General features: G+C 37.8%; 3 protein-coding genes across 3 annotated transcripts; 1 reads left to right on the forward strand and 2 right to left on the reverse strand.

Annotated features, from left to right (window-relative positions):
- Positions 1-18,120: 18,120 nt before the first annotated feature.
- On the reverse strand, positions 18,121-35,619 carry LOC136263166 (probable serine/threonine-protein kinase DDB_G0271682). The gene is made up of 8 exons (XM_066057675.1): positions 34,508-35,619; positions 33,198-33,250; positions 33,117-33,148; positions 32,879-33,055; positions 18,623-18,740; positions 18,510-18,572; positions 18,392-18,445; positions 18,121-18,342 (listed from the first exon to the last, which is right to left on the reverse strand). Exons 1-8 carry the CDS (start codon positions 35,472-35,474, stop codon positions 18,265-18,267), a joined length of 1,542 nt encoding a protein of 513 aa, XP_065913747.1. The 5' UTR covers positions 35,475-35,619; the 3' UTR covers positions 18,121-18,264.
- LOC136263167 (nucleoporin SEH1-like) lies at positions 35,615-45,516 on the forward strand. Its single transcript, XM_066057677.1, has 12 exons — positions 35,615-35,825; positions 35,886-35,936; positions 38,768-38,873; positions 39,735-39,859; positions 41,421-41,498; positions 41,549-41,601; positions 42,257-42,430; positions 42,479-42,541; positions 43,550-43,619; positions 43,668-43,746; positions 45,149-45,329; positions 45,377-45,516. The coding sequence occupies exons 1-12, from the start codon at positions 35,715-35,717 to the stop codon at positions 45,402-45,404; spliced, it is 1,119 nt and encodes a 372-aa protein (XP_065913749.1). The 5' UTR covers positions 35,615-35,714; the 3' UTR covers positions 45,405-45,516.
- Positions 45,517-45,909: 393 nt separating this feature from the next.
- Positions 45,910-92,760, reverse strand: LOC136264750 (uncharacterized). Its single transcript, XM_066059523.1, has 8 exons — positions 92,730-92,760; positions 78,051-78,335; positions 68,260-68,945; positions 67,323-67,395; positions 64,319-65,025; positions 55,334-55,364; positions 52,096-52,163; positions 45,910-46,788 (listed from the first exon to the last, which is right to left on the reverse strand). The coding sequence occupies exons 1-8, from the start codon at positions 92,758-92,760 to the stop codon at positions 46,633-46,635; spliced, it is 2,037 nt and encodes a 678-aa protein (XP_065915595.1). The 3' UTR covers positions 45,910-46,632.
- Positions 92,761-136,705: the final 43,945 nt, after the last annotated feature.

Below are 136,705 nucleotides of genomic sequence, written 5' to 3' on the forward strand. Positions count from 1 at the left end.
TTTGTAGCTGAACTCTCTACATGGTGGTTTCTTTGTAACTGAACTTTCTACAAGGTGACTTCTTCTAGCTGATCTTTCTACAGGGTGATTTGTTTGTAGCTGAACTCTCTACAAGGTAACTTCTTCTAGCTGATCTCTCTACAGGGAGATTTGTTTGTAGCTGAACTCTCTACAGGTGATTTGTTTGAAGCTGAACTCTCTAAATGATGGTTTCTTTGTAGCTGAACTCTCTACAAGTAAACTTCTTCTAGCTGATCTCTCTACATGGTGATTTGTTTGTAGCTGAATTCTGTATAGGTGATTTGTTTGCAGCTGAGCTCTTTAAATAATGGTTTCTTTGTAGCTGAACTCTCTCAAGGTAACTTCTTCTAGCTGATGTCTTTACAGGGTCACTAGTTTGTAGCTGAATTCTCTACATGGTGGTTTCTTTGTAACTGAACTCTCTACAAGGTAACTTTTTCTAGCTCATCTTTCTACAGGGCGATTTATTTGTAGCTGAATTCTGTACAGGTGATTTGTTTGCAGCTGAGCTCTTTAAATAATGGTTTCTTTGTAGCTGAACTCTCTCAAGGTAACTTCTTCTAGCTGATGTCTTTACAGGGTCACTAGTTTGTAGCTGAATTCTCTACATGGTGGTTTCTTTGTAACTGAACTCTCTACAAGGTGACCTCTTCTAGCTGATCTTTCTACAGGGTGATTTGTTTGTAGCTGAACTCTCTACAAGTTAACTTCTTCTAGCTGATCTCTCTACAGGGAGATTTGTTTGTAGCTGAACTCTCTACATGATGGTTTCCTTGTAGCTGAACTCTCTACAAGGTAACTTCTTCTAGCTAATCTCTCTACAGGGAGATTTGTTTGTAGCTGAACTCTCTACATGATGGTTTCTTTGTAGCTGAACTCTCTGCAAGGTAACTTCTTCTATTGATCTCTCCACAGGGCGATTTGTTTGTAGCTGAACTCTCTACATGGTGGTTTCTTTGTAGCTGAATTCTACAAGGTGATTTTTTCTAGCTGAACTATCCCTTTCCATAGTTGCATGAACTCCCTACAAGGTAACTTCTTCTAGCTGATCTCTCTACAGGGTGACTTGTGTGTAGCTGATCTCTATACAGGTTTCTTGTTTCTAGCTGATCTCTTGAATTCTCTTCACGGTGACTGCTCTATTAGGATGACTGCTCTATTAGAGTATCTCGATCTCGCACTTGCTGCACCAAGTTGGATTTCGTGTTATAACTCCGTGGCTTTAAGTCTGATTCTTCTACACCATTGATGAGCCTTTCTAAGATGATTACTCCATCTGTACAACGATTTTCAAAGCATTACCCCAAGCGGTTTATCTGGTAGGCGTGGCAAGTAGTCGTTTTTTTATTAGCTAATCTCGATTGCGTAATTGTTACACACTGTTGGTTTTTTCGTTGTATCTTCCTGTTTTTTAGCTCGATTTCTTTCAAACCACAAAAGGTTTGAGGTTCAATAGTTAACCTATTCACCCACCGATTTTCAGCTTCTTCCCATACGCGGTTTACCCTGTAGGCGTGACAACATATTGGTGTTATTTTTCGTGAATAATCGCTCATAACTCTTTGCCTGTTTATCGTATTCCAGCCAAAGTTGGTACCGAGATGCGCCTTTATATCCCCCTTCTGTGTGCCAAATTTCAAGGCAATCGGATATGGCGTTCGAGTTTTATAGCAGTTTTTGTAAGTGTGCGACAAGAAAAAGAAAAATAAGAACAAGAAAAAAAAAAACGAAGAAACTGAGCCAATTTTTGAAATCGCATATCTCGGGAACGCGTGAAGCGATTTCGCTCAAATTTGGAATGTGGAGTGCTGCAGTTGGAGGAAATGTCCACAGCAAAAATCGTCTTGTTTCATCAAGGATGCACAGAGCTACGGAGGTGCGAAAATTGCGTTTTCTTTCTTCCTGTCAATATACTCACGGGTTTACGCGCCGGCTTCTTGGGCCGCACGACACACTACCGTGTGTCTTGATGTCTGGTGAGTCTATGTAAATTAATTGGCTGTGCTTCCTATAGAGTGGACCATTGGAGATTATTTATCATATATATTTAATAGTCTACAATCTTGTTTGACCCACCTGGCTGCTCATCATAGCACCATATTTTAAAATAATGTTGCCAATTAAGTTTAGTTGGTGAATCGTATATGGCATTCACATAATATGTTAATATCAGTCTCACTAATGTATATAGATGGTTTCAGGGGTGGATCTATAAGAGGGGGACGAGTGCTAACAGAAGCATTTATAGTTGGGGCTAATAAAAGTGACAACTGGTTTATACAACTAGCTAAAACAATGGCGGATCCAGGATGGGGCATTTGGGGCAAATGCCCCCCCCCCCTCCATCCCTCACCTTGTGGAGGAGCCAGACATACTTCTGATCAAAATAGCATGCCAGACCAAGAAACTCATGAAAATGTGTACATTTTACTACAAATTCACCTGATATCAAAGTGAACCAAAGTCAAACAAACTGTGAAATTGTTACCCAGCACCTTTGTGCGTACTAAGCACCTCTAAAATAATTATTGTGTTGCAGTTGTTAAGGCATTCAGAGCCTTTTAAACAGCTTTTAGAACTTCACAACCACTTGGAAAGGACAAAATGGCAAAAATAAACAGGGAGACATTACTAAAAGGTGATTATATGCTGCTTCAAAAATGCACCACTGAACTAGAGAATCTGGCCCTCGCCAACCACCTACAACTTAACCTGTTTGTGCTCCTCCCCTTGCCAACTCCTGGATCCACTCCTGTAAAACACACTTTGTATGTGGAGCATGCTTGAGGGTTTGGGGGCATGAAAGTTTAGCCTACTGAGATAAAATTTCAGACTGAACTTTTATATAAATATGCACCCGTGCACAAATTGCAAAAGAAATTGATCATTCTAAGTCTCTTGCAGTGGTAATACTAACTGTCAAACAGAGAGGAGCAGCAGTATGGTTTATAAGTTTAAAGCTGGTTGAATGATTTTCAATGAGTCTGGGCTGGGGATGAAGCTGTAAAAATTTATAATTTATAAGCCACACTTAAATAACTTAACTTAGTGGCTAATTTTGCGATACTAAAAAAATATGATTATGATTTGGAATTAACTGCACTCCTACTAGTGGTACTAACTAATATCAGACAAAATAAATCATTAATAAAGATACCACAATCCTAAAATTTAGTGTGTTTCAGGGGCGGATCTAGGATTTATAAAAGGGGTGGGGCTAACTCAAGGTACTACTAATCTGTTGGGTAGAGGTGTGCAAAGCACACATCCCAGTATGTGAAGCATGCTGGAACTAGGGGGTCTGGGGGCATGCCCCCCCCCCCCCCCCCCCCCAGGAAATTTTTGAAAAATAGATGCTAAAATACTGCAATTTGGAAACATTTCCACATAAAATTCATAATATTTTCTGCCTGTAGATATTTCATATACTGCCTTTAGATTATAGGTATGGCTTTCTAAAGCATTTTGCTAATCAAAATGTTTGGGTAGGTACAGACAACCAAGTACATGATGCACGCACCCCTCTCACAATTGCACAACACTGAATAGGTGCATGTTAGAATAATATAATGTTGAACGTGGAAAATTTTGAAATTTGAACAATACAAGATTGAATCTGAGAGCATTTTCAATGAAAATTGTGTATCTGAATTAAGTATTGCCATATATTTTAACTACACAAGTGGATGAATGAAGCCCTTTAAACAAACCAATGCACTTCATTGTATATATGTATAGGTGCAGGAAGATTTGGAAAAATTCCATAACAGAACCAACTACATGTTTCCAGTGAATATTCTATTAGAGTAGTTAGCTGATTGCTCTATTAGAGTATCTCGATCTTGTACACCTCCAATGTTGATCCGGGTCCTTTTTACATAAACTTTAGCATAAATCCACTGATAATACCTTGGAAAGATGTTTATAAGGTGGTTTTATGAGTATTTGTATTATTAGTGATCATATACTTATGCTAAGACAAAATTTCATTATAATACTCAGCATATTGATCAAGTAAAGCCTAAATATGAAGGGGGGGAGGCTTCAGCCCCCAAAGCCCCCCCCCCCCCTGGATCCGCCCCTGTGTTTATATGTTTAACGGAACATCAGCAGAAAGTTGTTTTGTTTATGTTTTACTGTCTGTATTTGTACCATTAAAATAAGCAGTTTTGCTTTTAGTGTTTTGAACTTACTTTGAAAGTGCAAAGAGCAAACAAAACAAACAGTAATATGAAACTAATAACTATACTTAAGCACCTTACTTCATAAAGGATATGTGAATACAGTTCTGCATGTGTATATAAAAACATAGTATTTGTGAGACTTAGAACAAATACACATAAAATGTATTCAGGTCAATAAGTTTTATTGTGAAGACAGGAAGGACGCTCTGGAATAAGCAGTACATTAAAAGATACAGTATTATGATTGGCTGAAAATATGTTGCATGGACAAATGTATATTACATATTTGCTACTACTGATAGTCTCAAGTTTGGCATATACCACAAATTGTCTTGTATATTATGTGGTACCTGATGATCACTACCTGGCTACTAACAACAATACCCTACAACACTACCTTAATAACTCTGACACATATTTTACTTCTAATGCTCAACTAGTATTCCTACCAGGTAAGCATCACCTTCATACTGATCTGACTGTAGAAAATGTTATGAATATTTCACTACATGGAGTCAACCAAACAGAAATGAACAACACAATTATCCACTGTACTACTTCAACTCGTGTGGTCATCATTAATTCTGATAACATATGTATTAGATATATAAGCATGAAAGATTGCGGAGGAATAATACAAAAACAATATTTCACTTCATCTTTAAACATTATTAACTGTTCTCATATTCTTATACAGTATTTGTGTGTTATGTGCCAGTTTCAACAGTGTGGATTGATGATAGTCAATGCTGTACAAACTGTGACCATAGACAACATCATGTCCAGTTATTTAATGATAAAACATAGTATGACAAAAAGTAACAGTACAATTGTGATATGCAATTATACTCACATTGGAAAATCTTCATACAAACACAGAGCTATTGAAATCCTTCTTTATGAACACTCACAATATATTATAATTAAATTTTTCTCCTTAAAGCTTAACTCAGATAAAGCAGTTCATATTTTTTCTTCAACTTCTAAGGGTACTAACAAGATAAACATCACAGGAATGGCACTAACTGGTATGACATTTGAAGATTATATTGTTATGATTAAAATGCTAAATGATATCAAAGTACATGACAGTGACCTTGTTACCACAATCGAATTTGTTGACTGTCATTTTAGCAATATGAATGGTAATAAAACAGCTGGACCAGGATTATTTGAAATTACTGTTCAAAATAATTTTTACATTACTCAAATATTAAGTATTTCCATGATAAGGTGTACTTTTAATAACGTAACTGCAAATTATATATTAAAATCAACATTAATAGCGCGTAGTTTTCATTTTAGGCGTTATCTTGTTGTGTCTATACAAAACACATCATTCTCTATGCTTAGAAATGCAGTTGCTGTGATATGGCTGGAAGGCACAGAACTATTTCTGAAAGGACCAGTAGTATTCACTAAAATAAATAGTAATGCAGCCATTATACATGCAGTTAAAAGCTTTATTATATTGTCAAATCACATAACATTTACCTTAAATAAAGCAAATTACTGCATGGTAGTTACTTATGTTACTCTAGAAGAGGATACCAAAATGGATATTATAGCAAATCATTTCTTAATAGTATTTTACACAGCTAAAGGAGTTGATATGTGTTTATTTCAATATTATCAAAAGCAAGCAAAATCTAATCACCAATGGCAAACACCTCAACAGCCACAACACTTCAACTATTCAATAATGATACAAGATAATATTGGTGATGCAGTATACAATAGAAGGTATGCAACTTCTCACTGTGACTGGGACGTTACCTCAGTTTTCATACAATCAGATCCTTATGAAGTTAACCGGCAAATTGTAAACTATGTCAACAACACAATGGCACTCAAAATGAGTGTTTCCAATACCATTTGCCACTGTACTGATGATCAACACTACAACTGCTCCATTGATGAGCTGGGACCAGTTTATCCTGGACAAACCTATGGTTTAACTTTAATAGTTAATAGTATAAAGTATAAGAGAGGTGACCATGTGGAGATGACAATTGACCCCACTGGTAGCCGAGCATGCAAAAGTCATAGCCTTAAGGATCAAATTCCACTGCTTGCAAACAGCTGCATTAAAATAGAGTATAACATACTATACAAGAACGGATATAGTTGTGATATATGTGTTAAGGGTACAATAGAATCAGTGCATGGAGGTGTAGTTGATACAACACATGCATGGGAATCCAATGATGTGTATCGAATTAAAATATTTCCATGTCCACTAGGATTTGCATTAAATGAAATGTTACAAATCTGTCAGTGTGATCCAATTCTGAAAACAGTTACTATCACATCAGACAACTGCAACATTAATGACCAAACAATATGGCATCCAGCTAATAGTTGGATTACAGGTAGAACAAATGTAGACAACAGCCATACTTATCAAGTGTCCTTAAATTGTCCATTTGACTATTGTCTACCTCACTCCTCACTCCTCGACCTCTCCAATCCTGACTCTCAGTGTCAGTTTAACAGGACTGGTGTGTTGTGTGGAAGATGCAAAAAAGGTCTCAGTGCTGTGTTTGGTACTTCTCAGTGTAAACAATGTTCCAATCACTATCTGTTCCTTCTGTTACTATTTATCCTTGCAGGATTTGTCTTCATGATGTTTCTTTTCATATTCAACTTCACAGTTGCTGATGGAAGTATGAATGGACTAGTATTTTATGCTAACATTGTGAGTATTAATGGTCCAGTGTTCTTCCCCAGTTATGAACCAACTAAATATGTATATGTACTAATTTCATTTCTTAACCTTGATTTGGGTATTGAAGTGTGTTTTTACAATGGTATGGACAACTATGCTAAAATGTGGTTACAGTTGATATTTCCCATTTACCTTATCTTCATTGCTACATTACTCATCATTACAAGTCGATACTCTACTAGAATACAAAGGTTCACTGCACACAGAGCCCTACCAGTTCTTGCTACACTATTCCTATTGTCCTATACTAAGATATTACGTACTGTATCCAGTGTCTTGTTCTCTTATTCCACAATAATCAGTCTTCCTAGTAAAAACACTACGCTGGTGTGGTCAGTTGAAACAGAAGTTCGACTGTTTGGACTAAAGTTTATTGTTCTGTTCATAGTGTGTCTTGTTCTATTCCTGATACTATTACCATTCAATACAGTCCTAATATTTACAAGGACACTATCACAATTCAAATGCATTAATCATTTTAAGCCACTACTGGATGCTTACCAAGGTCCATATAAGGACAGGTTCTATTATTGGACTGGTTTACAACTACTGTTAAGAGCAGTGTTTTATGGAATATCGGCTCTTGATAGAAACACTAATATGATGATAGGTATTCTCATATTTGGAGTAATGGAGTGTATGTATGGATCAAACTGTCCTTCTAAAAGTAAATCTAAGAATTATCAAGAACTTATGCTAATTTTTAATCTTCAATCACTTTTTGTTGTTTCACTGTACACCACTTCGAACTCCATTGCAGTTAATACACTAGTATGCATTGCAACAGTACAGTTTGTGATCTCCATCCTTTACCAAAAGGTGTTATACAGAATGCTAAAAAGTACTGCTTTTACTAAGTTTTCAAAGTACTTCACTTTATATTCACATACACAGCCACCCAGATGCATAGAATTGCGTAATACAATACCAGAAGTTGCATTCAATTACAAGGAATTGCGAGAACCACTAATTGATTGGGATGACTGAATTAAAAGCATTTATCCATTGACTCTAGTGATAAAAGTTGGGTTTCCACAGGACTTTGTTGATTTTTTTTTTGATTAAATTAAAGTCAAGCATTACTGTATAGTCAAATTGGAAATTTCTTCTTATATTTTACTATGCAGACACATAATTTTTAGCATGTAAAGTACCCTATATGTTGTAAAGAAAAGTAATAAATGTTTATGGCTATTATGTTATACATTATGCAATCAGTGTGGGTGCAAAGAATCATATTCAATGAAGCTTTTCAACATATAATAATTATATGACTGTATAGTGCATTATCAAAAGAACAATGATATGCTCTAAATGTCAGTGGTATATTTGTAACATGTTTGCAGCCATTACCCTTCACCAAGCCCTAGACTATTATATCAGTACAATCAGGTATGATACAAGATTTAGCAGTTGTACTAACATAGCTATAGGCAAGCTATGTAATTAGCACTCATTCCCAACATAAACTTCTCAAAATTATTTTTATTTTAGAAATTTTCTTTACTTTTTGTCAAAAGCTAGGTTTTGGCAAGAAGTTTAGTGACTATTGTAACAGAGTATAATGAACCAATCCAACAGTCATTCTGCTAGAGTAAATGACTGCTCTATTAGTGTGTCTCAATTTCATCCAGCACCTGACAGCTGAGAAATTTCTGATGGCCTTTTGTAAGTTTGCAAGAAGATATTGCTACTAAAAAAATTGTGATCTCAGAAGATGGATCAACCTTCTTGGTAGCAGTATATGAGCTATACATTCCCTAATGGAGTTGTCAGAAGTTAGGAGGAGCTGAGATGTTTCATGCCCAAAAGGGATGCTTAGTACAGGGAGTTCTGGGAACCTAAGATGGCTATCAATTTAGCAAGTCCTAGGAAGGTGGCACGTATTACTGTTAACCTTGGAGACCATGAATGCAGAGATTGAATGGCCACCCACTTAATTTGTCTTATCAGAACTTGGAGGCCCAGAGTCTTTGACACCTGCACATATTTTACATGGATGCAGAAGCACATGCATACCATACCTGTCTGGCATGGTCAAAATGGACTGATTCTTTTAGAGGCAAGATTTTTAAACAGTTCATTTTGATGATGGATTTACCTCAATGGGCAAACTGTTGATCTAAGATAAGGGAAACCATACCGCGCAAACGTTTTTGAGGTTTTTTCACTCCAGGCTATGAATTTAGCTAATACATCAAGTTGAGGAATTACTCTGGAATCAATATCCACAGTTTCAATTTTGCACTCGTTTGAATTAATATACAGTCGGGCTGAATCAGTATCCATATAATACGTATTATGGACTTGTTCACCAATTAAGCTAACAAAGACTGTTATATCAGCTAAAACCACTCAACAATCAATGTCATTCCAGCTACATGTCTAGAGATGGAGCAGTACAATAGCTGGACTAACTGGCCATGCGTTCATTCTTGGGAAACGCACTACCAATGAATAAACCAGCTACCAATGAATTAATTAACCATCAAGACTGTAATTAGTGAGTAAGATTGTTCCTTGGAAACAGTGCTCAGGATTTTTCAAGTTACTGCAAATGGGCACCTTTAATCTGTGCATGCCCCATACCACATCTCAGTTATGACAATCCCATTTGGTATGCATCTGATCTGTAAACGCTCCATCCTTGGGCCTCCAGCACTCAGATGTCACGTTTACAAATCAGATATATACAAACTTTATGGGTGTGTTACAACCATAACTAAAAACTTCTGTGTTAGGACTGTTTGCTATAGCTACATATCAACTTTAAATGATAAAAGATACATAGATTCAATAATGTGCATAGCAAACAGCTATATAGTCTATGTATGTATGCAAGCAAACACTTACAAAACTCAGTTACTATGCAAAGGGAACTACACAACTGCGTAAGCAGCTACAATTATAGGGATATAAAATATTATGGTAATAATATGCATACTATAGAGTACAATTGTTTTAACTACTGATTTACGTTAAAAATCTGGATTCTCTCATTCCATTGATCACAGACATAAATTTTACCATTAGGACTACAGACTATTCCACGGGGAGAGTAAAACTGACCAGCACTAGAGCCACTGGATCCAAAGCAATGTATGAAGCCACTATCTTTGTCAAAGATTGATACACGGTGATTACAATTCTCAGTTATAAGAATACAGCCATGTAAGTCAATATGCAGGCCTACTGGATAGCTTAGTTGACCTCTATCACTACCAATTGTACCACCAATTTTATTCACATAGTTACCAGCAAGAGTAAAGATGAGATGCAGTGATGACCATAGTTAGCAACAAGTACCTGATTGTTATCGGTGACTGCTACATCAAAGGGACTGCTCAGTTTACCTGACCCAAACGTGTGACTAAACTGACCATCACACTGGAACACTGAGATGCGGTGATTATACTGATCAGCAACAAATACTCTATCATAACCTACTATGATACCTGCTGGTTCATTTAGTTGACCATCACCTGATCCATACTCGCCAAACTGCAATAAATAGCCACCAATGACATGAAACTTTTGTATCCTGTTGTTAGAACTATCAACTACATACAAATTATTATTGGCATCAAATGCTATTCCTTGGGGTTTACAAAGTTGGCTGTTTCTACTTCCTTCAGATCCAAATGTTTTCACTGGTAGTAGGTCTTGGTTACTAAACAAGTACACACAGTTTTTAGACTGATCGGTTACTGCCCATACACCATCTTTGCTTAATGCAATACCCCATGGCTTTCCCATCTTTTCTCCATTATTCAAAATTTTGCTAGGCATTTTTAGTGAAGAGTACTGATGTATCTGAACGTTGACAGAATGTTTGTTAAACTTCTTGCCAACCTGTCTATAGGCTGGAATTACAACTGAAGCACCCAATGTGGTACTTTTTACCTCACACAAGATGCAAGTTAAGCCAGATCCTTCCTGTAACTTTATAAGACATCCTTCACAATACGAGTGGGAACAAGGAAGATACTTGGGGTCTTTGTGTAGTCTGTGGCAAATGGAGCAACAATTGTAAATAGGAACAGTTGCTTGGTCAAGTTTGACATCCATTGTAGGGATATCTGAAAGAAATAAAACAGTAGCTAAATACAAATGTGATTGGATTTGTGAAAAGGGTCTTCCACACATTCAATTCTATGAACTTGGAAGACGATATAACTTAGCTAGTGTACAGTGAAATTTGGGGTGACATACAAGTAAAAATCATGGAACTAATTGTATATTTAATAAAGTTGGGATCCAAGTGATAAAAAGTAATGAAACAGGATAATACGTATAATAAATTATAAATTAACAATGGTATTACAACATACCATAACTCTGTAGGCATTGGCATGTTGTTATCTATGCTACTTTCCCAATGACTAGAGTAATAATCAAAAAGGTGCAAATTGTGTGGTGCTAGTAGTACTTGCCCTATCATGCAGACATATGTAACATGTATGGCTTCAGTTTCTGACATTAAAAAGAAAATACTTTTAATACCAATATAACTATTTGAGGCCAGCACTATCTAGCACATAGCAAGCAATGGCCTGAGCAAATTGCTTAAAACACAGGTGCAGATGCTATCAATAATGAGTTGCGAGGGGAAGTGCTAACTGGACTACATTAATTCAACAAATACTCTGAGTCAAGTAACATCTTAGTCTTCACAGACTAAAGGCCTATCCTTATCAACATCAGTTGACACTAATCAGTGGTCCTCTATCACTGATGGAAGTACTGATTTGAATCAAATGGAAACTTGACTAAAGGTGTTTAGACATACTATTTTATATAAGTTCATATAATACAACTTTTACACCTCAGATCAAAGCACATGTAGTATTTATATGGGAGAGGCTTGGGAGAGAGAGTATATATCCAACTGCCAATAACAGCCCATATGATACTCAGTAGATATTAGTAGAACTCTTGATATATACCCTTATTGTGAACTCTTGGTACTATGAACTTACTGTGGACAAAAAAGTCAAGTTTAAAAAAGTATGCACTAAAATGTTTGCTAAAATTAAAAAAAAATTGAATTTGAACCTGCGACAAATGCATGTAAGGCAGACACTCTACCTCTACAGCTCAACTGTTTTTGTGTGGTTCACAATGGAATGTAACTAAAGATTGTGGCTTTAAAATTTAGTATCTTCAACATTGGTACCTACCATACATGCAGGACTATTTCAGACTCTTCAATACTTACAATAACGTGTGCAGGGAATAAATATATCATGTCCTAATGTGTAGCATGCATGGTAATATTCTACGTAGCTAAAGCTATAATTGTCAGCACATGTGCAAACTATGTGGCACTAGTAGTACCTGCCCTATCACACAACCACATGTACACAACACTGTTGACAAAAAAGAAGTGAATTTGTTTAAAGTAGTACTACTCACAGTTGTTATACTACAAGCAAAGGTTTGAGTTAAATACACAGGTGCACACTTTATGGCACCAGGTTAAATTTAGGCAAGTACCGTAATTTACTTTTATTTCTTTGTGAAATATTTTTGTATGCAAAACTTGCACAAAAATTTCATACAAGAAAGTTTTTATAAAATATCTAACTACTCTAATAGAGCAGTCATTTGTGTAAATTATGCAAAAATATTTTTTACATGAAAATTTTATCACGAAATTGTTTTGCGCAAAAGTAAAGCGAATTGTGGTAGTTAACATCATAAAGAATTGCAGTTACAAAAGAAAAGGTACTTAGAACACATGGGACAAACACATGCCTGCTCTATACCTATCAAACTTACTATGCTATCTCCATATGCTGTGAAGCAATATTGTGTTGCTATAATGAACTTACTATATATATGAGTTACTAAGTTTAGAAAAATATGTACCAAAAAGGAATGAAAAGTGCCACAGGTGGGATTCAAACCCACAACTTATCTATAGAGACACTACACCAGCTGAACCTTTTATCCTATGGTTTGCAACAGATTATAAAAAGGTGGCACTGAGAATCAAAAAAAGTTGTCATGGGCAGGAATTAAACCCATCTCAGGTTAACAGTTTGCTGCACTACTGCCAGAACTATGTATTTCACTAAAGTGGTTATACAATCGGTTTTAAAATCACATTACTGTGTGGCTACTGGCTGTGCCAGTTGTACTGTCTTAACACATACATCCATTCACTACTGGATAAGACCACATAACTTATGCACCTATACCAACAGCTTAAAAATAGAAATCTTACTGTAAGATCCATAAAGTACAGTAAGCAGTGAGGTTATTGTCACCAGGAACCGTAAAATAAAACTGAAAGATGCTTAGGCATTCAAGCTCACACTTACGTAAATTCCACTGTTAGGCCACATTAACTTAACAATTAATTTTAGTTTCTCATCCTCCAAAAAAATTATGCACGAGGGAAGATTTTTTTGAGCTGGATAGCTGAATTAGCTGCAATGCGGGAGAGGGTAAGAAACTAATTAAGGTTATCTGGCCTTATTATAATTTCCCCATCTTGTGCTGCTCTACATTAACAGTGTCTACACTTACCCTTCTACATAGATTGAAAGATTGATTGATTCAAAGTTTCTTCTAGAATCTGTTTTGGAGTCCAAAATCATGCTCAAATGATGTAGCGACTAAGAAACCAATCAAACTATACCAGGTGAAAGTTTGCTCACAGGAGAAGGTCTCAAGTATCATGATATAAGCAAGTAAAGACTACTGAGAGTTACAGCTGATCTTGGTGTTCACCCTCCGTGCCTAAGTGGTAATGCATTTCCTACATCTCTGGGTGTGGCACTTGGCCAAAATCCAGGTGATCTGTGGATCACTGAGGTTGGCTGCTTTTTAAAAGATATTTGTCTTGCTGGTTTCATTTTTATAGGATACTTTGCAACAGCGTTGAAACCGGGTCGGGTCATCCGGGTCACATTTTCTCCGGGTCATCCGGGTCTGACCCGGATTGGATCACGTGAGAAACGAAATTGTTCGTTTGACGACATGGAAGTTATAAATGCTATCGCGTAGCTCTTTCGTGAGCCACACCCACTTATCGCATTACCAACATATGCTCAGCCACGCCTATTTGTTAGTAAGTGCAGTAAGTAGCACGAAACTGAGGGTATCTATGGTGAGGGGTAGCTATTGTCAGTAGATAAAGACCTTTTTTTTTTTTTTTTTGGTCTTCAACCTACAGCTAGGCTGAAGTTGCAATATTTACTCAACAAGAATCGAACGCTCAAAATGTAGACTCGTTCGCTCGCCCGAGACTAGCCGAAACACATCTCAGCTTTAATTAATCCGGGTCACATCCGGGTCAGTGGGTCATCCGGGTCAGCAGTAGTGACCCGGTTTCAACGTTGCTTTGCAAGGCTGATTTTCACTTGCTTAGCTGGCTCCTAGGCTAGTGGTACAGTAAAATATAGGCTAGCGCTGTGCCTTAATTCTGTGTTCACCTTAACTGGTAAAGTTGATAATAATTACACAAGAATGACTATCCCAAGAAGGCAATATGAAATTCACCACTGCCACTGAGAGTTAATCCAACTTTTATGTAGTTAGTAGATCGTTTCTAAGAAGTTGATTTACACTGGTAACCCTATAGCCACTCCAAATAAATTCTTTGTTTCTCATCTTCTGCCTGCATCTCTTTACTGTCAGCACTAAAATGTTCCATTATTCAGTATTCTTTCATTTTTTTCAGGTTATTCTTGCATACTGTACAGGCTAGGTAAAAGTGATCTGTGTGGGCGTCAGCTCGTCTCAGTATACTATCTAGGCCCCGACCTATTATTTTCAAAATTTTACCTATTATGCTTTTGAGCAGTGACTTGATTTTGATTTGATTTTTAATGGTAGTCATAATAGTCATTCTTCCCTACCAGAGCGTTACACACGTACAGGGTTACACATAAAAGTATAATGACAAGCAGACAAGGTGATCTATACAAAAACAACTATATTACAAATACAATTAACTGTGTACTACACAACAAGAAGTCAAAAACAGTGGCTGGAAGGTTTGATGATAAAAAAATGTCATTGGGTAATCCATTCCACCATTGTGTGGCAGCATGTTGAAAAAAAGTTTTTTGGTGGAAGTTCAATGACATAATACTGGTGGAACAAATCGTGATGAGCATCTAGTATTATAGTCATGGATTTTCCAAAGGAAATTGAAGGATCTAGCAAGTTATTTTGTCCAACATTGATTTGGCTCATGGTGCAATGAACGATAGTTGACTATAGTGATGGAACAAACAGCCAATTCAACTTTTTACGATGATGGGACACATAGTCAAATTTTGTAAATTGGTGCTTAAAAATCAAGCCTATTGTGCTTATAATTATGCTTCAAATCAAGATTATTGACTATTTTATTAAAGCACATTGGTGTTTCCTGACAGCTGTATTGGAGTAGGTGACTGCTCTATTAGAGTATCTCGATCTTTTTTTTTATACAGTGTAAATAACCAACTAAGAGTTATGGTTAAGTTAGTTATTTTATGTGCTTCTAAATATGAAATACAGTAATAATGTATATTGGCGGTGATCAATTGCTTTTCATTCAGGCACGCACATTAGCTACACATTTTAATTAAAATTTCAAATATCGTTCCTATTATGCTAGCATTATGTTTGATGCTTTTGGTTACCAATTATGCTGTAACTTATGGCAGCATAATTGGCCGAGGCCTAATGCTATCGAGTTGGCACAAATTCACACTTGCAACTTAAAAGATCAAGTTAGCAAAGTACACGCTTTCATGCGGCTTATTGTGCCAGTATAATGATTATGTGTACCGATTGCCACATTTTAGGAAAAACCAATGTCCGATATTCTTTTACCCTATTTTTAACCGATACCCGATTGTAGGTCTCCACAAGATACACTTGTGTATAGTCCACTAGAAGTACAGCTAGTAAAGCCGATGCAGTGAGGTTGTAGCTACACTTAGCTACCTCAACTCAAATTTGCTAGTCAGACAAGTCCAACCATCACTAATTGTGGTTACCACAAAACATAAACAAATTACTTAACTGACCTAAGTACATGCCAGGGCCTTTGACACCAACCTTCCAGTGGTACTGTAGCTGCTGAAGCTGAATCGATTAATAATCTGCTCCCATTGCAATCTGAATCGATTTCTGATTACGGTAAAACAGCTACTAATTATCGGCTTCTACCGATTACCGATCCGATTATCGGTACAGCTCTAAATTAATGATTCATTGAATAATGGACCGCCCGCATGTAAATAATAACACTGGTATAGGACGGGAAGCAGAGAATTTATTTGGAGTGGCCTATGGCAATGAAGGGAGTGGTCACGACAGAACCTGAACTTGTTGACCAGGGAACTTATAATTGTAATGACACACAAGACAGTCTCTACTACTACATTTGACAAACAAGACTATAATCAACACCAATAGCTACCTGCGAGCGGCAGTTGAAACTCGATGAATGGTCGCGGCCACAACGGGAAATCGGATATTATCGCAACTCTCGGGAATTTTATTCTTCTCTTAAAAATCCTAGATCTGCAGGGGCGGATCTAGGATTTTTTTGAGGGAGGGGGCTAAGCTGGACAGGGACATAGGTAACTAGACTTTAGAAGATAGCTACCAAGTGCATGGTTAGTCTGGCGCCGCCTGCCCCTTCGCAAAAAGTTTGCGAAGGGGCGGGCGGCGCCAGACTAGTCCATCCTATTGGAATAATAGTTAGGGAGGTATGCCCCCAGGAAAATTTTGAAAATTAGGCCCTCTAAAGAGACTGAGAGTGTTTTAGCAGCATTTCAGTGGAAAATAATGGAATTTCAGTTTATATCATTAAATTTTACTTTTCCATTAAGTAAAGACTGATTGTAATATGTATATTGAATCGTTATCATGCATGCATGATAATCTTTTCATTTGTAGCTACCAATTAAGCGTTTAGATATACCTAGCTATATACCATATTAAATGCATCTATTCAGCTCCTCTTAGCCATGTTCTAATCAGCTAAATTTGTGAGGCAGAAACATGTATAGCTAAGTAGTAGTGGTGTTGAACATCACAATTGTTCAGGTAGTATGCATGCTCCTTAGCCTAGTGACACTGAAAAGCAGAATGCAGTAAAGGGTACTAGTAACTATTAGCTAGTTCGCTGGAAATCTTTAGCAAAGAAGTGCAATTAGCTAGAATTATTATTTGTATTTATGGGATTTCTGAATTTGCTGTTGTGATAGTCAACTTATTTCGAGATCTGCCGGATTACGAAGACTGATCTATAGGTAGCTACAAATGCCAGCACCATAACCCACAGCATGGTAGTTTGGTAATTAATTACAGTCTCATAAGGCAGTTATTCACCCACTTTTGTCTATGAACGTAAAATCTGTATCAGTTACCTTCTGATATGACTCCAAGACTACAGTTTGCTAAATGGCTGAGTTGGTATAGCTACACATACTGAAGCTGATAAAGTGATAATTCTAACCAATTAAACCATCTAACACTTTTTGAATCAATTTTAAAATATAAAAACCACACTAATCACCTCCCATAAATTATATTCTTATTCTTATTAGTACTTTACAGAGTCCAGCACTGAAGGTCTGACATAAATTATTGCACATGCATGATTACATATATGCCATATATGTATATCTTTAAATATTGCAACTTATGATATACATCTTGAATCTATAGATGGTTATATGCATGTATGTAACTTAGAAAAATGTAACTAACTTGCAAGTAAATTTTTTGTAGTAATTATAACATTATTTAATTAACCTAATGATGCAAACCTATCTAGTAAAGCTTTGTGTAGTAAGCATCATGCTTTAAATAGTATACATTTGTTTGACTGTTTAATTAAAATTATCAATCTCAGTACTCTACCAACTGAATGCATGTCCAAAATAAAAAAAACTTGCTGTAAGTAGTACTGATATTAATTTTGCAACTGCTAAGCAAGAACAATAAGTTCCTCTTCCCCTGAACAGATTCCACTGCTACAGGAGCATGTATGTAACACATACCCAGTATTGACAACAAATGTATACATTACTGCATATATACTCACACATTCCTTAACTGTAAACATTATAAATGCTTTAAGTTATATGATGGGAGAATTACATGAAGTGCCAAAAAATTTCAAGCATTTGCTATATACATAATTATAATAGCTATTAAATTGACATCAAAGAGAATTTAAATTTAATGCATATAATTATGTTCATTTATTATGGTGACAATTACAATGATTTATGATGGAATACTTTTTCGAGAGTGTTTATTTACATTCAAGTAGAGGACATAAAATATTTTTAAAGTATAAATAGGATAGGATCATTTTCTGCTTCTAGGTGGCAGTGGTGGTGGGTAAATGTAATCTTGATCCTTTGTGTCTGTGAAATTAATCTGGCTCTATAACATTAAAGTGATTTTAAAATACCCATGTGTGATAATTGTATACCTTTGCATGTGTTACTCTGTGATGATCGTTGACTTTCTTTGCACATCCCTGATCCTAAAATTTAGTATCCAACCAAATTATTTTGAATGGTCTATATTATATCAATTCTAATGCATACCTTCATACACTCCTCAACCACACATGGAAGCTTAAGATAATCCCCATCGACATTTATGGGATTCTGTAATGTAAATTATCTAGTATTGCAATATCATAGTTAAAGCTGATAACCTTCTGATAGAAATCAACCAAATCTTCCAGTGTAGAATACTGTGTTGAGACATCCTTGAATACATACTTTCCTGTGGTAGTCCGTTTTATCAAGTAGTGCTTACAACAACCTGTTGTCCTGTAGGGTCATCAATGTAATGAATAAACCCATATTATGTTGACAATGTGTGTGGGTCTGTGAAGCTTGCATGTGTATGTGTGTTAATTGTGTACACTACTGTTTCTGTTCTTATCACCTATGCATTCCAAGAAATGACACTAGGAGCATATTCAAGGTGGTTTCCAATTTAGTAGTGAGTTATTGGTGCAGGGGTCTTGGGGCTGACAGATTTTGAACCTTAAAATGCTTCAAAAGTTACTAATTTCATGACTTCATGGGTAGTATAAACTATTCTCATTATATGCTTTGTTCCCTTAAAGTCACAAACGTCATCAATTATGGTTTATGGCTGGTCAGATATTGTAGTGACCTAAATATACTATCATTTAAAAAACTTAAGATTTCTATTAAAGTTAGTCTCATATTTAAATCATTCTTTAATACCCATTAAAAATTTATCTAATTCAAAACAGCCAAGCTGTAAAAAAAGAGTGCGGCCCTGAGAAAGGCTATGGTGAAAAAAGATGTGAAATCCAAGGTGGCGGCCAAGAAATGGCTGTGATGGTAGGTTAATGGTAAAAATTTTAATACCGACAATTCAAGTGAATTTTGTGCCAAGACCAAGCGGCACCAAATTCACTGAATTGTTGTTATTAAAATTTTTACCATTAATCTACCATCACAGCCATTTCTTGGCCGCCACCTTGGATTTCACATCTTTTTTCACCATAGCCTTTCTCAGGGCCGCACTCTTTTTTTACAGCTTGGCTGTTTTGAATTAGATTTCACTTCTTTTTGCATTTGTATACCCCAAAGCCGGCTTATGGCTGGCTTTAGGGCTTTTTAACCTGTCATTTTTTTCTTTACTACAGGAAGAAGAAAAGATGAAGCAGGGTGATTTCTTTGTAGCTGACCTCTCTGCAAGGTGATCCTTCTAGCTGATCCCTCTAGCGGATAACTTGTTTGTAGCTGAACTCTCTACAGGGTGATTTGTTTGTAGCTGAACTCTCTACAAGGTAACTTCTTCTAGCTGATCTTTCTACAGGGTGATTTGTTTGTAGCTGAATTCTCTACAGGGCGATTTGTTTGCAGCTAAACTGCTGAACTCTCTACAATGTAACTTCTTCTAGCTAAACTCTCTACGGGTGGCTTGTTTCTAGCTGATCTCTCTACAGGGTGACTTGTTTGTAGCTGAACTCTCTACAAGGTGATTTGTTTGTAGCTGAACTCTCTACAAGGTAACTTCTTCTAGCTGATCTTTCTACAGGGTGATTTGTTTGTAGCTGAATTCTCTACAGGGTGATTTGTTTGCAGCTAAACTGCTGAACTCTCTACAATGTAACTTCTAGCTGAACTCTCTACATGGTGACTTGTTTGTAGCTGAACTCTCTACAGGGTGGTTTCTTTGTAGCTGAACTCTCTACAAAGTGACTTCTTCTAGCTGATCTATTTACAGGATGACTTGTTTCTAACTGAACTCTCTACAGTGTGATCTGTTAATAGCAGAACTTTCTACTAGGTGATTTGTTTGCAGCTAAACTCTTTGCATGATTGTTTCTTTGTAACTGAACTCTCTACAAGGTGACTTCTTCTAGCTGATCTCTCTACAGGATGACTTGTTTCTAACTGAACTCTCTACAGTGTGATCTGTTCGTAGCAGAACTTTTTACTGGGTGATTTGTTTGTAGCTAAACTCTTTGCATGATTGTTTCTTTGTAACTGAACTCTCTACAAGGTAACTTCTTCTAGCTGATCTCTCTACAGGGCAATTTGTTTGTAGCTGAATTCTCTACAGGGTGATTTGTTTGTAGCTGAACTCTCTACAAGGTGATTTGTTTGTAGCTGAACTCTCTACAAGGTAACTTATTCTAGCTGATCTTTCTACAGGGTGATTTGTTTGTAGCTGAATTCTCTACAGGGCGATTTGTTTGCAGCTAAACTCTCTACATGGTAGTTTCTTTGTAGCTGAACTCTCTACAATGTAACTTCTTCTAGCTGAACTCTCTACATGGTGACTTGTTTGTAGCTGAACTCTCTACAGGGTGATTTGTTTGTAGCTGAACTCTCTACAAGGTAACTTCTTATAGCTGACCTTTCTACAGGGTGATTTGTTTGTAGCTAAATTCTCTACAGGGCGATTTGTTTGCAGCTGAACTCTCTACAAGGTAGCTTCTTTGTAGCTGAACTCTCTACAATGTAACTTCTTCTAGCTGAATTCTCTACGGGTGGTTTGTTTCTAGCTGATCTCTCTACAGGGTGACTTGTTTCTAGCTGAACTCTCTACAGGGTGATTTGTTTGTAGCTGAACTCTCTACAAGGTAACTTCTTCTAGCTGACCTTTCTACAGGGTGATTTGTTTGTAGCTGAACTCTCTACAAGGTAACTTCTTCTAGCTGACCTTTCTACAGGGTGATTTGTTTGTAGCTGAATTCTCTACATGGTAGTTTCTTTGTAGCTGAACTCTCTACAATGTAACTTCTTCTAGCTGAACTCTCTACAGGATGACTTGTTTCTAGCTGATCTCTCTACAGGGTGACTTGTTTGTAGCTGAATTCTCTACAGGGTGATTTGTTTGTAGCTGAACTCTCTACAAGGTAACTTCTTCTAGCTGAACTCTCTACATGGTGACTTGTTTCTAGCTGAACTCTCTACAATGTAACTTCTTCTAGCTGAACTCTCTACGGGTGGCTTGTTTCTAGCTGATCTCTCTACAGGGTGACTTGTTTCTAGCTGAACTCTCTACAGGGTGATTTGTTTGTAGCTGAACTCTCTACAAGGTAACTTCTTCTAGCTGACCTTTCTACAGGGTGATTTGTTTGTAACTGAACTCTCTACAAGGTAACTTCTTCTAGCTGATCTTTCTACAGGGTGATTTGTTTGTAGCTGAACTCTCTACAGGGCGATTTATTTGCAGCTGAACTCTCTACATGGTAGTTTCTTTGTAGCTGAACTCTGTACAACGTAACTTCTTCTAGCTGAACTCTCTACAGGATGACTTGTTCCTAGCTGATCTCTCTACAGGGTGACTTGTTTGTAACTGAACTTTCTACAGGGTGATTTGTTTGTAGCTGAACTCTCTACAAGGTAACTTCTTCTAGCTGATCTTTCTACAGGGTGATTTGTTTGTAGTTGAATTCTCTACAGGTGATTTGTTTGCAGCTGAACTATTTTACATGGTGGTTTCTTTGTAGCTGAACTCTCTACAAAGTGACTTCTTCTAGCTGATCTATCTACAGGATGACTTGTTTCTAACTGAACTCTCTACAGTGTGATCTGTTAATAGCTGAACTTTCTACTAGGTGATTTGTTTGCAGCTAAACTCTTTGCATGATTGTTTCTTTGTAACTGAACTCTCTACAAGGTGACTTCTTCTAGCTGATCTCTCTACAGGATGACTTGTTTCTAACTGAACTCTCTACAGTGTGATCTGTTCGTAGCAGAACTTTTTACTGGGTGATTTGTTTGTAGCTAAACTCTTTGCATGATTGTTTCTTTGTAACTGAATTCTCTACAAGGTAACTTCTTCTAGCTGATCTCTCTACAGGGCAATTTGTTTGTAGCTGAATTCTCTACAGGGTGATTTATTTGAGCTGAACTCTCTACATGATGGCTTATTTGTAGCTGAACTCTCTATTAGGTACCTTTTTCTAGCTGATCTGACTACAGGGTGACTTGTTTGTAGCTGAATTCCCTACAGAATAACTTACAATGTAATATAACTGAGTAAATTATAAATGCAGCTGAATGCTTTATTAGGGTGACTGTTCTATTAGAGTATCTCGATCTCGCATTTGCTGCACCTAGTTGCCTTTCGAATCATAACTCAGTGATTTGTAATCCGATTCTTCTGTACTACTGCAAGGACTTTCTATGATAATTATTCCAGCTACATACTGATTTTCAGCTCGTTGCTCTAAGCGGTTTGCCTGGTAGATACGAAAACTAATAGTTTTTTTATTCATAAAAATCCATTGCGTAATTTTGACACAGGTTTGGTTTCGTGTCATATCTCCATGGTCTTTATCCCGATTCCTTTCAAACCACAAAAAGGCACTCCTACGATAGTTGCTCCATCTACATATCAATTATCAACTGATTCCTCCAAGGCGTTTACCCTGTAGGCGTGACAGACCTTCGACCTTATTTTACGCAAATAATCGGTCATAACTCCGTGAATGTTCATCGGATTCCTACCAAAGTTGATACGGAGATCCGCCTTAATGAGCCCTTTAAGTGTGCCAAATTTCAGCCAAATCCGAGCACGCATTCGTGTTTTATGGCGAATTTTGCGAAGTGTGCGAAATGAAGAAGATGAAGAAGAAGAAGATGAAGAAGAAGAAGAAAAAAACGAAGAAATTAAAACGAAATTTTGTTCGCTCGTATCTCGGAAATGGCTGGAGCGATTTTCTTCAAATTTGGTATGTAGACTACCCTAACTGGGCGGCATGTCTCCAGCAAATTTGGTTCCAATCGGATAAGGGATCACAGAGCTACATAGGTGTGAAAATTGCGTTTTCTTTCTTCCTGTTAATATACTCACGGTGTGGCGCGCCGGCTTCTTGGGCCGCACGACACACTATCGTGTGTCTTGATTTCTCTAATTAATGTTCTATTAGAATAGTTAGACTACTCTATTAGAATACATCTGACTGCTCTGTTAGACCATCTCAATCTTTATAAAGGAATACCCTTGACTTTGTTCTCCCCTTGTAAGTTTCCTAATGCACTGTAGCTATACTACTCTGTCCTGTTCCCATTTATTCTGTATAATGTTTGTGCTGTCAAACTAAGATAGTTTGGTGTTCCTGCTGCCCATGCACAAGTTAAATTTCAGAGAGGGTTTCCGGAACCTTAGGAAACCCCCTAAATATGGACAATGAGTTTTAAGTATTATAAGTTGAGATAATATGTATCTTTTAGGGCATCTAATGTATGTGTAAGAAACCATTTCATAGTTTAATGTAGCTCCTTGCTGTTAGAACCATAAGCCACCAGTCTGATCCTGTTGTGAGTCAGTTGTCACCGTCAACAGATGGTGATTGTTTTGGTAAGGTGTGCAGGGCCTCATGGACTCTCCTATAAGCGTCCATGTTCAGAACACTTTTTTCTAAATGCTATTAATACTGCATGTTTTATAAGATGGCTTGGAAGTAGGAATTCTTGGGAGTTCTAGTATTCTGTGGAAGCCACAAGAATTTCAACAGGCCACAGTATAGCTAGCAGCACCTGCACGCACCCCAACTTCTCTCTTATTCACTTTGTTTGTGGGATACATGTGATTTTTGTATTATATATATGTATATATATATATATAATATATATACAGTGTTGGGGCAATTACTTTTTAAAAAGTAACTAGTTACATATTGCATATATACGTATTACTTGCAACAGAACTATTTAATTACAGTTACATATCACTCATAAGATAAAGTAACTACAATATTATTACATATTATGTCCACAGCCTTAAGCTGTCATGTGTGCAACTACTGTCTTATCACGTGACATGATTGCGCTGTGTAAACGTTGGGTATAAGTAAGAAGCTGGTGAATAACTTCATTCAGTAGGCTTCGTTACTTCGTTGTGGCTAGGCATTACTTAGTGGATCAGTAATGTGATTAGTAACTTCATTACTTGTAGTAATAATATTACACAATATTAGACTTGTTACAGTAACTTCATTACTTATGCAATGCATTACATATGTAAGTAAAGTAACTTGAATTATATTACCTGTTTTTGTAGTGTATTTCGTTATATTACTTCGTTACCACAAAAGTAATAATTATTACAAAACATGTTACATAAGTAATGTGTTACCCCCAACACTATATATATATACCACTTTAGCGTGGGCGTTCAAAGGCGCCGCTCAGTGTTTAATTCGCATATTGCCCGGGCAATATCATGGGAAAGCGGTTTGCCAATGACTTTGATACCCAGCCAGTTCAAAGAATCAATGCGCTTTGACTTGTTATATTGAGCAACATAGAGCTTTGTATTGTGGGATTCGTTTTTGTAGAGGTTGCTAAGCTTAGTACATAGGCTAAGATAGAGTAGTTGGTTGTTACTAAAGGATAATGAAGGCACAAAATAATTGTTTGGGCGATTGTGGATGCGTATTTCTACCCACCGCGTATCAGCCTTTGAACAGACCACGGAACAGCAAAGCTACTACTGCTACGTTGAAATAGGTTAGTAACTTACAGTTCTAAGTACTTAACTTAATATAATAACTTACTTACTGTCCCAATAGCGAAGTTAGTTGGCTTAACTTAGTACAAAAATGATAACAATATAAACTCCATCCCACAATCGCAAGTTTTCTAACATTGCGTGTTGAAGCATAGTAACGTATTAATGACGTTTTAACGTATGGACAACGTTTTGATGGCTATTAGCCCACGCTATTAAAACCACAATCGATCTTCAGATGCTACTGTATAAAACAAACGGGATGAGTTCTCGTTAGTTCTTTCATCTATTAGGTGAGTGCGCCCCAAGTGATATATATCACTTGTACCATGGCTGCTTGGGATTTTGCTGACATATACACCCGCAGCCCTCAGGCCTGCGGCCCTCGGGCTTTGGGTGTATATATCAGCAAAATCCCTCGCAGCCATGGTATAACTATTACATATATACTAGATGAATAAAAAATTGGAAATTTTAAAATCGGAATAGGGATCGTTGTAAAAGCCACGAAACAAGAAGGGATCGCTGGGGTGGTAATGTAAACCACAAATCCCTATTTTGACTCTGTCGTAAATCTTTAGTTACATGCATGCTCTGTCATTTTGAAGTGAGTCAAAATAGGGATTTGTGGTTTACATTACCACCCCAGCGATCCCTTCTTGTTTCGTGGCTTTTTCAGCGATCCCTATTCTCATTTTAAAATTTCCAATTTTTAATTCATCTAGTTTGTGTACTTTTTATTAATCCAGTAATGGATTATGAAGAAGACTGTTGTGAATAGTGTATTGCATTCTGCATAGTAACACCATCAACATTTCAGTACACACATGAAACTGATCAAATTGCAGACTGAGAGTCTCCTAATATGAGCTACAATTCACATTACTGGTGCCTTTAATAGCTGTCAAATTCAGTGCAAGGATTGTTGGTATACACTTGACTGCATTATTAGAGTATTTACGTGACTGCTCTATTAGAGTATTTAATCTGGATAACCCGCCCACGTAAAGTGATCACAGAGCGGGGAAAACCACCTTGCAACAAAGTCATCAGCCCAGATTAAGCTTCCTGGCCTATACTGAGTCTAATAAAGACAGATTCTATTAGCCACAAGCAGCGCACACCAAAAAAACTTAACTTTGAGCGTGATCTTGTATGGCTTCTCGAGCGTAATGGCATTTTGGCAAGAAGAAACGGCCTGGTTTGGGCTGTTTCCATCCAAAAACGAAATCAAAAATAGGTCATGGACATGAAGAAGGACTAGGTAAGCATGGCTATATAGTTTTTAGCACGAAAAAGTGGATAACTTTTGCTGTACATGAATGAAACAAAATAATATTATGAATAATAAGAATAATAATATGAACAAAACGGCAAATTTCAGTTTTGTCCCAAATACACATACTGTTTCCTTTTCACTTGATACTTACTAGTGGACCAATACTCATTGCAAATAACCACCAGAGGGTGGTTTTGAGTTGGAGGATGCTTTCCAAGGTAGTTTTTAGGCGTGCGTTCTATTAGAGTTTTTGCAAAAAACATGGGCAATCCCTATTATGAACCCACTATCATGGATCATGATATATATATATATATATATATATATATACATATATAATAGTTATACCATGGCCACAGGGGATTTGCCTGATATATATGCCCAAGTCTGAGGGCCGTGGGCATATATATATCAGGCAAATCCTGAGTGGCCATGGTATAAGTAATATACACCACTCTGGTATGCTCACCTAATAGGTGAAGGAAGACAAACCTGCATTCACCACATTACTTTTATACAGAGGTTTGCAAACATCGATTGTGGGCACAAAAAAGAAATGATTGCGGGTTTCACTGGTTGTAGTGATACCATTTTAAACCAAATAACCACTTTGTGGATGAATAAAGTAACCTAAGGTGCTAAAATAAACACTTAGACATGTAGGTTGTGAATGTTTGGGGCATCTTTTCATGCAGTTGAAATGTACTCTGTAGAAAAACGATCCCCACATTGTAAAAATGATTATTTAGTGATGTCTTGTAACTGAACTATGCAATTCTGTCTCACTCAATTCTTTTTGCTTCACAACAGTGCCCCTAACTAAACCAAAATGTTTAACTCAAACCCACAATGCAAAACTTTAAGCAGCTCTAATTCAAACCCACAATGCACAACTTTAAGCATCTCTATATAAATAATCAAAGGGAACTGATGCTTTTTGGCTGCCTCAGCATCAAAGGCAGTTGTGGTCAGCGCTATATCATGATATCGCCCTAACCACAGGGCCTAGATATTTCCCTGTGGTCAGGGCAATATGTGATATATAACCCTGTGGTTTCCTTTGATCTGAGGTGTCAAAGTGGTATATATATATATATATATATATATATATATATATATATATATATATGCTTACTATGCGGTTTTGCAATGTACTATGAGTCTATGATTATACATTATGTCTTGACTAGAGCATTATTGTGTTTACATGTACATGTGGTCTTACATATAAGAAGTGTTAATAAGATAACCTTTGTGGCTTGTTACAAGTACTGTACTGCTGATTGAATCAGACACCAGCTGATTTTGAAACAGAACTTTGCCAATGGTTTAGTAGTTGGATATGATCACTGTCTTGGCAGACGTTGCAACACCAATTTGGCAACTGTGTGTTATACTGCTAATACTGATCTTTGGGTTGTTGCAAGTTCCGTTATAGTGTAAATGGTTTGAAATAGTGCGATGGGGAGACTGATACGCAACTGTGGGATAGCCTGTGGGGAGAATGGACCTACTACATGCCTGATAGACACATCAAAAGAGAGGTGATCATTGCTCCCTATTGTTTTATTTACCTCTGCAGTGGTATTGTCCAATGCAGAATTTATGGTAGGATCCCCACAGTATGAACTGCACATGAGGCGTGTTGGAATTGTCTGAGCCTATTATGCTATGGAATTGCCTATCATGTGTTTGCACAATGGTCCGCAATTGTCCCTACTAGGGCCCAAACGAACTTGGATTGTCAGGGTTCGAACATTCATCAACTAAAGTTCACGAATCTTTCGAACTTTTAAATAGAGCTGATTCCTGTTTATAAATTATAAATCACAGCATATTAAATGTTAAATGCATGTCTCACAAGTTTGCAACAAACACATGCAGTTGTACTGACTCAACAGTTTTACTGAGAAAACTTGAAATTGAATACCACAAGTAAAAATGTTTGTGATTACTAGGTTTTAAATACATTTTACTACTGCTATACAGTTGAGACAAGTGATGGCACCACATAGAAACCTTAAAACCTCATAGAGGCATGGCCTGTGATCACCACTAAACCATCAACACATAACTTAATTAAATGCCTAATACCATATGTCTGGCCTCCCCCACATCATTATGCAACAAAGCAAAATGGATAGCTTAACTGTATCACTATCTAATTAGTAACTATAGTTCGAACTGTTCAACCCACATTCGAATGTTCGTTCGTTCGAACGAACCTTCGAATTCATCAAAGTTCGTTTGGGCCCTAGTCCCTACTATGCTTCAATCGTGCTCCGTTGTGTCCCACATATGCTCTAAGAACACTGCATCTGGACCGCTAGCTCTATTAGAAAAAACTTGATGATTTGTGAATGTTCTATAAAGGTATTTTGACATACGGTGACTGTTCTGTTAGAGTATCTTGATTGTATTCCACTCTTCCCCTTTACTAGTTGTGACATAATTGGTGCAAGCTTAGTACTCGGTATTGAGGATAGTTAAGTGTTTGTCAAGCCAAATTATTATTCCACTATTGAGGACATAACAGCCTTGCCATGCCTTTTGACACTTTTCTATGCACCTTTTGTCCAACGCATGCACAACAATTATTCTCCAGTTAATGATCATCCCATTTTTAATTATTGCCACCCCTTTCCATCCTTGATCATGAATGTTGGTGAAACCAGCTGTGCCCCCTAGAATGGAAGTACCTCACACCTAGCCCACTACCATCAGGTCAGTATCACACCATCAAAGAAAACCCCATTGTATACAGTCGCTAGTTTAAATGAGGTTGAACATATCAAGTTAAGTTTTGTACTATAAACTAAGAACTCAAATGAAATAGTTTACAGTATGCGGGGCCTGGGCTGGCCCAAAACTGCCCAACTAACAGCCGCATACAAGCATGCCAGTAATAAAAAATGAAGTCTCCTGTCATGGAGGTTACAGATACCTGTCCAAAAAACTATTACAGATTGTGCCACAGCTCCTGAGGTAGTTGTAATCTTAACATCAGTTCATCAGTATACTGTACCACCAATTTTGATTCAGTTCTTACTTTTGTCTGATTTTATTAATTTTGTCATAGCTACAGTCTGAGTATTAAAGAAAGTATGATCAGGAAAAATATATGTAGGAGACTGCATTAGTACCATTGAACCATATATAGTTATTGACACCTAATTTCGTGGAGTATATAAACAGCGTTCGTGTTCTGTGCTTGTGTCTCTGAAGCTTTGGAAACCCATACATGATGAATTTCTGCATTTCTTCCCTTAACTTGTGGTATATATAGATTAGGTCAAACAACAGTTGGTGACTGTTTTCCATGTATCTATATAGGAACATTACAAGGATACTCGAGCTTCAATTTTAACTTATTAGCTTGCAGTTTCACTCCTCTTTCTTATTCATAATTATAGCTAGCACACTAACCACCCAAATATTTTACTATTGGATTGAAAATGTTTCAAAAAGCACCCAAATTCATGTAGTACTCAATAGAAGCCAATGTAAGGTTGAATTCATTGCAAGAATATGCATGCATGTGGTAGGTACAACAGCTATATCATACAGTATAGTAGGGACCACAAAGGAGTAGGCGTGGCCCACAAAATAACATTGCCCAAAAACCAGCCTCAATTTTCCCAGACGATGATAAGGCAGTGTTGGTTAGGTAAAACTAAGCCCAAACAAGCTTTCAGATCGACCCGAAATGCTTTCAACAAGTTGCTTTGAAATTTTTAAACAAAATTATTTAATGGAATTTTCTACTGACTAAGTAAGTAACTGACCGATACCTTCAGAAAAGTGTAACTCAATAATGGCTACAGCTACAGGCTTGATTTTTTCACTGTTCGACATTGCTTCATCCTGAGAGGTGCCTTTTGGCATACCGCAGTACATACAATGTATTCTTCATGGACTTACCAGTGTCCTCCTTTGTGTCCCATTCATCTTTACAGACAGCAAAAAGTGTTGATTTGGTAGTAGCATGTGATGGCTTCCCTTCGGAATGGAAATTGTCCGTATTTTCCATAGTGACTGTTTTGACTGCAGAGATACTTTTCGAACAGTTCTTGATTCGTACTGCCATGTAACGGGTTGAATATAGTTGTAATGGATATCAAACAGTATGGTAGTACTGTTTAAGTAGGGTTTGCATCAAAAGTGATGTGCGCCACCAAAAATGCCACATTTAAAAACCAGCTTAGAAACTTCTTACGCGACAAAAATCACCTTTACAGAATAATATTAGTCCATCTGTTTGTGACGTAATTTCGGATAAGGCTACTGATCACGTGACTTTAGCAAACTGCCATGTGCACCACCAAAAATGCCACATTTAAAACATGTGCGCCACCAAAAATGCCACATTTAAAAACTAGCTTAGAAACTTCTTACGTGACAAAAATCACCTGTACAGAATAATATTAGTCCATCTAAGGGGCGGCCGGATATAGAATTTTAAAAAATCATCAAAACCCGAAATTTCGTTCCTCACTTACTCACTCACTCACTCACTCACTCACTCACTCACTCACTCACTCACTCACTCACTCACTCACTCACTCACTCACTCACTGACCACAGTCGCAAGCTTAGAGCCTAAATAAAGCAGTGCATGGTCACCATTTTACGCCACAACAACAAACTCACCGGTGGGGTGTGCCTTTTGGGGTTCCGACGAGCGTGCACCCTGTGCGCCTTGTCTTTTCTTTTATCTTCAATCAGGCTGCTTGTCTTTCTTCTTCTTCATCCAACGAAACCATATCGAGGCGTTAATTTTCCATATCAACACTTTCTTTAAGCAGCATAATAGACACCACAAAATTATTTAAGGCGCTTAGACTACGCTACTGTATGGAGGTACCGGTACTCCACAATAGGTCACAAGATCACGCCCATTCTTTATTCTACTATTATCAATCTATCAATCGAGACCACAATGACCACGCCCCTTTTACGCTAGCTGTATTTGTGACCACACACCTTCAAGTTGGTAAGCTGATTTGAGATACTCTAGTCTAATAATCGATCGAAACCACAATGACCACACCCCTTTTTGGGAAAGCACACATCTTTGCAGGCTGACTCGAGATACTCTAATGCAGCAGTCACCCTAATAAAACAGTCACGTGTTTATAGCTAGCTGTAAGCTTTAACAAAAAACAAACTAAACAAACTAGTATATTAAAAATTATAAATTTAAAAATGAAGTAGGGTTCCAAGCGATAAAAAGTAGTGAAACAAGAGATGAAGCAATGGTACAGTAGCTATTACACTCAGTGTTAAATCCCTACTTTGGAATGGTATAACAATTATTCTGTGCTCAATGCCAAAGTAGGGATTTCCCACTGAGCTATGCTGTAATAGCTACCATTGCTTCATCTCTTGTTTCACTACTTTTTATCACTTGGAACCCTACTTCATTTTTAAATTTATAATTTTTAATATACTAGTTTCACTTTTCAGACGGTAATTGATATAACTGGGGTGCGTCATGTCCGTGCGTGGCACCATTTCTTTTGATATGCATGGATTGCAATGGTGCTTTTCGAACAGTTCTTGATTTGTAATGCTGTGTATTGGATCGAACATAGCTGAACAACAAAGCGTAATGGATACTTCACTTTTCAGATGATAATTGATATAGCTGGGGCGCACGGTGCCATTTCATAATTATGCTGTATGCATGGGTTCACCAGTCATAATAATTTCTTTACAAAAAAAGTTAATAAACAGGTACACAAAAAATTGGAATTTTTCAACTAGAGTAGGGATCATAGCACATCGATAAAAAGTACTGAAACAAGCTGGAGTAATGAATGACATTAAATCACAGTAAAACAATAATTATAAGAAGTGTTATATCCCTACAGCTGCGCTCAAGATACCAAAATAAAAATGCATAGTAGGGATATAACACTTCTTATTGTTTTACTGTGATTTAATATCGTGCACTACTCCAGCTTGTTTCATTACTTTTTATCGATGTGCTATGGTCCCTACTCTAGTTGAAAATTCCAAATTTTTTGTGTACTTGTAATCACTAAAGCCTTAAACCACGTGCATTGTACACCTATGATTGGCATATATATAGAAAGTGGAAAAGAGCACCAATTTATATAATTATAAATGAACCCAGACAATAATTACAGTATGTAGCTAGTAGCTTATTTTTTACCTTAGTTCATGCTTTGTCACATTACAGAGTTTTACAGGTTGTAATGCTGCAAGTTCGGTTTATTATGGAAAAACTTTAATTGATACTGTATATTGTAGACCTATAGGCTGGCATAATGATAGGCAGAACAGTAAATATAAGTCAACGCAGACCATAATATATATGACCGGGCTTGCGAAAACAGGGAATGTGGCCACAAACTACACCCTATCACTCTACAGGTCATATCTCAGTAGTAGAAAAGTATATTTCCATTCTGTAACTTGCATCATGATGCCAACTAAATGCTTACTAAGAGCCGAAAATTGCAAAGCCATAGCATAGTGGTAAAGAAAGTTATGAGTGATGAAAGTGTGAAAAAGTAGGTAAAAATCATGTGCCCACATGCCCTATTACCGCAGGCCCAGTCACATATGCTGTTAACAAATTGAAAAGAACACATGCTAACTAAGTGGCATTACATCATACAGGTTATAGCATTTACAAAAATTAATGCTAACCTGTGTGACAGTGAATATCCGAATTGGCTCTGACTGAAACGAATTAAGAAGCTACCATTTGGTGCACTGTTTAGTCTTTCTTCTGCTTGCTTCCGTGTCATCATACCATGAAACCATGAGGGAAACTTCCCTCTACTGATCAGGGCAGCTGCAGGCTCACTCTGTGTGGGCATTGAACTATAAGATTTACACACCACAGTTGTGAGATATGCATGATCATTAAATATTTTATGCTCACTTTGGTCTGGTTTTTTTATTTTCATCCACAACCTATTAAAAACTTATAGCTTATGCACACAATATAGTCAGTTAAACTCACAGCTTCTTTTGTGTTGGCTGATGATGATCTGGGTCTTATTTGGTGTGTAATAACTGTAGAAGGTTGTACATATTACATTGCAGCAGCTAAAATTGAAAGGCCAGCTATAGCCCAACATGCAAGTATACAGCCAAATGCAAACAGTCCAAAAACTGGTTCAACAGGAGTGGGGTTTCTGAGGTTTCTAGAAAGTGATCATACAACCCTAATTGTCAGCAGTCATCCGAATATAACAGTCAAACTTTTAAACTGCTGAAAGCTTTCAGATTCAATTTTAGAAAATCTGATTTTCAAAATTTCCTGGGGTACAGCATCCCCTTACCTTTACCATTAGTATGCTTCACATGTTATTGTGATTTTCAACACTATAAGCTACACGTGCAATCTTCTTTTCTAGCTATAAGGCTATGTAGGTAGCTATAGGCTCTGGCATCACAGAAGTCTGGATTGGACATCAGTCACTGAAAATCCTAGAGCTTTCATGATCAATGCATGGGTATAGTTTTGCATGACAGGTTTTAGACTAAGTTTAAGGTGCTTGGTGAATAAAAGATATTCATTCAAGTTTCACACACAACAGTTCATTATGGTGGCACTATCGGCTCAATTTGGCTGGTCTTTAATTTTATGGTTCAATCAGGTGTAACTTCAAAAATTCAATTACAACTATAGGTGTAATTGAATTTTTGAAGTTACACCCGATTGAGCCATAAAAGACCAGCCAAATTGAGCCAATAGATGAACTGTTGTGTGTCTGTTGTGTGTGAATGTTGTAAAATGGTCCCAGGTGTACATCCTAGTAATCATCAATTATGCTCATTAATTTTTAACACAGCATTAAAGCTTAGAAGCTTCATTAACATCTCAAAAAAAGCTTTAAATGGTGCATTTGCATATTCATTCCAGTTTTAGTTTGTAGGAATCATGTTGCCTTGGTGCAAACTGCAAACTATGTTGAAGTTAGGGGGCAATGGGGCAATGGAGCAGATGATGTCAAGCTACATCAGCAAGCACACTTTATCTGAAGACCGGGCATATATGCCTACAACAAAAAGATCAACTAATTTTGATAGTAATTAATTTAATCCGTTGATTTCTCTACGCAATAGCACAACTGTGTTATTTTACAGTATACACAAATAAAAGTCAATGGCATTTGCTTCTCCTGGTTACTATGCCTATTAAATTGAAATTTCAAAAGAAGATAATGCGTACTCTGACCTCAGTCTCTCCCCAAAATTTAAGTACCCAAACACAAATCCATATATACGTGGAGTAAAAATAAACACATTAGTATATGTACAGTTTACCTGGGCTCAGCAAGTTAGGGTTAACCTGGTTAGAGTTTGAATCATCTTCTTTTTCAGCCAAATACTCCAACTGCCTGTTTACTTTTGCTATTGATGGCCTATCCTTTGGAAGGTTATTGAGGCAGCTTTTGATTAATGGAATCAATGTGTCTGACATACTTTTGTCAACACCATGCATAATACAATCAAAATAATGACAACGTCTTTCAGTTTCAGACTGAGCTTTGAGTTCACCAGTAACAGGATCAGCAATTACAGGCTCAGTGGGGGTTGGCCACTCATGGGAAAGTGTGTGGAGCATCACACAACCAAATGAGAATACATCTATCTTAACACCATAACGACTATGTACTTGACTTAATGCCTCAGGTGGCATGAAGTCCACAGTTCCAGGTGCCCTTGTCATTTGTGATAGTCCTCTTGGATCTACAAAGCGAGAAGCACCTAAATCACCAATTTTTGCTACTAGCTGTGGTCCTTTTGAAATCAATACATTGTTACTCGACAGATCTCTGTGAATAATAGGTGGGTCACTAGAATGAAGGTACTTAAGGCCATGTGCTACATCAATCATCAAACGCAGTTTGTTATTAATCAAAATTCTTGGCTCTTGTAGTAGGTAATCGGTCAGATTACAGTGAAGTCGTTCCATCACTAGACTAGGCACTACAGCTCTAGGAGGAAAATAAATGCCATGAAACATTACAATGTTGGGATGAGACATGTGTAAGCATCTGCTGCATTCTCTTTCAAAGTATTCCTTGACTGATTGAAACTGTAAGGTATCCGTTTCAGTAAAAATAGAGTGGATTTCCTTGACAGCAACTTTACGTCCTCCCCATTCAGCCTCTAGGACCCTTCCATTTGCTCCCCTGCCAATTTCCTTTCCCAATCGGATATCTGGCAAGATGTGATCGTTTAAAGATATACTCAAAGACGAGCTCAAAGAAGACTTAGCACCAGCCATTGCTACGGCAGTTACAAAGGTGCACGTGCAATCTCACGTGCATTCCTACCTCCGAGACCGATTACTGTACTGCATTGCACTGTACAGTACACCAGTACACTGCAAAAATATAGCTCCACCCTATACCGGCGTGCGCAAGTAGCTCTGAACAAACCGCACCATTAGTATCACGTGATTAAGGGAGTTTAGACCCGCGATCGAGCCTGGAAGTATCTGGTCACATTCATACAAGAATTTACCATGTTTAATTCGAAGTCAATTCCAACGGACCATAAGGACTTGATACATGATGTATCGTACGACTATTATGGGAGGCGAATGGCAACTTGTTCCAGTGACCAAAGCGTGAAGGCAAGCGCGTAGTACAACAAAGTAATATTCAGTGCCTTCATTTTTCTTGTGTTTGAACAGGTATGGGACCTTGGAGAAGACGGGCAGTGGCAATGTACTGCTTCTTGGAAGGTAGGGTGTGCAGTAATTGAGATGCATCAGTATTATTCATGTGTCATAATGTAAGATGACTGACAGCTTACTAAATAAAAATGCTGAAATGCAGTAAATTACATTCAATATGTACATTTTTAATAACTTGAGAAGTACATACTTACGAAATGGATATACAAATAATACAGTAGCATTTTGATGCTTGTGCATAGATACATTTCATCATGGCTTTTATATAATGCAGTGATAGTATCAATACATTGCGGTGCATCACCCAACCGTGTTATCAGTATTTGGTTATTTTCTGTATTATGCACTTGTCAATTTCATGCCCCACTCCCGGGGGGGGGGAATACAGGGGATTTGACAAATCGTGTCAAATTCCCCACTACTGGGCAAAATTGGCTGTCAAATCCCCACTATGTCCCCACCCCAATAGTAGGGGATTTGACAACACCTCAAGGATGACTAAGCGTATATTTCATGCATGCGACTAGTAAAAAACCTGCCCTGTAGCTAGTAAAATTATAGCAAGTGCGATTCTATTGTTTAGAAATGCAACTACCGAAAATCGGTCAGTAAATTGGACAACTGTCATTTGTCCCAGGGGTGGGAACAAGAAGCAATGTCAAATCCCCACCTGGGGTGTGGGGATGCCTGGGGGTGGGGGATGAAATTGACAAGTGCATTACCGTAGATACCCTAAAATTTTGGCATCTCTAAATATTCGACACTCCCCGTGCTTTGAACGCAATGTGCTCTAAATTTTGGCAAGCGTAGGAAACTAAAGTTTCTAATTATAAGTGCACTAATTTTTCAGCACTTGGGGTAATAGTTGACGAAGGTCTCTCAAGTACTGAGGATTCCCAGTGACCTCACACAATGTGCTACCTCGATTGCTGGATGAAACACGAATTGTGAAATTGCTCAGGGAACGTACCCAACTATATTGTTGTGTGACATGGCTAGCTACCGCAAAACGATCTTCGTTTCTGTTCACAGAATAAAATCTCTCCTGGCCCCACATCTCCTTGTAACATGAAACACCCTCAGGTAACGCTTTGTTGAGCCATGGTACACTTCATGCAGCATAACATTGTCTTGCAAGAGTGCAAGCGATAAAAAGCTTGCTAACTAAAGGGCGTGGCACCCATTTGCTCATGAGTATTCATTCTGTTTTGTTTGGGATGATATATGCGAGAAAAATGGGTGCCACGCCCTTTAATTAATGAGTTTTAATCGCTTGCATTCTAGCGAGACTACATTGCATTTGAGTGGTACCATATACAGTGTATATATACCTGATGGATAGAACGAAATGCCTTTACAAAAGACACTTATATAATAAGTATCTGCTGGACGGATTTATCATGAGATAGTTTAATAATTATTATTGATTGTGGTTTCTATATTACTTGTTGAAATCCTTTATATTACGCCTGAGTGATTGTATTCAAAAGCGATGTGGTAATGACATTGACCATCCCTGCTGGATAATGTAGGCAATCATAGTATATAGCACTGCGGCCGAGCGAGTGTTTTGGTATTGCTAGCTCTCCTTCAAGGCATTCCTGTTGGTCCCTGTAGAAGGAAATCCAGAAAGTAAGCAGTAAACGGATCGCAAATAACAGCCATGAAGCATGCAGACTGTATTAGGGATAGATCCCTAAAAATTCAACAACAACACCGGGTTGGTACATTTTTTTCCTAATTGTTCAACCAGACACGAACAGAATTAATTTCTTTCTGCCGAATTTTTAGGGAATCTACGGTATATTGTTATTTTTCTTGTACAAGGATTTAGGTTAGAACATGAGCATGCTTTGTTATTGTCATACCTACACAAGCTTCTGATGTTGCAGCCAGAAACTCTTGACAAAATTAAACTTTAATCATTGTTCTCATTTATTGTTGCTGTCATATGATCACCTAATCTCCGTTTTCCAAGCATGTACATGATATGAATGGCTCAAATTTGACAGTAAAGGTTATACCGATTTTTATCAACTTTTTTATTATTTTATCAAAATTCCATTTCTAAGGAATTGGAAATTAGCTGCCCCACCTACATACAATATGTGGAGAATGGGAAACAAAAAATTTATTCATGCTATAAAAACAGGATTTAAATTATAAATCATGTGAGTGGACATGTCAAGACAATGGATGTTTACTTACCATCACTACCCATTGCTGGGGCTGTTTATCACAGTGGGTTCTAGACACATGTCAGCCACCGGAAACACCCTGCTACCTTGGAATCCTACTGGCTAGCTAGTTGGTCCTTGGATAGTTGCTCAGAAGTTTAGCCTCCGTGTGACCTGTCTAGCTTTATCTAATGATATACCATTTTTGCCTGCCTGCCTGTCACCCACAACACCACCAATGGTGGCGTGCTCATGTTACAAATATACTTGTATAAAGTTGCGTAAGATCATGGTTATATCCTTAAACACTTTAGTCAGCTGTATTCACAGTGTAACTTTTAACCTTTAGCTTGAGATCTGTATCAAAATTGTGATATCCATGTGTATACATTTGACAGTTTAGTTTGTGGTGGTCTCATCTATAGTGGCTTTTATTTAGCACGTGGTTCTGTGTGTTGTCAAAAGTAAATAGGACACTAAAGTTATATACAACTGTATATTCTTTGTGAAAGTAATGTTTAGCTACTGTGTGAGAGCCACTAACCAACCATTTGACTGCATCAAATGTTACTCATAAAACAGTAGTCCCCAAATGTTAATTCTGTAAATGTCTTCTAGACTGTAGACAATGTTTTGATGCACTCTTCTCCATAGTTAGTGTTGGTTGGTTACTATTTATAGAATTACGGTTACTATTTATAGACACACTCTGGATCAGTGTGGAGGGTCACATGGTCACATCCTGAGTTTGGTCAAGTGTTGGCTACATGTTCTTTTGACCGTACGGCTTGTATCTGGGAAGAACAAGGTGAGCCTGTTGAGTGTATACTAGTGATGCCATGATATATCATATATCGCGGTAATTGTGGTAGAAGCATTTCATGATAATCGTGATAGAGAAAAATCTATATCGTGATATAAAATTATTTAGTGAAAAGTGACTTGATATTTGCAAAATATGAGGATATTTCTCTGGCAAAATGTAAAAAAAAACTAGTGTCAACTTTGCCAAATCATTATTGATTGAATAAAACTTGTCCTGTGAAAGCATTAACATATTCAATTCATTTAATACATCATGACTATCAGGATATAAGTCCCACGGTATCATGAATATCGTGATATTAAAATTTTCATATCGTGGCATCACTAGTGTGCACTGCCATTCTTATACCGTATACATTTCTGATACACTATGTAAAAATTGAAACACTGTCTAGAGCAGCTGACTGAAACTGTGTGGCGAAGTCCGTAGTTTCATGTAATTTGGGAGCAATGCATGTGTACAGTGAAGAGCCCAATTATCTGAAGGGTGTTCGTGTAACAGAATACCATGCACAATAATAATTCTGAGACAAAAAAGTAAAGATGATAGTTTGATCAAATAGAAGAATGTTCATTGCTCATAAAGCATTAGAGGTTCACCAATTCTTATGGAATGCACTCTGGTCAAAATTTGCTGTTTCACTGAACAATAGATAGCGATGTTACCCAAAGTCAGTTTTACATTACAGTGAGTTTGTCTTTATATTGAAAATAGCCAATGGTCATACTTTTGTTTGCAGGAACATTGTAGTGTCACAACCAAATACATTGTCTTTAATTGTTGCATGCATACTTTGCATTTTAACCTTTTGGTAAACGATTTATAACTTTACCTTCATTTCAGTTCGGGAGAGTACTGGGTCAGTTCGACAGTTACAGACTCACTGGGTGAAGAGGGCAACTCTTGTTGATAGCAGAACGTCCGTCAATGACATCAAGTTTGCTCCCAAACATCTCGGCTTACAACTGGTAAATGCTGCAAATGTATAATAGTATGTTGTATGTAGTTGATTTGTATAAAGTAAGAATATATTTCCAGCTTAATCCTTAAACCCACATAGACCAGAAAACAGGCCCAAATATGCGTGCCTTGCACAAAGCGCTGTAACTTTCGAAGCATCTGTCCTCTGGCTACGCAATTATGTCATTCTACTTGTGATGTAACAAGGATTAAAATGATACCAAGGGTTTTTCCCAAACGCTAAACAGTGAGGCCAAAACTAACATTGTAACTTTTTGGCAAGGAAACATGCAAACACTTAGCATACTGTACCTTTATAGAATGTTCCATAACTCAATGGTGGTTGCTCCGATCAACTTGCAACAAGTTCTGTTCATTTTGCCATAGAAGTTTCTATCAGGCCATATATGACTCACTTGAGTAAATCCACAATCGAAATTGAAGACAAGGCAAGAATTTCAAAACACGGAGACGCGACTCGCTGTCATTCATTGTTTCATAACAAGTAAGCCACTGTAGTTACAGTGTTCATTTAACCTTCTCCAAGTAACCAAGTGAACAAACTTTTACACAATGTGTTAGAATTAATTTACCCCACCTAGTGTTACCATGCATGTCCATGTTGTGTAAACATGCATTCCCCGAAAGCTCTTTGCGGGTTTAGTACAATCCCCTTCAAAACAGTTGTCAAGTTTGTTGACCAGACTTTTACACAACGTGTTAGAATTAATTTACCCCACCTAGTGTTACCATGCATGCCCATGTTGTGTAAACATGCATTCCCCGAAAGCTCTTTGCGGGATTAGTACAATCCCCTTCAAAACAGTTGTCAAGTTTGTAATTGCCTAACTTTAGAATTATGAAATGCAAATTACTATGATTCAATTGATAATACTGTACGTAGCAACAAAGCAAACCCCAAAATAAATATTTTTTGTAGTACATTGTTAATTCCATCGGCCACAATTTTCTATCAAAGTTTTGTGTATATTGAGCTCTATTTAACCACTCTTAATACAACATACAATTTTGTGTTTATAAATCTTTATGCCTTTATGTCAAGAGAGCATGAGCACTTGATTGTTCAACTTTGTGGTACTTATATGCACATCATGATGTAATATTACTAGTGCTGAGCGATAGTAAAAATTTTACTATCACGATAGTTACTCATTAAATATCGCGATAGTGAATACTATCCCGATAGTTTATGAAACACTTTGCTCTTAACAAAGTCTTAGTTGTATAGCTATGATTTGTAGTCATATAGAAAGTTATTTTGTATGCACAGGACATTTGTTAATTAACTGCGTGGGCGGCCGATGGAATATGGACTTTTGGTAAAGCTTTTACAGGCCACTCCTTTGTAAGAAAGCTGGTAATACCAACTGTAAAACAGTATAGAAGGGTTGTTAATACCATTTTAATGCAGATCTGAGCTTATCATAACTATCACGATAGTGATATCCCTACTATCGCGATAACGATAGTGATTTACTATCGCGATATATCGCACTATCGATACTATTGCTCAGCCCTAAATATTACCTCACTTACTGGTCACATTAGGCAACGTGTTCTACTGATGGTCAGTTGAGGATCTACGAGGCTCCTGATGTTATGAACCTCTCCCAGTGGTCCTTATTAGTGAGCACCATACTATGGTGTGTGTCAGTATTGTCATTATGTGTGTTTAGCATCAGATAAGTTGTAAACCTGGTAGTAGCTGTCTATCATGGAACCCCTCAAGGTATTGTATGGAAGTGCTGCACACACTTTGTTTCCACATACACATGTACACACTGCACACACACTCCACTACAGACACCCAGATCCCATTGAAACAACTGAATGGACTCCCTGTAATACTGGTGCAGATAATGCGAATAAAATTTCTTTCTCAAGGAAGTAATAGCAGCAACTGGGTGTCGAAAGTTGCATTTACCAGGTCAATGCTTAAATCACTCAGCCGTGAACAAACACATACATGCACAAACTTGCACTCTTACATAAACAAGTGTTATGTGTGTGCCAAATGCACAAAAAAATCAATAAGTATGTGTTTAATCACAATTTCATAAAGGTCTCGGTTCACAATGTTTGGTTGATTAATATAGTGAATATCAAGATTGTTCCTCTAATACCCATGTAACTATTAATATGCTGTTGTAAGAGCATGACATGTGTACTGTTAGATGCATGCTGCTTATCACAATGGAAGATTGACTAGTGTATGTTCTATTAGGGTGTTTTGGATTCATTGTCATATGCTATGTAACTAAGCAAGGTGGATTCAAAATTTGAGACTTGTTCTGTACTTTTAAACCTGTATCTTATGTCTTTCTGTCCTTATCAGTTAGTATGATGTTAATGACTGTGCTGTAATATATAGTGTACACTTATAGGATACATGCTCCCATGTTGGTGGTGGGTACAGATGATCCAGGCTCCATGATGGCCAGTGGACTACAGATATTTGAATACAGTGATGTTAACAGGAAGTGGCAGAAGCTACAGAACATACTGGGGATTGTACATGATCCGGTACATGATGTGGCTTTTGCTCCTAACCCTGGCCGGTGGGTGTAGTGTACTGAGGGGATCACATGAGTTCTTTTGTATTGCAGGTCCTACCACATGTTAGCTGTAGCATCACGTGATGTACATGTGATACGACTGATACCTAAAGAGTATGTACTATTATACTATTACAGTTCAATTTTTGTGTAGGTGCACTTGTGTGTACAAGTGTGTGGGTATGCGAGTGTGTATGCACACTTAATTTTGACGGACATGAAAGTTAGCGGATTTCTTGGTTGCTTGGCTGTCCCCAAACTGTTTGATCCTCAATATTGTTTACTCTATATGGGTATGCAGGTTTCTGCCCAGGAATTCCTGAGTGGTGGATATGCTGTGTGCTGTATTAGAATGCTTGTGTATTATATTCGCATGTACATCAGTGATGTACATATGTAAGAATTGTACTGGTCAGATTTAAGAATGTACTTTTTGGTTTTTAGAGGTACTGGTCTCTTTGAATCATATGGGTAGAACTCTGGTATGTAATGGTAGTTAAGACTTTTAAACATTGGAGTTTTTGGCTTTATTAAGAGTATCTTGTTTGTGTAGTATCAAGTTGATGTTGTGCTACTTCTAAAAACCAGGTATCATGCTCATCTGGAATTAACCAACTATGTATTACTATGCTATAGGTCTTTGTTTTGTAGTAATTCATCAATTAATTATTTAGGATCTTTTAATTCGTGAAAAAAAATGCGTTGCTATGCACTGCTAAGGAGCGCTTGTCAATCAAACTGCTTTAAACAACATTACACAGAACGTGTTTTTCAATTGTTTCATAGTTTGTCTATTGTTTTTTGTTGTTGTTTTTTCCTGCAAATTTGCTTGACAAAGCCTCAAGGTTGCAATTCATTTTTTATTCGTGAATGAACCACCTTCGAGCCAAAGCTTACCTGTGCAGAAGTATAATACACATGTACAGGTTTATGTACTAGTTGCTTTTTACCATTTAATGGTTTGCTCATTTGGGTACACACACAGACACACTCTTTTACGAAAACTATACCAGGCATACACTCAAAAAATTTTTTGGAAAATCTTTCAATTTCAATTGTATTCTTGTCATGTTTCACAATAATTAATGTGATCAAATGATAGTTGTCACTTCTTCCCCACAGTAAAGATCAACATGGTCACACAAGATTGGACACAAGACATCCAGCACAATTTGATCACAATAGTTCACAGGTAACTACAGAGTAGGTGGGGCTACTGAAGTGTATACCACACCTGCAGGTATGGCGTGTGGCATGGAACGTGACAGGAACTGTGCTAGCATCTTCTGGAGATGATGGCTGTGTACGACTGTGGAAGGGTGAGAACTTGTAAACAATATCTGTTAATTTTACTGCCCTTTTAACCAATTGCCACATTTTGGGGTTTCAAGCTGATTGGGTTAGATAATTAAACTTATTACATATTGACCTAATAAGGGCAGGTTTTGTAATAGTTGTATCATGTACCCAAGTGATTTGCCTGATATGTATACCCAAGCTCGAAGGCCGTCAGGCCTGAGAGCGTGGGTGTACATATCAGGCAAATCACGAGGGCACGTGATACAACTGATATGTACCATGCCAATGCAGGCTGGGCAATTAATCATCCAAACCAATATGAGACCCACCACTGAATTCGTTATATAGACAAACTTGTGAAATTCGATTATGAGACAGTAGCAACTAATGTTGTGACTACGTCTGTTAACATGAACGGGCAAGTCCTAAGGGTACCACGGAAAAGTTCAATTTAGCAATTTTACAAGGATTTTAAAGCCGCTGCATTGTTTTACAGACTGTTTACAACATTTACTAAATATTTGTAGGGATAAGTTTTGCTGTAGAGTGTTTATCTTGTGTTGCTCGAAAAGTCAGCATGTCTGTATTGAAAAATGTGGCAAACCGCTTGTGAATATATGCTATAGCACTAGTTCTCCCTTAAACCAATGTTTATCAACACGTAGGATGGCAAGGGTGACAAATAGCTTCCATCTGAGTGTTGTAGGATGCAAAATTGGACGAATGGTTTTCATCACATGACCAATAATAAATTCCCACAATCGATTTCGGCTTGAGTTTTTATATAAAGAAATTGACGGTACTGCTCCCATATCAAGGCCATGGTTCATCTAAATGTACCATAGCCATGGTTTAGCTTAAATGTACCATGGCCAGCCAGGGTTTATGAGATATGTACTCTGAAATATGCCTTTGAAGTTAGGTGGCTTCTAGTGATGTGCGATATATCGAAAAAATATCGATTTTGCGATAATTTTGTCGATATCGTTATCGTATTGATTTTCGATAAAAGGTAATATTTTGCGATAATTATCGAAATATCGAAGAATACTTCGATAAATCTACAGCATTTAGTGTGTGATTGCACAATCACGCTAGAAATGAAGGTTGGTTATGTACTATCTAGCCACTTTAAAAACTTGTCTACCAGTTTTCTAGGCTTATTAGTTTTATGCAATAGTTTATGTGTAAATTGTATTTCAATCATAATTATAAATATCGGCTGCCCACGCAATTACACCACCCACACAATTGAAAATTATCGAAAATCGTATCGAAATTTCGATATTTACCCCAATATCGTATCGATATCATATCGAAATAAAAATCCTGATATCGCACACCACTAGTGGCTTCATGGTACATGGTCTTTTAAAATCATATAGTGTGTCTGTGTTATATCGGGTTATTTATGTTATTAAGCAAATTACATGGACAATTGGAAGAATATTGGAACAATTAAAGCTGATGGTAGTCTAGCTCCCACCATCACCTCATCACCACAGCAACAGGCCACTCCCTCTTTACAACAACCACCACCGCCTCAGACATCTTCTATGGCTGCTTTCCCAGGTGGTATGGCACCATCCAGCAGAAGTACATGGTAAGAAATTAATTTAGTTCACTTACAGTATACTATTTGCTTTTTAGGTTTAAAGAAGTGACAGATGCACTATGATCAACTGTTTGCAATCATTGTCTTGTACATGTCATGAATATTGAAGTTGTTCAAATGTATGGATCACATGATACCTGGTGTATAGCCATAGATAATATATATCATACCTAAAGCACTGTAGTAGTTACTTTGTTACGAGTATATATAGAATGACGGATTCCACTGAACTATCATAATTTCAATGTTCAAGACCAGTGATGTATCAGTTGCTGGAGGACTATGACCCCAGCATGCATCTATGACTTAATAGCCATAATTGAAAAATACTGTACATTCGATTTGCATAATGTATGCTGTTGCACATGTAAACTGTAACATAGAGCTATGGATTTGAAATATATTTGGTCTTGGCTGCCAAACTGTAGAAAAGTGCAGTATGGTAATTATATGTTATCTTGTGTCAGTTGTCTGAAATGACAAGGTATGGCTTCAACAAATTAAACAGCACTACTTAGTCAATGTCAAAGCATTACTCTGCATCATGGATGTATGTGCTGGGGTATATAATTATGTTACATAATATTGGTTCACAGTACATGTACAGTAAAAAAATTCGAGGCAATCACTGTATGGTGACGTGAGAGTGAAGATCAATACTGTCTGCCACAATACTCCCTATAATTACGTGCATGCAGGTAGTGACTTTCTGCTGGCAGAAGTAGTGAAATTCATTATTTTGACTGTTGACACTCATTAAGTCCAAGTTGTTGGTGTTTCTATTCCAAACATGGGTAATTGGGTATTTCTCCCAAATGTGGAGTCCATTTGTCATATCATCAAAGCAATCTCAAACACAGGAATTATTAAATGAGTGTTAAAATTTATACTGGTTAATTGGAATAGCTACATATTCCTGCATGTGTGACCGGATTTGTGAAAAGGTACCTTTTTCACACACAAACTTTCACCTATTTTTTGAACTTTAAAGTGTCACAACATTTTGATCATGGCATCATGGCATACAATTGCTTGCAATTTTCAAAGAACGTAGCTACAGTATTTGGCTACATTTTGATACTAAGAACATGGTAATCAGTATGAGTCAAGTATTACATCATTTTGTTTGCTGGTATGTCAAATGTGTGGAAAAGGTACCTTTTCGCAAATTCAGTCACATAATTATGTGATTGAATTTTGGAAAATTACCCTTATGGTAGTGCCTGAAACAATCAGAAATTTTGAAACTAGCATTATGCTGTTATTGCCTGTTAATAGTAGAAAATACTTTTTAAAAATGACACACCAGTGGTTCCTTGTTACAAATAACCCTGTGGAGTGGTTCATCACTATCAGGTAGCACTTCATCATCATATGTCAATAGCTTAATGTACTGGTGGTATGTAATCTCTCGTGCTTTCTCATATAATTCTGAGAGTGGTTGGTTCTAAAAATTAGACAGAAATACACAAAATTTAATTGTTCAACATATTCTTTTGCTAATGTCTGTTTTGTCATAAAATTAAAGTCCTGTACTTTATGATTATATGCAGATAGTACTGTAATTAACTCTTAAATTTGTACATAATTACTGAAAACACATACCGTATTTACTGGATTTGTGCCGCACCCTCAAATAGTATCGCAGTGTGGTGCAGTACTATTCGAAGGTCTTTATCCTTGTTTCTGTAAATAATTTTAATTGTACCACACCCTTGAATAGCACCGCACTATACTTTTGTAATTGTGTTTTACTAGTGCTCTCATACCTTTAGTATTAATCTCAATAATGATCAAGCGCAGAGACCACACCACTTAACAATCTATATAACCGATCACAATGACCACACACCTTTGTTATTGGTCTAGCTGTATTTATAATGCATGCTAGTACAATAAAAATACAAAATAGTGACCAGCCCATTGGAAGGAGGGAGACTGACTCAAGATACTCTAATACAGCAGTCACACGTGCATATATAGCTGTACGTTATAACAAAAAACTAAACAAACTAAAAATGAAGTAGGATCTAAGCAATAAAAAGTAGTGAAACAAGAGATGAATGATGGTGTTGCAGCATAGTTGGGTGAGATCATAACTTGATGTGTAAATTTTAATCTTTACTTCACATGTAGATATATGCTGGTTATATTTACATAGGAGCTGGCCAATTCGCATCATCCATGCATGTCACAGAAAAAAAGATTGAGATACTCTAATAGAACAGTCAATAACTCTATACCTGACTGTTCTATTAGAGTAGATTAGTCATATTCACTTTTTATTGTAACTGGTTTGTAATTTCACCTGACACTGTATTTATGTCTTTGACATCAGATCAATCACAATAAACAGCAAATCAAAACAGGTCATCACTTGTGAAAATAATCTTAAAATAATCACTGCCTAAATCACTTAGATAGAGGTTGACAGGCAGCCTCATCATCAATACCTGTATCTGATCACCAAATAGCTGACAACTTCCTTGCCAAACAGCGCAACAACAAAACAGTTTAATGCCTCAATGCACCATCTATTGAAACAACAAAAGGAGAAAAGGAGGCATGATGTTCGTCAGAGCAGCCTCAGCTTTATGCTTCTTTTCCTCTTCAGCAGTAACAGCCACATCAGCAACAGAATGATATAACAGAAAAAGGGCACCAACACCAGTCAAACAACCAAACAAACATCAGGTAACCAAACACCATGAATTCCAACATCAGCAATCAATGCAGGTGTAGCAAAATCGTCATTACAATGCACAATAAGTTCACAGATCACATCCTGATAAGCCAAAGCAGCCAAATCACCTATCGCATTCCTTACTTAATTATGTCTACAGTATGTTGCTGCATAATCAAGCTACCTTGACAACAATCCAGTGTGAGATACACATCCTCACAATCACATACACTTATTTTGTAACATAATTTTTAATCATTATAACACCGCATCAAAGGAACAAATGGTGCCAGACATATGAAGCTATAGTTGGATCACTGTTTATTCTACTATATATAAAACAGTTGAAGTAGTTGCCAAACTAGATAGTAATTCGACTTTGATTTTATTGATCGGGTAAGCCAGTTCGTATGGTCGGTAGAGCTTGATGCATGAAATAATGATGTGTAATATCTAGGACAAATACCCCTCATGTATACACAATAGTAGAGCACTGTGTATGTTGGATCTGTTGAATAAACAATTTGCATGAGACATTGTATTAACCACAAGGCACTAGCAAACTAAAATACAAGAAATACTTAATACTTAGGACTTTTGAAATTGAATGGTTAAAGCAAACAAGGATTTTTTTTAAATCAGACTTTCTGGGATTAAATACAGGAATATTTTTGCTGGTTGTACACTCCATTAATTTTTGAAAGCAAACTGGCTTCTTAGAAGTTAAACCTAGATAGCCATCACTATAGCCCAGGCCATGTAGGAATTTTTGCTAGTCATATTAATTGAAATCTAAAGGCACTTTTGATAGTATTAAGAAAGCATAGTGTAGTAGTCACTCACAATTTTAGAGGGTGAGTCTGACATTTTAGGGGGGTTCCCCTAACAGCCCTAGAAAAACACTGAGTTGGATGTCAAAATGCACACTATCATACAGTATGATAGAACTGTATAGTGGTGGTCAACCAAGTATAACAGTTAATGCTTTGAGCTTGATTTTTACATTGCTTGACATTACTTAGACCCATGACATGCCAACTGCAGTAGGTACAATAGATGTATCAAGGACATACTTTTGTACTCCTTTGTGTCCGATTTTTTCTCCACTATTGCATAGATGTTGATTTTTGGGTAGCGCATAGCTATGTGGCCTGTTGTGTTGGCTACCATGTTAGCTAAAAGAATGTTCATAGTGATTGTATTAATTGTAGAGGGACTTTCATACTGCTCTTCATTTGGAATGGCCACTTCACAAAACATTCTAATAATTAAATTTGAGGTAGATGTCTGGCACCATACTTTTCTTTTGATGTGGTATGTGTGAGTTAACCAGTCATAAAGGATATAGTGCAACTAGTAGTATTTTAAAAAAAAACTGTTAATTTAAAAATGAAGTAGGGATCTATGCAATAAAAAGTAGTGAAACAAGAGCTGGTATTACAGCATAGCTCGATGGGGAAGTCCCTACTTTGACATTGAGCAAAATTATAGCTAATGTGCCAAAATAGGGACTTCCCCATCGAGCTATGCTGTAATACCATCTCTTGTTTCACTACTTTTTATTGCTACTTCATTTTTAAATTAACAATTTAAAAAAAATACTAGTTTTTTTTTTGTTGTAGCTAGCACGGCTAGTTACAGTGTAACTTGTGAACTAGCTATTAAGTTCCTGTACAGCTTATTAAAGTACATACCATGCCAAAATTGGAAGCACATAGGCCTGCAGTAATGTGTACCGGGTTACCATGGTATTGTCATCAAAACCGGTTCAAAGGTATTCACTTATTCATTGGATTATTGGCATGAACGCCACTAGCAGTGGCGGAGGAAATTGTCCACAATCGGAAGGGGTGGGGATTACACAATCAACAACTGGGTATCCCAAGACAGAACGTATGGACTCCTAATAGAGTAATATAAAAAAAATGTTATGCACAACAAGCTAGCTATTGTGTGTGAGCTTATTACACTAGCTATTGACATACTGTACATAGTGCTCCCTTGTTTACTTCATCCACTACTCCTCACTCTATTGTAGCTACTGTGACTCCTTTATGTAAAGTGATCAGCAAGTCACGTGATTTACGTTGAAAACAATTACAATACCTTGGTGACCACCCATTAAACAAAATGTTGGCAGCCTTCCATCAATGTACTGTACATTATCAATAACGACTGATCTATTTACACAACTACCACTGCTGCTCTTCCAATTAGAATACTCCAATACAATTTCACTTCCTATCCAGTTTACTCATAAAACACATCTAATCCCATACACCATTACAATAATCAATTATCTTTGGAAACAACATCCCCTGCTGACTGGTCACGTCTTTTTAACAGAGTACAATTAAAACCAAATTTTCATGTGAACTTTAACTGTGTACACACCAAAGTGTAGGAATTGATTGTGGGTTACAAATCCAAATAAGGCAATGTTGCACCATAGAAGTCTTGCATGGTTAAACGTATTAGTTTCGGCGCCTACTTATGAGCTATTGCAATGATATACATGTATGGCTGTTCTTATTAAACATAATACTGTATTCTGCTGTATTAGAGTACGTATCTCATTTGGGCCTCAGACAACTGGCCTACGCACGTGATTTTTAAGGGGTGTGGTCTTTCCATGTCGCCTTTTCATCGTGATATCAATAAGAGGTGTGGTCAATATAATTGATTGCAATAAATATGGCTAGATCATTATTAAGGGGTGTGTGCATGTATGGGCGTGTTGCATCCTCAATCACTATTATTGGCACTGCTAGATTGTGAAGAAACATATCAATGCTATCATGTAGCTGCAGGTACAGTGTCTAGTAGCTGGTAATACCTCTTATAGTGCTAGCTAGCAGCATGGATGCTTTAAATAATTTTGTGGCCATCTAAATTAATATGAAAGTTGATACAGAAAATAAACGCCTTTTGTTACTCGAAGAAGATGATGAAAGGAAAGGCAAAGTGCTTGTTGGAACCCCAAAATGGCACATGGGCACATGCCATTGACGAGTTTGTTATTGTAGCATAATATGGTAGCCATACAATGCATCATTTAGCTTCAAGCTTTGCAATTGTGGTTATACTGGTTGGTGGGCGGTCAGTTGGTTGGGTATGCAGGCAGGCAGGCGGGTGGGTGGGTGGGTGCAGGCAGGTTGGCAGGCAGGCAAACGGGCAGGCAGGTAGGCTGGCTGGCTGGGCAGTCAGTAGAAAATAACATAATTTATAGCAAATTCTCTGAAAGAGTGCTAGGGTGCCATGAAGTATTTTGAGACTTCATTACACCTTCATGGTATCATGTTCATATATTTTCGCAAAAAATGAATAGTGGCATACTTTATAGTATTTAGTAAATTTATTGGTTTCTTTTGACTTTACACTAGTAACTAGTGGACCTACTCATCTTACTAGATAAATAAGATGTAACAAGTGATGATCACAGCTACAAAATGCTACAAAACAAAGGATGGTTGCTACATAACACGTTAAGTATTGTTGACTATATATGTGTCAAGGAAAGTAGTGTATTTGACTAAACACCGACATAAGTCCACAGTGTCAAAATAAGTATTTGTGGCTTTACATGTGTGTACTGTATGCTCCCCAGCAACCTCAACTTTTGGTGATTACTACAATATCCACTAAATAAAATCCCTTATCTTCACCAATCTAGCATGCTTGTACTACAATTAAAAACTTTTTTATGCTTGATGCTCACAATACATGATTACATAAATTAGGAAGTAACTACATATTATATACAGAAGTAACACAGTGGAACCTTTCGTATCTGGGCAGTCCCTCAGAAATGTCCATATCTAAGAAATACAAAAGTAACTGATTTTATAAAAATGTATTATCACCTAGCAACCAAGTGGTCAGTAGAATAAACATGCCATTTATCAGATAAACAACAACCTTCAGGCTTACTCCTTGTGGTTTCAACTTCAAACTTCATTGTATATATATGGTCAATAGACTACAAGCCACATGACTACTTGGGGCTGTATAGGTGCCTGAGGTCCAGGTAAGGGAGATTCCACCGTGTATCGATATTTACTCCAAACATACTTTGTTGATAGAAACTTCAGCACTTTCACCAACATACTTTTGGAGGCACAAATATATTTGCCATATTACTAAAGGGCAAAAACAAATGTACAATATGTATACATACAACTCTTACGTACATAATTCAATACAGAAGCTTACAGTACAAGCTACACTACAAGCTACACTACAAGCTACACTACAAGCTACACTACAAGCTTATGCATAAGAAGAATGAAACACAGTGAGGGGGTTGGTCAATTCATAATATGATGTAATCAAGTAGATACACAAATGATAAACGTGATCTACAAGTTAGGAGTTGTAACACACCCATGAGGTTTGGCCCAAGGGTGTTGTTGTTGACAAATCAGATACAAACTGAATGGGTGTGTTATAACTGATTTGTGGTATGGGGAGTGGCAGATCAAAGGCTCCCATTCGTAACATTGAAGGAGCAAGAAAGCAAGGCTAATATTGGTTACCACTGAGCGCTACGTACAACGAATGATTTTTACTCACTAATAATGTCTTGATGCTAGTTTATTCATTGGTAGTAGTGATGGATATGTGATATATTTTATAGTTATAACATGCTTACGAGGGATATGACTAAAATATACGCACGATTCACGAGAGCACGCAGCGCTCAAGTGAGAGTGCGTATATTTAGTCATATCCCATGTGATCGTGTTATAACTGATATATTCTACACCCCAGTAGATGAAAACGATTATAGATAGTAAGTTATAGTGAAACAGCACCTCCTGGAGATGGAAATCAATAGAAATGCTTGATGGATCAGATGTTTTACACTTTTAGTGGTGCCACGCCCACATAGTGAGTTATCCACGAAGGAGACAAGAGTTCATCGAAACTTGTTCCAGTTCCTGAGGTGAATAATTGTTGGTTGATTTAGGCACTTGTTATTAGAGACTTGTTTACCGTTTAGATAAGGATTTCGCGGAATGTGTGAAGTTACACCATATATGGTAAGCGTAGCCACAAAGCGTGGTATATCAGTTATATACCACAGTTTGCCATGGTATATCAGTTATATACCACAGCGCGGCGCTTTTGATCTCAACCACAGGTGTGGTATATATCGATATATCGTGATAAAAATTTTTATATCGTGATATGATATAAAATCTTTAATATCGTGATATAAGACTAGGTATAGATTTTAGCTATAATTAGAGAAAAATATGTATTTTTTTTGATAAAAGAACTTGTAATGTTGTATGCTAATCATGTACAATGTTGCATTGTACTTCTAGTACATCACTGCTACAAGCGTCATCAGTGTAAATACACAAGCTGAGTGACTAGTTTGTATATCGTGATATATATCATATCGTGATATAATGTGTGCAATAATCGTGATAGGAAAATATTTTATATTGCACACCACTAATTGGTAGCATGTTCCCATGCATGAGCGCGAGGTGCATGACGATGCCAATCACTCTAGCCATTGTATTGCTTCATATCATTTAGATGGGTGTAGCTGAGAAGTGTCTGATATTCCTTGTTGAGTAGTGCAGCACTACAATAATCTTGGTTGGCTTAATTTATTGGTGAACGAGCTGTCAACCCAGTAGTTGTACTGCTTCCCATTTGGTCAGATGAGTGCAGTGCTGTTGTTTATTCATTCCAGAGTGATTTATCTCCTTGGTATATTAGCCAAATTCATTGCCTTGTATTGTGACTTCCTGTGTTGGTCTGGTGTTTAGTTTCGTGTTTGGTTTCTTTTGATGTCTTGGAACTAATTAGTGGCCAGACTGTGTGGCCATAAGGAGGTACATAGCCATGTTACAATTATTTGTAAACCAGTTTACAACTGATTTGTAATACTGGCGGTAGCCTTTGATCTGCCCATGCACCATACTACAAATCAGAATACGTATATCAAACAGTTCATGAAAATCTTTTCTGGCTTAAAGTATTACTAGTAGAGTGGCATAGAAAAATATTGTGCACTTTGTGAAGAAAGTATGAAACTTTGCATATGCTCAGTAGATACCTGTAACTTCACGATACATTCAAGACCCTGCCTGCTAATGTAATCTTGGTTGAGTAATAATGATCGAGCACCAAGATCACACCTCTTAACAATCTATCATGATGAAACACCCTATTATTATTATTATTATTATAATAGGCCTAGCTCTATTCATAATTGAAAATACGAAAGTGACACACCCCCTGGTAGTCAAACAAACTATTATAATTTGTTAATTTAAAAGTGAAGTAGGGATCCCAGCAATAAAAAGTAGTGAAATAAGAGATGAATGATGGTATTACAGCATAGCTCAGTGGGAAAATTCCTACTTTGGCATTAAACAAAATGATTGTTATAGCATGCCAATATAGGGATTTTCCCACCAATATAATATCTCTTGTTTCACTACTTCTTATCACTTGGATCCCTACTGCACTTTTACATTAATAATTTTTAATATACACACTAGTATCACAGAACATCTTTTCTGGCTAAAAGTATTACTAGTAGAGCAGCAAATAATATACATGCAGGCTCACAATATCTTCATGGAGTCTTGGCAGTATTGGTTAGGTATAATCAAGCCAAAAAATGCCTTCAGTTTGGCCCAAAATGTTTCCAATATGTTGCCACGAAATTTTAAAAACATTTTATTTAGTGGAATTTTTTGCTGACTGATTGACTAACTGATTGATTCTATAGCTATTAAGGGTACGATCAACGCATGCATCATGGACTTGCCTTTGTCCTCCTTTGTGTCTTATATCTGACAGCTTGAGGTGTCAATTCGCCGTTACTATAGCGCATGTGATCACTTTCCCTACTTTTGTAACATGAATCATCTGTTTAGAGGCACTTCTTGTATTGTTCATGGAGTATAACAGCCACGTCACTTCTTCAGTGATTGACAAAATGGGGTACATGTTCAGGTTACTATTAGCCTGGCGCCACTCTTTCCTTTTATCCATAGTTAGATTCATTCTTTTTGGTTACGTATAATTTATAGAAATCAACTATTTTGGTTATATAGTGTTGCTTTAGGTGTCAAGTCACCAGCCCTAAATATGTTAGTGCAAAAAGTAAACAAATAAACAAGTATCAGGAAAAATTAGAAATTTTAAGCTCAATTAGGGATCATAGGAAAAATGAAACAAGGAAAGTCGCCAACACCTGCAGATATACTAGCGGACATGTAATCCCTAAGTCAGTCATGTGAGGCTAATTTTTCCTTGTACATGTCATAATAGAGTTCACCTGCAATGTCAGTCCAAGTGAATACTTTATCCTACAGTATAAATTAAAAGAAAAATGATTATGGTAATTGCATTCATACAAAAAATCATTTTGTGAAATACACATAATTTAATAAGCACACAGTAAAATAATGAAACCTAGAGTAGCATAGTGCATACAGTAAATATGGTGATTTGTGTTCACAGCATCAAACTTACCACATATAGACTGTGCTCCTCTCCCATTAACATGACATTAACTAGTTTCGTATTTCTGATGAATTGGTGAGTTATTTAGATGAATTGATTAAGAAAACAATAAATTGCTGTATTGTATTGTTTTGTATTATTGTATTAATGCTTTACAGTGACCAGCACTGAAGGTCTGCAGCAACATGTGCTGCAGCCTTAGGATTACCTAACCTAATTTCAAGGACTTAGACTTACTGTACTGTAGTCAAATCTGACAGTGGCAATATATACACTGTAGGTACTGCATATTGCATACACTTGTACAATAAAATTATAGTCTTGCTTTGCCAGACCCTATTTCTTTGAACAGCGCTTATTGATTGGAAATTATCCAAAAGGATCCATGTCAACTACAGTAGGTAAAATCACTACTGCTTATCTGGGCTATGTATGTTGCTGAAAATGCTACTAGATGGTTTCTCATAGCAAATTGTATAAAGGAAGAAAGACTCACCAGAGCCACTATGAGCAATCTTCTAAGGCTGCTACTATCAGTCTTGAACTAATTCAACTAATATTACAAATGGTCTGAAGAATACTAACTCACACAACTAAATTTCTTAATTTGTGTTTATACAGAGAAGGTGACGAGAATTGAAGCTTTGATGTTGAATGGCAATCTGTGGAATATGGGTTTATACAACGGCCAAGACATGTGGAAGAACCCAGTAAGCACGCATGCATGGATATAAGCTTTTATTTGCAAAATAGTTGCTGTAGGCCTGTGAAACAATAAAATTAAAATTTATATGATGAACTACACCCAGTATTTTTATCATAATAAATTGACATATATTACGTATATCTATATTAATAATCAGTTTACTGAGTATCATTCCATGAACAGGTCTGTTTTCTAAGATTTAGGTGACTGTTCTTTTAGAAGGCTGCAAAATGACAAGGCTGTCTGTATCATGCGACTCCGATGTGTATTAGAATTACAGCCACACCCCAGTGTTTCAATGGGCCCCAGACATGTATTTCATAGCTTGTAATGAAGTACCTAATGTAAAATTGAGCTTCCGCATGCATGCATTTGAGTTAACCACAACTAAAGTAGCTATGTACAAACAAGTTTTGCAATTTATGAGTCCATATCATCTCCTTACTGAACAGTCATGATCCTAACTGATTTCTTCTGCATGGTTTTCCTTGTTGAAAATTATAGTAGCCGTGTATATTAACTGTATACAGTACGTATGCATGATACTGAAACTATGATAAACGTTGAAGCTACTGATGCTACTAAGCGAAGGCAGCTACTTTCTGAAGGCAGCTACTATCTAGGGACTGCTATTACATATAGTATGAGCCATGGCTATTAACTGGTCAAATACAGTATATGTGACTGGATCTGCGAAAACCGGTCTTATTGCCTGGCAAGACAGGAAGTTTGATTTGTTCACCAAAAAGCTTTATGAATTCACTATCAAATTTCACTGTCACAGTCAACCAGGGTAAAGTGGTCTGCTTTTGTTAGCTGCTTTTTTCAAGCACAGTGGCAAGCCATACGAGTGGTCTAGGGCCTTGATGGAGCCCTGGCCAACCAGGAGATACGTAGCTGTGTGTGGCTGTACAGCTCCATAGTATAGGAGCTGTACAGCCACCTGTGCTGTAAATTTCCTTTCAGTTTAGCCAGTTTTAAGCCCTGAATGGCCCATAACTTAATTGGCCTAATTCATCCCAACACGTTCCTCTTCAATTTTTTAAACAGCATCTTGCCCGCCTTCTAGGCCCCCGCCTCCCACCCCTTTTAGAGCTCACCTGATAGTCAACTTCGGTTAAAAAACTATCTAAAATGGCGGGAAACTTAACTGTTGACTACTTCTTCAGTGGATGATGTGGAAGGTAATTAATTGTTGTAAACCATGTGAAAATTTGGCATGCGTAGCTACTGCCATTGGCAAGCTACAAAACTCTGAATACTTAAAACTGGCATGTCTTGATACTTTTAAATGGGTGTTAAGACCAGTTTTCCCAGAGACAGTCACATATATTTACACACGCCACACTTCTGTAAATCCACTGGCTGTCATCTTTGGCTGTATTATACAGAATGATGTGTATACATTTATGTTGCCTTTCATCCAACAGAATGCGCAAATCAATTTGTCGTTCATATTTAAGATACTTAACTACTGTTATTCATTTCACTACATATCCTCTCAGTTTTTTTTTACTTTGATGTAAGGCTTCATGTGATAGAATTATTTCTCACATGCTGGCTGTTTTTACAATTTAATGGTTTGTTTACATTGATGTGTACAGACAAATATAGACAGATAGATATGTAGATACAAGAACGCAAACATTGAATCCTATGGACAAGGGAGCATGTAACTCTGTACACTACCAATACAAAGGGAAAAATTCAAACACGGCGTCCAGTGTTACTGTGTATATCATTGGTTACATCATCCTTACACGCAACAGGAATGTGCAGAATGAAACGCCACTTCATTGTATTCTGTGAAGGAAGCCAAGCTGGCATTTTTGATAAGCGGCCATCAAGTCGGAAGGATAACTTTACAATAGTCGAGTTAAGTAATATCACATTGCTTGCTACCTTGTTATGCCTGACTGAACTGCTATTCTTCTGTCATGATACTGGTAACATGATGTACGTACTCAAGCATACGTCTCCATATAATGGAATGTTATAAAGTTACTGAGAAGAATGTTCTAGAACTTACCAGACTGCATACTAATTAAACAATAAACAATGACATAATGTAGTGCTACAAAAACAGCTGTAATTTTATGTACAATGCTCAGTGTAATTTTTAATGTCAAAGAAGTTGGTCTGCTCAACAAGTGTGTACAACTGGGACAGGCTTTACAACTTTTGGAGGTCCTACCGAGATACTGAGACATTCACTGAGCCAGAAGGGCCTGAGTATACTGAAGAAAGAAGGTGAACTAGAAACTTGTCAAGTCTCTTCAAGAATATTGGAACACTTCAGTGTTTACAGTGGTTTAGTTTCCTTAGACTAGTTTAAAGTGTGTGTCATCATAGCCAATGATAGAATTTGTTGTACAGGTAGAAGCTAGTCAGTGTCATTTCAGTCATGGCCCAAGCTCCCTGTGCTAGTTGTAGGAATAATGTTAAAAATGTAGACCAAGCTCTACAGTGTGAGTTGTGTGGGCTTTGGGAACATCTGTCATGCATGAGAGAACCTGATAAGCCTTCAAAAGAACTATATACTTTTCTATGTCAGTCACAATGTAATGCTCTATGGGCAGTATGTTCAATTTGTCATAGTCAAGGTTCTGTAACAAAGAAATTGTATGAGTTGGAGTCGAAAACACTTGTTCTGGAAGAGCGACTACATACTAGTGAACTATTACTACAAGAGAAGGAATGCCTGGTGGATCATTTACAGACAGAACTACTGGAAGCAAAAACAGACAGAGACAGGATACTCCAGTTGTTCGAGAAACAAAAAATGAATTTACAGGAGAAGCCAGATGGGAAGAAGGGAGGAAAGTCACAGCAAGCTGAACAGCCACCGCCTTCTGACCAGCCAGCACAGCAGCAGCCATTACAGTAGCAGTTTGTTCCTTTAGAAGACTATCATAGTGATAGTAGTGAAAGTGAGGGTAATGTGCCTACTTTCAAGTGTCCCCCAGGCTTTAGAGAATTACAGAAACGAGTTGATAAATTCTCTGGAAAGAGTAGTGAAAATGATTTTGAAGTCTGGCTAGTTGACTTCATGGAAGCCACAACTGACTGCATGTGGACAGATGATGACAGAACTCATTGGTTCTCATGGTTTTTGTCAAAGGTTACTTGGCAAAGAACTGTTACAACAGAAGACAAAACATCATGGCAGAGGATAGTTGAGGTCTTTAGAGGTCAATATGGAGTGCACATGGACCCAAGAACTGCCTATCAACGCTGTCATGAGTTACAATATGACAAGTTTGGCTCAGTACAAGGACTTTTAGAAGCGATGAGAGACTATCAGAGGATGGCACCTCAAAAGTTATCTGATGCCAATTTGGAGTCCATATTGTGGAAAAAGGTTCCTGTTAAACTACAGAAAGAAGTTGGACAAATGAGTGAAGGTTCCTTGCAAGAATTGTGTTTCAAAAGTTGTTGAAGGCCGAAGAAACAATTAAAGAGAGAGAAGATTTAATTACAAAGATTCAGAAGGGAGAGAGTTTCAAAACAAGGTTAAGAGGTCTAGTTACAGGTGTGATGGAAAAGCAAATTACCCACAGTCCTGCCAAGAGTCTGCCAGTACCAGTATGTCAACAGTTGAGTGTTTTTTAAGTGTGGCAAAAAGGGTCATCTTGCAAGGTCATGTCATGTAGTGAAACTTGTAACAGAAGGTCAGTCAGCTGATAGTAAACAGCATAACAGTAAACAGTTACACAATGAGTCAGCTGATATTAAACAGCAGAGCAGTCAACAATCATGTGACCAATCAACTGACAGAGAGCAAACATTCAACCAGCTTGTGAATCAGCCAATTGATGAAAACAGTGAAAGCCTGTCAGTGTCAGAGGTATGGATACGTATGTTATCTGTAAATAAATCATATACATGCTGTAATACTAATGTGGTTGGTTCAGTTTACAAAGTTGATGTAATAGTTGGAGGCATTCCAACAAGAGCATTTATTGATTCAGGCTCACAAGTGTGTATTGTCAGAAAACAATTGCTTCCCTACATCAAAGAGAAACAAAATTGGAGTGTCTCTAATTGTTTGGCCCGACATTTATCCCTTGATACTCAGCCATTGGAGCAGAGGGGGTCCCCACTTGGTGCCAAGGCTTTGGTAAAGTTACATGTTGTCGCTGAAATCACTGCACGGGTTAAGCTTACAAATTCCCTGCTATGTGATGGACTCTTCCAAGCCTATTTGGCAAGGAGAAGTTTGGAATTGTGGAATGATTATGGGTACAAATGCCCTTGTTGGCTTTGATTTTAGAATAACTCATTCTAATGGAATTGAGGTGATTACAGAAAGTTTGCTACAGCAATTATGTCAGGCAGGAAATTTACTGGAATCACAAAAGTTGCCTGAAGTACCTACAATTGAATCATTAGATAGTCAAGAGTCAGTCAGCTTACCTGTTTCATTGTCAGAATTACCATCCTTACCTTTACTATTCACAGGTGACACAGCAGAGTCTTTAGCTGAGCCAGTGGCTTCTTCAACATTCCAGGAGTTAGTAACTACAACATAGCGGTCAAGCAGATCTAAAAAAGTTCTTCCAATGGTTTTGAAACATACTGTGCAATTAATGCCTGGACACACAGTGTGGATTGATGTGGTAGGCCAATCACAGAAACAAGTGGCTGTTAACTTCAGTGTACAAGATCGTCTGTGTACAAATGATGCTACAATTCCTGAAGAGTGTACTGAACTTGTACCAGCACAATCACGACTTACTGTGAAATCTACATATAAACCCATAGTGCATTACAGCACTAGCTCGGATCCCAATAGTCTACAGATTATTGTTCCAGATGAAAATATTATGAGTGAGGCACAATGTGAATTTGCTGATGGAATTTGTGGAAGTAAAACTCTGTGCAGAATTCCTTTGATTAATTGGGGAACACAACCACAAGTGTTCAAGAAAGGAACAGTCATTGGACAGTTGGAAGAGGCTAGACTAGTAGAACATGGTGATTCATTGTGGAACAGCTTATGGGAAGAACCACCCAAAAGTATCGAAGAGCAGTCAGTTAGAATGTGTCAAGTTAGTGATCGATTGAATCAAGTGGAGAAAGAATTTAAGATCAATGATCAATGTTCTGATACTGAACGAAGGCAGTTACTGGACAGTTTATTTCAGCATGAGCAAGTTTTTGCTTTGTGTGATGAAGAGTTAGGAGAAACTGATGTAGTAGAACATTCAATAGACACTGCAGGTGCAAATCCTGTAAGAGAAGCTCCAAGAAGATTACTATATGCCTTGAGAAAGCAACTAGAGGAGGAGCTAGATAAATTGTTGCAAATCAATTGTGTAGAACCGGCAAATAGCCCCTATGCTTCACCAATAGTACTAGTTAAAAAGAAGGATGGCACTCCTCGACTTTGTGTTGACTATCGAAGTATCAATAAGGATACAGTTCCAGATCGCTATCCATTACCTCGTGTGGATGAGCTGATAGATGCTATTGGGAACCAGAAGGAAAAGTATTTTTCAACCCTTGATCTGATGCGTGGGTACCATCAGGTCAAAATGGAAGATAAGTCTAAGGCAAAGACAGCATTCATTTGTCATCGTGGCTTGTTTCAATACAGTAGAATGCCATTTGGCCTTACAAACGCACCAGGAACGTTTCAAAGATTAATGGATGAACTATTTGCTGGGTGGGATTTTGTATTCATTTCTTTAGACAATATTCTCATTACTTCTAAAACCTTTTCTGAACACATCACTCAATTGAAGAAAGTATTGTAGAGGCTTCAGCAAGCAGGACTCAGAGTAAAGCCCTCAAAGTGTGCTATTGCTGAGCACAAGGTTGAGTACGTAGGCTTTTTATTGTCATCAAAAGGAGTATGTCCTACAGAGAAGAATATTGATGCCATCAAACATTTTTCTAGACCATCCACAGTGAAGGAAGTCAAACGATTTCTAGGGTTAGCCAATTTCTACTGGAGGCATGTTAAAAACATGGGAATGATCAGTAAACCTTTAACAGCTTCAACAAAGAAAGACAAACAATCTGGTCAACCTGTACCATTTGAATGAGATGAGCAGTGTGAGGAAGCCTTCCAGACTATAAAGCAAGTACTGATATCTGCACCAGTTCTAATATCACCAAATCTTGACAAGGAGTTTTTTCTATGGGTTGATGCTTGCGAGAATGGCTTTGGAGCTGTATTAGAACAAGTTGGTGATGGCAATGAGCAACATCCAGTAGCTTCTGCTAGTAGGGCTACCAATGATGCTGAGAGAAAATATCCTCCTACAAAGTTAGAGATGGCAGCAATTGTGTTTGCTTTGAATCACTTTGAAATATATTTGCTTGGACATAAGACAACAGTTTATACAGACCACCAAGCCCTTGTATTTGATTATTTGTCTTTTATGAAAGGTCAATCAAAGGGATTATTGTCAAGATGGTACCTGAACATTGCTCAGTTCCTACCAGACCTCGTGCTTGAACATAAGCCAGGGAAGTTAAATGAGGCTGCTGATGCACTTTCATGAGCACCCATGCTGAATGAAGAGTCACTTGATGGTAGAGTACTGATAGTTTCATTTAGTCCTGAAGAGCAGTTAATTCAGCAAATTCGTGACCAGCAGTCAAAGGATCAGGAGATAGTTGGTATCATTGCATGGAAAGTAGCACAAAGATTTTAAGTGTAGCAAAGAAAGGGTACTTTGTTTTAGATGATGTGCTGTATTATGAAAGTAGTGATGTGCCAGGGCAAAGACGTCTTGTAGTTCCAGAGATGCTCAGAGATAAAGTAGTAGCAGAACACCATGATGAGTTGTTTGTTGGACACTTTTCAGTAAAGAAGACCCTACAGAAATTGAAATTGTATTTTTATTGGCCCGGTATGAGTTCTTCAGTTTTTAAGAAGTGTGAGTCGTGTCTTACCTGTGCAACAGTACAAGGACAAGAGAGAAGACAGAACCCTGCGTTGCATAGCATCCCAGTTGGTGAACCTTTTGCCATAGTTGGCATGGACTTTAAAGAAATGGATGAGAGTTTTGACAAGAATCACTATGCTGTAGTCTTTCAAGACTATTTAACAAAATGGCCAGAGATATATGCAGTGGCAGACCGGACTGCAGCAACTGTTGCTAAATGCCTAGCAGATTTAATCTACAGACATGGTGTGCCTACTTCTTTGATTCATGATCGTGCTCCAGAATTCCTTGCAGATATTTTGCAAGATACAGCTTTTATTCTGGGAATCAAACAACTTCCCACCACCCCAGGACACCCACAGTGTGATGGTTTAATCGAACATTTCAACCGCACGCTAAAATCTATGCTAGCGAAGGTAGTAATTAACAAAGGGTGTGACTGGGACAAGTTACTTGGTCCATTGTTGTTTGCTTATCGAAATGGTAATACTGTATTAATCAATGAGCAATCTAAGTTCAAGCTAGATAGATCCTACCATGGGCCATATCGAGTGTATGAAGTTACTGATACCACTGTCAAAGTTAAACCAGTGACTGAACCAGGCAGTGCAGCAAGATAAGCCAGTGACTGAACAAGGCAGTGAAGCAAGGTTTCCAGATGTAAAGAAAGTATTTCAACTGATCAAGTGTGGCTAGGACATAGTAAAAGTAGAACTGTCAAACTTACCAGACTGCATACTAATTAAACAATAAACAATGACATAATGTAGTGCTATAAAAACAGCTGTAATTTTATGTACAATACTCAGTGTAATTTTTAATGTCAAAGAAGTTAGTCTGCTCAACAAGTGTGTACAACTGGGACAGGCTTTACATACTTTTTATATTATAGCACATGGTGGCCATGTTTGAATTTCACTATATACGAAGTTACATGCTCCCTTGTCCACAGGATTCGATGTGCTCCTGGTAAATATAGACACATGTTATTACCAAAATAATTTAAGTAAATCATGGGAAGCACACTGGCTGATTTAAAAATTCACAACATGACAGGATGCTACAGTCACATGACACTGTTAGGTCGATGAGCCAGTCTATGACTCAGAGATACAAATACAAAATTAATGAAGAATTAAAGTGTATTGGCATTTTTCTGTAACTTTAAAAACAGCTATATATATGTACTTACCATTGTAGTTATCTTGGAAGGAACGTTTAGCTCCATATCATTAGTCTGAAGATTTTGAATTTTAAGGGCAGCAAAATCAGTGAGCATGTGCCCTGTAACTTGACATGTCTGCATGTACTGTGGTGTTGAAGGTGAAAGAGAAGCAAATATCAATTCAACACATCCTTGTTTTATGCCTACAAAAACAATTGAATATATGTTTAGATTAAAATGTTTGCATATTAGTTTCTTTGCAGTTTTTTGAACATCATCTGTACATTTCTCTGCCTTAACTTTTACTCGCAAGCGCTTGCCTAATCCTTGCCATTTTACTTCTTTACAATCAGGTATAAATGCTACATTCATCAGTGCAGAAGGATCAATTCTTGATAAAAAGTCTTCATAAATATGTTTAGCACTTTTACTCTCAATCGTATTGATGAGAAAATGTAAAATATCATAATCATATGGAGACCAGTATTTACTCAAAAGTTTCCACAAGTCCTCAACAGAATTTGTAGTTGTGAATATTTTATTATCAAACAAAGGTACCTCTTGACCTTTCACTGCAGAACTTATTCTCAGTTGTTCAATCAGTGTACTCATATTAAGATCTTCTTTACTCAATACTTCTTTAACTGCAGCAGTCATTTTAGCAAACTCAATTTCTAGGCTGCTAGACGATGTTATAATAGAAACACTAACTTCTTTGGTTTCCTCAGAGGTTGCTATTGTATCAGAATAAATAATTCATACTTTAAAAATTATTAATTTAGGGATCTAAGCGATAAAAGGCAGTGAGACAAGAGATGAATGATGCATAGCTCCAGAAAATCCCTATAATGGCATGATATATAGCAATTCATCTTGTTTTCATAGTAGGATTTTTCCGCTCAGCTATACAGTAGTACCATCATTCATATTTCTTGTTTCACTACTTTTTATTGCTTGGATCCCTTAAATTACTATTAATTTTTGGCTACTTTATACTCATATGACTGTTATATTAGAATATAATACCTGACTATTCTATTAGGGTGACTGTTGTATTAGAGTATCTTGAGTCAGTGGCAAAAGGGCATGATCACTATTGCTTAATTTCACTGTGCTATCATTATGAATACAGCTATACCAATAAGGGGATGAGGTCATTAATAATGTTAAGAGGGTGTGGTCGCAATGCTTGCTCATTATTATAATTAACCTAGATCTTTAATAGGAGTGGTCTTAAACCTATATTGAAATTATAGGTGTCTAGTACGTACCTCTGACAGTAGTGCAAATTAAGCACTTTAAATAACTTTGTAGTGTCTAAATATGCTGCTGAATTGGCACAGAAAATTGATGCCTTGACATGGTTTTGTTGCATGAGGAAGATGATGACCAATCTAATTGATGATAAAAAGGAAAGATAAGGTGCAGAGGCATACACTTGTTGGAACTCCAAAAGCAACATTCCACTAGTGAATTTGTTATTGTGGCGTAAAATGGTGGCTGTGTGGTGGTACATTCGGCCTCCAGAGTTGTGACTGTGATTCGAGTTTTAGCATTTAAAAATAACAAATCCAACTGCTGGTGCTTTTAATTCTGTATTTGCATGATGTGAGAAGGACTAACATTATTCTATAAAGGTGATTTTCATCCTGTAAGATGTCTGTAGGATGATTTTAAAAGCAGCATTTTGGCCACTATAGGGGCAATCCCTATACTTAAACAAGTACACAGAAAAATTGGAATTTTCAACTAGAGTAGGGACCATAGCACATTGATAAAAGTACTGAAACAAGCTGGAGTAGTGCATGATATTAAATCACAGTAAAACAATAAGAAGTGTTATATCCCTACACTGTGCTCAAGATAACATAATGGAAATGCACAGTAGGAATATAACACTTCTTATTGTTTTACTGTTATTTAATATTGTGTACAACTCCAGCTTGTTTCAGTACTTTTTATCAACGTGCTATGGTCCCTACTCTAGTTGAAAATTCCAAATTTTTCTGTGTACTTGTTTGTTAACGTCTTTGTAAATAATTATTATGACTGGTAAACCTATGCATACCGCATCTGAAATGGCGCCGTGTGCCACAATTATCGTCTGAAAAGTGAAGTATCCATTACGCTTCATTTCAACCTGTTATGCAACATTTCGAATCAAGAACTGTTCAAAAAGCACCTCTGCAAACCACGCATACTGAAAGAAATGGTGCTGCATGCCCTGGTTATATCATTTATCATCTGAAAAGTGAAGTATCCATTATGCTTCGTTGTCGGCTATGTTCAACCTGTTACACAGCAGTATGAATCAAGAATTGTTTGAAAAGAACATCTGCATTTAAAATAGCTACTATGACAAATACAGACGATTTCCATTACGAAGGGAAGCTATCACGTGCTATCACCAAATCGACACTTTTCGCTGTCAGCAAAGATGAATAGGACACAAAGGAGGACACTGGTAAGTCCATGAAGAATGCATTGTACATTCTGCGGTATGCCAAAAGGCACCTCTCGGGCCGAAGCAACGTTGAACAGTGAAAAAATCAAGCCCGTAGCCTTAGCCGTTATCAAGTTACGCTTGTCTGAAGACATCAGTCAGTCAGTCAGGCAGTCAGTAGAAAATTCTGTTAAATAAATATTTTTAAAAATTCTGTAGCAAGTTGTTGAAAGCATTTTGGGTTGATCCAAAAGCTTGTTTGGGCCTAACCAATACTGCCTCATCATCGTCAGGGGAAATTGAGGCTATTTTTTTTTGCGTGATATTATTTCGTGGGCCACACCTACTCCTTTGTGGTCCCTACTATTAGTGCTATACTGTATTGTTTGATATACGTAGTGTGCAGTTTGCTGTTGTTGTAATAGTACTGTACTTAATAAAAAGGATCACCAATATCCTGCCTCATACATAGGTTACATACTATAAATAGTGCAGATAGGGTATTTTGTATGCATACACATATTACCTAAAACATTACTCTTTTTTGTTGGAAGGCACAAATACTTTCTAGTACACATATATACTTACATAACTTATTTTCCAGTTTACTTTTTGTAACAGTGCTTGATGATGAGATGCTATTCCATGAGACAACAGCATGCTACATGTAAACATACATATAAAACTCATGCAATCAAAAGACTGGTTGTACAATGTACATGTAGGTAATTATACACAAATTTGCTAGTTTCCAGGTAGTAACAGATTGCAAAAGCTCAACTGTTTTCTCCCACAAATACAGGGTGTATGTACCTTAGATTCACATACCATATTTCCTTGTATAAAAGCCCCATTCTATTAAATGCCTGTCTTGATTATATAAGCCAGGGGAATTTCAGCACTTCTGGAAAAAACACCTGGTCTCAAATAGAGGCAAGGGCTATTACTTGAGTCTAGTATTAATGGCTTTAATGCCTTCTGAGGATGAAGGTATTACAAATAATCATGTGAGTAATCCGGGCGAGTCAACATGTATGCAGATATGTAGGATACAACTATTTTCCAATCATGCTAAGCCTTGAATACACTTGTTTATATAGTCAACACGCTGTATCACTGTTTTATATGCTTACCATTGCAGTAATCCTGTCCTACCACTACCTGAATTCAATTAAATGCTGGACGTTGGTCGGACCAATCCAAAATAAATGGCCCAGTCTCAAATAAAGGCCCTATTCGTTTACAGGTAGGGTTAAAATGCTGGGAAGGAAATAAAAGCCAGGGCTTTTATACAAGGAAATTACGTTATTGGATTATGATAGGAAAATAAAGAATAAACATGTGCTTGGTACTGTCCTGAGTCATAGCATATATTTCCAGTTTAGTATGTAAAACTATAGTTCTGACTTTTGTCAATATTCACATGTATACCTGCCTGTAGGTACAACATACAATAAACTACATACATATTTAAATAGCACAAGAGGATGATCAATACGTACATCATTACCACTACAATACTTACTTTATCATAGTATGTTGCCATTGTATCAAGTTCCATTTCATTATCAATTATCAAATGAGTTATGTTTGAATTGGCCAATATGCCTAATTTTCTAGCAGTGAGATGAAGTAAGAACTCTCTAATTTTAACAGACATTTTATACACCAGAATAATACTGCCTGGTTTAGCACCAATAAAATGCAAACAGTCACTTGGCAATTTTAAATATTTGTAGAACACTTCAATAATTTTATTTTCTTCCTTTAGTAGTAATCTTTTGGCATCAATTTTGACTTCTAATATACTAGTAGTCTTTGAAGGCTGACATTCTTCTGGTTTCACCCATTCATTGGCTGTCATCAAGTCCATCTCTTCCAGAAGTTGTGAATACACTATTTTGGTATATTTTTCTACTATCGGTGTAGCATCCCTGTATTCCTCTCTTTCAACAAAATTTTGCAGCAAACTGTAGCTATAATATTTACACTCTTTGGTAAGATGAAAAACAATATCATTTAGAGTTTGTACATTTCGACTAGCATCAGGTTTAGAGAAGACAGTGGTACCACTCTTGTCAGCAACACCAAGGTGGATGACCAGGCTGCAAACAGTATAGTGCTTCTCTTCAAATAGTTCCTTCAAATCATCTAACAGCTTAGTGAATTTGTCACTTGGTATCATATCCATTGTATCCAAAAATATTTCCTCTGTACAGAAAATAGATGCTGTTACAGTAATGTACATGTAACACTTAAGCTATAATCATGAAAACATTCAGATCAGTAATTGGTAAAGGCTTAGAAGTGGCTTTTTGCCATAATCAGAAACAGTGGTACTTTCCATTTTGTTAATTTTGACATCAAATTTTGTTATTATGGATAACATCAAGTAACACGCCCCTTTGGGATGATGCAATAGACAAGCCCCTTAATGACTGTACTTATAGTGATTTACCATTAAATACATGGTAGCATGGTTAAAAACAAGGCATGAAAAGACCATGCCCCTTAAATATTGTGCTTAGTCCAGTTGACTGAGGCCCACTCGAGATACTCTAATAAAGCAGTCACCTTTATATGAAACCTTGTTTAGTATTCTAATAGAACAGTCACAGATGTATAGCATACATAGCTGCAACTATAATGAAAAACTAAACAAACTAGTACAGTTATTGTTATTTAAAAAAAGAAACAGGGATCTATGCGATAAAAACTAGTGAGATAAGATTATAAATAATGGCATTACAACATAGCTCTTAGCCTCTGTGGGAAAATCCCTACTTTTGGCAATGAACAATATAATGGTCATGACATGCCAATGTAGGAATTTCTCACAGAGCTATGTAGTAATACCATCATCCATACTCTTGTCTCACTTATTATTATTATTATTATCAATTTTAGTCAAATGACAAGGGTTGCACAAAAGGCTGAGCCTGCAAACGTGCTCCCCAAAAGGACAAAACAGTACAAGATACAAGGACAATACACAAATACAAAAACAACAAATAAAACAGTACAATAGCAGATAATACAAAGCAACATTTAGTTAAAAAAGAAAGCGCCAGAGGGCAACACGGAAAAGTTTGGGGTCAGTTATCTGTAAGATATTGTAAGGCACTTATTTTTATCGCTTAGATACCTGCTTCATTAACAATGTACTAGTAATATCACCATTCATACTGTATAATCTTGTCTCGCTAGTTTTTATCACTACATCTCTACGCAATATTTAAATTGATAACGATATACATGTGTGGATGCTCTATTATAAAATTTGGCTGTTGTACTAGCATGACTGCTATATTATAGAGCATGGACCTCAGTCAACTGTCATTATACTGTATAATGGGAATGATTCGCAAAAAACATCCTCGAATTTTGCTATTTTAGGTGGAGTCATGAATGTTTTCTTGTAAAATCTTTCTTACAATTAAAATTTTTTTTCCATGGATCAGTTGATGCAGCATTCATATAACAACTGGGTAGCTACTCGCCTTGCTACTTGCTAAATTGCTACATATATATGCATGACGGTATAGCCAGTGAGGTGCAAGACTATGTGATTCGAATTCGAACAGAGATGCAAACTTCAGTGACAGTGAAAAATCAGTGCTACTCAAGAGAAATGGGGAAAATATAATTGCAGCCCAGTGATTCAATGTGCTGGAATGGTGTGTCTTAGCCTCAGTTTTAGTACAACCCCCAAGGCTACGCGTGCTGATTGTCCGCGCTCATTATTGTGAATGCCTACTTCTCCAGCGAAGCAGCGATCATGCATGGCTACTAGTAGCGCATAGTACGTAGTCGAGCATTCCTTATCCATGGAAAAAGATTAATCTGTTGTAGCCGTGCACCCAATTATTAAACTTAATTAAATTACTTTATGCAATAAATTGCGAATGTTTTTTTTTCGCAAATGAGGAAATAGTAGATCATTTGTGAATGTTTTCTTCCGCAAATTATTCCCGTTATACGGTATATGCAATATTTAAAGGGGAGTGTAGTTTTTCACTGTGCTACCAATAAGAGGTGTATTTATGATCAATTACTACACACAAGTACACAAAAAATTTGGAATTTTCAACTAGAGTAGGGACCACAGCACATAGATAAAAAGTACTGAAACAAGTTGGAGTAGTCCATGATATTAAATCACAGTAAAACAATAAGTTATAGTTAAACCCCACCACAAGTAGGATATCTTGTTATCAATCTGGAGGCGAAGCTGAAGTGTTGATAACTAGATATCTTACGAGTGCAGGTGGGGTTTAACTAGCTTCTATCCCACACTTTGAAGTAGTTCAATGTGTTAATAAGCATGTCAGTTGTGTATGGCTTAATTGTTTGCTGAATGTAGTTTTTGTAATGGTATGGCATCAATTTGTGCTGAACATGTAGTTTTATAGTGTGTATGGCTTCAAATTTTGCTGAACTTGTAGATTTTATGGTGTGCATGGCTTCAATTTGCTTTGATTGCATTTCTTTTAACTTGATGTGTAATTTCCATATATGTACTGGGGTCAAAGACTCCCAGTTGTTTATTTTGATGTATGGCTTCAGTGGGATAGAAGAAGTGTTATATCCCTACTGTGCATTTCCATTATGGTATCTTGAGCACAGTAGGGATATAACACTTCTTATTGTTTTACTGTGATTTAATATCATGGACTACTCCAGTACCTTTTATCGATGTTATATGGTCCTTACTCTAGTTGAAAATTTCGCGTATGTTTGTTAACTTTTTTTTGTAAATAATTTTATTATGACTGTTGAACCCACGCATACCGCATCTGAAATGGTGCCATGCACCCCAGCCCCTTATTGTCTGAAACGTGAAGTATCCATTATGCTTCATTGTCAGCTATGTTTAACACATTGCAGGGCTGGAGCCCAGAGATTTTGAGTGGTCTGGCCATCCATGGAGTCAGGACTGCAATGAAGATCATAGTCATGCACACTACTCAGCTTTCATTGATCTAATACGATCTGTAAATCAGAGATTATCTGCTTTGGTGTGTTACTTAACGGCCTTCGTTAAAACCCGGAACGGACTGGACCGGACCGGACCAGAATTTTATTGTTGAGGAGCGCGTATCCAACTAAAATAAATTTCGGTGCGCTTGCAAGGGATACAGGACGTGGACTCTGTTCTTCATTTGCACTCAGGGCACGATTGTCTACTGATATCCAGAGTGGCTGATGGTGATTTCGAAGCAAATATAGTCGTATACTGGTATATACAAGTTTGCGAAGCGGAAACGTAGCGTATTACAAGGACTGGATACTCTCACCGTAGCTAACAATGGCGGCGACATACAAGCTAGCCAAGACTGGTCATAGATAATATAGCTAACTGGACTGATCTGTATACATACCGTACGCAAGGAAATTTAGACTTAAGAAAATTTTGACTAATCAAACCCGATTCGTCAAATTCTCTCGCGTATAAATTTCCTTGCGTACGGTATGTAGATCAGTCCAGGTATATTATTTGTGATCAGTCTTACAGTAGCTAGCTTGTATCTCGCCACCATTGTTATAGCTACGGTGAGAGTATCCAGTCCTTGTAATACGCTACGTTTCCGCTTCGCAAACTTGTATAAATACCAGTATACGACTATATTTGCTTCGAAATCACCATCAGCCACTCTGGATATCAGTAGACAATCGTGCCCTGAGTGCAAATGAAGAACAGAGTCCACGTCCTGTATCCCTTGCAAACGCACCGAAATTTATTTTAGTTGGATACGCGCTCCTCAACAATAAAATTCAGGTCCGGTCCGGTCCGGTCCGTTCCGGGTTTTAACGAAGGCCGTTACTTAACTGCATGTACTATAAGCACACACAGCATGCTAAGCTAGAGGGGTCAGGGGGCATGCTCCCCCAGGGAAACGTTTGAAAATAGATGCTCTGAAATGGAATCTGGAGGCTATTTTACCTGCAAAGTCTCTTCTTTTTGTTAACATCAATGGTAATTTTGTGCTACATTACCAATTAATTGAGTTTTATATCTGACTTAGCTAGTAGCTAATTATATTTTTATGAGGTACACAAAAATTTCTCAACGTGAAAGTTTAGTTTTAGATTGTAACTGCATGCATTAGCATGACATGCATGATCAATTAGCTCAATGCAGTGTGCCATGAAGATGACTCACTGAGACAGTTAACACAGATGTAATGACTTAGACTATAAGTTATATTCTATACCGAATGCTTTATTAGAGCATCACGATGACTGTTCTATTAGAGCATATTTTGATGACTGCTCAATTAGAGTATCTCGATCTTTTCACTAAAATCAAGTAGCTGAAAAGTGATCTGGCAAATGCCGGACCGTGGGCTCTGGCCCTGACCCATTGCACAGTATTTCGAATCAAGAACTGTTCGTAAAGCACCTCTGCAATCCACGCATACAAAAGAAATCGTGCCGCGCGCCCCAATTATATTAATCATCGTCTGAAAAGTGAAGCATCCATTATTGCATATTTGAGAGGTCATACTTTGATGTCAGAATTTTTAACCCTAGTGCACCCTCAAATCAACCCCTACACTCTGCATACTGATGTCATAATAAGGAAAAGAGACGTGAATACCAACAACAGGTTCATGAAGTAGAGAATGCCTCAATTACTCCTTTAATTTTCACTACTACTGGTGGAATGGGTGGTGCTGCTACACAGTTTTATAAGAGATTGGCCAACCTTTTGAGTGCAAAGCACAGTCTTTCTTATGGAATAGTGATGGGATGGCTGAGACGTAAATTAAGCTTCTCTTTGTTGAGGTATGCAATTATGTGCATTCGCGGTGCCAGGTCCAGTTTGCGCTGTCCCGTTCATACCGCATCTGAAATGGCGCCGCACATCTCAGCTATATCAATTATCGTCTGAAAAATGAAGTATCCTTTACACTTCATTGTCAGCTATGCTCAGCTTGTTACACAGCAATAAAAATCAAGAACTGTTCAAAAAGCACCTCTGCAATCAAAATAGCTACTATGAAAAATACGGACGATTTCCGTTACGAAGGGAAGCCATCACGTGCTACCGCCAAATCAACACTTTTCGCTGTCAGCAAAGATGAATGGGACACAAAGGAGGACACTCTTAAGTCCATGAAGAATGCATTGTATGTACTGCGGTATGCCAAAAGGCATCTCTCGGGACGAAGCAATGTCGAACACTGAAAAAATCAAGTTCGTACCCTTAGCCATTATCGAGTTACGCTTGTCTGAAGGCATCAGTCAGTCAGTCAGTCAGTCAGTCAGTAGTTACTCAGTCAGTTGAATAAAAATTTTTAAAACTCCGTAGCAACTTGTTGAAAGCATTTTGGGTTGATCTGAATGCTTGCTTGGGCTTAGTTTTACCTAACCAATATTGCCTCATCGTCGTCTGGGAAAACTGAGGCTGTTTTTTTGGGTGATGGTATTTCGTGGGCCACGCCTACTCCTTGGTGGTCCCTACTATACACTACTATAGTAGTGTATGATAAATATAGCTGGATCATGGTGGTAGATTTAGGTGGGTTTCTGTGGTTTAACAGAAAACCTCTTTTGAATTTAGTGCAGTGGCAGCAATGCCTTTTCACTTCCCACCGCAACAAGAACAATTCTAACAGTGCAGCCAAGTAGTTACTCTAATAACGTAATTAAAGTTACGGCTTAGCCACAACTTCTGTCGTAAAGTCACTTTGTTTATTTGGATTTACAGGACTGTTAACTAAAAGTAGCCTACACTATCCAACCTCAGACTAACATCTCAAATGTTTTAGAGGCATGCCCTCAGACGCCTTATTCATCTTATCAGAAACCAAATCTAAATGCTAAATGGCATGTAACTCAATTGTTATTGGTCCAGAGCTAGTTTGTGAAAGGTACTATCGTACAGGTGGGACATGGTCATGAAGAACATATACCTGTTGGAACCTACTTGACATGGTCACTATAATGAGGTGGTCTTATCATAGAGGTCAGGTGTGGTTCTAAGGGAGTTTCACTGGTTTCCAGAAACCAGTCAGTTCTTAGAGATTGAAAAAATACTCAACAAACTTTAAGCTCAATTTAATTACTTGGATAGTTTATTAGGTAACTATATTTTAGTGATCAAATTACTCTCTCCACCACAAAACGATCCAAAATGCTTCTTTTACACCTTCAAGTACAACAAGTACCTCTAAAAATAATTATCATTCTTCATTTCTGTAACTGCTTGATAAGGTATTAAATATCGCTTAGAATGAGTAGATTCTACATTTTAAGATGATTTTCACTTGTAGTTACTAAATAAACTGTATAGTAGGTTCTAATTCCATTATCACTGTATGGTACACTAAGTTGGAAACCAGTCAGCAATTTTTCTAGAACCACCCCTGATAGAGGAGGTCATTGTGAAAAAGTGTACCAAAAGTCAAAGTTGCTAATAGACAAGGAAGACAAGTGAGCTAGGGTTCCAACTGTCACTAGGGTTAGGCTTGTTGTCACCACAAACCATCACTAAATTACTTAAATACAAGCAACACCCTTTGACACCATGCAGCCCTCCAGCAGCATTGTAGCTACTGCAAATAAATACATAAGGAATTGGAATCAGCAAATTGAAACTGAAATTGGTAAATCTTATACATTATAAATATGCTGCTGTACAACCACACAGCGTTAGCTTTATAAGCGTTAAATTCAGTGGATTACTCACAAGCGAAGGTTCTAGTTACAATTGTGACATTGTAATTTCTTTTGATAGCTTTATAACCATTGGACTACTTTAATACAATATTTCAATCATCTTAATTTAAGACTGGTTCCTAACTTATGTACTGTATTTGATTAATTTCCTGTTTAGGCTTAGCCAATATCATAGGCGATTCTAAGGGGGGCCATGCCCCCTGCTGAAAAATAACTTTTTAAAAATCTTGGAGAAAAGTTGCAGTATATATTGGCATTGTTATTTTACACGTTTTTAGCATAAATTTTTGGCTGCTTTCAAGCCTTCAAATTGCAAAAATCCTGCAGCTCTGGGGGTTGCATCCCCAGACCCCCCTGAAATTCTGCTTTATATTACAGCTATACAACAATAGTTATGCTGTTCCCTACTTGCCACCCCTGTACATCAGGTCTAGAATCGCCACTGTACAATATCCAATATTATAGTTACTGATATCCAATGGTGGAAAGTGAATATTTTCATTTTCCAACTTTCTAGTCACATAGCTACGCATATAGTGTAATGTTCAGCAGAGGAGGAGGAAGGTGAAGAAGTTGACACAAAATTATTTGAGCTGTGGAAGCTGGAGGCTTGCTCATGGCTGCAGTGATCACAACAGTGTGCTTCTTAGGGGTCTTGGGACTCTTGGCCTCTCTCCCCAAGAAAATTTGAAAAATAGGACTGGTGTTATGACATTGAATCTGGTGGCACTTTCAGGTAAGACATAGGTAAAGTGAATCCTTCCACTATATATACATACTAGATAAAGCACTGCCGCGAGTGCTATACGGGAAATATAGCACGAAAAGAGCGGGTGAGAGACAAATATAGCACGAGGCGAAGCCGAGTGCTATATTTTGTCTCGAGACTACTCTTTGAGTGCTATATTTCGCGTATAGCACGAGCGAAAGGCAGTGCTTTATCTGGTATAGAGAACTGTCAACTTGAGGTATACACAAGACACACGAAACAATTAGAAACTCATGGAGGAGTGTTATCATCGGTAGAATAGGCATTGCGCCTGTGTTTCGCCTGCGTTGCACTGTGCTATGCCTTCATTAGTCGTTTTGTGAGTCTAGTCCGTCTTCTCAATACGTAAAGTTTGTGATTGTGGTATATTAATAAGCATATTTCCGTGACATTCCTAGGATTTGTCCGTTTATGTGAGCAAAACGTACTAAGAACGTTCACTGCTGCTGACCACAAGAGACCATCATCGAAATCTTTAAGTGTGTCTATAAATAAAATCCAGTGGTTTTCTTCTTACTGGTTGGGTTGACTGGTCAGCCAGCACAGTCAGGCTATCAGCCTACACTGGCTTGGTTGATTGGTTGTACTGACCAAAATGAGTGATTACTCACTCAAAGTAGGCTATCAGCCTACAAAATAGACCTGGCAGTTCTATAACTACCTGATATAGAACTGTGGTCTAGTAAAGTGTTCTATAACTCCCCAATATAGAACACTTGTGCCTTTATGGTGAATATAGAACACTTTTTTGCTTTGATACTCCCACGCAAAGTTCTTTATATATATATATATATATATATATATATAATGATATATGTAGCTGCCAGTTTAGAAACCACGATAATATTCAATCACGTGATAAACTTGTGACATCACACAGGGTAATTGTTGGAGGAGCTCTGCCCCTCTCACCTGAATGTTGGGGGAGGGGGTGGGGGTTTCAGCCCCTTTAGCCCCCTCCCCACTGTTTTTACCATCATTCATATTTCTCGTTGCAATACTTTTATCACTGGAGCTTATAAATTCAAATTGCACTAGTCAATTACGTAATTTAACTTTACGTACATGTGTTATATTAATCATTATAATTACCATATTTACTTGGTTAAACGCCTTGGTTGGCGTTTATTGCCTTAGTTAAGTTCCAAAAATTAATGCAGTGACTATTTGAAACTGGCCACCACTTGATGCTCAAAAACAATGTTTAAGCCCTTATCATTGTGGTACTACTCAGGTGTGGCTACTATTGGAGATGCAAGGAAATGTGGTACTAAAATTTATCACTGTAATATTTTGTTATGTTTGTACTATTAGAGCACCTTGATTTTTGACAAAATTTGAGCAGTTGAAAGGTGGGAGCAGCGTGATTTAATTTGACTTAAGGGAATGCCAATAGTAACTGGGTATTACTACTGGAACCTTGCAAATACAAGGTCGATGCTCTAACGTTTTGGCTATGTTGCCCCACACACACTTACGCACACCACACACACACGCACGCACACCACACACACACGCACGCACGCACGCACACCACACACACATGCACACACACACACACACATGCACACACACCCACATGCACGTGCAAACACACATCAAAACAGGCATACATAAATGCACGTGCAACACACACGCACACGCGTAGAAACAAAAACATAGATGCAGGCATGCATGGACACACGTGCAGACACATTTTTAGGAAATAGTATTGTATGGATTTAGTTTCCAAGTCTATATATGCACAATATGAAGTTATCTTATGTATTTAGTGACATGCAACACCATTTCAAAAACCAAACTACTGAATTTTTAAAACATGGGTTTCATCACAAATGTACATACATACACAGGTACAATACCTTTTTTCAACATGTTCTGAATGTGATTGGCCATACTGACCAATCCAATACTCTTCAAAGCCATTATCAACTGACTCCAGTTAGCATCAACTTTTGTGTCCAGCCATTTACGAAACATCTGCCGACAGCATTTCTCAACACTGTGAGGGTTGTCACCTTCAATTATCTCCAGTGTTCGTTCAAGTGGCTTAGGATTTAGTAACTCCATACCAAGGTCTTTCCACTTGTCTGCAACATTTGGTACCACATGGCTGTGTACATCTCTTAGATTAGGATGGTCATATTCTAGGGAAATAGGATTGTTATTGTAAGTCCTTGAGTAACATGAACTACGTGTACATACAAAATCATACAACAGAATACTGTGCAGTGTGGTAAAGTCATTCCAGGATAGACATGTTCTGGTGGCACAACTTTGTTAGTATACATATGACTGGTAGTGGGGCATAGACACATAAAATTTAAAGTACGTATTCGAGACTTTTATAATGTGCACTGTCATGGAATTGCTTGTAAACACTACTACGTATAACCATTTATCTGTCTCAATTCATAAATCCAATTTTGAAATCGATAATTTTTCATTTAATACACTAGTTTGGTTAGTTCTTTCTGTTATAGTTACAGTTATGATAAGCACATGTTATTAGAATATTGAATGTGGTTGTTGTATTAGGGTAACTGCTTTATTGAGTGGGCCTCAGCTAACTGGACTATATGTGAAATGTAAGGGGCATGGTCATGGCATGCCTTGTTTTCACTGTGCTATATACGTACCAATAAGAGGCGTGTATTTAATGGTCAATCACTATATGTACAGCTAGACCATTAAGGGGCATGTCCCTCAATTGTTATTGGTCCAGTTAGTTTGCAAAAGGTTCTGTCGTGCAGGTACAGTGTCTACCAGCTGTCCACCAGTAATACCTCTTAAAGCAGTGTGAGCGCCACATCAAAAATTTTGTGGCATCTAATAGGGAAGGGCATCAATATAGAAAATCAGCACTTTGATATATGGCTTTGTTTCATAAGAAGAAGACAGCCAGAAGATTAAAGGCAAGGCACAGAGGGTAGTCAACTGCCAGAACTCTGAAAGGCACATGCCACACGTGAGTTGAGCATTGTGGAAAAAAAGGTCGCTGTATAATATTGTGTCATCTATCGTCTAGCCTTGCAACTGTGGTCAGGCAGGCAGGCAGATCAAAATTTTGGTTTTGGTGATTTAAAAAAAAAGAAGTTTTGGCATGTGTATGGAGTAAATGCTCTATTTGACATTAGTTAGATATGGCTATTACTTTTTGCCACTTAAGATATTTCTGGGTAGTTTTAGAGGCAGCACATTGGCGGGTGCTGTTCATGATCCCTACTAAACAGTACTACCATACTGTTTGATATACAAGCACCATATTACAATTACAATTTATCAGTACTAATATTTATTAATGGATTATGGTTACTATCAGCATCTGTTATATACGGCTGATCACTGAATGAGTAACTAAAACTAACTTCTAAGCACTGGAAACTGTACTGTATGTTAGCTGCATGACACAATGTGTAGCTGTACAATTTTTAAACTGTTCAAAAATGCTTTAACACAATATTAATTCAGGTGTCACTTTGAAGCACCGGAGGCAGTGTTGGGAGTAATGCGTTACATAAGTAACGTGCTACGTAAAATTATTACTTTTGTGGTAACTACGTAACTAAGTAATATAATGAAATATGCTATAAAAACAGGTAATATAACTCAAGTTATTTACTTACAAATGTAACGCGTTACCTAAGTAATATAGTTACTGTAACGAATCTAATATTACATAATATTATTAACGAAGTTACTAATCTCATTAGCAATCCACTGAGTAACGCCTAGCCACAACGAAGTAAAGAAGCCTACTGAATGAAGCTTATTCACCAGCTTCTTACTTATAACCAAGATTTGCACATTCTTCAACAACGCAATTACAGTATGTCACATAATAAGGTGGTAGTTTCACACGTGACAGCTTAAGGCTGTGGACACAAAGTAATATAATATGTAATATTATTATAGTTACTTTATTTTATTGGTAACATGTAACTGTAACTAAATAGTTCAGTTGCAAGTAATATGTAATATGTAACTAGTTACTTTTAAAAGTAACTTGCCCAACACTGACAGGAGGCATCATCAAATGTAAAAATGATGAATTACATCACCAGTTATTATGAGTGGCAATGCAAACAAGTACATCACTTTGTCTCTCACTTGCTTTAGTTTACATAGTAGTTAGGTGCATTGTTTAAAGCAAATTACAAACATACTATTTGGTACCAAGGACATCAACCAGCTTCAACTTCTGGTTCTCTCTAGAATAGACCAAGGCCCCATCCCATGGCATGGCCATGGGTCCTCATACTGGGGATTTGACAGTTAAGTTTTGCCTCACCCTTGGAGGGATAGACACTTTGCAAAAGCACACCCTATTAACCAAGCCATATTGGGGCTAATGAGCATAGCGTCGTATGGCATATTCCTTCATGCTGCTTTGCAGTCACCATTATTTAGTTCCTTTTTGGTATGGAGTGTATTTTCAAAAAATTGTGAAGTGGAGATAGCACAGTATAAATTCTGGAAATGTTTGAAAAACATTAACTCCTGAACACTGATAGCTACTGTTAGATAAACTGAGCTTGGAAATCAAACCCAACTCCTGTTTCTGGGAAGAAAGTTGTTTTGATTATTCTCTACAACTTTTTTACTATAAAGCAGTAGTGAAAACTTGCTGACTGTATTAGGCCATACCTATTTGAAAAGTTGTCGCTTGGACCCGACAACATCAACAACATCACGTGATACCAACATCAGTCCGCCAACATCACGTGATTAACAATCACGTGATGTTGGCGGACTTGTAGCGGCTAATGCGTGGTTATCTGTTATAGTGAAGAAAGGAGCTGTTGTTGTGTACCCTCGTACAATTCGTTGTCAACAATGGAATGACACGTTTGGAATGGTTGAACTCGCCAGTGTTCTTTGTGCGACCAATTCAAGTGTAACCATATTTGCTATAATTTGCTGGAGCAGCCAAGCAAGATGGCTGTGATTACTCAGAAGCGGAATGCCTTTATAATTTTAATGAGTAGCCAACGTGAACGATTTCTACCAGCAAAAGGTGAGAATTAATAATATATTGCTGTGAAATATCAAGACACACGGTAGTGTGTCGTGCGGCCCAAGAAGCCGGCGCGTAACACCCGTGAGTATATTGACAGGAAGAAAGAAAACGCAATTTTCGCACCTCCGTAGCTCTGTGCTTCCTTGATGAAACAAGACGATTTTTGCTGTGGACATTCCCTCCAACTGCAGCACTCCACATTCCAAATTTGAGCGAAATCGCTTCGCGCGTTCCCGAGATATGCGACTTCAAAAATTGGTTCAGTTTCTTCGTTTTTTTTTTTCTTCTTCTTGTCGCACACTTACAAAAACTGCTATAAAACTCGAACGCCATATCCGATTGCCTTGAAATTTGGCACACAGAAGGGGGATATAAACGCGCATCTTGGTACCAACTTTGGCTGGAATACGATAAACAGGCAAAGAGTTATGAGCGATTATTCACGAAAAATAACACCAATATGTTGTCACGCCTACAGGGTAAACCGCGTATGGGAAGAAGCTGAAAATCGGTGGGTGAATAGGTTAACTATTGAACCTCAAACCTTTAGTGGTTTGAAAGAAATCGAGCTAAAAACCAGGAAGATACAACGAAACAACCAACAGTGTGTAACAATTACGCAATCGAGATCAGCTAATATAAAAACGACTGCTTGCCACGCCTACCAGATAAACCGCTTAGGGTAATGCTTTGAAAATCGTTGTACAGATGGAGTAATCATCTTAGAAAGGCTCATCAATGGTGTAGAAGAATCAGACTTAAAGCCACGGAGTTATAACACGAAATCCAACTTGGTGCGGCAAGTGCGAGATCGAGATACTCTAATAGAGCAGTCATCCTAATAGAGCAATCACCCTGAAGAGAATTCAAGAGATCAGCTAGAAATAAGAAACCTGTGTAGAGATCAGCTACACACAAGTCACCCTGTAGAGAGATCAGCTAGAAGAAGTTACCTTGTACGGAGTTCATGCAACTATGGAAAGAGATAGTTCAGCTAGAAAAAAATCACCTTGTAGAGTTCAGCTACAAAGAAACCACCATGTAGAGAGTTCAGCTACAAACAAATCGCCCTGTGGAGAGATCAATAGAAGAAGTTACCTTGCAAAGAGTTCAGCTACAAAGAAACCATCATGTAGAGAGTTCAGCTACAAACAAATCTCCCTGTAGAGAGATTAGCTAGAAGAAGTTACTTTGTAGAGAGTTCAGCTACAAAGAAACCATCATGTAGAGAGTTCAGCTACAAACAAATCTCCCTGTAGAGAGATCAGCTAGAAGAAGTTACCTTGTAGAGTTCGGCTTCAAACAAATCACACTGTAGAAAGATCAGCTAGAAGAGGTCACCTTGTAGAGAGTTCAGTTACAAAAAAACCACCATGTAGAGAGCTCAGCTACAAACTAGTGACCTTGTAGAGACATCAGCTAGAAGAAGGTACCTTGTAGAGAGTTCAGCTACAAAGAAACCATTCTTTAAAGAGCTCAGCTGCAAACAAATCACCTGTAAAGAATTCAGCTACAAAATCACCCTGTAGAAAGATGAGCTAGAAAAAGCTACCTTGTAGAGAGTTCAGTTACAAAGAAACCACCATGTAGAGAATTCAGCTACAAACTAGTGACCCTGTAAAGACATCAGCTAGAAGAAGTTACCTTGAGAGAGTTCAGCTACAAAGAAACCATTATTTAAAGAGCTCAGCTGCAAACAAATCACCTATACAGAATTCAGCTACAAACAAATCACCCTGTAGAGAGATCAGCTAGAAGAAGTTAACTTATAGAGAGTTCAGCTACAAAGAAACCATCATTTAGAGAGTTCAGCTTCAAACAAATCACCTGTAGAGAGTTCAGCTACAAACAAATCTCCCTGTAGAGAGATCAGCTAGAAGAAGTTACCTTGTAGATCGTTCAACTACAAACAAATCACCCTGTAGAGAGATCAGCTAGAAGAAGTTACCTTGTAGAGAGTTCAGCTACAAAGAAACCACCATGTAGAGATTTCAGCTGCAAAGAAATCACCCTGTATAAAATTCTGCCACGAACAAATTGCCCTGTAGAAAGATCAGTTAGAAGAAGTTACCTTGTAGAGAGTTCAGCTACAAAGAAACCATTCTGTAAAGAGCTCAGCTGCAAACAAATCACTTGTACAGAATTCAGCTACAAACAAATCACCCTGTAGAGAGATCAGCTAGAAGAAGTTACCTTGTAGAGAGTTCAGCTACAAAGAAACCACCATGTAGAGAGTTCAGCTGCAAAGAAATCACCCTGTAGAAAATTCTGCCAGAAACAAATTGCCCTGTAGAAAGATCAGTTAGAAGAAGTTACCTTTTAGAGAGTTCAGCTACAAAGAAACCATTCTGTAAAGAGCTCAGCTGCAAACAAATCACCTGTACAGAATTCATCTACAAACAAATCACCCTGTAGAGAGATCAGCTAGAAGAAGTTAACTTGTAGAGAGTTCAGCTACAAAGAAACCATCATTTAGAAAGTTCAGCTTCAAACAAATCACCTGTAGAGAGTTCAGTTACAAACAAATCTCCCTGTAGAGAGATCAGCTAGAAGAAGTTACCTTGTAGAGAGTGAAGCTACAAACAAATCACCCTATTGAAAGATCAGCTAGAAGAAGTCAACTTGTAGAAAGTTCAGTTACAAAGAAACCACCATGTAGAGAGTTCAGCTACAAACTAGCCACCTTGTAGAGACATCAGCTAGAAAAGTTACCTTGTAGAGAGTTCAGCTACAAAGAAACCATTCTGTAAAGAGCTCAGCTGCAAACAAATCACCTGTACAGAATTCAGCTACAAACAAATCACCCTGTAGAGAGATCAGCTAGAAGAAATTACCTTGTAGAGAGTTCAGTTACAAAGAAACCATTCTGTAAAGAGCTCAGCTGCAAACAAATCACCTGTACAGAATTCAGCTACAAACAAATCACTCTGTAGAGAGATCAGCTAGAAGATATTACCTTGTAGATAGTTCAGCTACAAACAAATCACCCTGTAGAAAGATCAGTTAGAAAAAGTTACCTTTTAGAGAGTTCAGCTACAAAGAAACCATTTTGTAAAGAGCTCAGCTGCAAACAAATCACCTGTACAGAATTCAGCTACAAACAAATCACCCTGTAGAGAGATCAGCTAGAAGAAATTACCTTGTAGATAGTTCAGCTACAAACAAATCACCCTGTAGAAAGATCAGTTAGAAGCAGTTACTTTGTTGAGAGTTCAGCTACAAAGAAACCATTTTGTAAAGAGCTCAGCTGCAAAAACATCACCTGTACAGAATTCAGCTACGAACAAATCACCCTGTAGAGAGATCAGCTAGAAGAAGTTACCTTGTAGATAGTTCAGCTACAAACAAATCTCCCTGTAGAGAGATCAGCTAGAAGAAATTGCCTTGTAGAGAGTTCAGCTACAAAGAAACCATCATGTGGAGAGTTCAGTTGCAAAGAAATCACCACTGCCCAAATTTCAAGGCAATAGCTTTTTCCAATCTGAAGTTATCAATTGTCAAAGTTGGCAAATTGGATGTGTGTGGAAGGCCCCTTTTTGCAAATCTGGTCACATATGTATTATATATATAATTTGTACATTTACTGATAAAATATTTAAAGTATATCTACTTCATCTTTACTTCTTCCTGTAGTAAAGAAAAAAAACATAGGTTAAAAAAGTCCCAAAGCTGGCCATAGGCCGGCTTTGGGGTATACAAATACAAAAAGAAATGAAATCTAATCCAAAACAGCCAAGCTGTAAAAAAAGTGTGCGGCCCTCAGAAAGGCTATGGTGAAAAAAGATGTGAAATCCAAGGTGGCGGCCAAGAAATGGCTGTGATGGTAGGTTAATGGTAAAAATTTTAATAACGACAATTCAGGTGAATTTTTGTGCCGCTTCACAAAATTTACCTGAATTGTCATTATTAAAATTTTTACCATTAACCTACCATCACAGCCATTTCTTGGCCGCCACCTTGGATTTCACATCTTTTTTCACCATAGCCTTTCTGAGGGCCGCACACTTTTTTTACAGCTTGGCTGTTTTGGATTAGATTAATACATATTGACAATATGTGTACAGCTTTCATGTCTAGAAATCCTGGGTAGTGGCCTGCACTGGCAAACAAAAATTATAACAACTTGATTATAGCTATTGAGATGCCTTTTGAGTTATTTAATGGTATCAGTTGTATTGTATGTATAGACATTCCAGCCTGATTTTAAAATCTTGGGAAATGGATTGCTCAATAGATAGAATATTGATTGCCGATCTCAGAAATATATAGTTTGTTGAGTTAGAATTAGCTACTTTGGCATGCACAGTGCTTTAAATCTGAAAAAGTTAAATTTTTTTTCCAGGGCTCCCATACATTGTAAAGGGGCCAAAATGGCACAATTGAATTTAGCCATGGACCGTCTTGAAACTGCAGGTGCTTCTAGCTACAACTTTGTATATGTAATGAGAGTAACTTATTAGGTCTCAGTGATAATTGTATGCTTTGTGGTGAGCAAATGTGTTTCACCTGCTGCACACTTCTCAATACACTGATATATGCCCATAGGCAAGTGGCTATCTCAAATAACTAAAACAGCAACTTTTATAGGTAAACAACTAAAGTGGAGGTGTCACAATGATGCAACAATATTTAAGGTGGAGTTGTGGTTTCAATTATGGACTTGTTATGCTGACTTTGAAGTGTTTTATACTTTATAACTGATGACACAGCCACCAGAAAATTGCTGTGAGCTGAAAATCGCTAACCAAGTAACTACACCCTTTAAAGTAAGCACCAGTGATTACCTTCCACCTGATAGTACATTTTTTTTACAGTTTTACAGTATTCTACATACATTGTAGGGCTTGAAAAGAGTATGAAACAACACAACAAGCAGGGGTTAATCTAGGGGGGGGCACAGGCCCCCCCTGGGTTAGCTATTGCCCCCTCTAGGTTTATACCTAAAGCCTTGAGAAATGGAAAGGTTTAATTGATCCCAAAGTTGTATAATCCAATGGTCAATATTCAATGGCATCACAGTAAAATTTCACTGAAATTGAGTATATTTACACCTAAATTTTCAAATTTTTCCTGGGGGAGCATGCCTCCAGACCCCCCTAGAATCCGAAGCAACTTACTTCGCCCCCTCTAGGTTTATATTCTGGGTTGAGCCCTGACAAGCCTTACTTATATGTAACGCTCAGGATAAAACTAAGGTTTCATGATGATCAGCGTGTGGACAAACCCAGTAGCGATTTTCAGCTTCATTGGAGCTCGTATGGCAGAGCAATGCCAAGTTATTTTGTGCCAGGGTTCTATTGAGGAATTTTTTATTAAAAAATCTTGGATACTGGAATGCCTAGTATGTATTGTAATTTGTGAGTGGGCATGGTATTTTAAAAGTAGTGCTGGCCACTGCCAACCAGTATGTGCAGAAACATGAGCTGATAGCCTTGTGTCATGTGTAGATGACATTTTATTTTTGCAGCTAAAGAAACAAAAGGCAAGCCATGTGGAGATCAAAGGCTGAGAAATGATTTAATAGACTTGTTCAAATGTATTGGTGTCCAAGGTTGGACACGTGGCTACCTTGATACACATGGTGAACGTTGTATCCATTCACTAACTAACGCTCTATGGTACATAGATACAAATCACAGCCAGTTTGTTGATCGTAGTATCAAGATTCCTGCACTTTATGCAAGTTTTCAGGTAACTATTATAGCAAGTTGTGTGTGATTATATCCATATCTATTCTTAGTACTTGATTGTGTAATAACATTTAATGCATAATAAATAACTGCTAGCTAACATTATATAAACATAAATTTTATATTATAGAATTGATTATAAAATTACATCATTTACTTCATATTAAAGGGTTACAATGATTATGTTGCTAAGAAGATAAAAAAGCCCAGGTTATCATTGGATGGTCTACAGGTTCATATCAATGCTTTGAGTGACCTGCTATCCTTTCCATGGTTTTCTTTGCCAACATTTGATTCACTTAGAAAGCCAACTGAAGAACTACTTAGTGCTTTTTATCAGTACAAGCAATACCTCGATGGCCATTTGGCTAGTGTTAAGGCAACACATAAATTGCCATTGATGCAGCTTGATGCAGACAAAACAAGTCTGGTAACACTTTCTCCCAGCAAAGAAATTCCTCCTGTATATGCTCCTCTTATTGATGCACTACAGATGCAACCAGATTACCCAGTTGTATTTTACAAGATTATGCACCCACCGATCGCTTCCAGCGTAGATAATGGCTGCAAAAATTGTAAGCCCCGTTCAATTCCATGATGTACACATATGCCCATGGCAACAGTTTCGGAAGTCTGCATTTTATTTGGAAGTGTGGAGAAGAAATAGATATCACAGTCAAGTTAACCAAGCTGTTGTCTATGTTTCCAAGCATCTACCTGTATTTACTTCAAGAGATGCACAAAAATCTTTTATGAGTATATACAGTCATATTAGCAAAGTTTCTAAGTCACTGCTACGGAATATTTTTAAAAATTTAACTTGGGACCAAACAGCTGCACCTACAGGTATGACCATTATTGTGTAGTATTTGAAAGATTACTTTTCTCTAGGTGCACAACAAATTGTTGATGAACGTGTGGCCAAAGCACTAATTGATCTTGATGACCCAGATATTATGCTTGATTTAAGGAGATTAAATGGAAGAGTTACTAGTGATAAGTTTGATCCATTTTGGGATGAGCTTCAGGCATACCTTGATGAACTGGGTCTGGCAGTCGACGAGAGAAGGCATTCAAGTGTGCTGCAAATGCCTATTGCAGTTTCTATACGCCACCTTCAAGGTATCACTTCAGAACGTCTGTCAGCTAAGACCAAAGAATCTGGTGAGCATGTGGCTATTCCTTCTCTAGAATGGATTAGATATCAATTTTGGCCTAAGAATCCATACTCTACCTCAGCTCTTCATTACACTGGTAGATTTTCTATCAAGTTTGGTGTTCAGTCACGTCAACTAAGGAAATCACATGCTGATGCTCATTATGTGAATTCACTGCTTCAGTATGTAAAGGCATTCTGTGTGAAGTATAGGGACTTTACCTTGTATGTATCAGCAGATGATAAGGCTATTGTTCCAATCGGCGAACCAGACTTACCGGTATCTACAGGTGTTTGGGGTCACCATAGATCATTGGTGCCTGCTAGTGGATCTAGTGTGATGGGTTTGGATCATGATTTTCATGTCCATGACATAGTGCCTTCAGTTGCTTTGTTTGTGTCTATTCCTAATGACGTCCATGGAGAATTTTACAAAGGCAGTGTGGTGGTTATCTTAAAAGACCAGGTTACACAACCATCCAACTCATTTAGGCATGCCACTGAGTTGGCTGCTATAGTAGGTAGTCTACACAGCACTGATAGTCACTAGTGATAAGCCTATTTTTGTGATAGTGACTGATGGTGGGCCAGATCACAGACTAACTTATGTCTCAGTAAAGTTTTCTTACCTTGCACTCTTCCTTTATGTAAATCTTGATATGCTGGTGGCTGTCAGAACATGTCCCTATCAGAGTTGGTCTAATTTGGCAGAATGGGTCATGTCCACTTTAAACCTATCACTTCAAAATGTATCATTGGCAAGGAACAGAATGGAAGAAGAAGCTGAAAGTATCGTCAAAGGAAACAAAACTATGGCAGAAGTTAGGAAGGTAGTGGAAAAGAATCCTAACCTTGGGAAACAGTTTCAAGAATCCTTGAGTCAGCCTAAGGATACACTTAGCAGCTGCTTTGCATCAGTGAAACTTAAGGATGAACCAATCCGAGTCTTCAATGGTGCCCCTGACATTGACATTCAAACAGTATTCAAGCAGCTACACTATATTGATTCAAATTTACAAATGGGCAACTTAACAAAGGAGGTGCTTGAGGCTTCTACTCCTATGAAAAATTTCTTAAGCGAGCATAACTATTCAACTAACTATAGTTTTAAACTGAAGAAATGCTCTTCTTTGACATGCTTTTACTGTAATAGGTCTGGTAAGCCTAGACTGCCACAAGATATTTTCCTCACTTTCTTGGCTTCCCTTACCTTTGCTGGATGCAACTAAGGAGCACTACCAGGCGTTTGATTCTGTCTATGGCAAGCCTGTGTCCTCGCAGGATCAACCTTCTTACAAAGTAAATTTGATGACTCTGAAGCTGCTGCTGCAGATAAAGCAAACAAGACACTTTTCAATGCGGCAAAAGTGCGTGATGTGATATGGGGTCAAGAATGTTGTAAACAGAGATGCATTTTTTCTAAAGGTAAACTAACCTTAGCAGAATGGATATATGTGCAAGATATTAAAGATTCATGTCTGTTTACCTGTGGTTCTTCTTTGTTTCCACCAACATCTGAGTTGAGTTCAGTGGTGAGACAAAATTGTTCTTGTAGACTTCCAGTGGAAGTACAGTATTACAGTGCAAAGCTTATAAGCTTCCCCCAGTCTGGCTTGCCTGAACAGTCTTTAGTAAATAATGATGAAATTGTTTCTCTGAAGCAGCAGTATGCTGTAGTTAGGCCTATCTGTTTTTTTCTACAAGGCAGAAGGAAAACAAGTGTACACCAGTCATCCATCAAACATGGCAAAGAAACCAAAAAGATAACTGTATTTCAGCTATGTGTGATCAGAACCTCATAAACACTATATAATCATCTTGTGCTTGTAACTTTTCTTAGGTTTGATAGCTGTTTCTATATATGTTGAATTAATTTAAAAAAAAAATATGATGGTTTTTTTTCTCGACCTATCGACCCTAACTTTTCCTTAAAAAATCCGAGCAACAATTTTTCAAATAGGTATGGCCTTACATAGTTCACAGATACTGTTTGGTATTCAGTACTATAGCCTGTAACAATGATGATTCATCATTAGTGCTACAATGAAAATGTTGGGACAAATGGAATGAATCACTCTGTTGTATTTGCTGGAAATAGGAGAAGCCAGAAGCATAATACATTAAGAGACTTTCCAGAAAAGAGGAAATCTAGACTACATACATTTGTAGAGCCGCCAGTGTATAGTGTGGTGAACAACTGTACCCCTTACGATTGTGCTTATCTGAGGATAAGTTGACATATTACGGCTGATGGAGGCAAGCTATTGTAGTGCAGCTAATGGTCTAGTACAAGATCAAAGCAGTAGACACTTGAGGAGGCTACGACTTTTACACATTTTCTACTCATCATTGGTTTTGGTTGCATGTCGTCATATGGCTGTGAATCTTTGTACACTGACGTACTTCACATGAGTATTAGCTAAGTTACATGAAAGGAGTGAAAAACTAATTGTACAGATGTACTGTGTAAACTACATTATAATGATAATGGCACATCAGGCTAAAGGATAGCACATTGTGTGGTGCTGTTGTTGCAGTATGTGCTGCTGATATGTAAATTGTCAATCTGGTGGTGGCTGGCCCTTCGCATAAAGAGGAAGGGTCTGGTCACCCTAGCATTATGGAGTTGTACAAAAGAAATGTAATCAAGCAAACACCCTATTGTTGACTATAAACAACCTTAATCATAATGCATCTTCACAAAACTTCATGACAAACTCTTCCACACATTATGTAATTCTACAGTATCTATGGTAACTCCAAAACAAATGTCACAAAAATTTAGTAATTACCAATAACGCGATCTGATTGGTGTTACCTGTTTTCTGTAACACGCTACAAATTTTGAAAGCTAGAGTGACCAGACCCTTCCACTTTATGCAAAGGGACAAGTGCTGCCAGACTAGTAAATCATAGTAGTATTATTATAGTATTCCCAGATATTGTTTTCAAACAACTTACAAGCTAATGTACCAGCCAAAATTGTGTGCAACGCTATGCTTAGTCACAAACACTATAGTTATTTAAAATACAAATGGTTCAAATATTTTAAAATGTGTGTGTGAACGTGCATGCATGTACTCCTATTTGCTTTGCTCAATCACTTATACTGTAAGTCTGGTGACCATATCTACATAGCCTGCGTTCATAAGTGAACAATAAATAATATACTACACAATTGAAAATTCACAACCCTGTGGTTTTCTGGAATGGAAGTGCTTGTCATATTCATTTACCTAGCGTGTTCTTCAGTGACTACAGTAACTGCATTGATAATTTGTGGCTGTAGCAGCAGCTAAGAACATGGATTCTAATAATAGCTACTTGTACTAGCCAGGGTACTAGCACACTAGGTAATAGGTGTTGTCAATGTTTTGCACCCTGATCTCTAACCAGAAACACTAATTCTACAGCTTTGAAAACTTTAACAGTCTGTTGATTGACAACATTAAATACTGCTCTGTTTGAACCACCAAAATTCAATGCATGCAGCACAAATAAAGCAGTAACCCCAACACCTGATGTCACTGTAGCTACACAGTTCCTTCCGTGGGCTTGCATGCTTTTGGAGCACAAGTTTACTTCACTTCAGGTTTCTTGAAACTGTCTTTCTAAATCTGACTACATTATCAGGAGCAAGGAAGAGAATAGTATAGGAGATATTTTTTATGTAGTGCAGGTTAATTTGATCTGTGCTGGGAAAGTTATGGGTAAAATTGCATGGGCACAAGGATTTTGACACTTTGATAAGTACAATAGAAAAGTCCCACAACATTCATATCTACAATTGACATACAACAGTTCATTATTGTTCATTCTTTCTTACTGAAGTGTAGTTTGGTGACAATCGCCTTCTTGAGTTGAGCCCAAAACAGCCTTGCAATCTGGGTAAAACCGACCTGATGCCCAAACTACATTTGTCACCAAGTTCTAGCTGCTTTATGTCCTGTGCAAGTTTCATGCAAAATAAGCCAGTAGGAGCCTTGACATTGAATATGCCCTGCGGAAGTTGCACTTACACGTTGTAATGCAATTTTGTACTGTAAAAGTTATTGCTGTATTAAAATAGCAGCTGGTTACCATAGTTTTTAAAAAGTGGGCGTGGTTTTGCAAAGTGTCTATTGAAGCATAGATAATATCTATGATTGCAGACAGCAGTAGTGTACAAAAAAAATCTTTATATGAGAAAATAATTCGATTGCCTTGACCCCATAAGACCAGGTGCATATACGCACGTGAGCACGCATGTGAGACATCTAAAAATCAGAAAACATAGATACATTTACTAATTACTTATTGTCTATCTAATTGTTTACTGTACATCCTATGTGTATGTGTGATTTCTTTGGGGTGTTGATCGCCCCCTGGGCGCATCGGCAATTGCCGTCTGCCCAGTAACAATAAATAAATAATAAATAAATAAAACTTCGCAAACATATAATCATAAGGTAAATGCGGGTATTTCCGGACAGCGCACAATTCCGAACACTTCGTGTATAGCACCCAAGAATGAATCAACTAGAACACACTTTTCGATTTTTATAATCCTTATAAGAATAGCTATTCACAGCAGAAATTTCAAGGCAATCCGTTGTTTCGTTCCTCGGCTAGCTTGATAAAGGTACCAAAGTGTCCGGAATTGTACGCTGTCCGGAAATATCCGCATTTACCTTACCAGTTGCATCAATGTTAGTCCCGTTATCCATTAAGCCTTCTACGTGGACTCGCTGCTGGCTGAAGTTTTCACGAGATCTTAAGATTGTCCGAGAGATTGACTTCCAAACGGATTTCGAAAGATTTTGACTCGGATTTCGGAGATTTCGTGGATTTCTGGAGCTTCAGTCTTTTCCCGGTCGACGTTCTACTTCTTTATAGCTCATTGAGAGATTTACTACTGTGCTGTTTAAAGGAGGTAAACAAAATGGAGACAGCTTTCTACATTAATGCTACCGGTAAGTGCAAATAATACACTTGTTGTAGAGGTCGGGGACCTCTGAAGAAAATGTCACGCCCCTCTCCTTGTCTCGCCCAGATCGCTAGGTCCAGATACCTAGTCTTGCGCTAGCCATATGAAAAAAAAAAGAGAAGCAGTTTGACTACGCGCAGATGTGGGGATGGGTTAGTGTCGCGTAACCAGACCGCTTTTTTTCTTCTTTTGTGTGGGAGTCGGGGAAAAAAAACCGAAGGCTACAATGTTATTTAAAATTATATCTCACCAAATCGATATTAATGCTGATGATTTCCTTTTTTCTAATCCTAACCTACATCACACCAGAGGCCATGATAAGAGATTTTTAACCCCAATGACTAGAATTGACTGTTATAAATTTTCTTTTTCCCCTCCGGCTGCAATCAATAGAGCAGTTTCAAAACCATGGTAACCAAAAATTATGCAATGGACCACACCCAAATCGTCATGTTTTTGTACCAGACTGCTTGATGTTGCAAGTTGAATTCCTCGCTAAATTCATGTCAAGATTAATACGTAAGTAAAATAGATGCCAGTGATAGAATAAAGTATGTAGGTGAGTTATTAAGCATTAAAAGATACGTACTGCCTCCCAACAGGGCAGTTTCGTAGGAAAGAGAAATGCATAAAAATGGATTTGGCCAAATTGCGACCTATTCACCGCCCCAAGGTGGTTAAAACTAGGGGAAACTTGAAGTATAGGTCTTTATCCAGTACCACAGCATCGTACAGCCACATCCAGCCATCCCCGAGTTAGCCAGAATCGTTCATGTGCTGGGATTCCCACTTCGTGTGAAAAAGCAGACACCAAAACAAGACTGCTAAACTTTAACTGATGGTTGACTTCGACAATAAAACTTAACTCTACAAAATTCACCACTAAGAGTCTTCTTTTGCTGGCGTTTTATCACAGTTTGGCAGTACGCCATCACCGGTCTTGTGCCTTTCAGGAGCTCTGGCTAATCCTGGGATAGCTGGATGTGGCTGTACGCTGCTGTGGTGCTGGATAAAGACCTATACTTCAAGTTTCCCCTAGTTTTAACCACCTTGGGGCGGTGAATAGGTCGCAATTTGGCCAAATCCATTTTTACACATTTCTCTTTCCAATGAAACTGCCCTGTTGGGAGGCAGTACGTATCTTTTAATGCCTAATAACTCACCTACATATTTTATTCTATCACTGGCATCTATTTTACTTACGTATTAATAAGTCTTGACATGAATTTAGCGAGGAATTCAACTTGCAACATCAAGCAGTCTGGTACAAAAACATGGGTGTGGTCCATTGTGTAATTTTTGGTTACCATGGTTTTGAAACTGCTCTATATTTGGAATTCCTTACCCCAACACGCGATTGATTTAACAGAGATTGACCAATTCAAGCACAGCCTAGCTGGATTAGTAACTGTTTAATAATTTATTAATGTGTATATATGGTCTTGTGTATAGTAAATATTGTATAATTATATAAGTTTGTTTTTCTTTTGTAATTGACAGTAGCAATTGTACCCTTTTTTGTGCACCATACTCTTTTGAGGTCTGCACAACAATCAATAATAATAATAATAAAAAAGGGTCGGGGGGGGGAGGACATACCCATAGATTAAATAGCATTACGTAAGGCCCTTAGCGCTACTAAAATATATTCAAAAGAAACAGATTCTTCTACCTCTCTATAGGGATATATCCAACACGGACGATTGTTTGTGGTTGATTGTGGTTGTTTGATAAATCCTAGATTATATATTCGTTACCCGGGATATGAAACGGAGTTCTTCGCTTTTGACACTCCGCGTTGTTAACGCGTTTAATTAGAATGTACTATAGTAACGCGCATGTAATGGGAAGAATGTAAAAGACTGGCTAAAAGAAGTATCTGAAGGTGAATTAGTGTATGAAATTATTAAGTTAAATTGTATATTTACAGCCTAACTGGAGTTAAGCGTCTTCTCTAGCAATTCAGAACAACATTCAGAAGGGTGGGGTGCCAGTAGTCACTGGCAAGGTCTCTTGCCATACACTTCTTTCCGTGCAAAAGAAGTGTATGACAAGCAAGATGGCCTGTCCTTAGCTCGAGTAGTGAGTTATTGCTCGAGCCGCATTTGCTTCCCATACTTTTGTATGGGACTTCCGCTTTTAAGTTACCGTCGAGTTTTGCGCCGTCTACGCTTAATTGATCATTTTTCGTTCGAGTAATAAAGTGTGCATATCATCTATTGAACCTTTCCATTTCTCAAGGCTTAAGGTATAAACCTAGGGCATAGCCCCCCCAGATTAACCCGTGACAGGCATAAGTGTAGGAGAATTTGCTAAGAATTGGAGGAGCTGCATTGTATCCTGAATCTCATGTAGCAACCACCTGGTCTAGTATTTATTACAGTAGTATTATAGCACATCTGGACCATATTTCTCATCAGTGGACACCGGTGGATATATTGCATCTTGCATCACAGATGTGAATTACAGAATAATTGTGTGTATGCACTACAAAAGCGGTTTGGCATGTCTTGTAGCTGAGCCTGACCAATCACAAATGCAGCTTCAGAGCATGGCTGGGCAACAACATAAATTTGTAGCAGATACTTATAATCTAATCAAAAACAGCCAAGCTGTAAAAAAAGGTGCGGCCCCCAAAAAGGCCATGGTGAAAAAAGATGTGAAATCCAAGGTGGCGGCCAAGAAATGGCTGTGATGGTAGGTTAATGGCAAAAATTTTAATTATGACAATTCAGGTGAATTTACGTTGCCTCCTCCACTAGGATTCGGCACCAAATTCACCTGAATTATCGTAATTAAACTTTTTGCCATTAACCTACCATCACAGCCATTTCTTGGCCGCCACCTTGGATTTCACATCTTTTTTCACCATGGCCTTTTTTGGGGGCGCACCTTTTTTTACAGCTTGGCTGTTTTTGATTAGATATCACTTCTTTCTGTATTTGTATATTGCAAAGCCGGCCTATGGCTGGCTTTGGGGCTTTTTTAACCCATCTGTTTTTTTTTATTTACCACAGGAAGAAGAAAAGAACTTAAAGACGATTTTTAATACTTCAACTATTTTTGATTCTATTATATAGTAATTATACAAATTATATACATATATTTATTAAATGCCAATTATTCCCCACAGGATAATTTCTTTGCACCTGATCACTCTACTGGGTGACTTGAAATGTAGCTGAACTACAGGATGGTTTCTTTGTAGCTGACCTCTCTACAAGGTGACTTGTTTCTAGTTCATCTCTCTATAAAGTGGTTTGTTTGTAGCTGAACTCTCTGCAAGATAATTTGATTGTAGCCGAGCTTTCTACAGGCTTCTTTCTAGCTAATCTCTATATAGGGTAACTTGTTTGTAGCTGAACTTTCTACAGAGTGGGTTCTTTGGAGCTGAACTCTCTACAAGGTGACTTGTTTTAGCTTATCTCTCTACAAGATGACTTCCTCTAGCTGATCTCTCTACAATGTGACTTGTATCTAGCTGAACTATCTACAGGATGATCTGTTTGTAACTGAAATCTCTACAGGGTGACTTGTTTCTAGCTGATCTCTCTATAGAGTAACATGTTTCTAGCTGAACTCTCTACAGAGTTTGTTCTTTGTAGCTGAACTCTCTACAAGGTGACTTCTTCTAGCTGATCTCTCTATAGGGTGACCTGATCTCTCTGTATGGTGACTTTTATCTAGCTGAACACTCTACAGGGTGATTTGTTTGTAGCTGAACTCTCTACAGGATGGTTTCTTTGTAGCTGAACTCTCTACAAGGTGACTTGCTTCTAGCTGATCTCTCTAGACAGTGACCTCTTCTAGCTGATCTCTCTACAGGGTGACTTGTATAGCTGAACTATCTACAGGTGATCTGTTTATAGATGAACTCTCTACAGGGTGATTTGTTTGTAGCTGAACTCTCTACAGGATGGTTTCTTTGTAGCTGGTCTCTACAAGGTGACTTCTGCTACTACAGGGTGACTTGTATCTATAGCTGAACTATCTACAGGATGATCTGTTTGTAGCTGAAATCTCTACAGGGTGATTTGTTTGTAGCTGAATTCTCTACAGGATGACTTGTTTCTAGCTGATCTGTCTATAGGGTCACTTGTTTCTAGCTGAACTCTCTGTTCTTTGTAGCTGAACTCTCTACAAGGTGACTTCTTCTAGCCGACCTCTCTATAGGGTGACCTGATCTCTCTGCAGGGTGACTTTTATCTTGCTGAACTCCCTACAGGGTGATTTGTTTGTATCAAAACTATCTACAGGTTGACTTTTTAATACCTGAACTTTCCGCAGGGTGATTTGTTTGTAGCTGAACTCTACAGGGTAATCTGATCTCCCTACAGTGGGTGATTTGTTTGTAACTGATATCTCTACAGGTAGATTTGTTTGTAAGTGAACTCTTTGCAAGGTGATTTGTTTGTAGCTGATTTCTCTACAGGGTAATTTGTTTGTATAGCTTAACTCTCTACAAGGTGATTTATTTGTAGCTGAACTCTCTACAGGGTGATGTGTTTTTAGCTGATCTCTCTACAGGGTGATTTGGTTGTAGCTGATCTCTCTACAGGGTGATTTGGTTGTAGCTGATCTCTCTACAATGGGTGATTTGTTTGTAACTGAAATCTCTACAGGTTGATTTGTTTGTAGCTGAAGTCTCTACAAGGTGTTTTGTTTGTAGCTGATCTCTCTACAGGATGGTTTCTTTGTCACTGAACTCTCTACAAGGTGACTTGCTTCTAGCTGATCTCTCTACAAGGTGACCTCCTCTAGCTGATCTCTCTGCAGGTTGATTTGTTTGTAGCCGAACTCTCTACAGGGTGATTTGCTTGTAACTGAATTCCCTATATTTTGTCTAGTTTCTAGCTGATCTATCTACAGGGCGATTTGTTTGTAGCTGAACTCTCTACAGGATGGTTTCTTTGTCACTGAACTCTCTACAAGGTGACTTGTTTCTAGCTGATCTCTCTACAAGGTGACTTGTTTCTAGCTGATCTCTCTACAAGGTGACTTCCTCGAGCTGATCTCTCTACAGGTTGATTTGTTTGTAGCTGAACTCTCTACAGGATGGTTTCTTTGTTACTGAACTCTCTACAAGGCAACTTTTTTCTAGCTGATCTCTCTACAAGGTGACTTCCTCTAGCTGATCTCTCTATAGGGTGACTTGTATCTAGCTGAACTATCTACAGGATGATCTATTTGTTGCTGAAATCTCTACAGGGTGACTTGTTTCTAGCTGATCTCTCTATAGGGTAACTTGTTTCTAGCTTAACTCTCTACAGGGTGATCTGTTCATAGCTGAACTCTTTACAGGTTTATTTGTTTGTGGCTGAAATCTCTTGTTTCAAACTGATCTCACTGTAGGGTAACTTGTTTGTAGCTGAACTCTCTACAGGATGGTTTCTTTGTAGCTGATCTCTCTACAGGGTGACTTGTTTCTAGCTATTCTCTCTACAGGATGACTTGTTTCTAGCTGATCTCTGGATGACTTGTTTCTAGCTGATCTCTCTACACGGTGACTTGATTCTAGTTGAACTCTCTATAGGGTTTTCTGTTTGCAATTGAAAACTCTACAGGATGGTTTCTTTGTAGCTGATCTCTCTACAGGGTGACTTGTTTCTAGCTGATCTCTCTACAGGGTGACTTGTTTCTAGCTGATCTCTCTACAGGGTGACTTGTTTCTAGCTGATCTCTGGATGACTTGTTTCTAGCTGATCTCTCTACACGGTGACTTGTTTCTAGCTGAACTCTCTATAGGGTCATCTGTTTGTAATTGAACTCTCTACAGGATGGTTTCTTTGTAGCTGCTCTCTCTACAGGGTGACTTGTTTCTAGCTGATCTCTCTACAGGGTGAACTTGTTTCTGGCTGAACTCTCTACAGATGATTTGTTTGCAGCTGAACTCTCTACATGGTGGTTTCTTTGTAGCTGAACTCTCTACAAGGTGATTTCTTCTAGCTGACCTCTCTACAGGGTGATCCGTAGCTGAACTTTCTACAGGGTGATTTGTTTGCAGCTGAACTCTTTATATGATGGCTTCTTTGTATGTACAAGGTAACTTCTTCTAGCTGATCTCTCTATAGGGTGACTTGTTTGTAGCTGAACTATCTGCAGGGTGATTTGTTTGTAGTTGAACTCTCTACAAGGTGATCCTTCTAGCTGATCTCTCTACAGGATGACTTTTTCTAGCTGAACTCTCTACAGGGTAATCTGTTCATAGCTGCACTCTCTACAGGGTGATATGTTTGCAGCTGGACTCTCTACATGGTGGTTTCTTTGTAACTAAACTCTCTATAAGGTGATGTCTTGTAGCTGATCTCTCTACTGGATGACTAATTGTTTCTAGCTGATCTCAATATAGAGCTATAACTTTCTCTATAGAGTTATAACATGTTTGTATAGCTGAACTCTTTACAGAGTGGTTGTTTTGATTGGTTGCTGAACTCTCCAGCTACACGGTGACTTGTTTGTACTACAGAGTGACTTGTTTGTAGCTGAACTCTCTACAGAGTGAGTTACTTGTAGCTGAACATTGTTTAAGGTGGCTCGGAACAGTTTTCATAAGGTTTCAACAATGTTATGTAAGCAATCACATTAGCTATGAGGCTTAAATATAATCATTACTGTGGTTGACCACCAGTTCCTGTCATTTGCAAATGAATATAATTATGTTGCGTAAGCACACATCATCACAGCATTTAACAAGATCGCCGCGCGCTATTATTACAAGCCTCCATACAAAAATGAACTAGTTGCCGGTTTTTCAAGATACGACTGTCAAATTTTGGATAGGCAATCAGTAGTAAATAAACTGCATTTGTGCGGAAGTCGATTTTTAGTATTCGCTTCGACCTGGCAGTGGCGAATTTTAAAAAAACCCGTTTCAAATCTTTGTGTGGCATGGGTAGAATTAACGCGTAAACCAAAGACCTGGTAGGAAAAGTACCTCCGCACAATGATAGGTAATCAGGTAAATAGTGTCTAACAGCGAATCCAGCCCCATAGCGTCAAGCGCGGAGGAAGAGTTCACTTTGAAGGGCTAAATTTGTAACTTACGCTACACGCATCCCAGAGAGCTCCTGTTTGTTGTAAATGGTAGAGAACAAACTGCTTCATAGATTTCTGTTAGTTCAATGCACTTCATGAAGATAGCTTGCTTGTTTTAGGCCCTGTAAATTTCATGGTGAAGCCATACGGAAACTGTTCCCAGCCACCTTAAAGTAACTTGTTTGTATCATTGGATGACTGTATTAGTGAATTGCAATGGCCATCCCTGCAGTCTAGACGGCAATTCTTGTCACTGTCAATTTTGTGTGATATTTGGAAGGGGCATACTGGAATAAATTTTAGTGATTACTTTGAGTTCAGTACACTGTGTACAAGGTCGCACTCCCTAACTTTAAAATTGTTTTCTTCTACTATCAATGCTTTCCGTTATTGTTTTTTTGTACCCGTGGCATTCTTGTGGAACACTATTCCTGAGGACATTTTGGCACGAAGCCAGGTTAAACATTTCAGATCTAGATTGAAACAGTTTATTTTAATGTGATTGTTTAATTCTGTACTTGTATTGTGTATGTTGTTCTGTTTTTGTAATTGTATTTTTGTAACTGTAAGGATTGTATGTAAGGGTATCACCTTGTACAGGCACATGCCTTTTGTGTATCCCTTTAAACAATTTGATAATAATAATAGTAATTGTAGCTGATCTAGATGAACTCTCACCTGGGTAGCTTTTTTTGTAGCTGAACCCTTTACGCAGTGACTTGTTTGTAGCTGAATTCTCTACAGAGTGACTTGTTGTAGCTGAACTCTCTACAAGGTGACTTGTTTATAGCTGAATTCTCTTCAGTGTGACCTATAATGTTCTGAATCTCTACAGCAGCATATTTGTAGCTGAATTCTCTACAGGGTGACTTGCTTGTAGCTGAATTGTCTATACGATTAACTGTTTGTAGCTGAACTCCCTACAGAATAACTTGCAATGTAATATAATTCTATAATGGAGTAAGTTATAAACATAGCTGAATGCTCTATTAGGGTGACTGTTCTATTAGAGTATCTCGATCTCGCATATGCTACACGTAGTGGACTTTGGAATCATAACTCAGTGGTTTGTAATCCGATTCTTCTGTACTACTGCAAGGACTTTCTATGATAATTATTCCAGCTACACACCGATTTTCAGCTCACCGCTCTAAGCGGTTTGCCTGGTAGGCGTGAAAACTAATAGTTTTTTTTATTCATAAAAATCGATCGTGTAATTTTGACACAGGTTGGGTTTTGTGTTATATCTCGATGGCCTTTAACTGGATTCCTTTCAAACCACAAAAATGCACTCCTACGATAGTTACTCCATCTACATAGCAATATTCAGCTCATTCCTTCAAGCGGTTTACCCTGTGGGCGTGACAGACCTTCGACCTTATGTTACGCAAATAATCGGTCATAACTCCGTGAATTTTCATCGGATTCCTACCAAACTTGGTACTTAGATTCGCCTTAATGAGCCCTTTAAGTGTGCCAAATGTCAGCTCGATTGGAGCACGCATTCGTGTTTTATAGCGGATTTTGCAAAGTGTGCAAAAAGAAGAAGTAGAAGAAGAAAAAAACGAAGAAAAAAAAACCAAACTTTGGCCGCTCGTATCTCGGAAATGGATGGAGTGATTTTCTTCAAATTTGGAATGTGGACTCCCCTACCTAGCTGGCACTTCTGTAGCAACTTTGGTTTCAATCGGATAAGGAATCACGGAGCTACATTTTAACTAAAAGAAAAGTTCATTATGTCCTGTTCCAAGATAGATTCCAGATTCTGGAAACCTGAAGTTTCAATTTCTTAATGTTTCAAGTAGTTTATAAAATCTAAAGGGGTTTCCTGAAACCCCTGGAAATCCCCCTCGGTATGTCCCTGCCTTTTACCAGAAATATTGTTACAGCTTCAATATATTTTAGGTCACTTGGTTCTAACTTCCTCGACATTGTGTGTTGACAGTCTTTTTGTTAAACCATAGATACTACACCCCTCTGGATTGGAAACCTCACTTTCATCACCTCTATCCGCACCTCCGTTGACACCTTTCCATCGTGAGCGCCAATGAAATTGATTATTTCCATGTGCGCTCTACAGACAAGTTGTGATGGCCCATACCATAGATACTACAGCCCGCACCGTGTCTGTTCCCGACTCAGTTGAAGTTGTTGACAAGAAACGCTACCTTTTAGAAGTTTGCGACGAAGTGTTATACTCGTCAAGGTTTTCGACAGTGAGTGATATTAAGCGAATGATAGCAGACAAGGTGCTGGATGATGTAGATGTAAAATTTTACTGGGATCTTGCTATTGGATTGACTCCTGTGGAAGTTGGTGATGAGCTATTACCAATGGTAATTGATTTATTTTTAACCATTTGTGGAAAAATACAAACAATCAAACAAAAAGGGTACACGAAAATCAAAAGCATTGAGAAAAAAAAACTATTTTAGTGCTTTGTTTGTTGTATTAAATGTTTTCTTTGTTATGTTGTTTACTTTTTCTTCTCTTATGTAAATGTAACTTAGAATTATCTAGTGCAGCATCATCGGCACTTCTCTTTCCTCTACAATTGCCAGCAATGGCCTTTACATTGACATCGCCAATAACACGTAATCCTTGAGCCCCCTTGAAAACTTCATTCAGCATTAGGTTGTCATTTACTCTCCCCCGCTGGCGTAAACAGCCAAAAAATTATTCCAGGGGGTCCTGGCAGATCTTTTCACTTAGGAAATACTCAACTCCAGGCTGACTCAGTATTACAGGAACTAACTCCACAAATGACGAAACTGCAGAATGTTGCCACATAATTATTACACTAAAGATTTTATGTACCTGTAATTGAAATCCCTTCTTGCGTAAGATCACTTAACAGGTTTTTCTGCTTTTGTTGTGGAGTATAGCCCTCTCTGTTGTTCACAGATTCTTTCCAGTTGTTCATATAAGCCATAAACTCATCACGTAACCACTATCCCACAAAATTATACATGTAGGCAATTCCTTTACTAAAAAAATAAATCATACTGTTAATCTGAAATCATCTTTCTTTCGATAAGGTTTTTTAAAATCCTTTTTCTCCCAGTTACCTTTGTCCAAGTTATCAATGTTAAGGCAATCAAAGAACTTGTCACACATTTCAATAAACTTTGCTGTTTCTTGTGCATGTGGTCCACCAGTTAACTTGATACCTTTTGACACAGTGGAACTAAGTACTTAATTCAAACAATATTTTAAAACATCACTATGTAATCAATTTATTAAACCTGAGCTGCAAGGTCAACCCGCATCTTTGAGAAAGAAGTCAGGCGTATATGCTCGTACTTCAACTTGTGGACCATTGCAGGTCCTTTGCCAGTTCCCATATTACGCTTGTATAGATCAACGACATGTTGCCAACTAATGTATTGTCCACAACACTGCCAAAACAAAGTTGGTTACTACATAGCATGACAAGCACAATGACATATGTACTAACCCACAGAGGCCTTGTTGAAAAACAATTTCTAATTGTTTTGATCAAGTGAGGTGGATCGCTAAATAAATATATGTATCGCTGGTCTTCACTGTACTTGTTCAGCACTTTGTACTTATCAGTTTGAGATTGTGTGAGCAAGTGGTACAATCTTCGGTTCGACGTAGCTGCATGTACATGAAAGTACACGGACCCCCATAAATTCTAGCCTGTGAACTGCTTCCCAAAAAAGAGGGAAAGGCTGTGAGCCTTTAATGGACTCTACTGGGAACTGAGCATAAGGGAAGGTTAAATGAGATGTTAATCCTCTGACCATAATAAACATGACTGACTTTGCCAAAGGTAACTTGCTTTCACCATCTGAATCAGAATTGGAATACCTTATAAAGTCATTGTTAATGTCTCCTAAATCCACAAATCCAATCAAATTGCCAGTATTCTTATCAAACACCAGTCCTTCTTTGATGTGTATTTCATCGAACAACAAGCCTACCAAATTTTTGTGATTCGGGGATTCATCTAACTTTGCATACTCTTTTAGCTGGCTGTCAGTTGCATCAGAAAACCCAGCACCAGTTGAATTAAAGTGGGTATAATCACGCAAAGTATGTTCGGAAGGTAAACACAGACACTTTGAATTTCTTAATACCTTATAAGCACCACTACTGCAATGGTGCAGGTATAAGCACCATTTTATGAACAGAGGATGCCAACGAACTCCTGTTCCTTTCTGTATAGCCTGACGCTGTTGCCTCCAAAATATCATCTGAAAAGAATCTTCATCATACTGCTTGCTTACACTGTCCTCATGTTGATCCATAACAGTTACTAGGTCGTCGTTTAGATCTTGTTCAACATTGAGTCCTTGTGTTTCTGTTAATTTCTTAACTCTTTCTTGTAATTGACTCACCAACTTATTGCTACTCTTTAAGCGACTTTGTAATGCTTGTACTCTGAGCGAAACTTCTGGAGCTGTCAAGTAATCAAGGTTGGCATGGCTACTAGGAGAAGTAATGGTATGTGAAGTAGGAGATCTAGATGCATCATTTCTTGCTCTGTTGTATAATCGTGTAGCTGTAGATTGTAAGGTTTTACGATGTGCAGCACACTTTGTACACCTGATCACTCCTTCCTTCACAATGATCTGACACTCCCGGTGTCTAATAGTCTGTCTACTGTCATTGGTAACGATGTTGGAAACCAGTATTTTACCTGTATGTACAATATTAATATAATGCAAAACTAATCATATTATGAAGTATAACTTACGATCTGTTCCATAGAATTTTCCTTTATTGTGAACTACCAAATCAGGAAATTCGGAGCACAAGTTGCCTTCACATAAATGAAAAGTGTTTATTGTATTCAACAATACAATTACATCGTTGACACAAGAAATACAAGATCCAATTGGAGCTTCTAATTGTGGTAGGTTGATGGTGTAGCCCTCCAGAGTGACACAATATTCAAAGTTGGAAGATATTTGAACTGATACACTGATATGTGGAGGAGAAAATTTCATCTTGGCTAAACTAAGCCGCTCAGAAGTACTCTCAACAATATTCCAGCCTGGGATGCCATTCTTGCTCAAGCGATCATGTAACTCCACCAATCCTTTCACTTTATTATGAGTGAACGATAATGATACAACCAAATCTGTGTCTGGATTGCTACTATTGGAGGATGCTACTGATTCAGAAGTTAAACCGGCTGCTAGCTTAGCTTTTATTTTCTTTCTGTAGCCTTTAACAAAAGAAAGTTTCAACTTCTGCTTACCCATATTGATTTAGACCTGAAACAAACAAATAAAAAATTCATTTTCCCCTGTGCGTTTAATCAAACAATGGTTAGTACATTGTTGGGGATAAATCACAAATGACATATTTTAAAATTATTTTATTATACATTGCACAGATAAACGATTCCATACATAACCCAGTTCGATAGCATATGTCTTGTTTAGCCTAACCACGGAGAAATGGACTTGACATACAACAGTACAGGCTGTTACAGCTAGCAAAAACAAAGGTCCGCAAACTCGAGCGACAAGACTGAAACAGCGGCTTCAAAAGAAACAAGGCCGCAAAACTATATTGGTTCGATTGGTGATTAAAAATTATCTGTCCTAGGCAAGTTTGACAATCATTCCATGCAGAATCATTGACTTACGGCTAGCAAAGTGGTTACGGCGATGCCCTAAAAAAATCGTCTATTTCGAAGCTCCTGACCTCCCGAAAGAATCTGCAGCGATGTTAAACGATAAAGGAACAGTTTAGCTCAGTACAGGCTTTAAACTGGTAGCGTTGTACTTGTTGAGAATTTTCTCTTCACATTCCACACCTATTAACTAGAGGTGTGGATACGCCAGCAAGATTGTACAGGCGGTATTGGCTCACGTGCGGAGTTTCCAATCCCGGGGGGTGTAGTATCTATGGTTAAACCATCCGCCTCTTGTGCTTCTAAGGTGTTCAAATAATGTGGTTCATCTCACTGTTTCGTAGATATGCTCTGTTTTCATTGTAATTTGTCAATGGATGTTAGTAAATAAATTTCCTTCCAGTGTTGGAATGCAGTACGACGGTTGCTTTCCAGTAACATTCTATCTAATCCAAAACAGCCAAGCTTTAAAAAAAGTGTGCGGCCCTCAAAAAGGCTATGGTGAAAAAAGATGTGAAATCCAAGGTGGCGGCCAAGAAATGGCTGTGATGGTAGGTTAATGGTAAAAATTTTAATAACGACAATTCAGGTGAATTTTGGTGCCGCTTGGTCAATTGGCACAAAATTCACCTGAATTGTTGTTGTTAAAATTTTTACCATTAACCTACCATCACAGCCATTTCTTGGCCGCCACCTTGGATTTCACATCTTTTTTCACCATAGCCTTTTTGAGGGCTGCACACTTTTACAGCTTGGCTGTTTTGGATTAGATTTCACTTCTTTTTGTATTTGCATACCCTATGGCCGGCTTTGGGACTTTTTTAACCTATATTTTTTTCTTTGCCACAGGAAGAAGAAAAGATGAAGCAGATGTACTTTAGATATTTCTGATTTTATCAGTAAATGTACAAATTATATATATATAATACATATATTTATCACATAACTCTCCATGGTGGTTTCTTTGTAACTGAACACTCTACAAGGTGACTTCTTCTAGCTGCTCTCTCTACAGGGTGATTTGTTTGCAGCTGAGTACTTTACAGAATGGTTTCTTTGTAGCTGAACTCTCTACAAGGTAACTTCTTCTAGCTGATGTCTCTACAGGGTCACTAGTTTATAGCTGAACTCTCTACATGGTGGTTTCTTTGTAACCGAACTCTCTACAAGGTGACTTCTTCTAGCTGATCTTTCTACAGGGTGATTTGTTTGTAGATTAACTCTCTACAAGGAAACTTCTTCTAGCTGATCTCTCTACAGGGAGATTTGTTTGTAGCTGAACTCTCTACAGGTGATTTGTTTGCAGCTGAACTCTCTACATGATGGTTTCTTTTTAGCTGAACTCTCTACAAGGTAACTTCTTCTAGCTGATCTCTCTACAGGGAGATTTGTTTGTAGCTGAACTCTCTACAGGTGATTTGTTTGCAGCTGAACTCTCTACATGATGGTTTCTTTTTAGCTGAACTCTCTACAAGGTAACTTCTTCTAGCTGATCTCTCTACAGGGAGATTTGTTTGTAGCTGAACTCTCTACAGGTGATTTGTTTGCAGCTGAACTCTCTACATGATGGTTTCTTTTTAACTGAACTCTACAAGGTAACTTCTTCTAGCTGATCTCTCTACAGGGAAATTTGTTTGTAGCTGATCTCTCTACATGATGGTTTCTTTGTAGCTGAACTCTCTGCAAGGTAACTTCTTCTATTGATATCTCTACAGGGCGATTTGTTTGTAGCTGAATTCTCTACATGGTGGTCTCTTTGTAACTGAACTCTCTACAAGGTAACTTCTTCTAGCTGATCTTTCTACAGGGTGATTTGTTTGTAGCTGAATTCTCTACAAGGTGACTTCTTCTAGCTGATCTTTCTACAGGATGATTTGTTTGTAGCTGAACTCTCTACAAGGAAACTTCTTCTAGCTGATCTCTCTATAGGTGATTTGTTTGCAGCTGAACTCTCTACGTGAGGTTTCTTTTTAGCTGAACTCTCTACAAGGTAACTTCTTCTAGCTGATCTCTCTACAGGGAGATTTGTTTGTAGCTGATCTCTCTACATGATGGTTTCTTTGTAGCTGAACTCTCTGCAAGGTAACTTCTTCTATTGATCTCTCTTCAGGGCGATTTGTTTGTAGCTGAACTCTCTACCTGGTGGTTTCTTTGTAGCTGAACTCTACAAGGTGATTTCTTCTAGCTGAACTATCTCTTTCCATAGTTGCATGAACTCCCTACTTCTAGCTGATCTCTCTACAGGGTGAATTATTTGTAGCTGATCTCTTTACAGGGTGACTTGTTTGTAGCTGATCTCTATACAGGTTACTTGTTTCTAGCTGATCTCTTGAATTCTCTTCAGGGTGACTGCTCTATTAGGATGACTGCTCTATTAGAGTATCTCGATCTCGCACTTGCTACACCAAGTTGGATTTCGTTTTATAACTCCGTGGCTTTAAGTCTGATTCTTCTATACCATTGAAGAGCCTTTCTAAGATGATTACTCCATCTGTACAGCAATTTTCAAAGCATTAGCCCAAGCGGTTTATATGGTAGGCGTGGCAAACAGTCGTTTTTTTTTTATTAGCTAATCTTGATTGCGTAATTGTTACACTGTTGGTTTTTTCGTTGTATCTTCCTGGTTTTTAGCTCGATTCCTTTCAAACCACAAAAGGTTTGAGGTTTAATAGTTAACCTATTCACCCACCGATTTTCAGCTTCTTCCCATACGCGGTTTACCCTGTAGGCGTGACAACATATTGGTGTTATTTTTAGTGAATAATCGCTCATAACTCTTTGCCTATTTATCGTATTCCAGCCAAAGTTGGTGCCAAGATGCGCCTTTATACCCCCCTTCTGTGTGCCACATTTCAAGGCAATCGGATAACGCGTTCGCGTTTTATAGCAGTTTTTGTAAGTGTACGAAAAGAGGAAGAAAAATAAGAAGAAAAAAAACGAAGAAACTAAGCCAATTTTTGAAGTCGCATATCTCGGGAACGCTTGAAGCGATTTCGGTCAAATTTGGAATGTGGAGTGCTGAAGTTGGAGGGAGTGTCCACAGCAAAAATCGTCTTGTTTCATCAAGGCAGAACAGAGCTACGGAGGTGCGAAAATTGTGTTTTCTTTCTTCCTGTCAATATACTCACGGGTGTTGCGCGCCAGCTTCTTGGGCCGCACGGCACACTACCGTGTGTCTTGATCTGCATACAGTACTTGTAGGTAATGTGTGGTACTATTGAATGAGCCTTAAAAAAAGTGAATTCTGTGAGTCATGGAAACCATCACAAATTATGTGGCACTTCATTATATCACTCATGCAAAACTTTAATAACAGTAGACTACTTTGCAAAATAAAAGTACTGAAATAGTATTAGTAGTTTAGCTTGGCAGGTACACAAAAATTTCTTTTTGCTAACAGCAGCAACTCTTGCAAACAACTATCCACAACCTGACATCCCAGTATGAAATTGATAAACTAACCAGGTAATACAAATCTTACATGAGTCCTTTACTGTAGAAAAACGTCAAATAGTTTAAACAGAGACATTAACACAATGAAATTGGTACACAAAAATAGATTGCAGCCGCTGCTTGTCAGTTCCTTACAAATTGTGTAGAAATGTCAAAACAAGGCCGAATTGACTGCTTTTTTCAGTAACACGGTATTTTTCTTACTTAAACTCACTTCTAAACAAACAAACAACGAAGTAGAGTTAACAGTTCCGCCTTATCGCTGAACTAGAATGAGGAGCGCATAGAAATAATTAACAACGTGGATTGGAATTTTGGAATGAACGGTTGCTATTAGAGTGTGCTGCTATGTTTTTATTGTCTGGATAACGAATATACCATGGATAAATGCAAAGACCGTTAGTGGCGAATTGGTGATCGCCACGTGTCATCATTTCAGAACGCTGATTTCTTCGTAACGGTTTTGTATTTCTTCACAAAAATTACACCTTCGTAAAGTACAAACATGGTAGAACTCAAATATCCATCGAACCTTGGCAAACTTCTCCATTGATATTTTGTACAGTAACCATTTGCTCACGTGAAATATTTTCAAGCATCACTTAAATGCATTGCGTAATGTACATCAGTTCACGTGGGCTTGTCCTACCCCCTGAATGTTGTTTGCTGCTGATTGGCGAAGCCTTAAACTTCTTAGACCTGTTGCAGTACAAGAGAATGGTATGCAGCGATCAGGCTGCACTTTTTTTGAAGTTTAGGGCTTCGCCAATCAGCAGCAATCAACATTCACCCTGACTGCAGTGGAACGTTATAGAGAATTCTTAATGTAGGTGTATTTTCCCAACGCCCACACAAAAGAAAAAAAGCGGTCTGGCTACGTGAGACTAGGGATGGGTGGGGATTTGCAAAAGCTGTACTGTACCGCCATTTTGACAGCAAGCTTACATTCAACCATCATGTGGACACTTTGCCAAAAAGCTAATAACACTTTAGCATTCTTACGAAGAAATTTGAAACACTATCACCAAAGAGTTAAGCTAGATGCCTATAAGATATTTGTTCTACCAATTTTAAACTATGCTGTGACAATTTGGTCCCCACACACACACAATACTACTACACTGTGGGATTATATATTTAGCGGAATGGCGGAAACGGCGGAATTGGTGGAAACAGCAGAAATGTCATTTACAGATTATGGACACCCATCACCAGTTAGCTGCTTACTGTTATATAAATACAGCTACATAGCATGGTCTTTGTAGTGCCGATTTTCTGTCTTCTTGCAGCTTACCATCATCTGTGGCAATCAATTCTTAGATTGTTCTTTAACTTATGTGACATTTTGAAATGTAGAACAACTGGTGTTGAATGGTCAGGCCTAGTCTCGGGTGGCCATACTCTATTTTCTCAGGGTGGCGTTTACAGATTTTCAATTGTAAGCATCCCACTTGAAGGCGTTTCTAGTAACATGTGCTTCAAAACATGGAGTGTGAGGGTTGAGATATGACTACACTCTGAGAATTGATTGCCACAGGTGATGTTAAGCTGCAAGAAGACAGAAAATCAGTGTTATAAAAACCATGCACTTCAATCGTTGTGGATTCTACGTAGCTGTATTTACATGTGTAACAGTAAGCAGCTAACTGGTGATGGGTGTTCTAAGGCTGTCCATAATCTGTAAATGACGATTCTGTTGTTTCCGCCAATTCCGTCGTTTCCGCCATTCAGCTAAATATACCATCCCTAGTACTCTACACCTACAAAAATTTTTTCAACAGCTTACCAATAAATGGCAATAACCAGTTAATTGGTTTGTTTGTATATTGGCAGACATAATAGGACTCAACAAGCCTGCTGGAAGGTTTAGGGTGGTACCAAAGTGACCATCAACATCCTGTCTTGCAATAACAGTTATTACAATCACATATATACACATTCTTTGAGGTTATGTTATGATGTTAACACTTGTCAGCAGGGGTAATTTATGGTTTACCAGGTGGGTGGACAATAACCTGTTTAAAGGTTTCACCTGTTATTGGCTGACCTAGACAACACTGGTTAATAACTGGTGTACAGCACTAAATGCTACATCAATAAATTAGAAGCTGTTCAGAAACGTGCCGCTTGTTTTATTGTGCCAGATTATTGCAGATTAAGTAGTATATCACATATCCTAAATTCATTAAAGTTAATCCATAGTGTATCAACATACAAGGCTTCGTTTCTTGGTGTTCTACAAGATTATCAGTCACCTAGTAGAGCTCCCTATCCCCAGTTATATTGTACATTCTACAAGATGTTTACGAGGAAACCAGGATAAGTTCATCAAACCATCTGCTACTGTTGATGCATACAAATTCTCATTATATTTATCCCAGGGAGCAGCATGTCTATTCTTGTTGCAAATGCTCTGCTCTGGGGACGAGTTCAGGTGAAACTCCCACATGCTGCCTGGCCTGGGCAAGGGCCTGGGGTAGGAGAATACAGTAGGTGCGTAATATTTACGTGTGTCACAGTGTGTAATGTTCCACTGCAGCAGGGTAAATGTTGATTGCTGCTGATTGGCAAGTTGTTGGACCTGTTAAAAAGTTTAGCCTGGAGTAATTGTCATCTGCAAAATATTTTCACCCATAAATTATCCTGTTATAGTAATGGTATGTGCCAAAACCTTGGCCAAAACTGTGGTATTACTCCACAAGTTGTTAAGACTCTGTTATCAAACTTTTCAGTTGCCAGGTTTATAGCACTGTAGGGCTGTGCAATAATTAACATAATAAAATAATCATGAAAGGTATCAATGCAGTTATCGTTATCATGGCTGTTTCATTATTGTGATAGTAGTAAATTTCTTCATACAGTGGATCCTCACTAATCCGAACAGCTCTGTTCTCAAGTTGACAAAAGTCTGTTCAGATTAGTGAATTTGTTTGGATTAGTGAACCCATTGATTATATACAGAACCTAATTCAATTACTCTAATAGAACATACATTTGTTTGCAAATACTCTAATAAAACAGTCATTTGTACTGTTCGGATTATCGAGCGTTCGGATTACTGGACTTCGGATTAGTGAGGATCCACTGTACTACAGGAAACTACAATACATGGATAACAGTCATGTATCACCATTTCGTGTGACAATGTGCAGGTAGTGTTCTTGATGCAGGTTTTTTTTTCCATTAAGATTAGTACTGGCTTAGGGATATTTGAGATTTATACAAGTGAGATAAACAAGATAATTTGTAGCATCATTGAATTTTTATTATCGTGCAGTCCTAGTTCAAGTATTGTGATATTTCAATATATTGATACATATGTGTAGCACATCACTGAACTGCAATATGTATAGCCAATGGAATTTATGCATATATTTATTTAAAGTTTTATTGCCAAAGGTCTAATGGTAACTTGTACCAGCAGCTGTGTACATATCAAACAGTACTACGAGAGTACTGTTTAAGTAGGGATCCCCCCTCACCTAAAATGCTGCCTTTAAAAATCATCCTAGAGGCATCTTACGCCATGAAAATCACACTTACGGAATCATATTGGTCAATCTAACATGAAATACAGCATTAAAAACAAGAAAACACTTACAGGTGACCTGATATAGAATTTTTTTTTAAATCTCCAGAACTTGAAATCTCATCTCAATCACTCACTGACCACAGTTGCAAGCCTAGAGCCCAAATGAAGCAGTGCACAGTCACCATTTTATGCCACAACAACAAACTAATCGGTGGGATGTGCCTTTTGGGGTTCTAATGAGTGTACACCCTGTGTGCCTTGTCTCTCCTTTAATCTTCAATCAGGTTGGTTGACTTCTTCCTCAAGCATCGAAACCATACTGAAGCGTTAATTTTCCATATCAATACTCTTCTGTAAACACCACAAAATTATTTCAGAAAGCGCTATTGCTGCTGAAAGAGTGGGCCGCTTATAATTTCAAGTGTTGCACGTGAAACTTAATATTAAGGCTGCTGAGTTGCCACTTCGACTTTTGCCAACTCCTGGACTGCAATTGATGAAGAGATTTAATTGTTACTTAATAGACAGACTGATACTCGATGGCTTGTTCCTCTGAACACACTGACTCAGCCACTCAGTGCTGGGTGGCGAGATAAGGCGAGTGATTGGATAGTATTCGAGTGGAAAACGTATTTCTTCATCCTGTTAGTTGAGACTAAGTTCCAGACAACTGAAAGGGCCTGTTCGTTTGAACAACTTCCAGCCTAGGTGAATAGAACGTGGACCATTGTACTGAAACAGGTCATAGATCTGAATGCCACTGCTATTACGGTCAAAGGTACTGTAAGCTATGCATGCTTCTACAGGCCTATGTGCTTCCAATTTTGGCACAGTACGTACTTTCATAAGATGTACAGGAACTTAATGGCTAGTTCTCAAGTTACACTGTAACTAGCTGTGCTACAACAAAAAAACTAAACAAACTAGTATTTTTAAAAATTGTTAATTTAAAAATGAAGTAGGGATCTATGCAATAAAAATTAGTGAAACAAGCGATGAATGATGGTATTACAGCATAGCTCAATGGGAAAGTCCCTACTTTGGCACATTAGCTCAATGCCAAAGTAGGGACTTTCCCACTGAGCTATGCTGTAACACCATCATTCATCTCTTGTTTCACTACCTTTTATTGCATAGATCCCTAATTCATTTTAAATTAACAATTTTTAAAAATACTAGTACATATACATACATACATACACTATGATTAACTACGTATTTAGAATCTCTATTAGACATACGTAGTGTATTGCTGGTACTTTAAAATTGTGTATTTTGGCAGTGTGAAGGATCCTAACCATTACCTCTGCACTGTTACTCCATTCATCTTATACATTATCCACCCTTACTAAAAATTAGTCCTTTTAACATCCTTTTACAAGCCTATCAATATTCATGTATATCAATAGCCTGTCATACTACTGTGTTGTAGATAACTGCCCTGAATCATTCCTGTAGTAGGATAGTAGTACAGGCCTGCTACATGTTGACAATTGTATTGTGGCAGGTACAGACTGTATACTGTTGACTTACAGCCTGTCACAGTCAGTACATCCTGCAGAACAGTTTCTTACAGGCCTGGTACAAACATGTACTATGTTGCTATGGTGACTACTGTTGCCACTGGTTACTGTAATTGTTTAGTCGCTAATGACCCACTTAGCAAGTTTTACAGATCACTACAGTACATAGCAGTTAATGGATACACCTTACTGACTCACATTACACTGCACCATCTTCCTATTACTAGACAGATGTTAACAACATTGTGGGACGAACCTGAGCAAGTATTTTTGTTTGGTTGAAGGTTAGCTTTACATATCCTATGTTGTGTTTTGGTATTTAGTACGTGGAGAAGAATTGAGCAAAATTGTGCAAAATTGAAAATGATAATTTGCTAGTCCCTAAAGGATAAAATATGTAGCTAGACACACTTCACATTTAATTAATCGCAATGAATCCATATGTGCATGAAATTGTTTCATTTTAGCAAATACTGATCACACTTGGTTGATTAAACTGTGGAAAATTGTGTAGTGTTAGTGGCACTGGTGTCATGATCTATTTGAGTACTACTACTACTACTACGTACTTCACTACCATAGCTTGAGGATTAGATAGCATTGTAAAATGTTATTTATTCATTCTATAGATAAGTGATCTCTCCTGTGCCTGTCGTGCTGTAGTCTTGTAGCTCTTCTTGATTCTGGTGAAGTCCTCTATGATACCAATGGAGTGATTCAGCTCTACGATCTGATAATCATCTCTGTGCGTCCATTTGGACAATCACGAAAAATAAGGAATATGTATGTTTGAGCCTTATATGGAGCATCAGTAAAAACATGCTGGTTATTGTTCGTGTCATGAATATGCATACCAGCCTTTAACATCAGTAAATCACGCCAGTTATTGTTTGTGTTATGAATGTATGCACCAGCCTTATATCAAGACACACGGTAGTGTGTCGTGCGGCCCAAGAAGCCGGCGCGCAACCCCGTGAGTATATTGACAGGAAGAAAGAAAACGCAGTTTTCGCACCTCCGTAGCTCTGTGCTGCCTTGATGAAACAAGACCAATTTTGCTGTGTAGATTCCCTCCACCTTCAGCACTCCACATTCCAAATTTGAGCGAAATCGCTTCAGGCATTCCTGAGATATGCGACTTCAAAAATTGGCTTAGTTTCTTCGTTTTTTTTTTTTTCTTCTTATTTTTCTTCCTCTTTTCGCACACTTACAAAAACTGCTATAAAACGCGAACGCGTTATCCGATTGCCTTGAAATTTGGCACACAGAAGGGGGGTATAAAGGCGCATCTTGGTACCAACTTTGGCTGGAATACCATAAACAGGCAAAGAGTTATGAGCGATTATGCACGAAAAATAACACCAATATGTTGTCACGCCTACAGGGTAAACCGCGTATGGGAAGAAGCTGAAAATCGGTGGGTGAATAGGTTAACTATTGAACCTCAAACCTTTTGTGGTTTGAAAGAAATCGAGCTAAAAACCAGGAAGATACAGCGAAAAAATCAACAGTGTGTAACAGTTACGCAATCGAGATTAGCTAATTTTTAATTTTATTATTATTATTATGCTTGCCACGCCTACCAGATAAACCACTTGGGGTAATGCTTTGAAAATCGCTGTACGGATGGAGTTATCATCTTAGAAAGGCTCTTCAATGGTGTAGAAAAATCAGACTTAAAGCCACGGAGTTATAACACGAAATCCAACTTGGTGTAGCAAGTGCGAGATCGAGATACTCTAATAGAGCAGTCATCCTAATAGAGCAGTCACCCTGAACAGAATTCAAGAGATCAGTTAGAAATAAGTAACCTGTATAGAGATCAGCTACAAACAAATCACCCTGTAGAGAGTTCAGCTACAAACAATTCACCCTGTTCAGACATCAGTTAGAAGAAGTTTTCTTGTAGAGAGTTCAGTTACAAACAAATAAGCCTGTTGAAAGATCAGCTAGAAGATGTCACCTTGTAGATAGTTCAGTTACAAAGAAACCACCATGTAGAGAATTCAGCTACAAACTAGTGACCCTGTAGATACATCAGCTAGAAGAAGTTACCTTGTAGAGAGTTCAGCTACAAAGAAACCATTCTGTAAAGAGCTCAGCTGCAAACAAATCACCTATACAGAATTCAGCTACAAACAAATCACCCTGTAGAGAGATCAGCTAGAAGAAGTTACCTTGTAGATAGTTCAGCTACAAACAATTCACCCTGTACAGAGCTCAGTTAAAAGAGGTTTCCTTGTAGAAAGTTCAGCTACAAACAAATCACCCTGTAGAGAGATAAGTAAGAAGAAGTTGCCTTGTAGATCGTTCAGCTACAAACAATTCACCCTGTAAAGAGATCAGCTAGAAGAAGTTACCTTGTAGAGAGTTCAGCTACAAAGAAACCATCATGTAGAGAATTCAGCTGCAAACAAATCATGTATAGAGAGTTCAGCTACAAATAAATCTCCCTGTAGAGAGATCAGCTAGAAGAAGTTTCCTTGTAGAGAGTTCTGCTACAAACAAATCACCGTGTAGAAAGATCAGCTAGAAGAAATCACCTTGTAGAGAGTTCAGCTTCAAAGAAACAATCATGTGAGAGTTCAGGTACAAACAAATTGTCCTGTAGAGAGATCAGCTAGAAGAAGTTACCTTGTAGAGAGTTCAGCTACAAAGAAACCATCATGTAGATAGTTCAGGTACAAACAAATCACCCTGTAGAAAGATCAGCTATAGAAGAAATCACCTTGTAGAAAGTTCAGCTACAAAGAATCTATCATGTAGAGAGTTTTCAACTACAAACAAATCACCCTGTAGAAAGATCAGCTATAGAAGAAATCACCTTGTAGAGAGTTCAGCTACAAAGAAACCATCATGTAGAGAGTTCAGCTACAAACAAATCGGCCTGTAGAGAGATCAGCTAGAAGAAATTACCTTGTAGAGAGTTCAGCTACAAAGAAACCATCATGTAGAGAGTTCAGCTGCAAACAAATCACCTGTAGAGAGTTAAGCTACAAACAAATCTCCCTGTAGAGAGATCAGCTAGAAGAAGTCACCTTGCAGGGAGTTCAGTTACAAAGAAATAAACCATGTAGAGAGTTCAGCTGCAAACAAATCACCTGTAGAGAGTTCAGCTAGAAACAAGTCACCCTGTAGAGAGATCAGCTAGAAACAAGTCACCTTATAGAGAGTTCAGCTAGAAGAAGTCACATTGTAGAGCTACAAAGAAACTACCATGTAGAGTTCAGCTGCAAACAAATCACCCTGTAGAGAGATCAGCTAGAAGAAGTTACCTTATAGGGAGTTCAGCTATGAACAGATCACCCTGTAGAGAGTTCAGCTACAAACAAATCACCCTGTAGAGAGTTCAGTTACAAAGAAACCACCATGTACAGAGTTCAGCTGCAAAAAAAATCAATCACTCTGTAGAGAGTTCAGCTAGAAGAAGTCACCTTGTAGAGAGTTAAGCTGCAAATAAATCACCCTGTAGAGAATTCAGCTACAAACAAATCACCCTGTAGAAAGATCAGCTAGAAGAAGTTACCTTGTAGAGAGTTCAGCTACAAAGAAACCACCATGTAGAGAGTTCAGCTGCAAACAAATCACCCTGTAGAGAGATCAGCTAGAAGAAGTTACCTTGTAGGGATTTCAGCTACAAACAAATCACCCTGTAGAGAGTTCAGCTACAAAGAAACCATTCTGTAAAGAGCTCAGCTGCAAACAAATCACTTGTACAGAATTCAGCTACAAACAAATCACCCTGTAGAGAGATCAGCAAGAAGAAATTACCTTGTAGATAGTTCAGTTACAAACAAATCACCCTGTAGAAAGATCAGTTAGAAGAAGTTACCTTGGAGAAAGTTCAGCTACAAAGAAACCATTTTGTAAAGAGCTCAGCTGCAAACAAATCACCTGTACAGAATTCAACTACGAACAAATCTCCCTGTAGAGAGATCAGCTAGAAGAAATTACCTTGTAGAGAGTTCAGCTACAAAGAAACCACCATGTAGAGAGTTCAGCTGCAAAGAAATCACCCTGTAGAAAATTCTGCCAGAAACAAATTGCCCTGTAGAAAGATCAGTTAGAAGAAGTTACCTTTTAGAGAGTTCAGCTACAAAGAAACCATTCTGTAAAGAGCTCAGCTGCAAACAAATCACCTATACAAAATTCAGCTACAAACACATCACCCTGTAGAGAGATCAGCTAGAAGAAGTTACCTTGTAGATCGTTCAGCTACAAACAATTCACCCTGTAGAGAGAGCAATTAGAAGAAGTCACCTTGTAGAGTGTCCAGTTACAAAGAAACCACCATGGAGATTTCTGTAATCAATATATGTGACTGGATTTGCGAAAAGGGGTCTTCCACACACATCCAATTCCGTAAACGTTGGAGACCATAACTCAGTGTTCAAGTAACATATTAACCTGAAAATTTCACCATGTATTCAGCTATAGTGGTGCTCACCACTGCCCAAATATCAAGGCAATAGCTCTTTCCAATCCGAAGTTATCAATTGTCAAAGTTGGCAAATTGGATGTGTGTGGAAGACCCCTTTTCGCAAATGCGGTCAAATATGTATTATACAGTATATATATAATTTGTACATTTTCTGATAAAATATTTAAAGTACATCTACTTCATCTTTTCTTCTTCCTGTAGTAAAGAAAAAAACGCAGGTTAAAAAAGTCCCAAAGCTGGTATACAAATACAAAAAGAAATGAAATCTAATCCAAAACAGCCAAGCTGTAGAAAAAGTGTGCGGCCCTCAGAAAGGCTATGGTGAAAAAAGATGTGAAATCCAAGGTGGCGGCCAAGAAATGGCTGTGATGGTAGGTTAATGGTAAAAATTTTAATAATGACAATTCAGGTAAATTTTGTGAAGCGGCACAAAAATTCACCTGAATTGTCGTTATTAAAATTTTTACCATTAACCTACCATCACAGCCATTTCTTGGCCGCCACCTTGGATTTCACATCTTTTTTCACCATAGCCTTTCTGAGGGCCGCACACTTTTTTTACAGCTTGGCTGTTTTGGATTAGATAGAAGTTATCTGTGTTTTTTTATAATTGTCTGTGAACAAGGTGTGCGTACCATTGACTCGCTAGTGTGGGGCTCACTGTAGTAAAGGTTTCATTTTGTATTTATAACCTTACCAACATGTGTCATGTTTCGTATTGTGGGATTTGAAGGCCTATATCACTTAAAATACATGAATTTTACAGGCCTGTCACAGCACGTAAGCATTTCACAGACTTGTTACCAGTTTACAAATACAGGCCTGTCTAAAATGTAACCAGGCCTGTTGTACGGATTAAAGGAAGTCATAGGCCTGCTAACATACAAAATCACTAATTGCACAAAACTACACAATTCTTCACAGACTTGTAACAAATTTGTAGAATTTGAGAGTGTTTATAACAGGCTTGTGGTACATTTAGATGATCCATGCTATCTTAGAGTAACGGCTTTATGCAGGCCTGTAACCATCTTACTGCCTGTAGCAGGCATTTCACAGGCAATACATACATGCCTGTATTAGGCCTATAACAATTAGTGCTGTACACCTACAAAATTTTTGTCACTGGTTAATTGCCTACCAATAATTGGCAATGACTGGTTTGTGTGTATACTGCCAGACATAATATGTACTCAACAAGCCTGCTGGAAGGTTTAGGGTGGTACCAAAGTGACCATCAACATCCTGTCTTGCAATGAGTCATTACAATCACATATTTACACATACTTTGAGGTTATTTGCACAGCAGTGTACAGACAGCACTAATAACAATATAAACCTTTTTGTAAGGGCAGTTTCTGTCTTGTGGTTATGTCTTTCTTTTGCTATAAGGGGATTGAATCAATTTACTCTTCATAGAATTTAATATGTATGATTCATTGACTGTTCACTGTACTTGTGCAGCTTAGTTATGAACAACAAACTTCATCACAGGCTTCCAAGTTCTTCTAATTTATGTACGTATAATGTCAGGCGTGTAATTTACATGCTTGCATGCACATACATATGTAGTTACTTATAGAGTAGCAAATTTGTCTAGCACAGACAAGACTACTACTATACATTGCAATTTCGTGATGTAATACCTGGTATGTAGGGATACATGTATGTTGCAACAGACACTTTATATGCGAGTATTTTTTGTCTCGTAACTACTTGTTCACTGTAGATATTGAATCTAATTGTGTAATACGAATGTACAGATTGTAGTGGTTGTATATTAGTTGTATAGCCCGATCTCAATTATTAGAGTTACTGTACTTGTTGATGTCAGTAAGTCAATATTCTGAAGTTTCCGGTGTCATTAGTATAGAGCTAAAACAATGGTTGACTCTAGATTTAATGATCAAGTAGCTACTAACATACCAATACTAGCAATATATCACAGTGTATGATATGTATACCCAAAAATTCCTTGCAGAAAGGAGGAAGGACCATAAGTAATGATTATTCAGGTCATAAAAATAGACAATAGTAGAATGATGCAGTGATGCACACAGCAAAGCGTACTAAATTCTGTAAGTATCCCATTACCAATTTTACTGTAATCTTCAAGTGCTTGTAGTATATAGTTGTTTCAGTCGTAATTGGTAGCTTACATACATACCTTAATTTTGCTGTGTTGTCTTTCATAGAAAACAACCACCCGACATTAAAAGCTTTACATGATCATGTAGTGCCACACATTGCAAAAAAGTGGGAGGATCTTGGTGTGCAATTATTGGATAATAGTCAAGTGGGCCAGTTGGACATAATTGCTGCAGATCATCCACAAGATGTTGTGAAGTGTTGCAAACTCATGCTCAAGAATTGGCTTAGTACAAATCCTGAAGCTACTTGGAATCAACTCTTACAGGCACTATGTAAAATTGAATTAGTCAGCTTGGCTAATGATATTGAGAAGAAATTGTGCAAGGAAGGTAATTTATACGTAATTAAAAACCATTTTTTGATTATGTGTAGTTGTTGCCTGTGGTTCACTTGCATCAGAATCGAATACCTGAACTAGAAGAGCTGTGGGCTTACATACATATGTGACCAGCTGAGCAAAACCAATCATTTTTGCATATTCCTTAAATTCTGTTTTATTGCTTCCCTGTTATCTACGTATAGTAAAAAGGAGTGGACAATCAAAGCTTTAGCTTTTGGTGATAATTAGTTTTGGAGTTATAGCGATAGACAGTTGGAACAGGAATAAACTTGATTTGTACAACAACAATATGGCAAATAAATTACAGAAACTTATCTAATCGATCCCGACTCACAACTGAAATAAGCTATGAATATGAAATTTGGTTCAGTCTGTTCACCATGAACTGGCAAATTGATCAAGGTATAGTGCTTTCCCTGTACGTCTCCGTGTGGACAAAAAAGAAAGCCCTTCTGAATGAAATGATGATGGTAAACTTTATTTCTACTGCATTGTATATAAGCACCCATAACTCACATATGTACCATATGCCACATGAATATGAAACAAAGGTTTCCTTGCTCCCCATGAACAGTCAAATCTGAGGTTTTATTGATTTGAGCTTTGTTTCAGTACATACCAAAGCGATTAAAATGTGTGTAATTTTTATGTTGCACATGTATTTTTACCCACTTTATTTCAACATGTTTGTAAAGCACTATGGTATGTATTTGTGAAAATGATCAGTTTTTGCTCAGTAGGTTACATATAAACTATTGTAAGGATAAATAATTGGGGTTACACTTTTACAAGTTACTAAAGGGCATTCTATTGTTTTTTTTGTTCAGAGTCAGTATCAGAAGGCAAAAGAGAAAAGTCAAACAGCAGTTTGCCAGAAGGTATGTATGTATATTTGCATATTTGTGTAGTGTCAAACAGTACGGCAGTGCTGTTTAGTGATGTTAATCCCTAAAATAAAAGATGCCTACCAAATGCTCTCATTAAAAACCATCATTGAAATATATCATGCATGATGAAACGCCCCTTAATGGAAGAGTCTTAGTGTATCTATAGTATCTAATCCAGTGTTAAAAACAAGAAACCATTTTGCCGAACAGTCAATTGAAAAATGCTAAAATCCACTTTTTGGTCAGCCTACCTGCCTGTCTTCAAGGCTAAACTAAGCAGTGCATGGCCTCATTAACAAACTCACATGTCGCAACTACCTTCTGGTTCGGACAATTTTGCTCTTTGTATTTTCTTCAATTACAGTACATGGTCATACAGGGAAACCATACTAAGGCATTATATTTCTGTATGGACACTTTCCTTAGAGGAATGTATCAAAACTATTTGAAGTACTAATTGTGCAGGGTAGAAACCTGTAACTGCATTTGTAAGCAAATGCATATCAGTCAGAATGTTGACAAACCTTAAATGTATATACATACATATGTACATACTGTGTGTGCTACTGGACTACCATAATAATGATACAACCATAACCTTTACTTTATTGTGGTACTCTGTTAAAGGTTACTGTTTGTATCCATATTAGGTATTGATGCTGAAAGCATGGCCACTCAAAGAGCTTATGAAGAAAAGTTCAGTGAATATGGAGATGATGTTGATGGTGCTTTTTTGTATTTATTAAGTAAACTAGAAGCATTGTGGAGTGAAGCTGACTATCCCCGCTTAAAGAAAGTTTGTGTCCGAGACACCAGACTATCAGATGACTTGAGAAAGAATGTAAAGGATGCATCTGATTTAGATGAAACTTTTGATTTGTTAAAAGTTACTCCTTATTTGACTTGGTTTGAAATACGAATTCTGCAACGCATGGCTAATTTGGCTGAAATTGCTGAAGCTAAGTGCTTAATAAAATGTTATGAAAAGTATGCATTTTCAAAACCATGTTCTGCTGTGATGTCATATTTTTATAAACAGTACATTATTCCTGATCATTTAACAAAAGTAATTGCAAAGCTAAATGTGAACTCTGATAGAGTTAAGGTTTCTGATCTTATCAAATATTGCCAAAGACTAGACAGTGTAGCAGGGCTTCCTATAGGATCAACCACACTGGTCAACAACAAGAAGGGATGTTTGGAGATCATTGGTATTATTCCTGTACAATATTCATTTCATGCTTATAATAAAGCAAAATCCATTTTGGTGAAGTTGCGTTCATTTCATATTCAGTATTTTCAAGTTGGCTCATTCCCTAAAATATATGCACTTAGTATATGCAATACAGAAGAAAGCCAATTAACATTGGAAACAGTTGTGTCTGCAGCTGGTCACTGTAAGTAATGCTATTGTATATATATGTACATATGTACATATGAAGTTTAGACATGTACTGTAGCTAGCATTACTAAAATAAGACACTTTTAATGCGTACAACACCATGGTAATTCTGTGCTCTTTACATAATAGTTTAGTTAATTTTGGCTCCTCTTTCCTTAGCTAATGCTTTACAGTAGTTTATCATCTCGAACATCTTGTTCAGGACCTTCCAATCATTTAATTTGTCATTCACTTAGTATGACTATTGCCAGTCTAGCAGATGCAGCTAATCTAAAAGATACATTGGATGCCACTTCTTTCCTTTCCACTACTGCATGCCACTGGAGTGACTTTGCCATTGTATTTCTATAGAGTTCATTTACCTCTTCAGTGCATGTTGACCTAAGCATCGTATGTTGCCATATAGCTGTACATGTACTGCCGGTCAGTGACTGTATACCTTCCCAGCCACCATGTAATCACCTTTCCCCACCATGTCCATTTTCCCTTTGCTACTGTCGATTAGAACATTAATAATACAGTGTAATGTGCACTAAATTATAATAATGTTGTAAACTTAATTTGTAATAGTCCATTTAATAAGGCTAAAGTATAAAGTGCACTTTTTGGCTTCTTGTATGGCTTTACTGGAGAACTGTGAAAGCTTTTCCATAGGTTCCAATGTATTTTGACATCATTTTTGATTAGCTGTTAATACCGTATACTTTGGTGTGGCAATTAGTGATACCGGTTTTCAGAAGCTTCTGGATCCACTCTACTAATTGATCCTTAGTGCTGTGAAGATAATATGCAGTGATAGTGGTGACCTGTTAATTATGACATCATTTGTATGTGTGTTGTCTTTAGCAGTTAAAACGAGCTCTTTTGTGAGGTAGGCACTTAGTGATGAAGAGTTTGAATAATTTCTGACCTTGTAGCCATTAACAATTGCTGTATTGCTTTGCCAACTGAGTAAACCTAGTTTTCACGTGTGATAATGTTGATAGTGGTATTTGCCTTTATGTAGCCATAAAGTCTTAAAGTTTAGAGATTGTAATTGTTGTTTTGTTTGTACTATTGTTTCTGGTAACCTTCCTTACTGGTCTAGCCTTTGTCTTCCCTGCTTTCTAGATTACCGCACAAATGATATAATATGTGAGCGATAATTTATACTGCTGTATATTAATGTCATGCTTCGTGGTATGAACAAAGGACTGGCTTAAAGAGTACTCCTTAAAGTTTATAAAGTTTCAAAGCAGTCACCAATACTGTGAATTATGCCCAAGTAACATGCCTAGAAAGAGAAGGCTAAAATACATTGGAGCCATTGGAAAACATGGTTTTGCGGTTAAAATAAAAGTACTCCAATAAAGCCATAAACTTAATTAGATTCCTTGGTTGCTTATTGAAAATGTATTATTGATTAATTGTTACTAAGAGTGAACACAAATAATACGCAGAACCATAGCTTTATTATGTTTTCTTGCAAGAATTCTGTCTACAAAGCTAGTTCATTTCTGTATACAAAATGGCCATGCCCCCTTTTAGCTTGAAGGTACATCCAAAGTCTGTGCTGTTGTTTGTTGTTCATCATACAGTGTATTAGGGATCATGAAAGTTTGGGTTTTCAGACCAAAAATCACCCAGAAACCAGTTTCACAGTACAATCCTGGCACCTTGGCAGTATTGGTTAGGTATAACCATGTCCAAAAGTTCCTTTAGTATGACCCTATAAATGCTTCCAATAGATTGTTACAAAATTTGAAATTTGCTACTGACTAACTGCCTGCCCGATACAAATGTAACTCAATAATAGCTAAAGCTACGGGCTTGATTTTTTTCACTGTTTGATGTCACTTCTTACAGAGATGTGCCTTTTGGCATACCACAGTACATACAATACATGCATCATGGACTTATGTACCTTTGTCCTCCTTTGCGTTCCATTTTAAGTTCGATTAAGAATCATACAAAAAAGTAGGGAAACAAGGAAGGTTGCCTGCACCTGCACATATACTAGTGGACATTAAATCCCTAACGTATAGACTGAAGTAGGGATTTAAACGTCCACTAGTATATCTGTAGGTGTAAGTGACCTCCCCTGTTTCCCTACTTTTTCTCTATGGTTCCTAATCGAACTTTAATTCCTTATACTTGTTTTATATAAATGCCCATACACCAGTAACACCACATTAGAAAAAATGTTCACAAAATACTTTTTATCTGTATTTCAAAATGATATTACCTCATAGACAGAGTAAACCTTACCTGCGTGAAAGAATACAACAAGGCCTTAATCTCTCACACACTGGCTACATTTAGGATTAACTTCATACACTCAGGTTGTTACTTTTCAGAGTGATCTATACCATGGTTTTCTATACTATGGTTTTACTAATTAACACCAGTTTTTTTTTTGTTGTATTGCAGTGACCAGCCCATCTCAGATTATCAGTCACTACTACACATACCTAGAAAGCCACTTGGATGCTGACTCAGTGAGTAATATGATGCATCATGAAAATCTTTTATCTGATGAAGACTATGATGTGATTACTTCTGCTCCTACTGATATGAAAATGAACTGTCTGCTGTTACACTATATCAAAATGATGAACATATCAAAACTACAACAGTTTTGTAAAATTTTGAATGAGATAGAAACACAGCGACATATTGGTAAAAGCTTAGAAACTTGTAAGTGTTTGTATGTATGTACGCATCATAACAGTATGGTAGTACTTATTAGGGAACATAAAGGTTTGGGCTTTTCTGGCAAAAAATATCACCCAAAATCCAGCTTCACCATACCTTCCTGGTGTGTTGGCAGTATTGGTTAGGTATGTATAACCAAATCCAAAAGTGCCTCCCTAGATGCTTTCAATAAATTGCTATGAAATTTATTAAATGGAATTTTCTACTGACTAACTGCTTCCTGTCTGCCTGCCCAATACCTTCAAACAGTGTAATATTATAATGGCTAAGGCTATGGGGTTCACACTGTTCGACGTTGCTTCAGCCCAATAGGTGTGTTTTTGGCATGCCACAGTATATATGTACAATGCAAGTACACTTACGTTTGTCCTTCTTTGTATGCCATTTCTTTTTGCTGGCAGCCCAAGGTATCATTTTGTAGTAGTACAATGGCTTCTGTATGTTCGTAAATGGGAATTGTCCATATTTTGTGGTGACTGGATTGATTGCAGAGGTGCTTCCCCTTGTTTTTTGGGCATGTGAATTGTCTATATTTTTCATGGTAAGTAGAATAATTGCAGAGGCGCTTCTTCTACTTGTCTTTGTTTGTAGTGCTGTATAACAGGCTGAACATAGCTGAAAATGAAATGCAATGGCCATTTTACTTAGAGCCAGCAATTGATAGCTAGTTGGGGTGCATGTTCAGATGAAAACATTAACTCTGGCACCTTCCTTTCTTTTGATGCGTTATGTGCTGGTTCACTAGTCCTAATAATTAATAATATTACAAAAATGTAAGCAAGCAAGCTTAAGGAAAAATTTGGAATTTTAAGGGATCATAGAAAAAAAAGTAGGGGAGGTCACCTACATCTGCAGATATTGTATATCAAAAGTTAATGTCACAGAGATATTTGTATTTTCTAACAAAATTGATGAGAAATCAACTCCACATAATATACTGTAATGTACTTGTATCTTAAAATGATGATATATTACTACCACTACTAGGGACCCACCGATTATGCTCATTATTTTACCTAATATGCTATGCTGCACTGCTCTAAAATTAATGTTCACTGTTTACCAATTATGCTCAAATTATGCTCAATATTTATACCTAGTCCCAGTCAGTGACGTAACCAGGAAAAAATTTTTTCCGAGGCAAAGTTTATACATTGACCTAATTGATTGAAGGGTATGACTCAACAGATTCACAAACACTTTCAAGTTTGGAATTTGCGTGTTGACTGGCCGCATGGTTGGATGGAAGAAACAGTTTCAGAAGACACTGACTGTTTTTCTACATTCTATTCTGTGAATGCTATCCCACTAGGGACCTGTGTCATGTCATAAGTAATGCTCCAGCTTAGTTAATGCTACAGTATACCATGCTTCAATTATTAGACTAGTTTAATTTCACTCAGCACACAATGCTGACTTATTTCAGTGATATTTTTAGAGGTCAGGCCATTCATGGACTGCAACGGAGGTCATAGTTGTGCATACTAACTTTTTATTGATTGGATGTGATAATTATTCAAGTTGGAGATTATCTCTTTCATGTGATATTCAGCCTGCTTGTCAAGCTAGGAGTATGAGGCCTAATGAGGGTATGCTCCCACAAGGAAATTTTTGAAAAATATACTTTGAAATGGCATGTGGAAGATAATTTTTTTGATTGTAACTGCTAATACATGATGTGATCAATTCAGTAGCTCAATGCAATGCCATGCAGTTGACTCATTGGAAATTTAAAGACAATTAGCATAAATGCAAATGATTTAGACCAAGCAGTGTAATGAGAACAGTGGCTATAATCTGCACTGAATGCTCTATTAGAGTACATTACGATGACTGCTCTATTAGAGTATCTCGATCTTTTTGGTATACTAGCTGAAAAGTGGTCCAGCCAATGCTGGACTTTGTCACTGTGGGCTCTGCTTGGTACTATAGATTTTATTATGTGTAGTACAGTAATGCTGTCTTAGTAGTGAGTGAGTAAATGTTTGACTGAGTAGAAAATTAGGGGTGCCACTAACAACTCAAGGCTGCTCAGCGTGATTATATATTGTTGAGCATTTTTTACTGAGGCAGCTGCCTCGGTTGCCTCAATGGTAGCTACGGCACTGCCAGTAAATTGCACTTTATGGGAAAACAGTAAGTTGTTGTGGCACAGACTTTAAAGATGGATATGCGTACTCTAATAGAACAGTCAGCTGTTTTGTTTGTAGCTGAATTCTCTACAGGGCAATTTGTTTGCAGCTAAATTGCTGAACTCTCTACAATGTAACTTCTTCTAGCTAAACTCTCTACGGGTGGCTTGTTTCTAGCTGATCTCTCTACAGGGTGACTTGTTTGTAGCTGAACTCTCTACAGGGTGATTTGTTTGTAGCTGAACTCTCTACAAGGTAACTTCTTCTAGCTGATCTTTCTACAGGGTGATTTGTTTGTAGCTGAATTATCTACAGGGCAATTTGTTTGAAGCTGAACTCTCTACATGGTAGTTTCTTTGTAGCCGAACTCTCTACAATGTAACTTCTAGCTGAACTCTCTACAGGGTGACTTGTTTGTAGCTGAACTCTCTACAGGGTGATTTGTTTGTAGCTGAACTCTCTACAAGGTAACTTCTTGTAGCTGATCTTTCTACAGGGTGATTTGTTTGTAGCTGAATTATCTACAGGGCAATTTGTTTGAAGTTGAACTCTCTACATGGTAGTTTCTTTGTAGCTGAACTCTCTACAATGTAACTTCTTCTAGCTGAACTCTCTACAGGATGACTTGTTTCTAGCTGATCTCTCTACAGGGTGACTTGTTTGTAGCTGAACTCTCTACAGGGTGATTTGTTTGTAGCTGAACTCTCTATATAAGGTAACTTCTTCTAGCTGATCTTTTTACAGGGTGATTTGTTTGTAGCTGAATTCTCTACAGGGCAATTTGTTTGCAACTGAACTCTCTACATGGTAGTTTCTTTGTAGCTGAACTCTCTACAATGTAACTTCTTCTAGCTGAACTCTCTACAGGGTGACTTGTTTGTAGCTGAACTCTCTACAGGGTGATTTGTTTGTAGCTGAACTCTCTACAAGGTAACTTCTTGTAGCTGATCTTTCTACAGGGTGATTTGTTTGTAGCTGAATTCTCTACAGGGCGATTAGTTTGCAGCTAAATTGCTGAACTCTCTACAATGTAACTTCTTCTAGCTGAACTCTCTACGGGTGGTTTGTTTCTAGCTGATCTCTCTACAGGGTGACTTGTTTGTAGCTGAACTCTCTACAGGGTGATTTGTTTGTAGCTGAACTCTCTACAAGGTAACTTCTTCTAGCTGATCTTTCTACAGGGTGATTTGTTTGTAGCTGAATTATCTACACACTGTTAAAATGAAGAGTAACCACAACTCTCAAGGAGTTCCCAGTGTAGGGAGGATTTAGCACCCCTGGAGAGTAACCATTACTCCAAAGGAGTAACTGGGGAGTAACACATGCTCTGAAGGTGGTGTCACTTACTCTTCAGAGTAATGGTTATTCTCTTCAGAGTGTTGGTTACTCTCCATGGGGTGTTAAATCCTCCCTACACTGGGAACTCTCAGAGTGGTGGTTACTCTTTATTTTTAACAGTGCAGGGCAATTTGTTTGAAGCTGAACTCTCTACATGGTAGTTTCTTTGTAGCCGAACTCTCTACAATGTAACTTCTTCTAGCTGAACTCTCTACAGGGTGACTTGTTTCTAGCTGAACTCTCTACAGGGTGATTTGTTTGTAGCTGAACTCTCTACAAGGTAACTTCTTCTAACTGATCTTTCTATAGGGTAATTTGTTTGTAGCTGAATTCTCTACAGGGCGATTTGTTTGCAGCTGAACTCTCTACATGGTAGTTTTTTTTGTAGCTGAACTCTCTACAGTGTAACTTCTTTTAGCTGAACTCTCTACTGGTGGCTTGTTTCTAGCTGATCTCTCTACAGGGTGACTTGTTTGTAGCTGAACTCTCTACAGGGTGATTTGTTTGTAGCTGAACTTTCTACAAGGTAACTTCTTCTAGCTGATCTTTCTACAGGGTAATTTGTTTGTAGCTGAATTCTCTACAGAGTGATTTGTTTGCAGCTGAACTCTCTACATGGTAGTTTCTTTGTAGCTGAACTCTCTACAATGTAACCTCTTCTAGCTGAACTCTCTACAGGATGACTTGTTTCTAGCTGATCTCTCTACAGGATGACTTGTTCCTAGCTGAACTCTCTACAGGTGATTTGTTTGCAGCTGAACTCTCTTACATGGTGGTTTCTTTGTACCCGAGCTGTCTACAAAGTGACTTCTTCTAGCCGATCTATTTACAGGATGACTTGTTTCTAACTGAACTCTCTACAGTGTGATCTGTTCATAGCGGAACTTTCTACTGGGTGATTTGTTTGCACCTAAACTCTTTGCATGATTATTTGTTTGTAACTGAACTCTCTACAAGGTAACTTCTTCTAGCTGATCTCTACAGGGCAATTTGTTTGTAGCTGAATTCTCTACAGGGTGATTTATTTGAGCTGAACTCTACATGATGGCTTCTTTGTAGCTGAACTCTGTATTAGGTACCTTCTTCTAGCTTCTCTGACTACAGGGTGACTTGTTTGTAGCTGAATTCCCTACAGAATAACTTGCAATGTAATATAACTGAGTAAATTATAAATGCAACTGAATGCTTCATTAGGGTGACTGTTCTATTAGAGTATCTCGATCTCGCATTTGCTGCACGTAGTTTCCTTTCGAATCATAACTCAGTGATTTGTAATCCGATTCTTCTGTACTACTGCAAGGACTTTCTATGATGATTGTTCCAGCTACATACTGATTTTCAGCTTGTTGCTCTAAGTGTTTTGCCTGGTAGACATGAAAACTAATAGTTTCTTTATTCATAAAAATCGATCACATAATTTTGACACAGGCTGAGTTTTGTGTCATATCTCCATGGCCTTTATCCCGATTCCTTTCAAACCACAAAAAGGCACTCCTACGATAGTTGCTCCATCTATATATCAATTTTCAACTGATTCCTCGAAGGCGTTTACTCTGTAGGCGTGACAGACTTTCGACCTTATTTTATGCAAATAATTGGTCATAACTCTGTGAATGTTCATTGGATTCCTACCAAAGTTGGTACGGAGATCCGCCTTAATGAACCCTTTAAGTGTGCCAAATTTCAGCCCAATCCGAGCACGCATTTGTGTTTTATGGCGACTTTTGCGAAATGTGTGAAATGAAGAAGATGAAGAAGAAGAAAAAACAAAGAAATTAAAACGAAATTTTGTTTGCTCGTATCTCGAAAATAGCTGGAGCGATTTTCTTCAAATTTGGTATGTAGACTCCCCTAACTGAGCGGCGCGTCTCTAGCAAATTTGGTTCCAATCGGATAAGGTATCACAGAGCTACATAGGTGTGAAAATTACGTTTTCTTTCTTCCTGTTAATATACTCATGGTGTGGCGCGCCGACGTCTTTGGCCGCACGACACACTACCGTGTGTCTTGATATAATAAACTAGAGCATATACACATGTAACTGTTATTAAATTGTCATTTGGCCACTTTTTTTGTAGTGTGTGATTTACAAAGCGGCCAAATGACAATTTAATAACAGTTGCATGTATATTTGCTCTAGTTTTATTATATAGCTATAGCTGGATACAAAGAGAATGGGTAATACTGCATTCACTTGACTGCAACTTGATATCAGTCCTTGTCCTTACCAGCCATGTTGAATAAGCTTGTTTGATTGATCCTACTTTGCTTGGCAGTGCCCTTTTTTTACAGCCCCAAGGCTGTTTTTGTTTTAGGATAGCTTTTTGTCTGATTAAATATTTGTACATTTAACACTGAATAAACTGAATGATTATCACATAGGTAGTAAGGTAACCTCTTAAATAACTGAACTGTAGTTGAAACTCTCATTGTTTGTAGTTGAACTCTTTTCTTCAGGGTGACTTGTTTGTAGCTGATCTCTCTTCAGGGTGACTGCTCTATTAGGATAACTGAGTGCTGCTTACTCAGTAATAAATAAATGAATAAATGATCGCTGTATAAAAGTATCTTGATCTCTCACTTGCTACACGAAGTTGGATTTCATGTTATAACTCTGTGGCTTTAAGTCTGATTATTCTACACTATTGAAAAGTCTTTCTACGATGATTACTCAATCTGTACAGTGATTTTCAAAGCATTACTCCCAGCGATTTTTCTGGTAGGCATGGCAAGTAGTAGTTTTTTTTATTAGCTAATCTCGATTGCATAATTGTTACATACTGTTGGTATTTTCGTTGCATCTTTGTGGTTTTTAATTTGATTAGTTTCAAACCACAAAAGGTTTTTGGTTTAAAAGTTAACCTATTCACGTACCAATTTTCAGCCTCTTCCCATAAGCGGTTTACCCTGTAGGCATGACAACATATTGGTGTTATTTTTGTGAATAATTGCTAATAACTCCTTCACTGTTCATCATATTTCAGCCAAACGTGGTACCAAGATACACCTTTATACCCCTGCAACTTGCAAATCAGCTTTTTTAGCCAAGGTGACAAATCTACAAAGTAGTCCTGACTCTAACTATGTTTCCAATGACTCGTAAGGGACTCCTTTCTCTCAAAGCCATTTCTGTCAACTCTAGTCTGCTCTAAAAGCTGAACTGTAGTCTGATCTCTCTCAAGGTAAGATCTCACTATTGGTAGAACCAATAATTGTTGTGAAGAAGACTCCCTTTTCAAAATAATAATACAGTATAACTCAAGTCTTTTTAAACATCTCACAATTGAATGTGTCCTACAATTACATCTCTAAATCTTCTACATTTATATAGCTCTGTTCAATCTCCCATTTCATGAGTGACTATAAACTGTGGACCTGGTACCACCGGGACAGTACTTTTTAAATGTATGTATATATACATTGTACATATGGCTCTTCAATATATGTGACTGGATTTTGGAAAAACGATCCAAATCGCACATTAGAAGTTTTGAGATAAGCAGTTTTAAAGAAATGAAGCCAGCATAACTCTCCAAGGATAGCAAACACGCATATGAAATTTACACAAAAGATGCATCAATCTGTTACCTTTCAGGCCACGTCCAGTACTTGTAGCTGCTTGTAGAGTTTCCCGCCAAATAAGATAGAAACTCTGAGCAGTTGGATGAGCGAAGTAGTATCACGAGTGCTCACAAAGGGGTGGAGGGTGAGGGGTGGCGGAGAGGGCAAGAGATAGACCTCAAAATGGAGGCAGACCACGATTGGAGTCCAGACACGAGATTACAGGGCTATGCTGGATCCTTAGTGGCTGATATGTAGCAAAATCAACAGAGAAAACGTCTGGCCATCATTATAAGGCTGTCCACCAGTAAACCACTGATTCTTGCCAAGCCAGGTCCTTCACAAGGCCTGAAACTGCCATTTGAGCACTCCACACCACCCAGAAGGACGTCTGTTAAAACCAGCCTTGAGTAGTTTGAGTAGTACTGAGGGTTAAAACTAGTAGTACGATAGTGTAGCTATCCACTGGTGGTGTTAGTTTGATTTTGACTGATATGCGATTTGGATCGGTTTTGTAAAATCTGGTCACATATAAATTATTTCTGGAGCATCACGTGAGATCACGTGACCTGCCAAGAATCCTGAAGCAGTGGAAAGACGTCTGGTCAGTGTATGATGGCTGGCACTGGTCATGTAGTGATTCCAAAGTATGTTATTGTGTGTTTGGCTCCTTTACAGCCAGATGAGTGTTCTATGTGACTGGATTTTGGAAAAACGATCCAAATCGCACATTAGAAGTTTTGAGATAATCGGTTTTAAAGAAATGAAGCCAGCATAACTCTCCAAGGATAGCAAGCACGCATATGAAATTTACACGAAAGATGCATCAATCTGTTACCTTTCAGGCCACGTCCAGTACTTGTAGCTGCTTGTAGAGTTTCCCACCAAATAAGATAGAAAATCTGAGCAGTTGGATGAGCGAAGTAGTATCACGAGTGCTCACAAAGGGATGGAGGTGGGGGGTGGCAGGGAGGGCAAGAGATAGACCTCAAAATGGAGGCAGACCACGATTGGAGTCCAGACACAAGATTACAGGGCTGTGCTGGCTCCTTAGTGGCTGATATGTAGCAAAATCAACAGAGAAAACGTCTGGCCATCATTATAAGGCTGTCCACCAGTAAACCACTGATTCTTGCCAAGCCAGGTCCTTCACAAGACCTGAAACTGCCATTTGAGCCCTCCACACCACCCAGAAGGACGTCTGTTAAAACCAGCCTCGAGTGGTTTGAGTAGTACTGAGGGTTAAAACTAGTAGTACGATAGTGTAGTTATCCACTGGTGGTGTTAGTTTGATTTTGACTGATGTGCAATTTGGATCGGTTTTGTAAAATCTGGTCACATATATGTACATACCTCTATTTATTCATACCGAGGTATTAACAAAACTACATTACCATGTACCGAAGCCCAATGCTGAATTGTGGTACCATAGTACTGAAATTACTGATTATATTGTAGTGGTTAATATAAAAATTCAAGAACTTAGATGTTGTGGGATCAAAATAAACTGTGTGTTTACAGAATGGGTACCCGAGAGCAAATATTTTTTGCCTTGCTACTTACTAAATATCATTCCTATTCAACATTTTTTGTACAGTATTCATTAAAGGTAATACCTACATATATTTAGTAATACCAAGGTATTACTTAAAAAAAATAGAATACTGAATATAGTTTTTGGCAGTACCACATAGCCCTAATTGTACTACATGTTTGTGTAACTTTCCAGGTTTAAGTAAACCAGTTTTCACTGTTATGGTGCTTGTTGAGATATTTTATAAGCACCTAGGTGGTACTGTAGCTGATTGGCATGGGCCACTCATTCTTCACCTCATGCGCTGTGTTGACAAACATTATAAAGTCCTGTCCACAATCATGCAACTAATCAATGGGCTCCATGTAGGTGCCACCCAGCACTTTGCTGAAGAAGCTATTGTCTGGAATATCAATGCCTATAGTTTTCAGAGTAAGACTTTATAAGCTCTATTTGATAAGTGCAGTGACAGAGAGAAGTGGTACCCATACTATTATGACCTGCAGAACTACCGTAGTACGGGATATTCTAGAGATTGTATAAATGTTATGAAGTACAATTAAATTTACATATGATGCCCAACCCAAAACTGCTGAGTTGTTAGTAATAATATTATGTAATAATTATTAGATTCGTTACAGTAACTATATTAGTTAGGTAATGCGTTACATTTGTAAGTAAAGTAACTTGAGTTATGTTACCTGTTTTTTATAGTGTATTTCGTTATATTACTTAGCTACCACAAAAGTAATTATTACGTAACGCGTTACATATTAGTAACGCATTACTCCCAACACTGCATCCATACTAAAATATATACAGGTGCTTATAGACCATACTGTTTGCAGAGTACTAACTATGACAAGTGCACGAAAAAATTAGGAATTTTCAACTAGAGTAGGGACCATAGCACATTGATAAAAAGTACTGAAACAAGTTGGAGTAGTCCATGATATTAAATCACTGTAAAACAATAAGAAGTGTTATATCCCTACTGTGCTCAAGATACCATAACGGAAATGCACAGTAGGGATATAACACTTCTTATTGTTTTACAGTGATTTAATATCATGGACTACTCCAACTTGTTTCAGTACTTTTTATCGATGTGCTATGGTCCCTACTCTAGTTGAAAATTCCTAATTTTTTCGTGTACTTGTTTGTTAACTTTTTTTGTAAATAATTTATTATGATTGGTGAACCCACGCATACAGCATCTGAAAGGCACCGCGCGCCCCGGCTATATCAATTATTGTCTGAAAAGTGAAGTATCCATTACGCTTCATTGTCAGCTATGTTCAACCCGTTACACAGCATTTCGAATCAAGAACTGTTCGAAAAGCACCTCTACAATCCACGCATACCAAAAGAAAGAAGTCGTGCCGTGCACCCCGATCATATTAATTATCGTCAGAAAAGTGAAGTATCCATTAACCCTCGCTGTAGGCTATGTTCAACCCATTACACAGCAGTACGAATCAAGAACTGTTTGAAAAGCACCTCTGCAATCGATAAAGCCACGATGAAAAATACGGACGATTTCCATTTCGAAGGGAAGCCATCATGTGCTCGTGCAAAATTGACACCTTTCCCTATCAGCAAAGATGAATGGGACACAAAGGAGGACACTGGTAAGTCCATGAAGAATGCATTGCACGTACTGCGGTATGCCAAAAGGCACCTGTCGGGCTGAAGCGACGTCGAACAGTGAAAAAATCAAGCCCATAGCCTTAGTCGTTATCGCGGTACGCTTGTCTGAAGGCATCAGTCAGTTACTCTGTCAGTCAGTCAGTCAGTAGAAAATTCCGTTGAATAAAAAAAATTTAAAATTCCGTAGCAACTTGTTGAAAGCGTTTCAGGTTGATCTGAAAGCTTGTTTGGGCTTAGTTTTACCTCACCAATACTGCCTCATCGTCGTAAGGGAAAATCGAGGCTGGTTTTTGGGTGATATTATTTCGTGGGCCATGCCTACTCCTTTGTGGTCCCTACTATACAGTTACTATCGTACTGTATGATACACTGTACAAATGGGGTAGCGTGAAACAGACATG

The sequence above is a fragment of the Dysidea avara genome, chromosome 8 (genome assembly GCF_963678975.1).
Source record: "Dysidea avara chromosome 8, odDysAvar1.4, whole genome shotgun sequence".
NCBI lineage: Eukaryota > Metazoa > Porifera > Demospongiae > Dictyoceratida > Dysideidae > Dysidea > Dysidea avara.

Coding starts and splice junctions, on each gene's coding strand:
- LOC136263166 (XM_066057675.1), bottom strand. CDS start 35,474: ATGGCTGGTGCTAAGTCTTCTTTGAGCTCGTCTTTGAGTATATCTTTA. Junction 33,251..34,507: donor CCCTAACTTGCTGAGCCCAG/GTAAACTGTACA, acceptor AACCTTCTACAG/TTATTACACACCAAATAAGA. Junction 33,149..33,197: donor CAGCCAACACAAAAGAAGCT/GTGAGTTTAACT, acceptor AGTTTTTAATAG/GTTGTGGATGAAAATAAAAA.
- LOC136263167 (XM_066057677.1), top strand. CDS start 35,715: ATGTTTAATTCGAAGTCAATTCCAACGGACCATAAGGACTTGATACAT. Junction 41,499..41,548: donor TCTCCCAGTGGTCCTTATTA/GTGAGCACCATA, acceptor ATGTGTGTTTAG/CATCAGATAAGTTGTAAACC. Junction 45,330..45,376: donor CCATCCAGCAGAAGTACATG/GTAAGAAATTAA, acceptor TTTGCTTTTTAG/GTTTAAAGAAGTGACAGATG.
- LOC136264750 (XM_066059523.1), bottom strand. CDS start 92,760: ATGGATAACGGGACTAACATTGATGCAACTG. Junction 65,026..67,322: donor TAAACTGGAAAATAAGTTAT/GTAAGTATATAT, acceptor CTGATACAATAG/CAACCTCTGAGGAAACCAAA. Junction 55,365..64,318: donor CTTCCAAGATAACTACAATG/GTAAGTACATAT, acceptor TTTATACTGTAG/GATAAAGTATTCACTTGGAC.